Source organism: Oncorhynchus mykiss, chromosome 16, assembly GCF_057628025.1.
Source record: "Oncorhynchus mykiss isolate SJ-2025 chromosome 16, ASM5762802v1, whole genome shotgun sequence".
NCBI classification, from domain to species: domain Eukaryota; kingdom Metazoa; phylum Chordata; class Actinopteri; order Salmoniformes; family Salmonidae; genus Oncorhynchus; species Oncorhynchus mykiss.
Window position 1 is genome coordinate 12,229,568 of NC_143037.1, and position 144,179 is coordinate 12,373,746.

The following is a 144,179-nucleotide window of genomic DNA, read 5'->3' on the forward strand; positions in this document are numbered from 1 at the left end:
ACACAGCGGTGGTAAGTCTGATCACAGACGGCAGTGACAGCCTACAGGGAGGAGGTAGAGACCTGGCAGTGGGGTGCCCGGACAACAACTTCTCCCTCAACGTCAGTAAGACCAAGGAGCTGATCGTGGACTACAGGAAACAGGCGCGCAAGCAAGCCCCCATCCACATCGAGGGGGCTGTAGTGGAGCGGGTCGAGAGCTTCAAGTTCCTTTGTGTCCACATCACTAAGGACTTAACGTGGTCCACACACACCCACATAATTGTGAAGAGAGCGTGACAGTTTCAGGAGGCTGAACAGTTTTGGCATGACTCAAAAAGTTCTACAGCTGCACCATTGAGAGCATCTTGACTGGCTGCATCACCGCTTGGTATGGCAACTGCACCCCCCTCAACCGCAAAGAGGTTTTGTTGAGAGAATGCCAAGAGTGTACAAATCTGTCAAAGTGTGGCTACTTAGATTCTTCAAACATATAAAATATATTTTGATTTGTTTAACACCTTTTTGGTTATTACATGATTCCATATGTGTTATTTCACAGTGTTGATGTCTTCACTATTTTTCTACAATGTAGAAAATAGTACAAATAAAGAAAACCCTTGAATGAGTAGGTGTGTCCAAACTTTTGACTGGTACTGTATATATATATATATATATATATATATATATAGTGTTTATATTTATATATATATATATATATATATATATATATAGTGTTTATATTTATATATATATATATATATATATATAGTGTTTATATTTATATATATATATATATATATATATAGTGTTTATATTTATATATATATATATATAGTGTTTATATTTATACATATATATATATATAGTGTTTATATTTATACATATATATATATATATAGTGTTTATATTTATATATATATATATATAGTGTTTATATTTATACATATATATATATATATATATATATAGTGTTTATATTTATACATATATATATATACAGTGCCTTGCGAAAGTATTCGGCCCCTTTGAACTTTGCGACCTTTTGCGACATTTCATGCTTCAAACATAAAGATATAAAACTGTATTTTTTTGTGAAGAATCAACAACAAGTGGGACACAATCATGAAGTGGAACGACATTTATTGGATATTTCAAACTTTTTTAACAAATCAAAAACTGAAAAATTGGGCGTGCAAAATTATTCAGCCCCTTTACTTTCAGTGCAGCAAACTCTCTCCAGAAGTTCAGTGAGGATCTCTGAATGATCCAATGTTGACCTAAATGACTAATGATGATAAATACAATCCACCTGTGTGTAATCAAGTCTCCGTATAAATGCACCTGCACTGTGATAGTCTCAGAGGTCCGTTAAAAGCGCAGAGAGCATCATGAAGAACAAGGAACACACCAGGCAGGTCCGAGATACTGTTGTGGAGAAGTTTAAAGCCGGATTTGGATACAAAAATATTTCCCAAGCTTTAAACATCCCAAGGAGCACTGTGCAAGCGATAATATTGAAATGGAAGGAGTATCAGACCACTGCAAATCTACCAAGACCTGGCCGTCCCTCTAAACTTTCAGCTCATACAAGGAGAAGACTGATCAGAGATGCAGCCAAGAGGCCCATGATCACTCTGGATGAACTGCAGAGATCTACAGCTGAGGTGGGAGACTCTGTCCATAGGACAACAATCAGTCGTATATTGCACAAATCTGGCCTTTATGGAAGAGTGGCAAGAAGAAAGCCATTTCTTAAAGATATCCATAAAAAGTGTTGTTTAAAGTTTGCCACAAGCCACCTGGGAGACACACCAAACATCTGGTCAGATGAAACCAAAATTGAACTTTTTGGCAACAATGCAAAACGTTATGTTTGGCGTAAAAGCAACACAGCTGAACACACCATCCCCACAGTCAAACATGGTGGTGGCAGCATCATGGTTTGGGCCTGCTTTTCTTCAGCAGGGACAGGGAAGATGGTTAAAATTGATGGGAAGATGGATGGAGCCAAATACAGGACCATTCTGGAAGAAAACCTGATGGAGTCTGCAAAAGACCTGAGACTGGGACGGAGATTTGTCTTCCAACAAGACAATGATCCAAAACATAAAGCAAAATCTACAATGGAATGGTTCAAAAATAAACATATCCAGGTGTTAGAATGGCCAAGTCAAAGTCCAGACTTGAATCCAATCGAGAATCTGTGGAAAGAACTGAAAACTGCTGTTCACAAATGCTCTCCATCCAACCTCACTGAGCTCGAGCTGTTTTGCAAGGAGGAATGGGAAAAAATGTCAGTCTCTCGATGTGCAAAACTGATAGAGACATACCCCAAGCGACTTACAGCTGTAATCGCAGCAAAAGGTGGCGCTACAAAGTATTAACTTAAGGGGGCTGAATAATTTTGCACGCCCAATTTTTCAGTTTTTGATTTGTTAAAAAAGTTTGAAATATCCAATAAATGTCGTTCCACTTCATGATTGTGTCCCACTTGTTTAAAAAAATACAGTTTTATATCTTTATGTTTGAAGCCTGAAATGTGGCAAAAGGTCGCAAAGTTCAAGGGGGCCGAATACTTTTGCAAGGCACTGTATATAGTGTTTATATATATACATATATATATAATGTTTCATGTGCTGAAATAAAAGATCCCGGACATTTTCTATACACTATTTTGTGCACAAATTTGTTTATATCCCTTTTAGCGAGCATCTCTATTTTGCCAAGATAATCCATCCATCTGACAGGTGTGGCATTTCGAGAAGCTGATTAAACAGCACGATCCTTACACAGGTGCAGCTTGTGCTGGGGACAATACAAGGCCATTCTAAAATGTGCAGTTTTGTCACACAAAACAATGCCACAGATCTCTCAAGTTTTGAGGGAGCGTGCAACTGCCATGCTGACTGCAGGAATGTCCACCAGAACTGTTGTCATAGAATGTAATGTTAATTTCTCTTCCATAAGCTGCCTCCAACATCGTTTTAGAGAATCGAGAAATCGAACAGCTGATCAAGCTTGCATGTGACCGAATGCTGCAGACAACGCATTCACGGATCACTATGGAGGAGTTTTGGTTCCTGACTCAAAGGGAAAACTGTGCCGTCTCCCTCCGAGCATTAAAACACACGGTACGCTGATTCAGCTCTCTCGTCTGCATTAAAAACAAATATCGATCGAAGTTGGATGTGACAGGAGAGATGAGGTGCACACTGTCGATCACGACCCCTGACTTTGAGAAGCTCCGACGCGACATGCATCAAGCACACCCATCTCATTACTGGTGGTGAGATAAATAGATGAAGTCAGACTAATTTGCAATTGACTGTCATATAATTTTCAGATATCAAAATGGGGTCGCGGGCCAAAAAGGTTTGGGAACCAGTCCGCTAATCCCTACCCTCTGACCCCAAACCCTACCTTCTGACCCCTAAACCCTGCCCTCTGACCCCTAACACCTACCCTCTGCCCCCTAAACCCTACACTCTGCCCCATAAACTCTACCCTCTGCCCCATAAACCCTACACTCTGACCCCTTCCGCTACCCTCTGACCCCTTCCCCTACCCTCAGTCCCCTTCCCCTAAACCCTACCCTCTGCCCCCTCCCCTAACTCTGAGGATCTTGCAAAGCTCTACAAGTATTGAATAAATCTAAATCAATATGGATACACTATTACTGCAAAACAGTAACCTTGCTCTTTGATAGGCTGGGTGAAATCAAGGATACCGTTCCCATCACTCACTACATTGTATAAGCTGCTTATGGTGTATAAGGGCTTATGGTGTTGGAGCTGGGGGGTAGGGTGTAAGGTGTTGAGGGTAGGAGGTAGGGGACCAGTGAGTGTGTTCAGTCTGTGTTTGCATGGGTGTGTTTAGTTTAGTCTGATGTGTCAAAACCATGGACCACGAGCCACATTAAAGCCGGCAAGAGGCCCTGAAGTCTGAATATACTGTACACTGCATTCCCCTGGACTTTTTCCACATTTTGTTACATTACAGCCTTATTCTAAGCGGTGTGGTCAGCATGTTATTCTAAAATAGATACATTTAAAAAAATACTAATCCTTCTACACACAATACTCCATAATGACAAAGCTAAAACAGCTTTTTAGATTTTTTTCCTCTCCCAAATTTCTTATAAAGAAAAAAATAAAATATATTACATTTACATAAGTTTACTTTCCATAACACTACTCTCCTACATGCATGCACACACTGTCTTCTGTCCTCCTCCTCCATTCTCTTCTCCCTACAGCCCTCTATATCATCCTACTCTCTTCCCCACTCTCCATGCACCCGTATTGTTCCGGGGCTGGAGGGCTGTGTGTGTATGTTGTGGTCAAGGACGCCAGATCATTTGGTCCTTATATAATAACACATTTACAAACCTTTCATAAGGTAATGGATGAGGGAGAGAAAGAGAGTGAGCGAGAGAATTAGAGGTAGATAGAGAGGGAGTGAGAGAAAGAGGTAGAGAGAGAGAAAGAGAGGTAGATAAAGAACGATAAAGAGGTAGAGAGAGAGAAAGAGAGGTACATAGAGAAAGAGAGGTAGATAGAGAGAGAGAGGTTGATAGAGAGAGAAAGAAAGGGAGTGAAAGAAAGAGAAGATAAAGAGAAAGAGGGAACTAAGAAAGAGGTAGAGAGAGAGGTACATAGAGAAAGAAAGAGAGGTAGATAGAGAGAGGGGGAGGGGAGGGAGCAAGAGGTAGAGAGAGAGAAAGTGGGGGAGGGAGCGAGAGAAAGACGTAGAGAGAGAGAAAGAGAGGTAGATAGAGAGAGAGAGGTAGATAGAGAGAGAGGTAGATAGAGATATGGAGAGAGAGAAATTAAAGGGTCCACAGTGATGAAAGCAAAACTGCACTGTCAACCTTCACCATAAGGGGGAGAAAAAGAGGGAGAGAAGAAACGAGAGATGGAGATGGGAGAGAGAGAGGCAGGTATAAGGTAGTGATTGAGTGAGAACGGGGAGGAGAGAAAGAGAGAATGGGTTAGAGGGAGAGTTAAAGAAATGGAGTGTTTTGCAGGAAATGTATAAAAATAACTGCACTTATTTTAATATTTTAGAATAGAAATCATGGTAACTTCACTTGGGTAATATTTTATTGACTCGTTAGATCTTCAAAACTATTTTTCATAATAAATGTCCGCTTTATGTTCTTCAAAGAACTGCAACAATAAAAATAAAAGTAAAATACGGTAGAAAATGTATAAAATTAAAAGGCTAAACAAACACTTTTATGAACAATACCACAGCTCAATGCTTCTTCTTTACTTCAGATATAGAGCATAGAGGAGACGGAAGAGAGGAAGAGAGGGGTAGACTAGAGGAAGAGAGGAAAAGAGGGGTAGACTAGAGGAAGAGAATAAGAGAGGGGTAGACTAGAGGGAGAGAAGAGAAGGGGTAGACTAGAGGAAGAGAGGAAGAGGGGTAGACTAGAGGGAGAGAAGAGAGGGGGTAGACTAGAGGGAGAGAGGGGGTAGACTAGAGGGAGAGAAGAGAAGGGGTAGACTAGAGGAAGAGAGTAAGAGGGGGGTAGACTAGAGGGAGAGAAGAGAAGGGGTAGACTAGAGGGAGAGAGGGGATAGACTAGAGGGAGAGAAGGAGTTGACTACAGGGAGAGAAGAGAAGGGGTAGACTAGAGGGAGAGAAGGGGTTGACTACAGGGAGAGAGGAACAGAGAGAAATAGAGATATATGGAAAGATAAAGAGTTGGAGAGAGGGGGTAGACTAGAGGGAGAGAGGGGATAGACTAGAGGGAGAGAAGGGGTTGACTACAGGGAGAGAAGGGGTTGACTACAGGGAGAGAGGGGATAGACTATAGGGAGAGAGGGGATAGACTACAGGGAGAGAGGGGAAATAATTAGTTACATTTTCCAGTTTATTTACTACTTTTTCTTTAATGATTTATGTCCCGCTCACAGTCTGATTCCCATGCAACCATGTGATTGGCTGGCAATATTGCTTGGATGACCTGGGGGAGTTCACTGACAGCAGATACAAATACAATGAGCAGATCAGAAACAATGGAGAGTTCTGCCCGTTCTGGACAGTGAATTTCTATCTGCTTTGTTCCTACAGTTAGCCCGTGTCTCAAATGGCAGCCTGTGCACTACTTTAGACCAGAGCCACGTAGATCATAGGCCTCTGGTCTAAAGTCATGCACTTTTAGAGGAAAAGGGTGCCATTTTAAGACACAAACAGTCTTACACACTCTGAATGACATCATACTCACCCCCTCAACCTTCTCCACATCGCCCGCCCTCACACACACACACACGCACGCACGCACGCACACACACACACACACACACACACACACACACACACACACACACACACACACACACCTGCCTGGCTGGGATTGATCACCTGGACAACGGGCGGGACAATCAACCAATGAGGTGAAGCAACAGGATGCACAGAGAAGGAGGGCCAATGACAGTAAATCAACTCAAATTCTCTTAGCCAATGGCATCATGAACAGCTCTATCGCTATAGAAACACATGATAACACGTAATATTCAGTTTTGGATTATTGTACAGACATTGTTGATATAAAACACTCATCAGAGCAGGTACAGTCAGTTGTACATGTAATGTCTATAGCACAGGCTGGTAAACAGGGCTGGGCCTGTGGCAGGGGAACATATCCTGCCTTTACACCAGGGTCACTCACTAAACCGCACCCCGACACAAACACACCACCCGGCCTCTCAGCGACACTGTAGCCCAGTCACACCTCGGTTGGTCAGTATCTGCTGTGTGTTGGGAGGCGAGGGAAGGTTGATTGGGTACAAATTAAGTTGTTGCGTGTCCTGTATCTGTCCCATCTTCTTATTGATGATTGATATATGATCTTGCAATAATAATATATGCCATTTCTCAGATGCTTCTACCCAAAGCAATGTACTTTTTAACTTATGGGTGACCCCAGCGGGAATTGAACCCACAATCCTGATGTTGCATGCTCTACCAATGGGGCTACAGAGGACCACCATGTATTGATCCAGTTGTTATGTGTTGTCTGTCTGTCATTATTAAGCCCAGTAATAATGGCCTGTTGGGCGTAAATGAAGTATATTATGTTGAAGTGAATAAACCAGGTGGTAGTTTATTATAAACCCAGTTGGTAGGTCAGGTGGTAGTTTATTATAAACCCAGTTGGTAGGTCAGGTTGTAGGTCAGGTGGTAGTTTATTATAAACCCAGTTGGTAGGTCAGGTGGTAGTTTATTATAAACCCAGTTGGTAGGTCAGGTGGTAGTTTATTATAAACCCAGTTGGTAGGTCAGGTGGTAGGTCAGGTGGTAGTTTATTATAAACCCAGTTGGTAGGTCAGGTGGTAGGTCAGGTGGTAGTTTATTATAAACCCAGTTGGTAGGTCAGGTTGTAGGTCAGGTGGTAGTTTATTATAAACCCAGTTGGTAGGTCAGGTGGTAGTTTATTATAAACCCAGTTGGTAGGTCAGGTTGTAGGTCAGGTGGTAGTTTATTATAAACCCAGTTGGTAGGTCAGGTGGTAGTTTATTATAAACCCAGTTGGTAGGTCAGGTGGTAGTTTATTATAAACCCAGTTGGTAGGTCAGGTGGTAGTTTATTATAAACCCAGTTGGTAGGTCAGGTGTAGTTTATTATAAACCCAGTTGGTAGGTCAGGTAGTAGGTCAGGTGGTAGTTTATTAGAAACCCAGTTGGTAGGTCAGGTGGTAGGTCAGGTGGTAGTTTATTATAAACCCAGTTGGTAGGTCAGGTGGTAGGTCAGGTGGTAGTTTATTATAAACCCAGTTGGTAGGTCAGGTGGTAGTTTATTATTATCCCAGTTGGTAGGTCAGGTGTAGTTTATTATAAACCCAGTTGGTAGGTCAGGTGGTAGGTCAGGTGGTAGTTTATTATAAACCCAGTTGGTAGGTCAGGTGGTAGTTTATTATAAACCCAGTTGGTAGGTCAGGTGGTAGGTCAGGTGGTAGTTATTATAAACCCAGTTGGTAGGTCAGGTGTAGTTTATTATAAACCCAGTTGGTAGGTCAGGTAGTAGGTCAGGTGGTAGTTTATTAGAAACCCAGTTGGTAGGTCAGGTGGTAGGTCAGGTGGTAGTTTATTATAAACCCAGTTGGTAGGTCAGGTGGTAGGTCAGGTGGTAGTTTATTATAAACCCAGTTGGTAGGTCAGGTGGTAGTTTATTATAAACCCAGTTGGTAGGTCAGGTGTAGTTTATTATAAACCCAGTTGGTAGGTCAGGTGGTAGGTCAGGTGTAGTTTATTAGAAACCCAGTTGGTAGGTCAGGTGGTAGTTTATTATAAACCCAGTTGGTAGGTCAGGTGGTAGGTCAGGTGGTAGTTATTATAAACCCAGTTGGTAGGTCAGGTGGTAGGTCAGGTGGTAGTTATTATAAACCCAGTTGGTAGTTTATTATAAACCCAGTTGGTAGGTCAGGTGGTAGGTCAGGTGGTAGTTATTATAAACCCAGTTGGTAGGTCAGGTGGTAGTTTATTATAAACCCAGTTGGTAGGTCAGGTGGTAGTTTATTATAAACCCAGTTGGTAGGTCAGTTGGTAGATTATTATAAACCCAGTTGGTAGGTCAGGTGGTAGATTATTATAAACCCAGTTGGTAGGTCAGGTGGTAGTTTATTATAAACCCAGTCGGTAGGTCAGGTGGTAGATTATTATAAACCCAGTTGGTAGATTATTATAAACCCAGTCGGTAGGTCAGGTGGTAGGTCAGGTGGTAGTTTATTATAAACCCAGTCGGTAGGTCAGGTGGTAGATTATTATAAACCCAGTCGGTAGGTCAGGTGGTAGGTCAGGTGGTAGTTTATTATAAACCCAGTCGGTAGGTCAGGTGGTAGTTTATTATAAACCCAGTCGGTAGGTCAGGTGGTAGTTTATTATAAACCCAGTTGGTAGGTCAGGTTGTAGGTCAGGTGGTAGTTTATTATAAACCCAGTCGGTAGGTCAGGTGGTAGGTCAGGTGGTAGTTTATTATAAACCCAGTCGGTAGGTCAGGTGGTAGGTCATAGCTGTGCTGGGTTTAGGAGTAACCCCTGTAGTCTCTGCTCTGTTAGCAACACATGGAGTAAGATAATTCAACGTGCAACAATTTCCCCAAAGAGTTTAAACTGCAAACATTTTCATTCTTCCTCTTTTCTTCATCAGCGTCTTCGTCATCATCATCTCACATTTCATTGCCATCATAGAGTCAGTGATGACATTTTGGTGTATATATATATATATATATATATATATATATATATATGTGGTATGTGTAGATAGGTAGGTAGGTAGTTAGTTCTGGTGTCTGGTCTCCTCTCCAGAGTCAAAGTCTTTTGTTTCCATAGTGTTGATAGGTTGATATCACGTTGTGACGTTGTATTGTTTTGTACAATAAATGTCCCAGCAACACTTGAAACACACAAAGCTCCTTCTCCCACCTACCTATAGCGAGTCGGCGTATCAAGCCACCATGGCAACCCTGGTGGGTGTGGCTCTTCCTGTCTTGTTGCCGGGGTAACGTCCATCCTGCTGACTTGTGGGTTAGGGCTAGGTTCAGGTAATCTGGTGTTATACCATTGGACAAAACACCAGTCTTACACTCAACTATAACTGAGTTTATCAGGGTGTTAATCTGGTTATTATGATTTTGTCTCTGTATGACAGAAGACAAGCATTCTCTCGGTTCTTTCCTATTCTGACCAGCCCCCCTCACCTCTCTGACCCTGCTCCCCCCTCCTCTCTCTGACCCTGCTCCCCCCTCCTCTGCTCCCCCCTCCTCTCTCTGACCCTGCTCCCCTCTCCTCTCTCTGACCCTGCTCCCACCTCCTCTCTGACTCTGCTCTCCTCTCCTCTCGCTGACCCTGCTCCCCCCTCCTCTCGCTGACCCTGCTCCCCCCTCCTCTCTCTGACCCTGCTCCCCCTCCTCTCTCTGACTCTGCACCCCTCTCCTCTCTCTGACCCTGCTCCCCCCTCCTCTCTCTGACTCTGCTCCCACCTCCTCTCTCTGACACTGCTCCCCCCTCCTCTCTCTGACCTGCTCCCCCCTCCTCTCTCTGACCCTGTTCCCCCCTCCTCTCTCTGACCCTGCTCCCCTCTCCTCTCTCTGACCCTGCTCTCCCCTCCTCTCTCTGACCCTGCTCCCCCCTCCTCTCTCTGACCCTGCTCCCCCCTCCTCTCTCTGACCCTGCTCCCCCCTCCTCTCTCTGACCCTGCTCTCCCCTCCCCTCTCTGACTCTGCTCCCCCCTCCTCTCTCTGACCCTGCTCCCACCTCCTCTCTCTGACTCTGCTCCCCTCTCTCTGACCCTGCTCCCCCCTCCTCTCTCCTCTCTCTGACCCTGCTCCCCCCTCCTCTCTCTGACTCTGCTCCCCTCTCTCTGACCCTGCTCCCCCCTCCTCTCTCTGACCCTGCTCCCCCCTCCTCTCTCTGACTCTGCTCCCCTCTCCTCTCTCTGAGTCCACAGGACAGTTTATACCAGAGAGAGACGGGAGACTGGTCCTTTAAAATAATTGCCCCTTTCTGGTCCTTTACTATCTGCTTGCTATATTCTGGTTGAACACAGAGAGGCTGTGGTGAGTGGCTATTACTGTACAGCATGGGCCTCTGCCCTCATGACAGTCTCTTTGTCTCACTCTCTGTGTGTGTGTGTGTGTAATTTTCTGTGTGTGTGTGTTTGTGTAGTGTGTGTATCAGAGCATGTCCTCCTGTATGTGTGTATACATGTATATGTATATATGTCAGTGGAGGCTGCTGAGGGGAGGACGGCTCATAAATGTGTCTGGAATGGAGTCAATGGAATGGTATCAACCACATGGTTGCTCCGTTCCAGACATTATTATGAGCCGTCCTCCCCTCAGCAGCCTCCACGGGTGTATATAAATGTCATTAGTTAGTTCCTCCTCTCCTCACACGTAGTACTCCTTGTCTTTGTTGTTCTTGTTCTTGGAGATCTTGGCGATGCCCAGCGGCTTGTCCTTGGTGCTGCCGTTAGGCTGGGTGGCAGAGTTACTGATGTAGTTGCGGCTCTCGTCCACGTGGTACGAGCCCTCGTCCCGGTTGCGGTACTTGTACATGGCGTAGAGCAGGATGAGGATGCAGAGGGCGGCGGCTGCCACGATGCCCACCACCATGCCTGTGGTGCTACTGGACTCCCTTACCACCTCCGACGTCCCCGGGAACGGCTTGACCTCCGGGAGAGGGGGGTGGGCTGCTGGAGGGAGGAGGAGGGAAGGGAGAGGGTGAGATAGAGAGAGTATTTTATTCCATGCTGGCTGCCAGCATCTTTCTGTTTAATCTGGCCTCCAGCATCTTTCTGTTTAATCTGGCTACCAGCATCTTTCTGTTTAATCCGGCTGCCAGCATCTTTTTGTTTAATCTGGCTGCCAGCATCTTTTTGTTTAATCCGGGTGCCAGCATCTTTCTTTTTAATCTGGCTGCCAGCATCTTTCTGTTTAATCTGGCTGCCAGCATCTTTCTGTTTAATCTGGCTACCAGCATCTTTCTGTTTAATACGGCTGCCAGCATCTTTTTGTTTAATCCGGCTGCCAGCATCTTTCTTTTTATTCTGGCTGCCAGCATCTTTCTGTTTAATCTGTCTGCTAGCATCTTTCTGTTTAATCTGGCTGCCAGCATCTTTCTGTTTAATCTGGCTGCCAGCATCCTTCTGTTTAATCTGGCTACCAACATCTTTCTGTTTAATCTGGCTGCCAGCATCCTTCTGTTTAATCTGGCTGCCAGCATCTTCCTGTTTAATCCGGCTGCCAGCATCTTTCTGTTTAATCCGGCTACCAGCATCTTTCTGTTTAATCCGGCTGCCAGCATCTTTCTGTTTAATCTGGCTGCCAGCATCTTTCTGTTTAATCCGGCTGCCAGCATCTTTCTGTTTAATCCGGCTACCAGCATCTTTCTGTTTAATCTGGCTGCCAGCATCTTTCTGTTTAATCTGGCTGCCAGCATCTTTCTGCTTAAAACCTGTTGAGGATATGGCAGACATACGCCCCCTTTGGAGAGATTGGGTACCCCTAGTAAACTGGAAAAAAAATCTGTCAAAAATTGTTAATATATGCAAATAAAATTATTATTATTGGATAGAAAACACTCTAAAGATTCTAAAACCGTTGGAATTATGTCTGTAAGTATAGCAGAACTCACAGGGCAGGCATTCTTCCAAACTAGTTTTTGTGGCCATGAAAGTTGGAGCAACTTTGACGTCATGGCCCCCACCCTTCCCAACCAGCTATGATTCTGCGGACACTTTCTATCTCTTCCGCTAGATGTCCTCTTTCATTAGGGCTTCAAACCGTTCAAATCGCGCGAGAATTGACCCTATGGGAGTGAAATTAGTGCGTGCCACGAGAGAATAGGCTGTGCGTATGGGCGCGAATTGGTCACAGCCATTCCTTTGTTTCCAGCACTGAAGAGAAGGGCAGACGATGGCCGATTGAATTGAAGTTTGTTTTGCACGTCTAAAACATCATAAAGCTTGCTTCTGCACTTAGTTTGACCTGTTTAGTCGACATATAATGTGTAATTTCGAAGTTTTGATGCGCAACTTATCCGGACCAGAGGACGTTTTGGGTGCATTTCAGCTGATGTTATTAGCAGTAGCTAATACAAAGACGCAAGACTTGAAACCAAACGATGTATTGGGTAAGTATGAAGCCTTCCAGAACATTCTGAACGAAGACCATCGAAGGTAAGGGAATATTTATGCTTAAATCTGTGTTTCTGTTGACTCCAACATTACGTGGAAATGTAGCTTGGAACTGAGCGCTGTCTCACAATATGGAATAGTGTGCGATTTCTGTAACGTTAAAAATAAATCTAACACAGCGGTTGCATAAAGAAGCAGTGTATCTTTCTAACTATATGTAGAACATGTATATTTAGTCAAAGTTTATGATGTCTATTTTACGTTATCTTGCCGCGCTACATAGATTTCCTGCGGGCGTTTTTGAGTAATTTCTGAAGGTGAACTCACTGTAAATGGACATTTATGGATATAAATGGCATATTATTGAAAAAAAAAAATATGTACTGTGTAATATGTCATATTACTGTCATCTGATGAAGATTTTCAAAAGGTTAGTGAGCGATTTATTTTTTAATCCTGCGTTTGTTGATTGCATGTTTTGGCTATTGAAATGAGCTGTGTCTGGTGGTGGTTTTACATATATATGTGCTATGTTTTCGCCGTAAAACATTTTAGAAATCTGACTTGCTGGCTAAATGAACAAGATGTTTATCTTTCATTTGAGCTATTGGACTTGTTAATGTGTGGAGGTTAAATATTTTTAAGAATATTTTTGCGTTCCATGCGCCACCGTTTCAGCTGCACGTGGGAGGGTTGATCCCCAATTGGGAACCAGTATCGTAGACAGGTTAATCTGGCTGCCAGCATCCTTCTGTTTAATCTGGCTACCAGCATCTTTCTGTTTAATCCGGCTGCCAGCATCTTTTTGTTTAATCCGGCTGCCAGCATCTTTCTTTTTAATCTGGATGCCAGCATCTTTCTGTTTAATCTGGCTGCCAGCATCTTTCTGTTTAATCTGGCATTGTTTTTGTTTAGATTTTGGCTTCCTTGATACTGTAAAGCGTCTTTCAGTTCATGAAAAGCGATATAAAAATGATATGTATGCGGCAGGTAGCCTAGTGGTTAGAGCGTTGGACTAGAAACCGAAAGGTTGCCAGATCAAATCCCCGAGCTGACAAGGTACAAATCTGTCATTCTGCCCCTGAACAAGGCAGTTAACCCACCGTTCCTAGGCTGTCATTGTAAAGAATAATTTGTTTTTAACTGACTTGCCTAGTTAAATAAAAGGTAAAATAAAAAAGTATTATTATTATTGGGAAAATAATATAGGACAGTGCTCTATTTTCACTTGCACTGCAGAATTTAATGCAGTAATCGCAGGGTGATCGCAGGGTAAACTTTCTGCTTCACATTAAACCTTCTAAAATAGTTTTTCAATCTAGTCTAGCCAGACTGTTAGTGTGTGAGGTTAGTAGTATAGAAGTAGTACTATAGCAGTAGTAGTATAGCAGTAGTACTATAGCAGTAGTAGTATAGCAGTAGTAGTATAGTAGTACTATAGCAGTAGTAGTATAATGTACTCTATATGGTATGTATTACCAGAGCTGGGGTCACATGGGTCAATGTCCTCGTCATCACTGGGACACTCAGCTGATGCCACCAGCAGGTCGTCTGTTGACTGGAGAGAGACGTTAGATCATAAAACACACACTATTGTTTTTTAGTCATTTATTCATCCCTGGAGCCTTTCACGTTAATGATATCTACATGTCTACATGTAATCTATTTTCAGAGAGCTCCTCTCATTCTACAAACAGAACACAATACAACGCTCAATGTGAAGTCAAACACATTTAGATTTTCTGGATGCATGAACATGACATCCTCGCGCACGCACACAGCACGCACGCACGCACGCACACACACACACACACACACACGTCCTGGCAAACTGCCAAATTGTGAAAAGAGAGGCGGAGAGAGCGAGTGAGAAGACAGAGTTGTTAGTTACCAGCTGTGATCTAATCACAAGGGAGGAATATACTCATCCTTCTCTCCTCCCCTTCCTTCTCTTCCCTTTCTTCTCCCTCATTCCCTCTCTCCTTTCTCCTCCCCTCTCTCCTTTCTTCTCCGACCTCTCTCCTTTCTCCTACCCTATCTTTTTTCTCCCTCTCTCTCCTTTCTTCCTCCTCTCTCTTTCCTTTCTTCCTCCCCTCTCGGGCCTGCTCCGACCCGAGCTTCATGAATTTGCGCCAGTGCTGGGCAATCGGAGAGTGCAGAGGAAGGCAAATATCGATGTTATCAGGACCTTTTCAAACGTCTGAATTCCTAGTCTATTTCCAGTGATCAGGCTGGTACATATATAATATCAAATATAATACAGTAACTAACCAACAGTATACAGTACAGTGTAGTAACTATGAATCCTTCATGTCTCTGCCCATATCTCCATGTCCTATCAGCAACACAAGGGAAGAAGATGCTCCTTTGACCAACCCCCCCCCACCCCTTCTCTGGCAGCGCCCTCTCTCCTCACCCTCCCGTTGCCATGGCAACTCCAAGTTCAAGCCATTAAAACGAAGGGAAATAAAAAGGGAGTGTTTCACTGAGAGACACGAAACACTGACACTCACCACTAGACAGAGAGAGAGAGAGAGAGAGAGAGAGAGAGAGACAGAGAGAGAGAGAGAGAGAGAGAGGAGAGAGAGAGAGAGGAGAGAGAACAGGGAGATAGAGAGAGAGAGAAGAGGAGAGAGAGAGAGAGAGAAGAGAGAGAGAGGAGAGAGAGGAGAGGGAGAGAGAGAGAGAGAGAGAGAGAGAGAGAGAGAGGAGAGAGAGGAGAGAGAGGAGAGAGAGGAGAGAGAGAGAGAGAGAGAGAGAGAGAGAGAGGAGAGAGAAGAGGGAGAGAAATAGAGGAATGGAGTGTTGGAGGAAGGGAGAGAAAAAGAAAGTGTGTGTGTGTGTGTGTGTGTGTGTGTGTGTGTGTGTGTGTGTGTGCATGTGTTAAAGCCACACAGAGTCAGTGATGAATTAAAATGGAAGTGTGATGCATTGCAGTAGTCATAACTAACCTCTGTACTGAGACAGGAGAGAACAGCAGAACCAGATATATAGAACAGGTCTAGAACCCAACATAGAAGAGGACTAGAATCCATAAAAACCTCACAAAAGAAATGGGCGAAAAATATTTTGACGAATACGCGTCCCAAGATAACCGAAATGCAGCACGACACAAGTCTAGCACAAAAGCACTATACAAGCTAACATCAAATGAATCACTACATCAGCCAGCTACTTCTTGCAACCATGTGATAGATTTCACTTTTGCTAATTAGCAAATCAAAAATCACATCTGTAAGCAGATCTTTAGATCAATGTGATACCTGTTACTGTAATCTTCCATCTCTCTGCACCTTACAGGCTTGCTGCCCTATGCACATAGACATGGAACACTGGTCACTTTAATAATGGAACACTGGTCACTTTAATAATGGAACACTGGTCACTTTAATAATGGAACACTGGTCACTTTAATAATGGAACACTGGTCACTTTAATAATGTTTACATACTGTTTTACTCATTTCATATGTATATACTGTATTCTAGTCAAGGCCACCCTATTTAACTATTGTTGTACAGATAATATTCTTCAGATATATTTAATATTCTATCCATATTCTGTCTGTAATGTATATACATCCAATCACACAGTTTGAACACATCTACTCATTCAAGGGTTTTTCTTATTTCTTCTTATTTTTTTTTATTACTATTTTCGACATTGTAGAATAACAGTGAACATATCAAAACTATGAAATAACACATATGGAATCATGTAGTAACCAAAAAAGTGTTTAACAAATAAAAATAAATGTTATATTTGAGATTCTTCAAAGTAGCCACCCTTTGCCTTGATGACAGCTTTGCACACTCTTGGCATTCTCTCAAACAGCTTCAAGAGGAATGCTTTTCCAACAGTCTTGAAGGAGTTCCCACATATGCTGAGCACTTGCTGGCTGCTTTTACTTCACTCTGCGGTCCAACTCATCCCAAACCATCTCAATTGGGTTGAGGTTGGGTGATTGTGGAGGCCAGGTCATCTGATGCAGCCCTCCATCACTCTCCTTCTTGGTCAAATAGCCCTTACACAGCCTGGAGGTGTGTTTTGGGTTATTGTCCTGTTGAAAAACAAATTATAGTCCCACTAAGCGCAAACCAGATGGGATGATGTATTGCTGCAGAATGCTGTGATAGCCATGCTGGTTAAGTGTGCCTTGAATTTTAAATAAATCACTGACAGTGTCACCAGCAAAGCACCCACACACCATCACACCTCCTCCTCCATGCTTCACGGTGGGAACCACACATGGGGACATCATCTGTTCACCTACTCTGCGTCTCACAAAGACACAGCGGTTGGAACCAAAAATCGCAATTTGGACTCAGATCAAAGGACAGATTTCCACCGGTCTAACGTCCATTGCTCGTGATTCGTGGCCCAAGCAAGTCTTGTCTTCATATTGGTGTCCTTTAGTAGTGTTTTTTTTGCAGCAAGGCCTGATTCACACAGTCTCCTCTGAACAGTTGATGTTGAGATGTGTCTGTTACTTGAACTCCGTGAAGCATTTATTTGTGCTGCAATCTGAGGTGCAGTTAACTCTAATGAACATATCCTCTTCAGCAGAGGTAACTCTGGGTCTTTCTTTCCTGTGGCGATCCTCATGAGAGCCAGTTTCATCCTAGCACTTGATGGTTTTTGCGACTGCACTGAAATTTCCAGGATTGACTGACCTTCATGTCTTAAAGTAATGATGGACTGTCATTTCTCTTTGCTTATTTGAGCTGTTCTTTCTATAATATGGACTTGGTATTTTACCAAATAGTATACCACCACTACCTTGTCACAACACAACTGATTGGCTCAAACGCATTAAGAAGGAAAAATATTCCACAAATGAACTTTTAACAAGACACACCTGTTAATTGAAATGCATTCCAGGTGACTACCTCATGAAGCTGGTTGACAGAATGCCAAGAGTGTGCAAAGCTGTCATGGCTACTTTGAAGAATCTCAAAAATAAAATATATTTTAATTTGTTTAACACTATTTTGGTTACTACATGATCCCATGTGTTATTTTATAGTTTTTATTCTGCAATGTAGAAAATATAACATATAGAAAACCCTTGAATGAGTAGGTGTGTCCAAACTTTTGACTGGTACTATATATATATATATATATATATATATATACTCCGGATTCCGACATTGCTCGTCCTAAATATTTCTATATTTCCTAATTACATTCGTTTACTTTTTAAATGTGCATTGTTGTGTATTGTTAGATATTGCTGCACTATTGGAGCTAGGAACAAAGCATTTCGCTACACTCGCAATAACATCTGCTAAATATGTGTATGTGACGAATAAAATGGGATTTGATTTGATCAAACTGGTATAACTAAAGACAGCCTTTCAATACCATTAGAATCCAAGTTGATTCAACATTTTCCATCTAATCAAAAGGGAACTGTTTCCTCAGCTGACCTCTACTCACATGCCAATCAAACTACAGACCTGTCAATCAAACTTCAGCCACCCTTTTAAGTTGTCAATTAAAAGTGAGCCAATTAAAAGTCTGTTCCACACTTGCACTCCTGAACAATGCCAACCTCTTCCTATAGCCTCATCTCCTCTTTATCGCTCTGTCTCTCCGCCTCTCCGTCTCTCCGCCTCTCCGTCTCTCCTCTACAGCCTTATCTCTCCCTCTCTTTGTCTGGCAGTGATGCATGCTCCCTTCCAGCACAGATGGATAATGAAAGGGAGAGCGAGTGAGAGACAGATAAAGAAAGGGAGAGAGAGAAAAGAAAAGGAAATGATAGAGAGATGAACTGAAGGAGGAAGATGTGATCATGCTGAAGGAGTAAAATCAGTACCTGATCAGCTGAACAATGCCAACGAGCGTCCATGCCTGCCTGACTGCCTAGCTCACACATCACATCACACACACACACACACACGGTTTACACACACTGCTCTGCCACTGTCTTCAGAAACACACACACATCTGTTAGCAGCAGCTCTGTCAGCGTGGAGAAACGAGGAGAGAATAGGAGATGTACTGATACACTAACTACCTATCACTGCTGACAGAGAGAGAGAGAGAGAGAGAGAGAGAGAGAGAAAGAGAGAGAGAGAGAGCAAGAGGAGACAGAGCGAGAGAGGGGGGGGTCTGAGGTTGCTATAGTTGGTTCTACCCATAAAACACACGAACGCACGCACGCTCTCACACACGCACAAATGCTATACTTACACACACACACGCACACACGCGCACACACGCACACACACACACACACACACACACACACACACACACACACACACACACACACAAGCATACACACACACACACACACACACACACACACACACACACACACACACACACACACACACACACACACACACACACACACACACACATCCAAACTAAATTGAGCAGAGTGAGACAGAGTTGACACTCTTCAACATTATTAATAATTCAGACTCATAGGAGGGAATCTCACTAAATTCAGGAAGAAACACACACACACACCCACTGCACCATATCAAGCATACATATGACCTAATTCCTATCTTGGTATACCATCGACTACACACACACACACACACACACACACACACACACACACACACACACACACACACACACACACACACACACACACACACACACACACACACCTGAGGTGTAAAGAGCAACACTGTCGGTGAATCTCAAACCACCACCTCGCCCCTACCAACTCGCTCTGAGGGCCCTCCGGTGTCACGTGTTGCTCAGAGTGACTTCCAGAGAGTGGAGAGGGGATCAGTAAACCCATCAACGTCGGGACACACTGGTGATTTGAATGATGCAATTCATGTTCCACTTTCAAATAATAAAATGAGCATGAAATTCTATTTCCCAAATCCCACCAGATGTAAAGATTAGTAACAGTTAAACATTTCATTTGGGAGGTATTTCATCTGTTACATGTGTCAAGTCTCCAAATCCGACATAAACAAATGCATGTGACATATAATTAGGAACACCTCTCCGTTGTTTTGTAGGTAAGGGGATAGCACTTAGCTTTGAAGCCTGCAGCCTTGCTGAGGGTCTAATTAGCCACTACACCCTGGATCATTTTCACTGCCTCAGCATTTGGACACTTGTGCATATGGCGGAGGTGCACGTGAAAGTGCCAATGGAGGGCCGAAGGGCGAGGGGAAGGGAGTGATTTGGGATTCAGCCTGTGTCTCACTCAGTCACTTAAACCCTCCATCCATCCATCCATCCATCCAGATCCATTATTGATGCCTGAGGCTCACAGCTCTGTATTCCATTATTTATGTCTGAGACAGCTGGCAGCCTATACCCAGAGGAGCTATGCACTATGGAGCACAACAGAAAGAGAGAGAGGTTTCACTATCTCCATGGCAACTCGCATCATTGGATAAAAAAAATTCTGAGCATGGCAGAACATTTCATGACCCAGAATCCCTCTCCACACAGAGAGCCTGTTCATCATCATAACCTCCTGACTAGTCATAGCAGACAAGCGGTGGTCATAGCAGGTCATAACTTTCATAGCAGCTCATAGCAGGTTAACACAGCTCATTGCAGCACACATTTGAGTCCAAATCCATTTCTGACTCATAGTTACCTCTGCTGCAGAGGATAAGTTCATTAGAGTTAGCCTCTCTCAGCCTCTCTCAAATAAATTCCTCACAGAGTTCAAGTAACAGAAACATCTCAACATCAACTGTTCAGAGGAGACTGCGTAAATCAGGCCTTGCTGCAAAGAAACCACTACTAAAGGACACCAATAAGAAGAAGGGTCTTGCTTGGGCCAAGAAACACGAGATATGGACATTAGACCGGTGGAAATCTGTCCTTTGGTCTGACGAGTCCACATTGGGTATTTTTGGTTCCAACCGACGTGTCTTTGTGAGATGCAGAGTAGGTGAACGGATGATCTCTGCATGTGTGGTTCCCACTGTGAACCATGGAGGAGGTGGTGTGATGGTGTGGGGGTACTTAGTTGGTGACACTGTCTGTGATTTATTTACAATTCAAGGCACACTTAACCAGCATGGCTACCACAGCATTCTGCAGCGATACGCCATCACATCTGGTTTGCGCTTAGTGGGACTATCATTTGTTTTTCCACAGGACAATGACCCAACACACCTCCAGGCTGTGTAAGGGCTATTTGACTAAGAAGGAGAGTGATGGAGTGCTGCTTCAGATGACCTGGCCTCCACAATCACCCAACCTCAACCCAATTGAGATGGTTTGGGATGAGTTGGACTGCAGATTGAAGTAAAAGCAGCCAACAAGTGCTCAGCAAATGTGGGAACTCCTTCAAGACTGTTGGAAAAGCATTCCAGGTGAAGCTAGTTGAGAGAATACCAAGAGTGTGCAAAGCTGTCATCAATGCAAAGAAGAATCTAAAATCTAAAATATATTTTGATTTCTTTAACACTTTTTTGGTTACTACATGATTCCATATGTGTTATTTCATAGTTTTGATGTCTTCACTATTATTCTACAATGTAGAAAATAGAAAAAATTACGCAACAAAATGTAACACAAAAATAAGTCAAGGGGTATGAATACTTTCTGAAGGCACTGTATCTATTTGGGTCTCCCGAGTGACGCAGCGGTCTTAGGCACTGTATATGGTATCTATTTGGGGCTCCCGAGTGACGCAGCGGTCTTAGGCACTGCTGCTCAGTGCTAGAGGCGTCACACTACAGACCCTGGTTCGATTCCAGGCTGTATCACAACCGGCCGTGATTGGGAGTCCCATAGAGCGGTGAACCATTGGCCCAGCGTTGTTAGGGTTTGACTAGGGTAGGCCACTGTAAATAAGAATTTATTCCGAACTGACTTGCCTTGTTAAATAAAGGTAAAATAATTGTTTTTTAAAATCTATATGTGTGAGTTTACGAATAGCTAAGTTATCCTGTTTATGCCTTAGATAGCGTCATTGTTCGTTTCCTACCTGCTGCGTAGTTCCTCCTCCTTGCTTCTTATTTGTGGCGGTTGTCGTGGTGATGTCGCCGGCATTGGGGGCGGGATCTAATCGGTTGCCCCCGGCGGCAGCGCTGGATTGGGGAGTGATGGAGGAGGAGGGCATGTCCCCAACCAATCGTGTGCTGCCCTCCAGGCGGATGTGGGCGTGTCCCTCGGCGGCCATGTTGAGTATCTTCAGTCCGTTGTAGTAGAGACCGGCCATCTGACCCTGGAACTGACCTGCTTCCTTTCCTCTTCCTACCGTCACCGTCGTCTGGCTGTTGAAGATGGTCAGCTGGCGGCCTGGACACACACACGCATACATAGGCATCGTCGTGTGATGATAATACACACATTAAGCATGATGTTAATGAGTTGTAAGCATGGTGTTAGGTTGTTGTAAGCATGGTGTTAGGGTGTTGTAAGCATGGTGTTAGGGTGTTGTAAGCATGGTGTTAGGGTGTTGTAAGCATGGTGTTAGGGTGTTGTAAGCATGGTGTTAGGGTGTTGTAAGCATGGTGTTAGGGTGTTGTAAGCATGGTGTTAGGGTGTTGTAAGCATGGTGTTAGGGTGTTGTAAGCATGGTGTTAGGGTGTTGTAAGCATGGTGTTAGGTTGTTGTAAGCATGGTGTGAGGGTGTTGTAAGCATGGTGTTAGGGTGTTGTAAGCATGGTGTTAGGTTGTTGTAAGCATGGTGTTAGGTTGTTGTAAGCATGGTGTTAGGTTGTTGTAAGCATGGTGTTAGGGTGTTGTAAGCATAGTGTTAGGGTGTTGTAAGCATGGTGTTAGGGTGTTGTAAGCATGGTGTTAGGGTGTTGTAAGCATGGTGTTAGGGTGTTGTAAGCATGGTGTTAGGTTGTTGTAAGCATGGTGTTAGGTTGTTGTAAGCATGGTGTTAGGGTGTTGTAATCATGGTGTTAGGTTGTTGTAAGCATGGTGTTAGGTTGTTGTAAGCATGGTGTTAGGGTGTTGTAAGGATGTTAGCATGTCATAAGCGTGTTGTTAGCAGGGTGTAAGCATGTTGTAAGCATGTTGTAAGCATGTTGTTAGCATGTTGTAAGTATGTTGTTAGCATGTTGTAAGCATGTTGTAAGTATGTTGTTAGCATGTTGTAAGCATGTTGTAAGCAGGTTGTTAGCATGTTGTAAGTATATTGTTAGCATGATGTAAGCATGTTGTAAGCATGCTGTTAGCATGTTGTAAGTATGTTGTAAGTATGTTGTAAGCATGTTGTAAGCATGTTGTTAGCATGTTGTAAGTATGTTGTAAGCATGTTGTTAGCATGATGTAAGCATGGTGGTAGGGTGTTGTAAGGATGTTAGCATGTCATAAGCATGTTATTAGCATGGTGTACACATGTTGTAAGCATGTTGTTAGCATGTTGTACGTTGTTAGCATGTTGTTAGCATGTTTAAAGCATGATATGGGACATGTACTGTGGAGTGTGAGACTGGAGAGAGAGAGGAGGAGAAGAGGAGGAAGGAGGATGAGAGGAAGAGTAGGATGAAGAGAGAATAGATGGGATAGCCGAGAGACGGTTGCTGTGGAGACGCATCATGAGAGAGTCATCATGTTGACATATCGATTGATTATCCTCAAATATGGTTATTACAGCCTTAAGAAGCCCAATGAAGGAAGCATTATGAAGACATATGAAGCTCTATGAAGCACACACAGGTCATAGCTTTGTCTCTGGTCACAGTTAAAAGGGAGTTCAGGCATTTAAAGGAGCTCTGCTGAGGGTTAAGAGGTCAATTTGAAACAAAACAGTGCATTGAACATCTCTCAAGTCTTACATGTAATATCTGGTTCTGAACTTTACTTTGACTATACAGATTATGATGTTCAACATTGATATATGCTTTAGTGAACACTTTAAATGTTTACAATTGGAGAAACAATATCTTAAACAAGTACATTTTTATCTGTATTAGTTTCACATTTATTCAGATTAATCTTCCCATTGTCCGTTTAACCTGGTATTATTACCTCTCTCTTTATCTACAGTTTACAGTAAATTACTGTATTACAGAACAGTACAGTTACACTACAGTTTACACAGTCTGACAATATTATACTCTAACAGTTACTATAACGTTTAAACTTAGTTATGGATTTATCATTTTAGATGTTAGTTGATGGTCACAGTTTCAACTTCCTTCAGGTTGACTTTTAGCTGAAAGTTTAAAGGCATTTTAATGATGTTTTTACCTTTGTCGAGTAGCCAATCGTCAACTATTCGACCGAGCCGATAGGGGATTCTCTGTCTAGCGATGGCCAGGCGCTCGTTATCAATGTTGCCTTTAATTTAAAGATGAAAACACAGTAATTACACCTGGCACAGGAGCTGGACAACAAAATAAACAGCCATGAAGAGAAAGTCAAAGTCCTGACCAAGGTCCTGTCGGTCCGAACATTGTTGCTGTGTCATTAACTTCAATAAGAGTTACGTTCATGAGCAGCAACCAGCAAGCAGACATCGACTTTCTGTTCTTGGACTCTTGGATTTAAAGAGACATTTAAACAGTTACTTAACATCTGACAGACAGGAGACAGCTCTGACTGGGTTTAGAGAGTTTGATAAAACAAGAGAATAATAATGATAATCACTGTTAAAGCTAACAGATCAACCCTCATACACCTCTGTCTAGTGTTTAGCCTTTTAGCTAACAGATCGGCTAATAACTCCTGAAAATATATGATTAATACTTAAGATAACAACAACAATATAAAATGTTTAAAAACCCAATGCTAAAATAAATACAATCAGTTTTGCCTCTTCGTTTCCCCCCCAGTCTAGTTAATACATTTACATTTTTATTGTGTTGCTGTTTGGCCAAATGCCCCAACGGCTATTATTATTTTCTTTTTTTAATAAATCACAACTGCTATCTGTATTAAATGTTTTCATGGTTCATTTAAGTGTCACACTATTTAACATAGCAACATACATGACCAGTTATGTCAGTACAGACTCCCTGGAGTCAAGGCAACAGTGGAAGTGTAACTACATATATATTTTTTTTATGTTTAAACAGAGAAAACAACATCCTAAAATACACATTTGGTCTTCAGCAAGTCATAACACAAGTGGTAATAGTAACGTAGTATGATGTAGTATTAACATAAGCAACATCTTTACATGAATACTGATAGAAACAGTTGCGATACATAGTCACTTCCTTTAATTCAGGAAGAAGCCGAAGCCCTGTCATGTGATTGGCTGTGACAAGCAGGTGTCGGCTGTGGTCGGTCCCTACCTGAGGGGTAGCGCTCTATGATTGGCAGGTCGTCCAGCTGCAGGGTTGCGTTGCCTCCGCTGCGGGTAAACCGAACTATGTGGTACTTCCCATCATTAACGGATTTAGCAGTCTCTTCAATGTTGATGTCATCTGTCCCCACGTTAAACACTACCCGAATATTTCCTTTATCCTGGGGAGAGAGAAATGGAGAGAGAAATGGAGAGACAGGGAGACAGAGAGAGAAATGGAGAGAGAAATGGAGAGACATAGAGACAGAGAGAGAAATGGAGAGAGAAATGGAGAGACATAGAGACAGAGAGAGAAATGGAGAGACATAGAGACAGAGAGAGAAATGGAGAGAGAAATGGAGAGACATAGAGACAGAGAGAGAAATGGAGAGAGAAATGGAGAGACAGAGACAGAGAGAGAAATGGAGAGAGAAATGGAGAGACAGAGACAGAGAGAGAAATGGAGAGAGAAATGGAGAGACAGAGACAGAGAGAGAAATGGAGAGAGAAATGGAGAGACATAGAGACAGAGAGAGAAATGGAGAGAGAAATGGAGAGACATAGAGACAGAGAGAGAAATGGAGAGACATAGAGACAGAGAGAGAAATGGAGAGAGAAATGGAGAGACAGAGACAGAGAGAGAAATGGAGAGACATAGAGACAGAGAGAGAAATGGAGAGAGAAATGGAGAGACATAGAGACAGAGAGAGAAATGGAGAGAGAAATGGAGAGACATAGAGACAGAGAGAGAAATGGAGAGAGAAATGGGGAGACATAGAGACAGAGAGAGAAATGGAGAGAGAAATGGAGAGACATAGAGACAGAGAGAGAAATGGAGAGAGAAATGGAGAGACAGAGACAGAGAGAGAAATGGAGAGAGAAATGGAGAGACATAGAGACAGAGAGAGAAATGGAGAGAGAAATGGAGAGACAGAGACAGAGAGAGAAATGGAGAGAGAGACAGAGAGAGAAATGGAGAGAGAAATGGAGAGAGAAATGGAGAGACAGAGACATAGAGAGAAATGGAGAGAGAAATGGAGAGACATAGAGAGAAATGGAGAGACAGAGACAGAGAGAGAAAGAGAGCAAAATAGCAAGAGAGAGAGCGAGAGAGAGAGAGAGAGAGAGAGAGGATAGGAAGAGAGAAAGGTTTATAGCTGGTAGTGTAGCAGAGTGCTGAGTTGAGGAGGACAGAGTGCAGTGATTCTGTAGAGGTCAGTGTAGTCTTTACTATCTGTAGCTGTAGGTAGTCTCCCAGTCCCGAGGCGCTGTCAACCCGTAACAGAGTAGCGTGTTTCTGCTGTGTGCTGAAGCCCAGCGCCAGCCGGTCAGCCCGTGTGCTGGGGCGCTCGTTAGGAGGCCAGGTGTACACGATCACACCCCCGTCACGACCAAAGATATAAGTGGTCCCCGCTGTGGACAACAAATTGGCTCAAAAAGGAAGTAGTAAACAGGAAATAGGACATAGGAAATAACAAGTGACTCACCGTCATTGCAGAGCGGTCCCCCGAATGATGTCATACTGCAATCACAGCTAAATCCCTCCCACTGCTGTAAACACACACCCTGACTGGCGCAGGAGTCTTCCTGACAGGTAGTACTGGGACCTGAAGAGCCAAAGAGACAAATCCTTCAGCTTCTTCACGAGAAAAGCTCATGTCAACCAGAGAATGCTGAAGGTAACAAAATAATCAGAATAAGCCCTTAAAAACTCTGGATCGGTCGACAACAGCCAAGGCAAAAACCAGATTCATTCACATTTTAAGTGAACCCATTCCTTTAAGAGTTGAGCCCCTTTGGATTGTTGAATTGTTATTACAATTCACTTCACATCCAGCAGCTGTCTGTCCATGAGGTTGGCCAGCCGTAGGCTAGATACAGGGAGGGGTCAAACAGAAGAGGGTGGGGTTAGAAGTAGGGGGTGGGATTAGAATCATGCTTCCAAGTGACAGAGGTGAAGAGGGTGTGTTCTAACTTAAACAGGAACGATGTCGCTGAGGGGAAGATGTCACTACGGTGGCATGGACAGGTCATGTCAGAACACACCACACACACACGTACCTGCAAGAGTGTAACCGAGGTGGCTCGCGTGATGAGTCTTGCCTGAGACCTGAAAACATGCATTAGCTCCCTGAGCTACTGCCTAGCCCTAGACTTTAGCCCAGTGGGTTAACACAGTCTTGTGGTGTGCAGGAGACTCAGGTTCAAACCCAGTTGATCACATGAATACACACAGACACGCACACACAGAGCGATCTACCTTGAAGGTCAGCTTTCGTCAATGCAACTTTTGTCAGCCAAAAAGAATGACAAGCAAAATATGTTAGATGGTTAGTAAAAAGAAAGCATAGAAATGCCTCTGATAAAACAAACAGTTAGAGAGAGAGAGAGAGACAGAGAGAGAGAGAGAGAGAGAGAGAGAGACAGAGAGAGAGAGAGAGGGGGAAGAAAGAGAATAGAGAGAGAGAGAGAGAGAGAGACAGAGAGAGAGAGAGAGACAGAGAGAGAAGAGAGAGAGAGAGAGAGAGAGACAGAGAGAGAGAGAGAGGGGGAAGAAAGAGAATAGAGAGAGAGAGAGAGAGAGAGAGAGAGAGAGAGAGAGAGAGAGAGAGAGAGAGGGGGAAGAAAGAGAATTAAAGAGAGGAGAGAGAGAGGGGGAGGAAGAGAATAGAGAGGGGAGAAAGAGAAGAGAGAGCGAGAGAGGGGGAAGAAAGAGAATAGAGAGAGGAGAGAGAGAGGGGGAGGAAGAGAAGAGAGAGGGGAGAAAGAGAAGAGAGAGCGAGAGAGGGGGAAGAAAGATAATAGAGAGAGAGAGAGGGGGAGGAAGAGAAGAGAGAGGGGAGAAAGAGAAGAGAGAGCGAGAAAGGGGGAAGAAAGATAATAGAGAGAGGAGAGAGAGAGGGGGAGGAAGAGAAGAGAGAGGGGAGAAAGAGAAGAGAGAGCGAGAGAGGGGGAAGAAAGAGAATAGAGAGAGGGAGACAGAGAGAGAGAGAGACAGAGAGAGAGAGAGAGAGAGAGAGAGAGGAGAGAGAGAGGGAGGAAGAGAAGAGAGAGGGGAGAAAGAGAAGAGAGAGTGAGAGAGGGGGAAGAAAGAGAATAGAGAGGAGAGAGAGAGGGGGAGGAAGATAAGAGAGAGGGGAGAAAGAGAAGAGAGAGCGAGAGGGGGGAAGAAAGAGAATAGAGAGAGGAGAGGGGGAAGAAAGAGAATAGAGAGAGAGAGAGAGAGAGAGAGAGAGGAAGAAAGAGAATAGAGAGAGAGAGACAGAGAGAGAGACAGAGAGAGAAGAGAAAGCCAGATGCCAAAGCAAGGGGGATAATCTCCAACATAATAAAAACAGAAATATAAATAATACAAATAAAAACAGCTGTTAGCTGGAGCAAGAGGTAGAATAATAACAACAATTAGCTATGATCTGCAATCGTAAAAGGGGGAGGTCCTGGTATGTGTTTGTCTTCCTAGACTTTTTTGTGTAATTGCTAATGGTGTGTGTACCTGTGTGTGTGTGTGTACCTTCACAGCCCCTCTCCACCTGTCCGGTCGTAGCAAGGGCGTCGGCCAGCAGGTCGGGTAATCGGCCGTTGAGGTCGACGGTTGCTAGGCAACCCTGGAAGCCTTCGCGGGAATGGACGAGCTTGGGAAGGTCACGGTACATCTCTTTAGCCACGCCCCCTACGTACAGGTCACCTATAGGAACACAGCACAGCTTGAGTGGCAGCTCCTCGCTCCATACCTGGGTCTCGCTTAGCTGACAGAACTGCCCTCTGCTATAAGAGACAAGGGCTGAGAGACTCCATACATAGTACACAGGTATTATGGTATGTACAGTATGTGTGTATGTGTCTGTGTCGATGTGTGTGAGTTTATTCGTGTGCATGTGTGTTACCTTTGAGATCCAGGTTCTTGGCCCCCATAGTGGTCTGTGTGGTGACCTTGGTGTCTATCTTAACAGTGTGCAGGTTGTTGGTGTCTCTGGATATGAGGACGTTGTGCCAGTGGTTGTCATTCAGAGGAGAGTTGGAGTTCCCTTTGATCAGGTGAGCCCCGTTCCCCAGGTCGGACACATAGTGGAGGTAGCTGGGGAGGGAGGGAGATTAGGAACGTTAGCATATCAACTTTAATACCTGAGTAGATAGTAGATAGATATCTAACTCTGACCAGTCCTTTCATCAAGTGGAATCATCTCCTCTGTTCAGTAGCAGTAGTGTATAGACACACCCTTTGACCAGCTCCACCACTATGAAGTCGTTTCCGTCTCCTCTGTTGTAGAGTACGAGTCCGTCAGGGGAGGTGGTTTTGAACTGGAGGAACAGGTGCATGGAGTAGTAGGCCTGGAGCGTTGGCAGGGTCACGTAGCTCGACCGTGACCTGAACGTCACCGGGTCCGCCACGATGCTCTTATAACCAATCACAGCGTTCAGCTCGCAATAGTCGATATCACCGTTCTTACCTAGGATCGAGATGACCAAGGATGAGGTGTGTGTAGTTGTGTACGTACGTGTAAGGTGCTGTGTTTGGGATGAGTTACTTACTTAAAACACTAATGTATTACAAATTACTTGTTACATTTAACTAAAGTAACGCGTTATATTACAATATTACAATGAGCAACGTCAGCTTTGATCAGTAGTTGCTCCTTTCGTCTGTGGCGCTGCCTTGCTAGTCTACAAGTACGGCTTAATCCGTCATATCTAGTGTAAGCCCAATGTCTGTACAGCTAACCTATCTTTTCATTCAAAATCTGTCTCTCGAGCCGCCAGATCTGGTCACAGTCCGCATTTACAGGGACCCATAGAGACGTATAGAGGGCACTCTATGGACTTTGCTACCACAGAAGCGTGTTCAATGGCAAAGATCAGAGACGCGCCATCTATACGTTTCTATGGACAACAGCTGTCATGACATTTCTCCAGCCTTTCTCCGCTCGCTCGACAACTAAATGAGGAAACAAGTCGAGATCGGCTCATGGAAACGCGCCCGTTAAGAGATATGATTGTGAAAGTAAGGCACTCGTTGTTTGACAAAGTAACTGTAGTAATGTTACTCAGAAAAGTAATCTGATTATATAACATGTTACCACCAACACTGGTGTGTGTGTGTGTGTGTGAGGTGTGTGTGTGTGTGAGGTGTGTGTGTGTGTATGAGGTGTGTGTGTGTGTGTGAGGTGCGTGTATGCGTGTGTGAGGTGTGTGTGTGAGGTGTGTGTGTGTGTGAGGTGTGTGTGTGTGTGTGAGGTGTGTGTGTGTGTGTGAGGTGCGTGTATGCGTGTGTGAGGTGTGTGTGTGAGGTGTGTGTGTGTGTGAGGTGTGTGTGTGTGTGTGAGGTGTGTGTGTGTGTGTGAGGTGTGTGTGTGTGTGTGTGTGAGGTGTGTGTGTGTGTGTGAGGTGTGTGTGTGTGTGTGAGGTGTGTGTGTGTGTGTGAGGTGCGTGTATGCGTGTGTGAGGTGTGTGTATGTGTGGGTGTGTGTAGGTGTGTGTGTGTACTCTGTCCTTACAGAGGTCTACATAGGGCATCCCATTGAGAGTGAGGCCCTGCAGGTGCCCTATGAAGTTGGAGGGCACAGCGGGCATGAAGCGCTTCTCCGTCACAATGCCTGTCTCCACGTTGTGGAACTCCAGCTGGGTGTGGTCGCCTGCCATCTGACCTGGAGGGGTTAGAGGTCAGGGGTCAGGGGAGAGGTTAGCAGACCAGGGTCAAATACATTGAAGCACTTGAGGTGCACTTGATTTAGCTTCACCGGAGTGCAGGGTGAGTGGAGTTTGCACTTTTGGGACTATTCCATTGGCTACATTGGACCAGGTCAGCTAAATACAAGACACTTGGGCTTGAATGTACTTGAACAATGTCTGCAGGTTATGGGTTTGAGGTCAGGGGTTAAGGTTAGGACTGAAAGGTCAGGGTTGACAGCGTTGGGGGGTTGCTATGGTTACCTTCCACAGATTGCAGGTCGTCGACGGTGAGTTTGAGGCTTTTCCCGCGTCGCACCACTCTGACAGTGTGCCACTCATTATCATTCAGCCCCAGCCCTGCAAAGATGGTCTCTGGACCCTTACCTACACACATTCCAGTCAGTTAATACACACATACACCTTACACACACCCACACGAAGGGTTAACACATGCACACATGCAGGCAAGCACGCAGGCACAAACCCACACACACATTCTCCACCCTGTCTCCTGCCAGTGTCCTACCCTATCTGACCACATGGTGGCACTAGATACTCAGCTCTGTAGCAAGAGGGACATAGAGCAGTAATACAGCAGGAGGAACTCTCTCCTTCCCCTTTTCTCTCCTTTCATCCCTCTCTCTCCTTCCCCTTTTCTCTCCTTTCATCCCTCTCTCTCTCCTTCCCCTTTTCTCTCCTTTCATCCCTCTCTCTCCTTCCCCTTTTCTCTCCTTTCATCCCTCTCTCTCCTTCCCCATTTCTCTCCTTTCATCCCTCTCTCTCTCCTTCCCCTTTTCTCTCCTTTCATCCCTCTCTCTCCTTCCCCTTTTCTCTACTTTCATCCCTCTCTCTCTCTCCTTCCCCTTTTCTCTCCTTTCATCTCTCTCTCTCTCCTTCCCCTTTTCTCTACTTTCATCCCTCTCTCTCTCTCCTTCCCCTTTTCTCTCCTTTCATCCCTCTCTCTCTCTCCTTCCCCTTTTCTCTACTTTCATCCCCCTCTCTCTCCTTTCATCCCTCTCTCTCTCCTTCCCCTTTTCTCTCCTTTCATCCCTCTCTCTCTCTCCTTCCCCTTTTCTCTCCTTTCATCCCGCTCTCTCTCCTTCCCCTTTTCTCTCCTTTCATCCCTCTCTCTCCTTCCCCTTTTCTCTCCTTTCATCCCCCTCTCTCTCCTTCCCCTTTTTCTCTCTCCCTTCATCCCTCTCTCTCTCCTTCCTTTTCTCTCCTTTCATCCCTCTCTTTCTCTCCTTCCCCTTTTCTCTCCTTTCATCCCCCTCTCTCTCCTTCCCCTTTTCTCTCCTTTCATCCCTTTCTCTCTCTCTCCTTCCTCTTTTCTCTCTCCCTTCATCCCTCTCTCTCCTTCCTTTCCTCTCCTTTCATCCCTCTCTCTCATTTCTCTCTCCATTTCTTCCTTTTCTCTCTCCTAATTTTCTCTCTCTAGTTTCTGTTGAAGGCGATCTCTGGGGAGTGTTTGTGAGTCTCTTTCCCTCTCACCAGGATAGACCAGAGTGTCAGTGTGTGTAGGGGGGGGGGGGGGGGGGGGGGGGTGATAAGCTATAGGAGGAATGAGAAGACGAGAGGTAAACAGCCTGACAGATTCAGCTGTGGGAAATGGCAGCACCATGACACACACACACACATATTGCCACGTGTGAGGTCTCTGTGTATATGCATGTGTAGGTGAGGTATGTGTGAGTGTAGGTGACTTGTGTGTGTGTGTTAGGTGTGATTAGTTTTCAGGAGAGGACAGAGGGCTCCCCTGAGGAGTCTCAGCTGTGCTCTGGGCACAAGTCTCTCATCCCATTACCATGGATCACTGCTGAGATTGGTGTTTTTTTGTGTGTGTGTGTGTGTGTGTGTGTGTGTGTGTGTGTGTGTGTGTGACCGCACACTGTTGGGGTGAATAGGCTGATGTTGAGAATGAGGCAGTGATCCATGCCAACCTGAGAACAGCCAGGACACACACACACACGCACACACATGTATACACACACACACACACACACACACACACACACACACACACACACACACACACACACACACACACACACACACACACACACACACACACACACACACACACACACACACACACACACACACACACACACACACACACACACAGGACATGAAATATGGTAATATGGAGTGACTAATTTGCGGAAAAAATTGTCAACCGATGGAACTATTACAAATGAAATGTATGTAATATGTATTTACTGAGTTGTACGAACTCTTGTCATGTTTTATAATCAACTCCTCATATTAAGCTCTTTCAATGGCAGTATTTTTTTTACTCCAAATGGCTGATAATAACTCATAATGGCTGATCATTACAAAATCATAATAACACCTTTTAAGGTTTCTATGCTTATGAAAAGCATTATGTTACATTCTGCCGATAGACATAGACAAGTTGTCTAGGTATGTTCCCATGGCAACACCTTCTCCCTTTGTCAGTACCGGATGCCGTCATAGAGTCGTCTTCCGTGGTGAAAGGACAAACACACATACACAGAGCTCGACTCACGACAGCTACAGACAAACAAAGCACTCAGAGGGAGGGAGGGGTGGATGGATAGATGGCTGGATGGAGGAAGGGAAGAAAAAGGATGGAGGGGTAGAGAATCTTTCATTTTCAGCATGAAGGAGATATAATTATCCGGAAGCCCTGAGAAGCTTTCAGTCCATCTCCATGACGGAACTCCACACCTTCACACTCCTCTGTACACCTCTCTCTCTCTCTCAGTCTCTTTTTCCTTGGCTCTTCTCTCTCTTCCCTCTGTACCTCACCCCTTTTCCTGTTCCCCTCTCACCTCATTCACTAACACCCCCCCACCCCCCATTTTTCCTGTTCCCCCTCTCACCTCATTCACTAACACCCCCCCTTTTCCTGTTCCCCCTCTCACCTTATTCACTAACACCCCCCACCCCCCCTTTTCCTGTTCCCCCTCTCACGTCATTCACTAAACACCCCCCCACCCACCGTTTTTCCTGTTCCCCCTCTCACGTCATTCACTAACACCCCCCACCCCCCATTTTTCCCATTCCCCTCTCACCTCATTCACTAACACCCCCCCTTTCCCATTCCCCCTCTCACCTTATTCACTAACACCCCCCATCCCCCCTTTTCCTGTTCCCCCTCTCACCTCATTCCCTAACACCCCCCCATCCCCCTTTTCCTGTTCCCCATCTCACCTCACCCCCACCCCCCTTTTTCCTCACTCTGTCTTTCCTCTCTTACATTATCTCTAAAATGGCTGCCTTAGTAACCCTGGACTCTAGCAGAATCAAACACACAGTCACACACACCAGCGCACACAAACACACACAAGTTCTAAACACACACACACACACACACACACACACACACACACACACACACACACACACACACACACACACACACACACACACACACACACACACACACACACGTTCTAACACACACAGAGGTAGTGTGAGATGGAGCGTGACTTACTGGCGGTACAGTTAATCCTGATACAGTCTGGAGGGAGAGCAGAGCAGAGGGTTAACACTGCACAAAGATACAACTCCACGCGCTGGGGACCCACACACCAACACACTCCACACACACACCTCCGCTGAGAACACACACTCTCCCTGCCTTCTGAGGGCAAGCTGGGAGGAGGTTATTGGCTAATCAAAGCAGAGGATAGGGCTTTCTGCTATCTGCTCTGAGCGAATGACATGGTAGCACTGGGAATCCAGCAAATAAGATTGATGGATCTCTGAATTGTCTTGCTCTGTAATTGGCTGAGGGAGAGCGAGAGGTCTCAGTGTGACATGTGTGTCATTGGCTACTCTGGTCAGAGTGACAGCCTCCGTGACCATAACATCCATAATATCAGGACACTGAGGTGGGCGTGGCCCCAAATTTCTGTCACCGAGCAACAGAGCACCAAATCCCGCCCCTGGTAGAGCAGAGGAACATGGGAGGTCAGAGGTCATGGTTCCCATAATACCCCAGGTGTGTCGGGTGTCGTCAACCACAGCAGAGACGCAGATGCTACAGCCAGAGACCAACACACACCCCTGCATCTATTGGTGAGTGTGTGTGCGTGTATATATTTGTGTGTGTGTGTGTGTGTGTGTGTGTGTGTGTTCTCTGTGTGTGTATTTGTGTATGTGTGCAAGTGTTTGTGTGTGTGTCTCTGTGTGTATTTATGCATGTGTGTGTCTGTGTGTGCGCGTGTTTGTGCATGTCTCTGTGTGTGTATTTGTGTATCTCTGTGTGTGCGCGCGTGTGTGCATGTGTGTGTGTGTGTGTCTCTGTGTGTGTATTTGTGTATGTGTGTGTCTCTGTGTGTGCGCGTGTGGGTGCATGTGTGTGTCTCTGTGTGTGTGTTTGTGTATGCGTGTGTCTCTGTGTGTGCGCGTGTGTGTAGGGGTGCAGTGGTCATCTGGGAGTGAGCAGGGAATGCAGCCTCGGACCAGGAGGACCAACCCTCTGTTCAACAATACACACACCAAAACACAATACAGTACAACAATGTAAGAGTGTATGTGTGTGTGTGTGTGTGTGTGTGTGTGTGTGTGTGTGTGTGTGTGTGTGTGTGTAATAGCAGATCTTGGTTTAGCTCTATGTACATGTGCTCTGCTTTCAAGTTATGTTTGAGTGTGTGTGGGTATAGGCCTACTGTGTACTTTTAACAGTGTGTGTAACTAGGTTGACAGTGTATGTGTGTGTGTGTAACTAGGTTGACAGTGTATGTGTGTGTAACTAGGTTGACCGTGTATGTGTGTGTAACTAGGTTGACAGTAGTGGTGTGTGTAACTAGGTTGACAGTGTATGTGTGTGTCACTAGGTTGACAGTGTATGTGTGTGTAACTAGGTTGACAGTGTATGTGTGTGTCACTAGGTTGACAGTGTATGTGTGTGTAACTAGGTTGACAGTGTTGGTGTGTGTAACTAGGTTGACAGTGTATGTGTGTGTCACTAGGTTGACAGTGTATGTGTGTGTGTAACTAGGTTGACAGTGTTGGTGTGTGTAACTAGGTTGACAGTGTATGTGTGGTGTCACTAGGTTGACAGTGTATATGTGTGTGTAACTAGGTTGACAGTGTTGGTGTGTGTAACTAGGTTGACAGTGTATGTGTGTGTGTAACTAGGTTGACAGTGTATGTGTGTGTGTAACTAGGTTGACAGTGTTAGTGTGTGTAACTAGGTTGCAGTGTATGTGTGTGTGTACCTAGGTTGACAGTGTATGTGTGTGTGTAACTAGGTTGACAGTGTTGGTGTGTGTAACTAGGTTGACAGTGTATGTGTGTGTGTACCTAGGTTGACAGTGAGTCGGACACGCCCCCCGTCCAGCTCCAGTCGGAGCGTGTCGGCTGAGTTCCGTGATGTTGTTGCCATGAGAACACCGTAGGCCCGCTGGGAGCGAAAGCGTAGCGACACATCCTCTGCTTCGGTGTGCATCGCTACAGGCAACTGGACCTTCATAAACTTACTACCATCATAGGATAGGATGGTCGCATCTAGAGAGGGAGGAGGAGGGAGGAGGGAAGATATTAATATCAGGCAGTGACCAGTCCAGACCAGACCAGTCCAGATGAGACCACATCAAAGCAGATCAAACCAGTGTCTCCAGTTTGACTTAAATTCCAGAAAATATTCAATTCAAAGCTGTTTTCCGCTGAGAGAGAGTGATGGTTCTATATTTGCTCCTCTGCCTCTACCTTTCTCTGATGCTTCAATCTCTCTCTCTCTGTCTGTCTGTCTGTCTCTCTGTCTGTCTGTCTGTCTGTCTCTCTGTCTCTTTCTCTTTCCATGGGACACCATTGGTGGCGAAAACAAGAGAACAGGGAGAGAGAGGTCTCACGAATACTAATGAGCTCAGAGTGTGTGTGTGTGAATAAATGAGTGAATTTCAGAGGGAACCGTAACAGTGAGTGCTCAGTAAAGCGAGCAAGGAGAGAACGGAGAAGAGAGAAGGAGAGAACGGAGAAGAGAGAAGGAGAGAACGGAAAAGAGAGGAGAGATAGGGAGAAGGAGAGAACGGAGGAGAGAGAAGGAGAGAACGGAGAAGAGAGAAGGAGAGAACGGAGAAGAGAGAAGGAGAGAACGGAGAAGAGAGAAGGAGAGAACAGAGAAGAGAGAAGGAGAGAACAGAGAATAGAGAAGGAGAGAACGGAGAAGAGAGAAGGAGAGAACGGAGAAGAGAGAAGGAGAGAAGGAGAAGAGAGAACAGGAGAAGAGAGAAGGAGAGAACGGAGAAGAGAGAAGGAGAGAACGGAGAAGAGAGAAGGAGGAAGGGAGAAGGAGAGAAGGGAGAAGGAGGAGAAGAGAGAAGGAGAGATAGGGAGAAGGAGAGAACGGAGAAGAGAAGGAGAGAACGGAGAAGAGAAAAGGAGAGACAGAGAAGAGAGAAGGAGAGAACGGAGAAGAGAGAAGGAGAGATAGGGAGAAGGAGAGAACGGAGAAGAGAGAAGGAGAGAACGGAGAAGAGAGAAGGAGAGAACGGAGAAGAGAGAAGGAGAGATAGGGAGAAGGAGAGAACGGAGAAGAGAGAAGGAGAGAACGGAGAAGAGAGAAGGAGAGAACGGAGAAGAGAGAAGGAGAGAACGGAGAAGAGAGAAGGAGAGAACGGAGAAGAGAGAAGGAGAGAACGGAGAAGAGAGAAGGAGAGAACGGAGAAGAGAAAAGGAGAGAACAGAGAAGAGAGAAGGAGAGATAGGGAGAAGGAGAGAAAGGAGAAGAGAGAAGGAGAGAACGGAGAGAGAGAAGGAGAGATAGGGAGAAGGAGAGAACGGAGAAGAGAGAAGGAGAGACGGAGAAGAGAGAAGGAGAGAACGGAGAAGAGAAAAGGAGAGAACAGAGAAGAGAGAAGGAGAGAACGGAGAAGAGAGAAGGAGAGATAGGGAGAAGGAGAGAACGGAGAAGAGAGAAGGAGAGAACGGAGAAGAGAGAAGGAGAGAACGGAGAAGAGAGAAGGAGAGATAGGGAGAAGGAGAGAACGGAGAAGAGAGAAGGAGAGAACGGAGAAGAGAGAAGGAGAGAACGGGAGAAGAGAGAAGGAGAGACGGAGAAGAGAGAAGAGAACGGAGAAGAGAAAAGGAGAGAACGGAGAAGAGAGAAGGAGAGATAGGAAAAGGTGGGAGAGAGAGGAGAAGAGAGAGGAGAGAACGGAGAAGAGAGAAGGAGAGAACGGAGAAGAGAGAAGGAGAGAACGGAAAAGAGAGAAGGAGAGAACGGAGAAGAGAGAAGGAGAGATAGGGAAAAGGAGAGAACGGAGAAGAGAGAAGGAGAGAACGGAGAAGAGAGAAGGAGAGATAGGGAAAAGGAGAGAACGGAGAAGAGAGAAGGAGAGAACGGAGAAGAGAGAAGGAGAGATAGGGAAAAGGAGAGAACGGAGAAGAGAGAAGGAGAGATAGGGAAAAGGTGGGAGAGAGAGAAGAAGGGAGAGGAGAAGGAGAGATACGGAGAGGGGAAGGAGAGATAAGGAGAAAGAGAGAGGGTGAAAAGCTAAAATGCTAATGAATCCTCATTAACTGGAGGTTAGCCTGTTACATCATGATAACTTAACTAACACTCACACAAACGCACACATACACATACGTGTGTATGTGTGCGTTGGAGTAATTTCTTAACAGCTGACTAAATGAATGAGAAAATGGTGCTTCAGCAGAGCACCTGAGAGAGAGGGGGAAAGAGAGAGAGAGGGGGGTAGAAAGAGTGAGAGAGGGGAGTAGAGAGAGAGAAGGAGGGGGTAGAGAGAGAGCGGGTAGAGAGAGAGAGAGAGAGAGAGAGAGAGGGGGTAGAGAGAGAGAGGGGGCAGGGAGAGAGAAGGAGGGGGGTAGAGAGAGAAGGGGGGGTAGAGAGAGAGAGAGAGAGAAGGAGGGGGGTAGAGAGAGTGAGAGGGGAGTAGAGAGAGAGAAGGAGGGGTAGAGAGAGGGGGTAGAGAGAGAGAGAGAGAAGAGAGAGAGAGGGGGTAGAGAGAGAGAGGGGGCAGGGAGAGAGAAGGAGGGGGGTAGAGAGAGAAGGGGGGTAGAGAGAGAGAGAGAGAAGGAGGGGGTAGAGGGAGAGAGAGGGGGGGGGGGCAGAGTGAGAGAGGGGGGTGAAAGAGTGAGAGAGGGGTAGAGAGAGATCGGAGGGGGGTAGAGAGAGAAGGGGGTAGAGAGAGAGGGGGGGTAGAGAGAGAGAGGGTAGAGAGAGAGAGAGGGGGCAGAGAGAGAAAGAGGGGGGTAGAAAGAGGTGAGAGGGGAGTAGAGAGAGAGAAGGAGGGGGTAGAGAGAGAGGGGGGGGCAGGGAGAGGAAGAGGGGGTAGAGAGAGAAGGGGGTAGAGAGAGAGAAAGAGAGAGAAGGAGGGGGTAGAGAGAGAGAGAGGGGAAGAGAGAGAGGGGGGGGGCAGAGAGAGAGAGGGGGGTAGAAGAGTGAGAGAGGGGGTAGAGAGGATCGGAGGGGGGTAGAGAGAGAGAGGGGGTAGAGAGAGAGGGGGGGTAGAGAGAGAGAGGGGGGTAGAGAGAGAGAGGGGGTAGAGAGAGAAGGGGCAGAGAGAGAAAGTGGGGGGTAGAAAGAGTGAGAGAGGGGAGTAGAGAGAGAGAAGGAGGGGGTAGAGAGGGAGGGAGAGAGAGAAGGAGGGGGTAGAGAGAGAGCGGGTAGAGAGAGAGAAGAGAGAGAAGGTGGGGTAGAGAGAGAGAGAGAGGAGGGAGGGGGGTAGAGAGAGGGGGTGAGAGAGAGAGAGGGGGGGCAGAGTGAGAGAGGGGTAGAGAGAGAGGGGGGGTAGAGAGAGAGAGGGTAGAGAGAGAGAGGGGGCAGAGAGAAAGAGGGGGGTAGAAAAGAGTGAGAGAGGGGAGTAGAGAGAGAGAAGGAGGGGGTAGAGAGAGAGGGGGGGGCAGGGAGAGAGAAGGAGGGGGGTGAGAGAGAGAAGGGGGGTAGAGAGAGAGAAAGAGAGAGAAGGAGGGGGTAGAGAGAGAGAGGGGGTAGAGAGAGAGAGGGGGGGGGCAGAGTGAGAGGGGGGTAGAAAAAGTAGAGAGGGGGGTAAGATGGAGGGGGTGAGAGAGAGAGGGGGTAGAGAGAGAGGGGGGGTAGAGAGAGGGGGTAGAGAGAGAGAGGGGGCAGAGAGAAAGAGGGGGGTAGAAAGAGTGAGAGAGGGGAGTAGAGAGAGAAGGAGGGGGTAGAGAGAGAGGGGGCCAGAGAGAGAGAGAGAAGGAGGGGGTAGAGAGAGAGAGGGGGTAGAGAGAGAGGGGGGGCAGAGTGAGAGAAGGGGGTAGAAAGAGTGAGAGAGGGGGTAGAGAGAGAAGATGGAGGGGGGTAGAGAGAGAGGGGGTGAGAGAGAGAGAGGGGGTAGAGAGAGAGAAAGGGGGCAGAGAGAAAGAGGGGGGTAGAAAGAGTGAGAGAGGGGAGTGAGAGAAGGAGGGGGTAGAGAGAGAGCGGGTAGAGAGAGAAGGAGGGGGTGAGAGAGAGAGCGGGTGAGAGAGAGAGAGAGAGAGAGAGGGGGCAGGGAGAGAGAAGGAGGGGGGTAGAGAGAAGGTGGGGTAGAGAGAGAGAGAGGAGGGGGGTGAGAGAGAGAGGGGGTAGAGAGAGAGAGGGGGGGCAGAGTGAGAGAGGGGGTAGAGAGAGAGATATGGGAGGGGGGTAGAGAGAGGGGGGTAGAGAGAGAGGGGGGGGGGTGAGAGAGAGAGGGGGGTAGATGAGGGGGGTAGAAAGAGTAAGAGAGGGGAGTAGAGAGAGAGAAGGAGGGGGTAGAGAGAGAGGGGGGCAGGGAGAGAGAAGGAGGGGGGTAGAGAGAGAAGGGGGGTAGAGAGAGAGAAAGAGAGAGAAGGAGGGGGTAGAGAGAGAGAGAGGGGGTAGAGATAGAGAGGGGGGGGCAGAGTGAGAGAGGGGGGTAGAAAGAGTGAGAGAGGGGGTAGAGAGAGATCGGAGGGGGGTAGAGAGAGAGAGGGGGTAGAGAGAGAGGGGGGGGTAGAGAGAGAGAGGGGGTAGAGAGAGAGAGAGGGGGCAGAGAGAGAAAGAGGGGGGTAGAAAGAGTGAGAGAGGGGAGTAGAGAGAGAGAAGGAGGGGGTAGAGAGAGAGGGGGGCAGAGAGAGAGAGAGAGAGAAGGAGGGGGTAGAGAGAGAGAGAGGGGGTAGAGAGAGAGAGGGGGGGCAGAGTGAGAGAAGGGGGTAGAAAGAGTGAGAGAGGGGGTAGAGAGAGAGATCGGAGGGGGGTAGAGAGAGAGAGGGGGTAGAGAGAGAGAGAGGGGGTAGAGAGAGAGAAAGGGGGCAGAGAGAGAAAGAGGGGGGTAGAAAGAGTGAGAGAGGGGAGTAGAGAGAGAGAAGGAGGGGGTAGAGAGAGAGCGGGTAGAGAGAGAAGGAGGGGGTAGAGAGAGAGCGGGTAGAGAGAGAGAGAGAGAGAGAAAGAGAGAGAGGGGGCAGGGAGAGAGAAGGAGGGGGGTAGAGAGAGAAGGTGGGGTAGAGAGAGAGAGAGAGAGAGAGGAGGGGGGTAGAGAGAGAGGGGGTAGAGAGAGAGAGGGGGGGCAGAGTGAGAGAGGGGGTAGAGAGAGATCGGAGGGGGGTAGAGAGAGAGAGGGGGTAGAGAGAGAGAGGGGGGGGGGGTAGAGAGAGAGAGAGGGGGGTAGAGAGAGAGAGGGGGTGGAGAGAGAGAGAGAGGGGGGCAGAGAGAGAAAGAGGGGGGTAGAAAGAGTAAGAGGGGGTGGAGAGAAAGAGAGAGAGGTGGTCGAGAAAGCAAGAAGGGGGAGAGAGAGAAAGAGGGGGTGTAGAGAGAGAGGGGGGGGGGGGGGTTCTGTACGTTAACACTAGAAGCTTAATACCTAAAATGTATCATTTGAAAGTGTGGGTTAACAGCTCCAATCCAGATGTTGTTGGTCATTACTGAGACGTAGTTGTGAAGCCAGCAGCATACCACCCTTCATCCCACTGCTGACTTGCTTCTGAAGCTAAGCAGGGTTGTTCCTGGTTGGTCCCTGGATGGGAGACCAGATGCTGCTGGTCCCAATGCCCCAAGGCAGTGACTGGGGACACTGCCCTGTGTAGGGTGCCGTCTTTCAGATGGGACGTTAAACGGGTGTCCTGACTTTCTGAGGTCATTAAAGATCCCATGGCACTTATCGTAAGAGTAACCCTGGTGTCCTGGCTAAATTCCCAAGCTGTCACTTAATCATCCCCAGTTTACAATTGGCTCATTCATCCCCCTCCTCTCCCCTGTAACTATTCCCCAGGTTGTTGGTGTAAATGAGAACGTGTTCTCAGTCAACTTACCTGGTAAAATAAAATGGAAGAGTGTTTTGAACACTGATGTTAACCTTTCCATTTGTAACTTTTTCCGGCAAGACAGATCTTCCAAAGGTGGTGGAGCGGCAATCTTTACCAAGGAACACCTTCAGTGCTCGGTTGTCCACACCAACTCCACCAAACAATTTGACTTGCTGGTTTTAAGCATTACGCTTTCAAACAGCTCTTTGTTGACTGTTGCTGGGTGTTATCGTCCTCCATCAGCACCGGCCTGTACCCTACCTGCCCTAAACTCTCTCCTGGCCCCTTACACTAAGTCTGAATCTGTCCTGCTAGGTGACCTGACCAAGTCCTAAAACAATAGGACTCTCTAAATCTATCTCAGATTATTTACCCAGAGAAGGCTACTCTCCTCGATGTTATCCTCACATAGACACTTGCTAAATAACTTTAATGAGCCTTCCTCCATAACTTGGCCTCTGTAAATTGGTATTGAATCAGCTCTGTCGAAGACGCTTGGACTTTATTTTTTGATATTTTCAGTAGTATTGTTAACATGCACACCCCCCATAAAGAAAATGAGAATTAAAAAACAGGTTCAGTCCCTGGTTCAACCGTGATCTGGCAGAGTTATTCCACCTCAAGAACATAATTTGGCAAAAGGTTCGGTACACAAATCCTCAGGCTGACTGGCTGTCGTTCAGGCAAATGAGAAATAAGTGCACTCAGGCTGTCTGGAAGGCCAAAGTTAGTTCCTTTAAGGAGCAGTTCTCTCTCTGTGGGTCTAACCCCAAGAAGTTCTAGAAAACACTGGAGAATAAAATCTCCTCCTCACAGCTGCCCATGTCCCTTAATGTTGATGATGTGGTTGTTACTTAAAAGATGCGTATGGCTGAGCTATTTATTCACCACTTCATTAAATCAGGATTCCTCTTTGACTCAGACATGCCTCCTTGCCTGTCCAACATTTTCTCACCTCACAGCCCTTCTAGTGCGACTAGCCCCGATCCTGTTTTCTCCCTGCAGACAGTCACTGTGTCTGAGGTGCAATAGGAGCTCCTTAAACTTGACCTCCAAAAAACATCTGGGTCAGATGGTTTAGACCCTTTCTTCTTTAATGTTGCTGCCCCTATCATCACCAAGCCTGTCTCTGACATTTATAACCCGTCTCTCCTCTCTGGGGAGGTTCCCATTGCTTGGAAGGCAGCCACGGTTCGTCCTTTATTTAAAGGGGGAGATTAAGCTGATCCTAACTGTTATAGGTCAATTTCTATTTTGCCCTGTTTACCAAAATTGTTGGAAAAACTTGTCAATAATCAACTGACTGGCTTTCTTGATGTCTATAGTGTTCTCTCGGGTATGCAATCTGGTTTCCGCTCAGGTTATGGATGTGTCACTATAACTTTAAAGGTACTCAATGATGTCACCATTGCCCTTGATTTTAAGCAATGTTGTGCTGCTATTTTTATTGACTTGGCCAAAGCTTTTGATACGGTAGACCATTCCATTCTTGTGGGTCGGTATTGATGTATTGGTGTCTCTGAGGGGTCTTTGGCCTGGTTTGCTAACTACTGCTCTCAGATTGTAGTGTATAAAGTCAGAACATCTGCTGTCTCAGCCACTGCATGTCATCAAGGGAGTACCCCAAGGCTCGATCCTAGGCCCCACGCTCTCCTCAATTTACATCAACAACATAGCTCAGGCAGTAGGAAGCTCTCTCATCCATTTATATGCAGCTGATACAGTCTTATACTCAGCTGATCCCTCCCCGGATGTTGTGTTAAATGCTCTACAACAAAGCTTTCTTAGTGTCCAACAAGCTTTCTCTGCCCTCTTCTGAACACCTCCAAAACACAGGTCATGTGGTTCGGTAAGAAGAATGGCCCTCTCCCCACTGGTGTGATTACTACCTCTGAGGGTTTAGTCACCTCACACAAGTACTTGGGAGTATGGCTAGACAATACACTGTCCTTCTCTCAGCACATATCAAAGCTGCAGGCTAAAGTTAAATCTAGACTTGGTTTCCTCTATCGTAATCACTCCTCTTTCACCCCAGCTGCCAAACTAACCCTGATTCAGATGACCTTCCTTCCCATGCTAGATTACGGAGACGTACTTTATAGATCGGCAGGTAAGGGTGCTCTTGAGTGGCTAGATGTTCTTTACCATTCGGCCATCAGATTTGCCACCAAAGCTCCTTAAAGGTCCCCAAAGCACACACATCCCTGGGTCACTCCTCTTTTCAGTTCGCTGCAGCTAGCGAATGGAGCTCAAATTGGACAGTTTAATCTCCATCTCTACATTCGAAGACTCAATCATGGACATTCTTACTGACACTTGTGGTTACTTCGCATGATGTATTGTTGTCTCTACCTTCTTGCCCTTTGTGCTGTTGTCTGTGCCTAACAATGTTTGTACCATGTTTGTGCTGCTACCATGTTGTGTTGTCCTGTGGTGCTGCCATGCTATGTTGTTGTCTTAGGTCTCTTTTTATGTAGTGTTGTGGTGCCTCTCTTGTCGTGATGTGTGTTTTGTCCCATATTTACATGTTATTTATTTTAGATTTTTAATCCCATCCCCCGTCCCCGCAGGAGGCCTTTTGCCTCTTAGTAGGCCGTCATTGTAAATAAGAATTGGTTCTTAGCTGACTTGCCTAGTTAAATAAAGGTTCAATAAAAAGAGAGGGAGAGAGAGATGGGGGGGGGGGGGGGGGGGGGTAGAGAGAGTTAATTTTTAATGTTTATTTCACTTTTGTTTATTATCTATTTCACTTGCTTTGGCAATGATAACATATGTTTCCCATGCCAATAAAGCCCTTGAATTGAATTGAGAGAGAGAGAAAAAAAAATAGAAAGAGAGGGGCAGAGATAGAGAGAGAGAGAGAGAGAGAAAGAGGGGGGTAGAGAGGGAGGGAGAGATGGGAGATGGAGAAGGAGGGATGCTGATGAAGGCAGTAAGTGTGAACGTGTCCTTGTGACGACAGCTCTGGAATAAAGCTGAAGAAACAAACAGCTCTGAGAGAAAATTTGGAACAAAAAGAGAGAGAGGTATGGAAGGATGGCGAGAGATGGGAGAGAGAGAGAGAGAGAGGTAAAACCACAGGTAGAAGGTGGGAGCAATCACTCTCTCCAACTGTTTCTCCATCTGTCCCTCCTTCTACTGAACCACCAGTTACTGAGGCTGATTCTCTCTCTCTTTTTCACACATTGTTCAATTTTCATCTCCCTATAGAGGACAGATCTGAGGTGTGTGTATTTGTTAGATATGGGAAGACTAATAATTATCGTGGTAACAGAATCCGCTGCTTCACACTGACACCAGGATCTCTCTCCTCCCTCTCCCTGACTCATCTCTTTTCTTTTCTCCAAACTGTCTCTCACTTCATCTTTCCCCCGGTCTCTTAGGGATTCTATTCATCCATCCCTCACTCAATCATCCTCTTGGTCTTTCTCTTTTTCTATGTTCTCTCTCTCCATCCCTCCCTCCTCCTCTCTCTCCATCTCTCTCTCCTCCTCTCACTCCATCCCTCCTCCCTCACCCTTCTCTCCATCTCTACCTCCTATCCCCCTCTCTCCACCCCTGTCTCCTCCTCTCTCTCCATCCCTCCTCCCTCCCCTTCTCTCCATCTCTACCTATCCCTTCCTCCATCCCTCCTCTTTCCCTCTCTCTCCATCCCTCCCTCCTACCTACCCTCTTCTCCCATCCCTCCATCATTCCCTCTCTCCATCCTTCCCTTCGCCCCTCTCTCTCATCCATCTCTCCCTCCACTCTCTCTCCATCCCTCCCTCCTCCCCTTCTCTCCATCCCTCCCTCCTCCTCTCTCTCCTCTCCTCTCTCTCCATCCCTCCTCCCTCACCCTTCTCTCCATCTCTACCTCCTATCCCCCCTCGCTCCATCCCTCCATCATTCCCTCTCTCCATCCTTCCCTTCGCCCCTCTCTCTCATCCATCTCTCCCTCCACTCTCTCCTCCCCCTCTCTCTATCCTTCCCTCCCTCCGCCCCTCTCTCCATCCTCCCTCCTCCCCCTCTCTCCATCGCTCCCCCTCTCCCTCCTACCCCCCTCTCTCCATCCGTCCATCCTCCCCTCTCTCTCCATCCCTCCCTCCTCCCCTCTCTCTCTATCCCTCCCTCTTTCCCCTCTCTCTCCATCCCTCCCTCCTCCACCCTCTCCATCCCTCCCCCTCTCTTCATCCCTCCCTCTTTCCCCCTCTCTCCATCCCTCCCGCCCTCCTCCCCCCATCTTCCCCTCTCTCTCCATCCCTCCCTCCTCCACCCTTTCCATCCTTCCCCCTCTCTTCATCCCTCCCTCTTTCCCCCTCTCTCCATCCCTCCCGCCCTCCTCCCCCCATCTTCCCCTCTCTCTATCCCTCCCTCTTTCCCCTCTCTCTCCATCCCTCCCTCCTCCACCCTTTCCATCCTTCCCCCTCTCTTCATCCCTCCCTCTTTCCCCCTCTCTCCACCCCTCCCGCCCTCCTCCCCCCATCTTCCCCTCTCTCCATCCCTCCCTCTTTCCCCCTCTCTCCATCTCTCCATCCCTCCCTCTTTCCCCCTCTCTCCATCCCTCCCTCTTTCCCACTCTCTCCATCCCTCCCTCCTCCCCCTCTCTCCATCCATCCCTCCCGCCCTCCTCCCCCCTCCCTCCATATTCCCCTCTCTCCATCCCTCCCTCTTTCCCACTCTCTCCATCTCTCCCTCCTCCCCACTCTCTCCATCCCTCCCTCTTTCCCCCTCTCTCCATCCCTCCCTCTTTTCCACTCTCTCCATTCCTCCCTCCTCCCCCTCTCTCCATCTTCCCCTCTCTCCATCCCTCCCTCTTTCCCACTCTCTCCATCTCTCCCTCCTCCCCACTCTCTCCATCCCTCCCTCTTTCCCACTCTCTCCATCCCTCCCTCCTCCCTCCTCCCCCTCTCTCCATCTCTCCCTCCTCCCCACTCTCTCCATCCCTCCCTCTTTCCCACTCTCTCCATCCCTCCCTCCTCCCTCCTCCCCCTCTCTCCACCTCTCCCTCCTCCCCACTCTCTCCATCCCTCCCTCTTTCCCACTCTCTCCATCCCTCCCTCCTCCCCCTCTCCTCACCTCTCTCACAGGCCCGTCCCAGGTATCCGGTCCCAGAGCAGTCACACACATATCTGTTCCAGCCCTCCCTGCAGAGGTCAGAAGTTGGGGTTAATGGTCAAGTCAAGGGTCATGCCAGAGTAGATAAAACTACAGATACACTGTAATTCCTCAATTCAATTCACCATTCGCTAAGCACCGCCCCCTTGGTTACTGTTGCAACTTGGGTAAAAAATGAATTCAGTGGAGCCCAATTGCCCATTCAGCCACGGACAAAATCCCCTCACAATGATCTTAAACTGTGTTTTTAACACACAATAAAATGAAACACACACTACCCATCGCTAATCAGGAGACTCTCTGGGAAGTTGTGGTGGACTGCCATTACACTTGCTTTACGGGAACCTGGTCAAATTAAGTATGTAGTGTGGCTAGCCACTGGATAGCTGTGAATTCACTGTCAGCATGCAATCTAAGGTACTAACCATTTCTGGAGCTAACTAGTACTCTCAAATTGTATCCTGATGTCAACAGCAGATGATAATTATATTCATAGTATAGCTAACTAACCTAGCTAACATACATTTGGAGAAAACAACTTATAACAACTGGCTAGCTAGCTAGTGTTAGCAAGATTTTCAATGCTGGTCATGCAATGAGAGCTAACTAACCAGATCGCAAACAATGCAACAAAATTATAATTTCGGATTTGAAAAATACTCAATCAACAGCATTTCAGGAATCAATTATTGTTAAATTATTCTGCCATTTTAAATGTATGATAAAAAAACAAAAACAAAAACATCCCAGTTTTTTCCATTGCCCTCATTGGCTTTCATGCGTTTGAAACATACAGTCTATCTATGGTTTAAAACGAGAGCTTGTTCTAGGCGTTGGACTCGAGCTTGGTTAGCGACAGTTGTCCACCGAAGCACTGAGATTGGTTGTCCAAAATTCTGGGGCGGGCTTAGCGAAGGGTCAATTCAAGGTGCTTTATTGACATGAAAAACATTATTTAAATATGCCTAAAAGTCTTCTCTCAGTCTAGAACTTGGTTAAAAGTGCAGGGAGTCCTTTAGAAACAGTCAAGCACACATCAACATAGTCCAGTACTGTACAGTAGACTTGACTTGAGTAAGTAGCTGCGTTACCTGCAGGTGGCGCTGTGTTGGCAGGGGTTGGACAGACACTGTTTAGGGGGCTCTCTGGAGCAGGAAGGTTTCACCCCTACAGCCCTCTGAGCCTCAGCCAGACGACGGATGTCTTTACTCTGACCGTCCACAAACAGGTCTCTCACACAGCCCACATATCCATAGTTCAACAACGCTGTCCACACCTACAGGGAAAAGGAGAGACAGGTTACACACACACACACACACACACACACACACACACACACACACACACACACACACACACACACACACACACACACACACACACACACACACACACACACACACACACACACACCCCCTGACCTTAACCCAAAAAACTAACCCTAATCCTAAACCTAACCCTAGCTCCTAATCCTAACCCTTAACCTAATTCTAACCTAACCTTAAACCCCCTAGAAATAGCCTTTGACGTTGTGGGGACTAACAAAATGTCCCCAGTTGGTCAAATCTTTGTTTGTTTACTATTCTCGTAAGGACTTCGGGTCCCCACAAGAATAGTTAAACACGTCCACGCACATAAACAAACGCACACACACACACAGACCTCAGTAGGAAAGATGAGTCCTTGGCGGTCCTCCGGTAATCCTCCCAGGTACAGGATATCATCCAGGTCTAGAATCTCACTGTCCCCTGGAGCGGTGTACGCTGTACGCTGTGAGTTCACTGAGATAGTACCTACACACACACACACACACACACACACACACACACACAAGGTTAGGGTTAAGTGGGATCAATGATTAGGGTGCTCTGACACTGACCGTAAGTCGCTCAGAATGAGTCTGCTAAATGGCTCCAATGTTAATGTAAAGGTTAAGTTACCTTTCCCACTGACCACTTGCCAGGCCGTCATTATAAATAAGAATGGTTCTTAATTGGTTAAAGGTGAAATAAAATCAGATACCTGAGCGCCCGTCCCTCTGGAAGTCGACGTGGTACCACTCGCCATCATTGACTTTCCTGTCGATGGCCTTGGTCTTGGTGGTTCCTGAGCCCATGTCCAACAGAAGATACAGGTGACCATCCAGCATCTCGATGGCAAAGAAATCCACCTGCAACAGAAACGGCAACAATAGAAAAAACAGCACAATATGAACATCAGCACCGACACCAGTATCAACATCAACACCAGTATCAACATCAACACCAGTATCAACATCAACACCAGTATCAACATCAACACCAGTATCAACATCAACACCAGTATCAACATCAACACCAGTATCAACATCAACATCAACACCAGTATAAACATAAACACCGACACCAGTATAAACATCAACACCAGTATAAACATCAACACCGACACCAGTATCAACATCAACACCAGTATCAACATCAACACCAGTATAAACATCAACATCAACACCAGTATAAACATCAACACCAGTATCAACATCAACACCAGTATAAACATCAACACCGACACCAGAATCAACATCAACACCAGTATAAACATCAACATCAACACCAGTATAAACATCAACACCAGTATAAACATCAACATCGACACCAGTATCAACATCAACACCAGTATAAACATCAACATCAACACCAGTATAAACATCAACACCAGTATAAACATCAACATCAACACCAGTATCAACATCAACACCAGTATAAACATCAACATCAACACCAGTATCAACATCAACACCAGTATAAACATCAACATCAACACCAGTATAAACATCAACACCAGTATAAACATCAACATCAACACCAGTATCAACATCAACACCAGTATAAACATCAACATCAACACCAGTATAAACATCAACACCAGTATAAACATCAACACCAGTATAAACATCAACATCAACACCAGTATAAACATCAACATCAACACCAGTATAAACATCAACACCAGTATAAACATCAACACCAGTATAAACATCAACATCAACACCAGTATCAACATCAACACCAGTATAAACATCAACATCAACACCAGTATAAACATCAACACCAGTATAAACATCAACATCAACACCAGTATCAACATCAACACCAGTATCAACATCAACACCAGTATCAACATCAACACCAGTATCAACATCAACACCAGTATAAACATCAACACCGACACCAGAATCAACATCAACACCAGTATAAACATCAACACCAGTATCAACATCAACACCAGTATAAACATCAACACCAGTATAAACATCAACACCAGTATCAACATCAACACCAGTATAAACATCAACACCAGTATAAACATCAACACCAGTATCAACATCAACACCAGTATAAACATCAACACCAGTATAAACATAAACACCAGTATAAACATCAACACCAGTATCAACATCAACACCAGTATAAACATCAACACCAGTATAAACATCAACACCAGTATAAACATCAACACCAGTATCAACATCAACACCAGTATAAACATCAACACCAGTATCAACATCAACACCAGTATCAACATCAACACCAGTATAAACATCAACACCAGTATAAACATCAACACCAGTATAAACATCAACACCAGTATCAACATCAACACCAGTATAAACATCAACACCAGTATAAACATCAGCACCGACACCAGAATCAACATCAACACCAGTATAAACATCAACACCAGTATAAACATCAACACCGACACCAGAATCAACATCAACACCAGTATCAACACCAACACCGACACCAGAATCAACATCAACACCAGTATAAACATCAGCACCGACACCAGAATCAACATCAACACCAGTATCAACACCAACACCGACACCAGTATCAGCATCAACACCAGTATCAAAATCAACACCAGTATAAACATCAACATCAACACCAGTATAAACATAAACACCGACACCAGTATAAACATCAACACCAGTATAAACATCAACATCAACATCAACACCGACACCAGTATAAACATCAACACCAGTATAAACATCAACATCAACATCAACACCAGTATAAACATCAACACCGACACCAGTATCAACATCAACACCAGTATAAACATCCACACCGACACCAGTATCAACATCAACACCAGTATCAACATCAACATCAACACCAGTATAAACATCAGCACCGACACCAGTATCAACATCAACACCGACACCAGTATCAACATCAACACCAACACCAGTATAAACATCAACACCAGTATAAACATCAGCACCGACACCAGTATCAACATCAACATCAGTATAAACATCAACACCAACACCAGTATCAACATCAACACCAGTATCAACATCAACACCGACACCAGTATCAACATCAACACCAGTATAAACATCCACACCAACACCAGTATCAACATCAACACCAGTATCAACATCAACACCAGTATCAACATCAACACCAGTATCAACATCAACACCAGTATACACATCAGCACCGACACCAGTATCAAAATCAACACCAGTATAAACATCAGCACCGACACCAGTATCAACATCAACACCAGTATCAACATCAACACCGACACCAGTATCAACATCAACATCAGTATAAACATCAACACCGACACCAGATTCAACATCAACATCAACACCGACACCAGTATCAACATCAACATCAGTATAAACATCAACACCGACACCAGTATCAACATCAACATCAACACCGACACCAGTATCAACATCAACATCAGTATAAACATCAACACCGACACCAGTATCAACATCAACATCAACACCAGTATAAACATCAACACCGACACCAGTATCAACATCAACACCAGTATCAACATCAACACCAGTATCAACATCAACACCGACACCAGTATCAACATCAACACCAACACCAGTATAAACATCAACACCAACACTAGTATAAACATCAACACCAACAACAGTATACACATCAACACCGACACCAGTATCAACATCAACATCAGTATAAACATCAACACCGACACCAGTATCAACATCAACATCAACACCAGTATAAACATCAACACCGACACCAGTATCAACATCAACACCAGTATAAACATCCACATCCACACCGACACCAGTATCAACATCAACACCAGTATCAACATCAACACCGACACCAGTATCAACATCAACACTAGTATCAACATCAACACCAGTATCAACATCAACACCAGTATCAACATCAACACCAGTATACACATCAGCACCGACACCAGTATCAATATCAACACCAGTATAAACATCAACACCGACACCAGTATCAACATCAACACCAGTATAAACATCCACACCGACACCAGTATCAACATCAACACCAGTATCAACATCAGCACCGACACCAGTATCAACATCAACACTAGTATCAACATCAACAACCGACACCAGTATCAACATCAACACCAGTATAAACATCCACACCGACACCAGTATCAACATCAACACCAGTATCAACATCAGCACCGACACCAGTATCAACATCAACACTAGTATCAACATCAACACCGACACCAGTATCAACATCAACACCAGTATAAACATCCACACCGACACCAGTATCAACATCAACACCAGTATCAACATCAACACCGACACCAGTATCAACATCAACACCAGTATAAACATCCACACCGACACCAGTATCAACATCAACACCAGTATCAACATCAACACCAGTATCAACATCAACACCAGTATCAACATCAACACCAGTATACACATCAGCACCGACACCAGTATCAATATCAACACCAGTATAAACATCAGCACCGACACCAGTATCAACATCAACACCAGTATCAACATCAACACCGACACCAGTATCAACATCAACACCAACACCAGTATAAACATCAACACCAACACTAGTATAAACATCAACACCAACAACAGTATAAACATCAACACCGACACCAGTATCAACATCAACACCAGTATAAACATCAACACCAACACCAGTATAAACATCAACACCAACAACAGTATAAACATCAACACCACCAACAACAGTATAAACATCAACACCGACACCAGCATCAACATCAACACCAACAACAGTATAAACATCAACACCAACAACAGTATAAACATCAACACCAGTATAAACATCAACACCAACACCAGTATCAACACCAACACCAGTATAAACATCAACATCAACACCAGTATAAACATCAACACCAGTATAAACATCAACACCGACACCAGTATCAACATCAACACCAGTATAAACATCAACACCAACAACAGTATAAACATCAACACCAACACCAGTATAAACATCAACACCGACACCAGTATCAACATCAACACCAACAACAGTATAAAAATCAACACCAGTATCAACATCAACACCAGTATCAACATCAACACCAGTATCAACACCAACACCAGTATCAACATCAACACCAACACCAGTATAAACATCAACAACAACAACAACAACATCAAAACCAACACCAGTGTCGTGTCTTTGGCATCATTAAACTGAAGATGAATGTTTATCAACAATTCTCTGTAATTATTATTACGTGATTAAACTACTTAATCATGTAACTGTAATTAACTAGGAAGTCGGGGCACCAAGGAAAATATTCAGAATACAAAGTTATAATTTTCCTAATATAACTTTCAGATATTAATATCTGATCACTTAGTCTTCTGATTAATGAATTCTTCTTTATCTCACGTTAGTCTCATTCCAAACGTTGTAAATTGTTGGTTATCTGCACGAACCCAGTCTTCACTATGAGTCATCCATACATCAATTGTCTTAAATAATTTATTTACTAACTAAGTAATTCACAGAAATGCATAAACAAACAGTAGATAGTTACAAGGAAATGATAAGGAGTTTCCCTAGTGGGATAAACCGGTATCGCGGCTTGGTGGACAAAAGGGAAGTGGGGGTCAACTGAGATGAGACACTACAAAGTTGATAATTATAACAATTGAAATGCTAATCCTTTGCACATGAACGCTCACTCATTCGGGAACAATTGCAATCAATATATATATATTTACGCTCAGTGTGTCGTCGGGGTCTCTGTTGAAAAGTTTGTTTCTGTTGGAGAGTCTGTCCGCCCTCTCTCTGTCGTGGTTAGAATGGATAGTTCAGAGTGACATTCATTCATGTTGTTATAGAATAGATATTTGGGCGGTTGTCGGTCTTCGCGTTCAATGATACCGAATTCCTAGCTGCAAACTAGTGTATTAATATTAAAGACTTGTTCTTATTCTGTCGGTATCGATAGTCTAAGAGTTTAACCACGTGGTATGGTTAAAAGATTCAGCCATCTACTCAAACCCTGGCACTCTCGTTATCGAGGTAAGCTGGTCTGTAACCTTTGTCCTCTCGTAATTGAGAGAAACATAGTCTGGTGATAGAAAACCAGGGTGGGGGTTTTATTCTGAAGAGCAGAAAAAGGCTGTCTCATGAAGCCAAGTCCTGGCTGTGTTCATGGAGGCATGCCAGTGACTTATTAAGTGAAACTTTACACAGAAATACAATTCTCTCACATTACATCATTACATAGCATCCCATAATTTCACAAATAGTTTAATCTTTCCTCATTCATCCTGTACAACAATTAGATTCAAGCCTCATATCTGAGGCTATTGTATAAACAGCGTTATGGTAATGTTGCCATATTGTCTCCCATGAGTTTCACAAAATTGTACCAAACGGACCAGTTCATAGCTGGATTCTTCACCGATCTTTTATACCTTCTCCAGAACATAAATGTTGTTCTACCCTCAAGTTCTATGAGGTGGAAGAAATTCCTTTGTTCTGTCTATGAAAACTCACTCTGTCTCTATACTGTGGCCATGAGGAGATAATCTCCTCCAGGAATTTACGACTTCTCTCTGACCACTGCAGCCTGGGTGTCGGAGACAGGGGGGTAGGGGGATTGTGCATAGAAAAGGGCAGGTGGGCGACCGGGAGGTCCGTGGGGCGACGCACAATTGGCCTAGCGTCGTACGGTTTAGGGAGGGCTTGGCCGGTAGGGATATCCTTGTCTCATCTCGCACCAGCGACTCCTGTGGCGGGCCGGGCGCAGTGCACGCTAACCAAGGTTGCCAGGTGCATGGTGTTTCCTCCGACACATTGGTGGGGCTGGCTTCCGGGTTGGATGCGCTCTGTGTTAAGAAGCAGTGCGGCTTGGTTGGGTTGTGTATCGGAGGACGCATGACTTTCAACCTGACTTTAGTATACCAGTATAAACATCAATGTCAACATCAACACCAACAAATATATCAACATCAACATCAACACCAGTATCAACACCAACACCAGTATAAACATCAACATCAACACCAGTATAAACATCAACACCAGTATAAACATCAACACCAGTATAAAAACCAACACCAACAACAGTATAAACATCAACGCCAACAACAGTATAAACATCAACGCCAACATCAGTATAAACACCAACACCAACAACAGTATTAACATCAACACCAGTATAAAAACCAACACCAACAACAGTATTAACATCAACACCAGTATAAACATCAACACCAACAACAGTATAAACATCAACGCCAACAACAGTATAAACATCAACACCAACACCAGTATAAAAACCAACACCAACAACAGTATAAACATCAACACCAGTATAAACACCAACACCAACACCAGTATAAACACCAACACCATTGCACATTGCCTATTTATATCTCACGTTGCCTATTTATATCTCATATGTTGCCTATTTATATCTCACGTTGCCTATTTATATCTCACGTTGCCTATTTATATCTCATTGGTTGCCTATTTATATCTCATATGTTGCCTATTTATATCTCACGTTGCCTATTTATATCTCACGTTGCCTATTTATTTCTCATATCTTGCCTACTTAAATCTCACGTTGCCTATTTATATCTCACGTTGCCTATTTATATCTCATATGTTGCCTATTTATATCTCATATGTTGCCTATTTATATCTCACGTTGCCTATTAACACCAGTGTAAACTCATCATCAACACCAACACCAGTATCAACACCAACACCAGTATAAACATCAACACCAACACCAGTATAAACACCAACACCAGTATCAACACCAACACCAGTATAAACATCAACATCAACACCTGTATAAACATCAACATCAACACCAGTACAAACACCAAAATCAGTAGAAACATCAACACCGACACCAGTATCAACATCAACACCAACACCAGTATGAACATCAACACCAACAAATATATCAACATCAACACCAACACCAGTATAAACATCAACACCAGTATAAACATCAACACCAGTATCAACACCAACACCAGTATAAACATCAATGTCAACATCAACACCAACAAATATATCAACATCAACATCAACACCAGTATCAACACCAACACCAGTATAAACATCAACATCAACACCAGTATAAACATCAACACCAGTATAAACATCAACACCAGTATAAAAACCAACACCAACAACAGTATAAACATCAACGCCAACATCAGTATAAACACCAACACCAACAACAGTATTAACATCAACACCAGTATAAAAACCAACACCAACAACAGTATTAACATCAACACCAGTATAAACATCAACACCAACAACAGTATAAACATCAACGCCAACAACAGTATAAACATCAACACCAACACCAGTATAAAAACCAACACCAACAACAGTATAAACATCAACACCAGTATAAACACCAACACCAACACCAGTATAAACACCAACACCATTGCACATTGCCTATTTATATCTCACGTTGCCTATTTATATCTCATATGTTGCCTATTTATATCTCACGTTGCCTATTTATATCTCACGTTGCCTATTTATATCTCATTGGTTGCCTATTTATATCTCATATGTTGCCTATTTATATCTCACGTTGCCTATTTATATCTCACGTTGCCTATTTATATCTCATATCTTGCCTACTTAAATCTCACGTTGCCTATTTATATCTCACGTTGCCTATTTATATCTCATTTGTTGCCTATTTATATCTCATATGTTGCCTATTTATATCTCACGTTGCCTATTAATATCTCACGTTTCCTATTTATATCTCACGTTGCCTATTTATATCTCACGTTGCCTATTTATATCTCACATTTCCTATTTGTATCTCACGTTGCCTATTTATATCTCACGTTGCCTATTTATATCTCACGTTGCCTATTTATATCTCATTGGTTGCCTATTTATATCTCATATGTTGCCTATTTATATCTCACGTTGCCTATTTATATCTCACGTTGCCTATTTATATCTCATATGTTGCCTACTTAAATCTCACGTTGCCTATTTATATCTCACGTTGCCTATTTATATCTCATATGTTGCCTATTTATATCTCATATGTTGCCTATTTATATCTCACGTTGCCTATTAATATCTCACGTTTCCTATTTATATCTCACGTTGCCTATTTATATCTCACGTTTCCTATTTGTATCTCACGTTGCCTATTTATATCTCACGTTGCCTATTTATATCTCACGTTGCCTATTTATATCTCATATGTTGCCTATTTTTATCTTATATGTTGCCTGTTTGTATCTCATATGTTGCCTATTTATATCTCACGTTGCCTATTTATATCTCACGTTGCCTATTTATATCTCATGTTGCCTGACTACAATATTTGATCTTAATACAGTAATAAATATCCACTAGCCCATAGTAAGTCAGTAGGGCTAGCCAAAGAGCCACTAATATTTGTTAGCTAGCTAGCTACATACAAAGAGTTGACATCTACCTTGCATAAAATTTGTTTTAGGTCATTGTTGCCCGTTAAACTATCTGGTTAGGTACATTATTACGATTCACATATAGATAGCAGATACAGTGCCTTGCGAAAGTATTCGGCCCCCTTAAACTTTGCGACCTTTTGCCACATTTCAGGCTTAAAACATAAAGATATAAAAATGTATTTTTTTGTGAAGAATCAACAACAAGTGGGACACAATCATGAAGTGGAATGACATTTATTGGATATTTCAAACTTTTTTAACAAATCAAAAACTGAAAAATTGGGCGTGCAAAATTATTCAGCCCCCTTAAGTTAATACTTTGTAGCGTCACCTTTTGCTGCGATTACAGCTGTAAGTCGCTTGGGGTATGTCTCTATCAGTTTTGCACATCGAGAGACTGACATTTTGTCCCATTCCTCCTTGCAAAACAGCTCGAGCTCAGTGAGGTTGGATGGAGAGCATTTGTGAACAGCAGTTTTCAGTTCTTTCCACAGATTCTCGATTGGATTCAGGTCTGGACTTTGACTTGGCCATTCCAACACTTGGATATGTTTATTTTTGAACCATTCCATTGTAGATTTTGCTTTATGTTTTGGATCATTGTCTTGTTGGAAGACAAATCTCCGTCCCAGTCTCAGGTCTTTTGCAGACGCGGTCAGGTTTTCTTCCAGAATGGTCCTGTATTTGGCTCCATCCATCTTCCCATCAATTTTAACAATCTTCCCTGTCCCTTCTGAAGAAAAGCAAGCCCAAACCATGATGCTGCCACCACCATGTTTGACAGTGGGGATGGTGTGTTCAGCTGTGTTGCTTTTACGCCAAACATAACGTTTTGCATTGTTGCCAAAAAGTTCAATTTTGGTTTCATCTGACCAGAGCACCTTCTTCCACATGTTTGGTGTGTCTCCCAGGTGGCTTGTGGCAAACTTTAAACACTTTTTATGGATATCTTTAAGAAATGGCTTTCTTCTTGCCACTCTTCCATAAAGGCCAGATTTGTGCAATATACGACTGATTGTTGTCCTATGGACAGAGTCTCCCACCTCAGCTGTAGATCTCTGTAGTTCATCCAGAGTGATCATGGGCCTCTTGGCTGCATCTCTGATCAGTCTTCTCCTTGTATGAGCTGAAAGTTTAGAGGGACGGCCAGGTCTTGGTAGATTTGCAGTGGTCTGATACTCCTTCCATTTCAATATTATCGCTTGCACAGTGCTCCTTGGGATGTTTAAAGCTTGGGAAATCTTTTTGTATCCAAATCCGGCTTTAAACTTCTTCACAACAGTATCTCGGACCTGCCTGGTGTGTTCCTTGTTCTTCATGATGCTCTCTGCGCTTTTAACGGACCTCTGAGACTATCACAGTGCAGGTGCATTTATACGGAGACTTGATTACACACAGGTGGATTGTATTTATCATCATTAGTCATTTAGGTCAACATTGGATCATTCAGAGATCCTCACTGAACTTCTGGAGAGAGTTTGCTGCACTGAAAGTAAAGGGGCTGAATAATTTTGCACGCCCAATTTTTCAGTTTTTGATTTGTTAAAAAAGTTTGAAATATCCAATAAATGTCGTTCCACTTCATGATTGTGTCCCACTTGTTGTTGTCCTACAGTTTTATATCTTTATGTTTGAAGCCTGAAATGTGGCAAAAGGTCGCAAAGTTCAAGGGGGCCGAATACTTTCGCAAGGCACTGTAGGTATGAAGTAAAACGTTTGCTTTGTGTACATCTTGTTTGGTCTCTATTGTTGTCATTGTCCTGGTTGGAAGAAGGATCAGTAAATGGGGACGTGCAGCGTGAGGTAATACAGTAGGGGGAGTCCTTCTCAAATGGAAGGTTTTATGTGTTCTCCACACTCTCGTCCTCATAAGAACATAATCAAGAGAACGTCCTTGGAGAATGCACTCGGAGCATGAGAGTGTGAAGCACGGTAGTACGCATATTGAGAAACATCCAATGTGTGCTTGGTCAGCGTGTGTCTCCTTACCTTTAGGGTGGGGGGTGTGCGGGGGTCCTTGCGTTGCTGTTGCCGTGGTTTCCCGTGGCTGAAGAGCATCAGTCCGTTGGGTTCCGTCGTTCTGAAGTCAAAGGAGATTGACCCTGCCTTCTTGGCGCTCCACTTGCTCAATCCTACAAACGACTCTGGGGTGTCAAAGGTCACGGGATCGAGGGTCGCCACGCTCTCACACTTAAACGCCACTATACCGCTCACCTGATGGATGGGAAAGTTTGTTAACTTAGTTTGTTCCTCTCAATTCATTATTCTTTATTTAGTATGTTACTTATTTTCTTCAGGCCCCAAATCAAATGTTAAAAATGCCACACATTAAATTGAAACAATAAAATAGAGTGAAAAACTGAGTAATAGGGCTGTGTTGCAATGGACTACTTAAGGGTTAGGATGCGATTTGAGACCAGCCAATAAGACCAGCCAATAAGAAACTATGGTGTATATTACCTTCATCTTAGCATCTCCCTGCTTAGCCAGCCGAGACAGCTCCAACCGTACATCATTGTTCTTATACACCACCTAGAGGTCAGGGTTGAGGGGTCAGGGCAGGGGTGAGGGAAAGAGGTTATTAAGGTTGAGAGGAAGAGTGCAAATGAATAGTCTTGTATCTCCTCTCTCCTTGTCTCCTCTCTTTCAGTCACAGAAGAAAGCAAAGCCTCAGTTATCACTGTCATGTTGCTTCCACCAAACCTGTGTTTCAATGCCAGTCTAGATGAAGGAGAGGAGATGAGGAGGGGAAATGAGGTGAGGAGAAGAGGAGTGTGTGTGTGTAAGTGTGTGTGTGTGTGTTGGTGCGCATGAAATATTGTACAGGGCTGATGATCAGTCATGCCAGTGTGTTCCGTCGTACATCTGAATTATTTCCCATGGATTAGCATACGATCACATTAGATATGTAAATGACAGCAGCATGCCTACAACACCATCAGTCCCAATCAACCGCACGTACACGCGCGAACGAATGCACGCACGCACGCACACACTACTAATGATATCACCGTTGGCAAATCATCTGTCTGTTTGTTTGTGTGTGTGTGTGTGTGTGTGTGTGTGCGTGTGTGTGTGTGTGCCGTTGGCGCATTTGGAGCAGAGCGGATGGATAGAGGGTCTCGGTGGCAGAGCCAATTAGCATGTTAGCGCTTAGCGCTGCGTCTGCTCCCTCAGCAACACTCATCACTGATTCTCTCAGATTCTGAAGACTGCAGAGGGAGAGTGGGTGTGTGTGCCACTGCCAAATGTGTGTGTGCATCTCTCTGTGTCTTATTACCGTATATACTGTATAAGATGTGTGTGCATCTCTCTGTGTCTTATTACCGTATATACTGTATAAGATGTGTGTGCATCTCTCTGTGTCTTATTACCGTATATACTGTATAAGATGTGTGTGCATCTCTCTGTGTCTTATTACCGTATATACTGTATAAGATGTGTGTGCATCTCTCTGTGTACATTATTACCGTATTTACTGTATGAGATGTGTGTGTATCTGTGTACATTATTACCATATGTACTGTATGAGATGTGTGTGTATCTCTCTGTGTACATTATTACCATATGTACTGTATAAGATGTGTGTGCATCTCTCTGTGTACATTATTACCGTATTTACTGTATGAGATGTGTGTGTCTCTGTGTACATTATTACCATATATACGGTATGAGATGTGTGTGTATCTGTGTACATTATTACCATATATACTGTATGAGATGTGTGTGTATCTGTGTACATTATTAACATATATACTGTATGAGATGTGTGTGTATCTGTGTACATTATTACCGTATATACTGTATGAGATGTTTGTGTATCTGTGTACATTATTACCGTATATACTGTATGAGATGTGTGTGTATCTGTGTACATTATTACCGTATATACTGTATGAGATGTGTGTGTATCTGTGTACATTATTACCATATATACTGTATGAGATGTGTGTGTATCTGTGTACATTATTACCGTATATACTGTATGAGATGTTTGTGTATCTGTGTACATTATTACCATATATACTGTATGAGATGTGTGTGTATCTGTGTACGTTATTACCGTATATACTGTATGAGATGTTTGTGTATCTGTGTACATTATTACCGTATATACTGTATGAGATGTGTGTGTATCTGTGTACATTATTACCGTATATACTGTATGAGATGTGTGTGTATCTGTGTACATTATTACCGTATATACTGTATGAGATGTGTGTGTATCTGTGTACATTATTACCGTATATACTGTATGAGATGTTTGTGTATCTGTGTACATTATTACCGTATATACTGTATGAGATGTTTGTGTATCTGTGTACATTATTAACATATATACTGTATGAGATGTGTGTGTATCTGTGTACATTATTACCATATATACTGTATGAGATGTGTGTGTATCTGTGTACATTATTACTGTATATACTGTATGAGATGTGTGTGTATCTGTGTACATTATTAACATATATACTGTATGAGATGTGTGTGTATCTGTGTACATTATTACCGTATATACTGTATGAGATGTTTGTGTATCTGTGTACATTATTACCGTATATACTGTATAAGATGTGTGTGTATCTGTGTACATTATTACCGTATATACTGTATGAGATGTGTGTGTATCTGTGTACATTATTAACATATATACTGTATGAGATGTGTGTGTATCTGTGTACATTATTACCGTATATACTGTATGAGATGTGTGTGTATCTGTGTACATTATTACCGTATATACTGTATGAGATGTGTGTGTATCTGTGTACATTATTAACATATATACTGTATGAGATGTGTGTGTATCTGTGTACATTATTAACATATATACTGTATGAGATGTGTGTGTATCTGTGTACATTATTACCATATATACTGTATGAGATGTGTGTGTATCTGTGTACATTATTACTGTATATACTGTATGAGATGTGTGTGTATCTGTGTACATTATTAACATATATACTGTATGAGATGTGTGTGTATCTGTGTACATTATTAACATATATACTGTATGAGATGTGTGTGTATCTGTGTACATTATTAACATATATACTGTATGAGATGTGTGTGTATCTGTGTACATTATTACCGTATATACTGTATGAGATGTGTGTGTATCTGTGTACATTATTACCGTATATACTGTATAAGATGTGTGTGTATCTGTGTACATTATTACCGTATATACTGTATGAGATGTGTGTGTATCTGTGTACATTATTAACATATATACTGTATGAGATGTGTGTGTATCTGTGTACATTATTACCGTATATACTGTATGAGATGTGTGTGTATCTGTGTACATTATTAACATATATACTGTATGAGATGTGTGTGTATCTGTGTACATTATTAACATATATACTGTATGAGATGTGTGTGTATCTGTGTACATTATTACCGTATATACTGTATGAGATGTGTGTGTATCTGTGTACATTATTACCGTATATACTGTATAAGATGTGTGTGTATCTGTGTACATTATTACCGTATATACTGTATGAGATGTGTGTGTATCTGTGTACATTATTAACATATATACTGTATGAGATGTGTGTGTATCTGTGTACATTATTACCGTATATACTGTATGAGATGTGTGTGTATCTGTGTACATTATTAACATATATACTGTATGAGATGTGTGTGTATCTGTGTACATTATTAACATATATACTGTATGAGATGTGTGTGTATCTGTGTACATTATTACCGTATATACTGTATGAGATGTGTGTGTATCTGTGTACATTATTACCGTATATACTGTATGAGATGTGTGTGTATCTGTGTACATTATTACCGTATATACTGTATAAGATCATGAACCTGTGGATAAACCTGTAGACCTAGCTTTGTATGCGACTGTGATGTGCGCATATGTAGACGTGCGTATGCATGTGTGTATAATGTATAGATGAGTACGAGTGGGTTAGTGTGTGTGTGTGTGTACAACCCACCTCTTTAAGGCAGCCCATAAAGTTGTTGCTAACAGGAGATCCAGGGAGGTCAGCAGTACTGGGACTTCCACCCACGTAGAAGAAATCGTCTGAGCCCAACATGGTGTAGTCTTCCTGGGTGTAGCCCGTAGTGGTCAAGATGCCGTCCACGGAGATGGTCACCTATGCAACAAAGCACAGGGAAAGGGCACGCTATACTCACACCAAACGCAGCGCAACGCGCTAGCCTGCCAAATTAGTCTGCCCCCTTACTGACTTGGTAGGTTTCTGGGGAGGTGGTCTGGTCTTGGCTGTGGTTGGTTGGTCAGTTGTTTGGATTGATTGGTCAGTTGTATTGAACTGGTCTGTGATTTGATTGGTCTAGCTGTGTTAGGTCTGTGTTCTGATTGGTCTGTTGTTTGGTTTGTGTGATTTTTCTGTGTTTTTCTGTTATTTTTTATTTGTCTAGCGTGTTTGGACCTGTTTCCTGTCTGTGTGATGAGGTGGTTTGGGCTTGTTAGAGTATTACGGAACCAACTCTGTTCTCAGGGCAGCAGATCTGTCCTGCAGGCAGAACAAATACAAATCTGAGTCCAAGTCTGTGTCCTTTATACTCAAGTTCGAGTCGAGTCACGAGTCCCTTGATTGGGCTAAAAAGGATGCAGTCCAAAAATCTTTCAAGATAAGTTCCTAATTTAAAATATCTAGCTAATACTGAAGCCAACTCAAATGTCCTGTTGAACCACCTGGTATTCTACCCTGTACCGTAGAGACTGCTGCCCTACTGTATGTACATAGTCATTGAACTTTAATAATGTTTACATACTGCTCCACCCACTTTACACGGTGCCTTCAGAAAGTATTCATACCTTGATTTAGTCCATCTTTTGTTCTTTTACAGCCTGAATTCAAAATGGATTAAATAGATTTTTTTTCTCTCAAACAGGTTTTCAGAAATGTTGTCACATTTAAAAAAAAAAATGAAATACATAACTATTCACATCCTTGACTTAATACTTTGTAGAAGCACCTTTGGCGGCGATTACAGCTCTGAGTCGTCTTGGGTATGTCTGTATCAGCTCTGAGTCGTCTTGGGTATGTCTGTATCAGCTCTGAGTCGTCTTGGGCATGTCTGTATCAGCTCTGAGTCGTCTTGGGTATGTCTGTATCAGCTCTGAGTCGTCTTGGGCATGTCTGTATCAGCTTCGAGTCGTCTTGGGCATGTCTGTATCAGCTTTGAGTCGTCTTGGGCATGTCTGTATCAGCTTTGAGTCGTCTTGGGTATGTCTGTATCAGCTCTGAGTCGTCTTGGGCATGTCTGTATCAGCTTTGAGTCGTCTTGGGCATGTCTGTATCAGCTTCGAGTCGTCTTGGGCATGTCTGTATCAGCTTTGAGTCGTCTTGGGTATGTCTGTATCAGCTTCGAGTCGTCTTGGGCATGTCTGTATCAGCTCTGAGTCGTCTTGGGCATGTCTGTATCAGCTTTGAGTCGTCTTGGGTATGTCTGTATCAGCTCTGAGTCGTCTTGGGCATGTCTGTATCAGCTTCGAGTCGTCTTGGGTATGTCTGTATCAGCTTCGAGTCGTCTTGGGCATGTCTGTATCAGCTTCGAGTCGTCTTGGGCATGTCTGTATCAGCTTTGAGTCGTCTTGGGTATGTCTGTATCAGCTTCGAGTCGTCTTGGGCATGTCTGTATCAGCTTTGAGTCGTCTTGGGCATGTCTGTATCAGCTTTGAGTCGTCTTGGGTATGTCTGTATCAGCTCTGAGTCGTCTTGGGCATGTCTGTATCAGCTTCGAGTCGTCTTGGGTATGTCTGTATCAGCTTCGAGTCGTCTTGGGCATGTCTGTATCAGCTTTGAGTCGTCTTGGGCATGTCTGTATCAGCTTTGAGTCGTCTTGGGTATGTCTGTATCAGCTCTGAGTCGTCTTGGGCATGTCTGTATCAGCTTTGAGTCGTCTTGGGCATGTCTGTATCAGCTTTGAGTCGTCTTGGGCATGTCTGTATCAGCTCTGAGTCGTCTTGGGCATGTCTGTATCAGCTTTGAGTCGTCTTGGGCATGTCTGTATCAGCTCTGAGTCGTCTTGGGCATGTCTGTATCAGCTCTGAGTCGTCTTGGGCATGTCTGTATCAGCTTTGAGTCGTCTTGGGTATGTCTGTATCAGCTTTGAGTCGTCTTGGGCATGTCTGTATCAGCTCTGAGTCGTCTTGGGCATGTCTGTATCAGCTCTGAGTCGTCTTGGGCATGTCTGTACGAGCTCTGAGTCGTCTTGGGTATGTCTGTATCAGCTCTGTCGTCTTGGGCATGTCTGTATCAGCTCTGAGTCGTCTTGGGCATGTCTGTACGAGCTCTGAGTCGTCTTGGGCATGTCTGTATCAGCTTTGAGTCGTCTTGGGTATGTCTGTATCAGCTTTGGATTTGGCGATTTTCTCCCATTCTTTGGCGGTGAACAACAATTTTCAAGTCTTTCCGCAGATTTTCAATGTGGAATAAGTCAAGGGGTATAAATACATTCTCGAAGGCACTGTATGTATATACTGTATTCTAGTCATGGCTCATCCTATATAACTACTGCTGTACACACATGTTATATTAATGTACTGTCTATAATGTACAATATATATACATATATATTTATATTCCGGACTCTGACATTGCTCGTTCTGATACTTCTTAATTTAGTTTTTTTGTTTAAAACTTTTCTGGATGATGTGTGTATAGTTTATTTGTATATTTTTTATTATTATTGCTAGGTACTACTGCACTGTTGGAGCTAGAAACACATGCCATGAGAACAACCAAAGGAATAACATTGGTTCTATAAAATGCAAACAAGCTTGATGTTGACTAGTTCATTAGCAACAATGGCTAACCCACCGAGTAGATTACAGTAGCATGTGTAGTCAGCTCAGGTTGTAGCTAATGAGGATTACCCTGGCAATAGAGCATTAGCATAAATACCTAACCCAGATGACCCTGGCTATATAGCATCAGCATAAGTACCTAACCTAGATTACCCTGGCTATATAGCATTAGCATAAGTAGCTAACCAGGATTACCCTGGCTATATTGCATTAGCATAAGTAGCTAACCAGGATTACCCTGGCTATATTGCATTAGCATAAGTAGCTAATCAGGTTATTCAGGCATATGTTGAGGCTCAGCAGCCACAATCTGTTAGTGTATTAGGTATTAGTTAATATTCTGATAGTAAATGGTGTTAGTGCTGTTAGTAGTGTTGAGGTTAGTGATAAACATGATGCTAGTAGTGATGATAGTGTTGAGGGTTGGAGTGTGTGAGGGGTAGGGGTTGTGGGTTAGAGTGTGTGTGGGGAGTTAGTCAGATTAGCAGGTCTGAATGATGTGACACATACACTGACACACACACACTGACACACACAGTGTTAAATGGGTTAGTCATTCCACACACATGCAGCCAACAGCAAGAGGAAGATAGGAACGAGAAAACAAACAACAACAGAAGAGCCTGGGCTCAGCAGCAGGATGGACAGCATGCAGAGGAGGAATGGAGAAAAAGAATAGGAGAAAATTAAAAAGGGGGAGGGAGGTTGGCCTCTGTCTCTGTGTTAAATGGACAAATCAGAGAGGCGTGACCTGGAGTTGCACCATGCAGGGGGAGCGGCCAATCGCGTGCAGCTGAGGAAAGAGCCAAATCAGGACACGCCTACATGTCAACAATGGGGAGATGGAGTGAACGTCGGAAAAAGGTCAAAGGAAAGGTAGAAAGAAATAGCGGGGCTAAGAGGGGAGTGTTAAGCCGAGAGAACCAACCGCCATCATCTTGTTCTAGTATAGTTTTAGTTGTTCTACGGCTCAGAAAAGAACACAGTAAACCGAAACTGGGAAAGGATTAGAGTTATATCTACCAAACAATGGAGTTTGTTTACCATAGCGTGTCCAATGCCTGAGTGCTTTGTGGAGAGGGGGAGGAAGGAGAGCAACAAGTGTGAACAAAACGACATCCGTAAAGGACAAAGAAAAGGTAGAAGGCCAGTGAAGGTTAGAGAGGAGTGGAGAAGGCTAGGAGAAGGCAACAGGTTAGTAGTATGACACATTCCATGGATGGAGGTTAGTTAGTATTACTAGCAGGTTAGTAAGTACAGTTAGTAGTTAGTGGTTGGATACACACAGGCAAACAGCAGAAGACTACAGTTAGCAGAAGAATAGTGCCCCCAGCCCTGACGCTAATATACACACACACACACACACAGTGAGTTTAAGACAAATACACCCTCTTTCTCTCTTTTTCTCTCTCTTTCTCACTCATGCACACACCCTTTCGCTTTGACCTTTCTTTCCCTCGTTCACCCTCTTTATCTCTTTCCCATTCTCTCTATAACCCCCTCTCTCTATAACCCCTCTCTCTATAACCCCCTCTCTCTATAACCCCTCTCTCTATAACCCCCTCTCTCTATAACCCCCTCTCTCTATAACCCCTCTCTCTATAACCCCCTCTCTCTATAACCCCCTCTCTCTATAACCCCTCTCTCTATAACCCCCTCTCTCTATAACCCCCTCTCTCTATAACCCCCTCTCTCTATAACCCCCTCTCTCTATAACCCCCTCTCTCTATAACCCCTCTCTCTATAACCCCCTCTCTCTATAACCCCCTCTCTCTATAACCCCTCTCTCTATAGCCCCCTCTCTCTATAACCCCTCTCTCTATAACCCCTCTCTCTATATCCCCCTCTCTCTATAACCCCTCTCTCTATAACCCCTCTCTCTATAACCCCCTCTCTCTATAACCCCTCTCTCTATAACCCCTCTCTCTATAACCCCTCTCTCTATATCCCCCTCTCTCTATAACCCCTCTCTCTATAACCCCTCTCTCTATAACCCCTCTCTCTATAACCCCCTCTCTCTATAACCCCCTCTCTCTATAACCCCCCTCTCTCTATAACCCCCCTCTCTATAACCCCCTCTCTCTATAACCCCTCTCTCTATAACCCCCTCTCTCTATAACCCCTCTCTCTATAACCCCTCTCTCTATAACCCCTCTCTCTATAACCCCTCTCTCTATATCCCCCTCTCTCTATAACCCCTCTCTCTATAACCCCTCTCTCTATAACCCCTCTCTCTATAACCCCCACTCTCTATAACCCCCTCTTTCTATAAACCCCTCTCTCTATAAACCCCCCCTTTCTATAAACCCCTCTCTCTATAACCCCCTTTTCATCTCGCCCCTCCCCTGCCGTTGCCAGGTTACCTGTCTCAGGTTGCGTGTGACCTTGACATCGTGCCAGGAGTTATCGTTAAACTTCCCATTAACCGGCTCTACCAGGGCCTCGAAGGCCCCGGACCCGAGGTTGATGACCAGTGACACGGCTCCGTTTTTTAAGGCCAGGTTGACGTAGTCGGCTGATTTGCCCGTGTGGAGCATTAGGCCGTTCCTCTGCAGGGTCTTAAAGCTCAGGGTGATCTCATCACTAGAGGATTGGATGGGGCTGGGAGACAGGTCATAGCAGAAATACTCTGACCCCTTAAAGGTTGCTACGTCGTCCTCACGGGCTGGAGGTGGAGGGAGGGAGGTTGGATGGAAGGATGGAGGGAGGGGTGGGTCGACAAGTGGGGAGAAAGAGAAACAGAGACCAGTCAATGTTGTTAATGTTTTATAATATTTATAATATAACATCATGGACAAAATGTTAAATGTGTAAACAGCAATGTTGGTGACAAATGGAAACCTAATAACCTGAGATATGTTCCTATCTTACTCTTTGTTGCTCATCCAGTAATCTGATATGAGTTGGATGGATCATTCATGAGTGGGTTGACATTCAACCATCAGGATATGTTGTGATGCTTCGCTTTTTGATGCATTCAACAGTCATTATAAAATCTGTCATCTTGTTTAGAGAGTTTAGAATGGTGTGTGTGTGTGTGTTCTTAAGTACCTATCAGCAACCAGCCATGCTATATAATTCAGCATAATATAATCAAATGTATGCCAGTGTGTGTGCCAGTGTGTGTGCCAGTGTGTGTGCCAGTGTGTGTGCCAGTGTGTATGCCAGTGTGTGTGCCAGTGTGTGTGCCAGTGTGTATGCCAGTGTGTGTGCCAGTGTGTGTGCCAGTGTGTGTGCCCGTGTGTGAATGTTAATAGAAAGGCATTTGCCAGAGTGTGTGATCATGTGTGTGTCTGTGTTCTGGGTGTAATTACCAGTAGTGTTACGTGGGTAAAAACACTGAGGAAGCCAAGCCAAGCCGATAAAAAAGCCCTATTACAACCTGTGTTGTGATAATTGTGATGTTTGCTCTGTAACCCATTTGTTCATACGGCACAATGGTATACAATAAGGCCGGGACAACATAAAGACAACAGTCACACTGTGGCGGAATAAATTCAACTACACATACGTTTGTTTCATCACAAAACATCTGTCCAGTGAAGTCCACTAAGAGAATATTGCATACAAACAGCTACATGTACATGACATACAGCCAAGGAAGTTCCTGTTTTCCACAGTTTACTAATCAGCTACTGAGCACAGGAACACTGCCTCTGCTATTCCAGCACCATTTCAACTTAAGCATTTAAACATCAAATCAACAAGGCTGTATGTATGTAGCTTAAAACAGTGAAAACAAACATACAGATACCCAAAACCATTTAGTTCAATCAATGTTGCTATATATAATGTGGCTGTCCATGGCACTGACTTCTGTGTGTCTGTGTGCGCGTGCGTGTGCGTGCGTGCGTGTGTGCGTGTGTGTGTGTTAATGTGTGTGCGTGTGTGTGTGTGTGCAGGTGTGTGCGTGCGTGTGTGTGTGTTTGTGTGTGCGTGTGTGTTTGTGTGTGTGCGTGTGCGTGTATGTGTGTTTGTGTGTGTGTGCGCGTGTATGCGTGTGTGTTTGTGTGTGTGCGTGTGTGTGTGTTTGTGTGTTTGTGTGTGTGCGTGTGTGTGTGCATGCGCGCGCGCGTGTGCGCGTGCGTGCGTGCGTGTGTGTGTGTGTGTGTGCGTGTGTGTGTGCGTCTGTGTGTGTGCGTGTGTGTGCGTGTGTGTGCGTGTGTGTGCGTGTGTGTGTGTGTGTGTGTGTGTGTGTGCGTGCGTGTGTGTGTGTGTGTGACATGTGCAAATAAAACAAAAAAGGCTTCACCCTGTTTGTAGTCTAGCTGAAGGCCAATGCCACATTCCTCTCTTTCATGTTGGCAAAACGGTCAGCTCTGTCTTAGTTTTTGTTGTCAAAGGCTACCTCGCTAAAATGCTTGCTAGCCTGACTTCCTCGCATAGGCAACAATGAACCAGCTAAGTTAGCCTGCTAGGCTACATATTGAACTTCAATCGTCTCAGGCCAGTGGCACAACATATTGATTTACGGTTAGATCAGAATTGAAAAATAGTTATGAAAACACAGAGAGACAAAAGATCATTTATTTGATTTTCGTACATTTTTTTTTTTGGTCCAGTATTTGGTCAAACAGCCTGGCTTCCCTCTGCATCCACGAATACACGCCACTGGTAATTACCTCCCTCACAGCATGTAAGTGTGAGTGTGTGTACATTTTTGTGTATTTGTGTCAGGAAAGCTATTACCAACTCAGAGCCTGCGGTGAGTCTTTACCGTGGAGAGGGAGAGCGAGAGGGAGAGTGTGGGCTGAGTGTGACAGGAACCAATTTCTTACAATGAACACACACACCCATTCACCACCATTACATTGTAGATCTAATTTACATTCATACCATTAGATATCAGCCAACCAGTCAATCAGTAGACCAGACAGCAGGACATAGGTGGGCCAGTTCACCATTCTATCACATCACACACAGCAGCTGATGTAACGGCTCTTTCCTCTCCTCAGCCTCACATACTAATTTGTCATTTCCATGGCAACCCCGTGCAATTAGGCTACAGCTGTGTGTGTGTGTGCGTGTCACAGGAGGTTGGTGGCTCCTTAATTGGGGAGGATGGGCACGTGGTAATGACTGGAGCAGAATTATTAGAATGGTATCAAATACATCTTACACATGGTTTCCATGCTTTTTAAACCATTCCATTTGCTCCGTTCCAGACATTATTATGAGACATCCTCCCCTCAGCAGCCTCCACTGGTGCATGTGTGTGCTTCTGTGAGAGAGAGTGATTGAGTGAACAGTACATTATCAGGGACAGCTGTACTAAATCAAAATGGAGGATAGAGAAACAGCAGGGTGACTACACTACCTGAGAGAGGGAGAAGCAGAGAGAGTGAGAGAGAGAGAGAGAACGGGAGGAAGCGAGGTAGAGAGACAGAGGAGGAGATCAACCATTTCCAGGTCCAGGGACATTTAGTACTAGTTTGTGGCGACCTACAGTAAATGCCAGAACTTGTCAAGAACCCGACATTCATAGCACACAGGGAGACCTGGAGGTGACAGATCTACCTGTGTGACAGGTCTCCCTCCAATATGCCTCCGTAGACATAACTATGACAAAACAACCAACAAAAACAGGTCACAACTCTGTATATAGCCAATGGTAGGCTTTGAGGGGACTCCTACGGTAGGTAAACCTATAGCACATCTCTTGACAGTAGTACTGTAGACTGCTTTATCATCGACCTCAGCCTAGAGTCTCTCAGAGCGTTCACAGTCAGTCCACTGACACCCCTATCAGATCACAGAAAAATCACATCTACTTGAACAGAGCAATACTCAACCATGAGGCATCAAAGCCGAACAAACTGCTGGCTTTTAAGAAATGCCATAGATGGAGGGTAGTGTAGAAACCTACCACAAAAACAATTGACCAACAAATCCCTCCTAGAGAACTTCCTGGATAAAATGTTCCCCTGCAAAAGTGAAGGTGTAAACAGCAGTAGGAAGCCTGAACACTGTATTTGAACTATCAGCTAACATGTAACATTTAAATTCAAGCAGAAACCCTAAAAAAAAAAAAAACAACAACGAGGAATGGTTTGATGAAGAATGCAAAAACCTTTGAAAGAAATTGAGAATCCTATCCAACCAAAAACACAGAGAGCCAGAAAACCTGAGCCTACGCCTTCACTATGGTGAATCACTAAAACAATACAGAAATACACTGCGGAAAACAAAGGAACAGCATGACAGAAAACAACAGGTGACATCATAGCTTTCACCTGGATTAATCTGCTCAGTCTATGTCTATAGCAGGTGTTCTTAATGTTTTGTGCACTCAAACCTACACATCACACATACACCATGTGTAAATGCCAACACACGCCTACGCTAAGGCACTCACCAACACATACTGATGGATGTCCAGCTCTAGAATATATGATCATCTTATTATTAACCAAGTTACACCCTAAACCCTTACCCTTATGTACACCCTAGCGCCTAGCCCCTTACAACTGAAACCATTAAAATATACAGTACACACTAGCCTCTAACACTACTTAACACCTACAGTCTTGTCTGTCACCTACAGCTCTCTCTCTCTCGCTCTGACAATCTCTCTGACAATCTCTCCAGTTAGAGCCCAGTGTTTTGTCTTCAGCTGGATAAGATCAGTTTTATCCCAGGGCACACGTACGCACACACAAACCCCTTAAAGCAAGTCATTAAGAAATGATGATAAAGTCGGAAACAGCTCCGGAATGGGCATCAATAACACAATGTATTTATAATAAATGATCTGACTACTTCAGCCGGCCCAGTTACAACTGAATTATGCTGCACCCCTTTGTGAATAAGGCCCAGTGCCTTTTGAAAGTATTCAGACCACTTGACTTGTTCCACTTTTTGTTACATTACAGCCTTATTCTAAAATGAATTAAATAAAACAAATCCTTAGCAATCTACACACAATAACCCATAATGATAAAGTGAAAACAGTTTAAAAAAATTTTTTTTTGCAAATGTATTAATAATAAAAACCAGAAATACTTTATTTACATAAGTATTCAGACCCTTTCCTGTGAAACTCAGGTGCATCCTGTTTCCATTCATCATCTTTGAGATGTTTCTACAACTTGATCGGAATCCACCTATGGTAAATTCAATTGATTGGACATTATTTGGAAAGGCTCACACCTGTCTATATAAGGTCCCACAGTTGACAGTGCATGTCAGAGCAAAAACCAAGCCATGAGGTTGAAGGAATTGTCCATAGAGCTCCGAGACAGGATTGTGTCGAGATCTGGGAAAGATCTGGGAAAGGGTACCGAAACATTTCTGCAGCTTTGCAGGTCCCCAAGAACACAGTGCCCTCCATCATTCTTAAATGGCCGAAGTTTGAAAACACCAAGACTCTTTCTAGATCTGGCCGCCCGGCCAAACTGAGCAATCGGGGGAGAAGGGCCTTGTTAAGGAAGGTGACCAAGAACCCGATGGTCACTCTGACAGAGCTCTAGAGTTAATATGTGGTGATGGAGAACCTTCCAGAAGGACAACCATCTCTGCAGCACTGTACCAATCAGGCCTTTATTGTAGAGTGGCCAGACAGAAGCCACTCCTCAGTAAAAAAAGCATCACAGTCCGCTTGGAGTTTGCCAAAAGGCACCTAAAGACAAGATTCTCTGGTCTGATGAAACAAAGATTAAACTCTTTGGCTTGAAGCAAACGGAGCAGAGTACAGAAAAATCCTTGATGAAAACCTTCTCCAGAGCACTCAGGACCTCAGACTGCCGTTGGTTTACCATCCAATAGGTCAACGACTCTAAGCACACAGCCAAGACAACGCAGGAGCGGCTTAGGGATAAGTCTCTGAATGTCCTTGAGTGGCCCAGCCAGAGCTCGACCCCGATCAAACATCTCTGGAGAGACCTGAAAATAGCTGTGCAGCGATGCTCCCCATCCAACCTGACACAGCTTGAGAGGATCTGCTGAGAAGAATGAGAGAAACTCCCCAAATACATATTTGCCAAGCTTTTAGTGTCATACCCAAGAAGACTCAAGGCTGTAATCGCTGCCAAAGTTGCTTCAACAAAGTACTGAGTAAAGGTTCTGAATACTTATGTAAATGTTAAACTTTTGTTTTATACATTTTTTTCAAACATTTATAAAAAACTGTTTTTTGCTTTGTCATTATGGGGTATTGTGATGTCATTATGGGGTATTGTGATGTCGTAATGGGGTATTGTGATGTCATTATAGGGTATTGTGATGTCATTATGGGGTATTGTGTGTAGATTGATCAGGAAAAAATACTATTATTTACAGTACCAGCCAAAAGTTTGGGCGCACCTACTCTTTCAGCGGTTGTTCTTTATTTTTACTATTTTCTACGTAGAATAATAGTGAAGACATCAAAACTATGAAATAGTATGGAATCATGTAGTAACCAAAAAGGTGTATGTGTGTCTGGTTTCTGAAATAGAGCTTGTCCTCTCTGTAACACACACACACACACACACACACGTCAGAATAAGTTTGACTGGAGTAGGACTGGCACTTTGGAGATAGACCCAACACATCTAAGGACTTAACATATCTCTCTCTCCCCTCGCTCTTTATCTCCCCCTCCCCTATCTCACATCCACAGACAATCACCCCCCTCCGCTTCTTCAGAGAAACTCATTTCAGATAGTCAGCTCCAGAAAGCCTCTTTATTTTCAGATGACGGCTACGTCAGCTCCCTCTGACTGCCATTACATTTCTGCACACACACACACACACACGCATGCACACACGCACACACACACACACACAAACACCTCACATACATGTACAGTACACACTTAGAAAAAAAGGTTCCAAAGGGGTTCTTCGGCTGTCCCTATTGGAGAACCCTTTTTGGTTCCAGTTAGAGCTATTTTGGTTTCCATGTAGAAAACTCTGGGGAAAGGGTTCTACAAGGAACCCAATAGGGTTCTACCTGGAACCAAAAGGTTCTAGATAGCACCTTTTCTTCTAAGTGTGTAGCTACATGAACAAAGACACATTCCAATTTGGAACACATACAGTATTTTAAATTATTTCAGTTTGTAGCCAAGCGGAAAAGCTCACAGACATACATTCAGGCTCACAGACATACATTCAGGCTCTTAGCCATACATTCAGGCTCTTAGCCATACATTCAGGCTCTTAGCCATACATTCAGGCTTTTAGCCATACATTCAGGCTATTAGCCATACATTCAGGCTCTTAGCCATACATTCAGGCTCTTAGCCATACATTAGCCATACATTCAGGCTCTTAGCCATACATTCAGGCTCTTAGCCATACATTCAGGCTCTTAGCCATACATTCAGGGTCTTAGCCATACATTCAGGCTCCTAGCCATACATAGCCATAAGCAATAAGGAGAAGTATACCTCTGAGCTTTCCTACAGATATTGAAGAGGGAAGGGGAAAGAGAGAGGGAAAGAGTAAGTGTTGGTCATTTGAAAGAAATATTGAAGAAAAAAATAAAGTAAGAAGAAAATAAAGAAGAGGCACCATTTTGAAAAGGTAGAAAAGCAGCACTGGCATCAAACAAGACCAACATGCTCCTAATGGAGCAGCATTCTAGTTTACTAGAACACCATTACACTGTCGTGTATCATAGATATCTCTGTGACCAGCACTGTAAGCTAAGTGGCACTCCAACCACCAACTATGATGTATGAAGGTTTAGAATGTAACAGGCACAAACACTGATGTATTCCAAACTGGGTTTGACTACCTGAAAGTGTGTGATGTAGTGTGTTCCAGTACAGTACAATAGTGTATGTGAAGTAAGTAGCAATAGTAGTAGTAGAAGAAGTAGCAGTAGTAATAGTAGTAGTAATAGTAGAAGAAGTAGTGAAGATGCAGTAGTAGTAGTAGTAGTAGTAGTAATAGAAGAAGCAGTAGTAGTAGTAGTAGAAGTAGTAGCAGTAGCAGCAGTAGTAGCAGTAGTAGTCGTAGAAGTAGTAGCAGTAGCAGCAGTAGTAGCAGTAGTAGTAGTAGTAGTAGCAGCAGTAGTAGCAGTAGTAGTCGTAGAAGTAGTAGCAGTAGCAGCAGTAGTAGCAGTAGTAGTAGTAGTAGTAGCAGCAGTAGTAGCAGAAGAAGTAGGGGCATCAGTAATAGTAGAATAAGTAGTAGTAGTAGTAGTAGTAGTAGTAGTAGTAGCAGCAGTAGCAGTAGTAGTAGAATAAGTAGTATTAGAAGAAGCAAGCAGCAGTAGTAGAAGTAGAATATGTAGTAGCAGTAGTAGCAGCAGTAATAGTAGCAGCAGCAGTAGCAGAGATAGTAGTAGTAGCAGCAGTAGTAGTAGTAGAAGCAGCAGTAGAAGCTGAATAAGTAGTAGTAGTAGTAGCAGCAGTAGCAGAGGTAGTAGTAGTAGCAGCAGTAGTAGTAGAAGCAGCAGCAGTAGTAGAAGTAGAATATGTAGTAGCAGTAGTAGCAGCAGTAATAGTAGCAGCAGCAGTAGCAGAGGTAGTAGTAGTAGCAGCAGTAGTAGTAGTAGAAGCAGCAGTAGAAGCTGAATAAGTAGTAGTAGTAGTAGTAGCAGCAGTAGCAGAGGTAGTAGTAGTAGCAGCAGTAGTAGTAGAAGCAGCAGCAACAGTATAAGTAGAAGTAGGATAAGTAGTAGTAGTAGTAGTAGTAGTAGTAGTAGTAAAAGCAGCAACAGCAGTAGTAGTAGTGTGTTTGTGTAGTAGTAGTAATAGTAGTCGTAGTGTGTTTGTGTAGTAGTAGTAATAGTAGTCGTAGTGTGTTTGTGTAGTAGTAGTAATAGTAGTCGTAGTGTGTTTGTGTAGTAGTAGTAGTAGCAGCAGTAGTAGTAGTAGTAATAGTAGTCATAGTGTGTTTGTGTAGTAGTAGTAATAGTAGTAGTAGTGCTTGTGTAGTAGTAGTAATAGTAGTCGTAGTGTGTTTGTATAGTCGTAGTGTGTTTGTGTAGTAGTAGTAGTAGTAGCAGCAGTAGTAGTAGTAGCAGCAGTAGTAGTAGTAGTAGTAGTAGTAGTAGTAGTAGTAATAGTAGTCGTAGTGTGTTTGTGTAGTAGTAGTAATAGTAGTCGTAGTGTGTTTGTGTAGTAGTAGTAATAGTAGTAGTAGTAGTAGTAGTAGCAGCAGTAGTAGTAGTAGTAGTAGTAATAGTAGTGTTTGTGTAGTAGTAGTAATAGTAGTAGTAGTAGTAGTAGTAGCAGCAGTAGTAGTAGTAGTAGTAGTAGTCGTAGTGTGTTTGTGTAGTAGTAGTAGTAGTAGTAGCAGCAGTAGTAGTAGTAGTAGTGTGTTTGTGTAGTAGTAGTAATAGTCGTAGTGTGTTTGTGTAGTAGTAGTAGTAGTAGTAGCAGCAGTAGTAGTAGTAGCAGCAGTAGTAGTAGTAGTAGTAGTAGTAGTAGTAGTAGTAGTAGTAGTGTGTTTGTGTAGTAGTAGTAATAGTCGTAGTGTGTTTGTGTAGTAGTAGTAGTAGTAGTAGCAGCAGTAGTAGTAGTAGTAGTGTGTTTGTGTAGTAGTAGTAATAGTCGTAGTGTGTTTGTGTAGTAGTAGCAGTAGTAGTAGTAGCAGCAGTAGTAGTAGTAGTAGTAGTAGTAGTAGTAGTGTGTTTGTGTTGTAGTCAAAGTGCCTGTACAGATAGAACTGAGTTAAGGTGGTGTTTTTGACAGCACTGCTTCTATACACTTTTATCGATTGTCATGCAATGTTAAAGACTACATGAACAGAAAACTGGCATATAAGAGGGGAGATCCACATGCAAGAGCCAATGGGAGGGGAAGGGATTGCAGTGGGAGGGGTCGGGATGTGGAGATATATATGGCAGAGAACCTGCAATCGACACACACACACACGCGCGCACACGCACACACACAAACCATCCAAGCCATCCACGGATCTGGCCCTTGATCTAGGATCACCCTAAACCCATATCCTCACCTTAACCACAGATCTGGGATCAGTTTAGCCTCCCAATATCCTAGCCCTAAACCCAATAGAGAGAAAAGTCAAACCTGACCTTGGATCAGCGTCTGGGTCATTTCAGGAACAGGAGGAGGTTTGGGCAAGGGGTGTGGTGATGGGGGGGAACAGCAGGAACAGGAAGTGATGTCATAGTGATGTAATAGGTCATACCTTGGTCGCCGATCATCAGGTGAGCCAGACCTTAAAGGAAGACAAGAGCACAGTCAGCACAACAGAGGAGCATTGGGTGATTGTCCTGACAAACACAATCAATCATCATAGCTACTTTTGCTAACATTAGCTAACAGTAGTGTCCATGCTTCTACATCTGCATTGCTTGCCGTTTGGGGTTTATGTATGAGCACTTTGTGGCATCTGCTGATGTAGAAAGGGCTTTATAAATACATCTGATTGATTGATTGTGTGCGGTGAATATAAGTGTCTGTTTCGGGTCTGAACTGTTACTATAAACAATCAAAGGAAGATGTAGTCTTTCTAGTGAGTGTTTAGTTACATAATAGCACAGTGATTGTACTTTTGGAAATCGTTGCTACACTAGCGAGTTATCCTCGCCTATACTGACGCGTTCCTGTAATATTTTGACGTGTTCATTCACTTCGTCCGACTGTAACTATTGAAAGCTGACAGTTTTTTAGACCTTTATATCTTTATACCTGGTGTCTGCTCATGTTGCTGTATGTGTGTGGTTTCTACATAATGCAAAATCACACACACTCACTCACTCACTCACTCACTCACTCACTCACTCACTCACTCACTCACTCACTCACTCACTCACTCACTCACTCACTCACTCACTCACTCACTCACACACTCACACACACACACACACACACACACACACACACACACACACACACACACACACACACACACACACACACACACTCTCTTGCTTGCTTGTCTGTTTTTAAAATGTTTTTTCCCCCTATCTATCTATGGTGAAGGGGATGCTGAGGGCTGTTGACGTCGCCCTCCAGTATGGTTATGTTGGTTTTTGGGGGCGTTTTTTTTTATTTGACCTTAGTAATATCATGTTTATATTTGCTATTTTATTCTATTTTTACTCTCTAAGTGTCCTAGGGTATCTTGAAAGGCACAAGTAAAATGCATTATTATGGTACTGTCTGTCTCTAACCTTGAGTGGAGAGCCACTTGAAACATCAGGCATTTGTCCATGAAGGAAGTTTACTTACCGTCTGACTGCAACCCCCCCACACACACGTGTGCACACACAACACACACACACACGCGGGAATGAGAGAGGGAGAGTAGGAGAGGTGGAGAGGGGGATGAGAGAGAGAGAGAAGGAGAGGTGGAGAGGGGGATGAGAGAGAGAGAGAGAGAGAGAGAGAGAGAGAGAGAGAGAGAGAGAGAGAGAGAGAAAGAAGGAGAGGTGGATGAGAGGAGAGAGAGAAGGAGAGGTGGAGAGAGGGAGAGAGACCCACCTGGGTTGTAGTGTTCTGGGAGCGTCCAGACGAAGGAGAGAGAAAGACAGACATTCATTAACACGCCATGCACAGCCGCTCGTTACCACACCATCACCTTGGTTACACACATGCAGATCCACCCAGATGACATCCTTTATACCATGCGGCACTAATAGCCTTTCACACACCCCAAGTGCACACACATGCCAGGGTTGCGGTCAATTTTTCTCAACTCAGGAAGTCAATTGAAATTCAATTAATCTAAAAATACATTAATAGAATTTCATACATTAATAGAATTTCAATAGACACGTACACAGGCGCACGCGCATACGCACACACACAGTGGTCAGGGTTGATGAAAGCAGACACTCCTACCTGTGTGTTTGGAATCTGGACAATTTTATTCACCCAGAACTTACCTTCCAGCCTCCTGTACCAGAACACATACACACGCGCACACTCACACACACGCGCACACTCACACACACACATGCACACTCACACACACACATACACATGGACCCTTGCAGTAATGAATAGATCGATGGATAATGGATAATGGATAACTGGTGATAGGAAACAGCAGTAGAGGGAGAAACATGCTTTGGTCAGTACTAGTGTGTGTGTTTGTGTGAACCAAATCTCCCTTCCCTCTGTCATTTATTAACATGGTAGAAACCAAGCCCCAAGCCTCTACGGCTTACCTGCTGATCTAAATTAATTGTATATGTTTAAGCAATGTGGCAAAATTCCACTTTCAGTCCCGGTGCTAGAAATGGTGTGCCGCGCTGCATTATTGTCGAAACAATGGCAGTGGCAATATGTCGCTGGCCTCCCTTCCAACAACCCATCAGGCTAATCAACACACTACACGACACTCGCCACATATTTCATCTGCGTATCACGCACAAACATTCTACACACCAGTGTTTCCCCTAGGATCGTTTTCAGCCGCGTTGGCAAAGGTAGTGTGGGGGTTGGGTGTTCTTTGCTGGGTGGGGGTCCGGGGGCAACACTGCACACTGTAACACTAAGTTTCCATCCCAGATTTATTAACTAATGAATCAAAACGAATCAACAAGGTTTCTTATAGATTGACCCTAGTAGAGATAGTTAAATAGGGAGTAGAGTGTTAGGGGGATAAAGGCCCAGGGCAGCATATGTAACAGAGTCTCGCTTTCAGAACCCGGCAGTCTCTATGGTAACCTGTTCAGCAGAGAGAGAGGGGGTTGCGAAGGAGGGGCCTAGATCTCAGAACTAAGACACACACAAACACACACACACAGAAAGCAACAGGTTGGTAGCTGCTGAACAACATAAAACAGGCTTGGTTCTGAACGTAACTCACCACCACTGGAATCTACAGATAACTACTGGGATCTACTGATCACTACTAGGATATACTGATGACCACTGGGATCTACTGATCACCACTAGGATCGACTGATCACCACTAGGATCGACTGATCACCACTAGGATATACTGATGACCACTGGGATCTACTGATCACCACCTACAGGATCTATTGATCACCACTATGATCTACTGATCGCCACTAGGATCGACTGATCACCCCTAGGATATACTGATGACCACTGGGATCTACTGATCACCACCCATAAGATCAATTGATCACCACCGACAGGATCAATTGATCACCACTAGGATTACCACTAGGATATATTGATCACCACTAGGATCTATTGATCACCACTAGGATCTACTGATCACCACTAGGATCTACTGATCACCACCTATAGGATCTACTGATCACCACTAGGATCTACTGATCACCACTAGGATCTACTGATCACCACTAGGATCTATTGATCACCACCTATAGGATCTACTGATCACCACTAGGATATACTGATCACCACTGGGATCTACTGATCACCACCTATAGTATCTATTGATCACCACCTACAGGATCTACTGATCACCACTAGGCTCTACTGATCACCACTATGATCTATTCATCACCACTAGGATCTATTGATCACCACTAGGTTCTACTGATCACCACCTATAGGATCTATTGATCACCACCCATAGGATCAATTGATCACCACTAGGATCACCACTAGGATCTATTGATCACAACTAGGATCTACTGATCACCACTAGAATCTACTGATCACCACTAGGATCTACTGATCACCACCTATAGGATCTACTGATCACCACTAGGATCTATTGATCACCACTAGGATCTATTGATCACCACTAGGATCTACTGATCACCACTAGGATCTACTGATCACAACTAGGATCTACTGATCACCACTAGGATCTACTGATCACCACCTATAGTATCTATTGATCACCACCTACAGGATCTACTGATCACCACTAGGCTCTATTGATCCCCACTAGGATCTATTGATCACCACTAGGATCTACTGATCACAACTAGAATCTACTGATCACCACTAGGATCTACTGATCACCACAGAGTTGATCACAACTAGGGTCTACTGATCACCACAGAGTTGATCACAACTCGGATCTACTGATCACCACTATGATCTACTGATCACCACTATGATCTACTGATCACCACTAGGATCTACTGATCACCACTAGGATCTACTGATCACCACAATGTTGATCACCACTAGGATCTAGGAACAAGACAAGTTGCTTACCCAGTCAGAGAGACAAACAATACTGTATAGGAAAGGGAGAATGGATGGTGTAACAGTCATATTAGAGATACAGTGCTTTCAGAAAGTATTCACATCCCTTGACTTTTTCCACATTTTGTTGTGTTACAAAGTGGGATTAAAATGGATTTAATTCAATTTTTCTGTCAATGATCTACACAAAATACTCTGTAATGTCAAAGTGGTAGACGAACTAAAACATTTGTAAAACATTTATGAAAAATAAAACACTAGTATATCTTGATTACGTAAGTATTCAATCCCTTGAGTCAATAAATGTTACAATCACCTTTGGCAGCGATAACAGCTGAAAGTCTTTCTGGGTATTTCTCAAAGAGCTTTCCACACCTGGATTGTACAACATTTGCCCATTATTATTTTCAAAATTCTTCAAGCTCAAATTGGTTGTTGGTCATTGTTAGACAGCCATCTTCAGGTCTTGCCATAGATTTTCAAGCAGATTTAAGTCAAAACTTTAACTCGGCCACTCAGTAACATTCACTGTCTTCTTGGTAAGCAACTCCAGTGTATATTTGGCATTGTGTTTTAGATTATTGTCTTGCTGAATAGTGAATTCATCTCCCAGTATCTGGTGGAAAGTAGAACGAACCAGGTTTTCCTCTAGGATTTTGCCTGTACTTAGCTAAAAAAAATTATCCTGAAAAACGACCCAGTCCTTTATAATTATTCCAGAGTGGTGCAGTGTTCTAAGCACTAAAAAATTAAAAATACCCATAACATGACGCAGTCACCACTTTGCTTGAGAATATGGAGAGTGGTACTCAGTAAGGTGTTTGTATTGGATTTGCCCCAAACACAACACTTTGTATTCAGAACAAAAAATGTATTTCTTTGCCACATTTTTTTTTTACAGTATTACTTTAATGACTTGTTACAAAAAGGATGCATGTTTTGGAATATGTTTTTTTTTGTACATGCTTCCTTATTTTCACTCTGTCAATTAGGTTAGCATTGTTGAGTAACTACAATGTTGTCAATCCATCCTCAGTTTTCTCCAATCCCAGTCACTAAACTCTGTAACAGTTTTAAAGTCACCATTGGACTCATGGTGAAATGCCTGAGTGGTTTCCTTCCTCTCCGGCAACTGAGTTAGGAAGGAAACCTGTATCTTTGTAGTGACTGGGTGTATTAATACACCATCCATAGTGTAATTAATACTTCACCATGCTCAAAGGGATATTCAATGTTCGTTTTTTTGTTACCCATCTACTAATAGGTGCCCTTCTTTGCAAGGCATTGGAAAAACCTCCCGGGTCTTTGTGGTTTAATCTGTGTTTGAAATGCACTGAGGGACCGGTAGTTTTACAATATTATTACTAAGCCACACATCGAAGGAGTTATGGCTGATGTCCAACAATTCCATTTCCTGTCTGCCTGCTAGTTGTAGCAGTGTTGTAACCACTAACCTTTGCTTTCACAGCACTACCGGTGAAGACATTAGAATTCTACGGCGTAAAAGTGAATGCTCTGAGCCTGGTGTAGAGAAGGCCTGTGTAAAACATGTTCTTGATGTAACTGATTCCTGGTTTTTAAGTAATGGTAGTAAGAATACCTGCACCTTTAAATAGTGAGAATTGAGTTGACTGATCCTTGGAATTGAATTTAAGTTAACCAAATTTCATTCAAAATAGGCTGCCAATAGTTAACTGACTGATTTGAGAGTTTACTGCTGTTAAGAAATGTAGATAGCGTTAAAGAACTAAGAAAATAAGGGAAGGGTACTCCATGAATGAATGTGTGGACGCACACAATAACAGAATGATTGTGAATGAATGATTGTGAATGAATGATTGCATAATGATGAACTGTTTGAACAGAGCCTGGCTACCTCATTATGCTGATATGACTTCAACCACTTTCTGATCTCATTCATGGTCACAACATGGTGATGAATGACAAGATACAGTGGACAGCAGAGGATATGAAGGCACTTGAGAAACTTAAACAATTATTAACCTCTTCCCCTTGTTCAGGACTGCTGGACCACTTCAGACTATTTCATTTATTTGTGTGTGAGAAATATGGTTTTATGTCATCTGTCCTTACACAGAATCACGTTGGGAAACAAGGGCCTGTTGCATACTACTCCAAGAGACTTGGCAGTGTGGCACAAACTGCCCATCCCACTCCAGCACGGCTGCTTCATTACCAAAATATGCATCTAACGATGTCCCACGTGACACTTAAACAAAGTGTCACATAGGAAAACTTTACATGACCACATTGAGGACAGGTTGAAATTCAAAACCCCTGATTGGGACCCTTTATCCGGGATTGAAACTCTCAACAGTTTTCCATTGGCTCATCTATGGCCTAGTAATCCTTCATTTTGTACTACTTCTCATTGCTTGTGTTAAGAAATTTTGTGGCAAAACGGTTGAGGCTGTACTCACTATGCCATTACTTACCACAGAAGATGAGGCCTTACTCCCCAGACTTGTTTCCCATGCCTGATTACATATCCGATGAGAACGATGCTAATCACGAGCATCGTAATGACAATGTCGAGCTGATGGCGCACCTGGTGCTTGACGAGGGTCGACACAGTGAGTCCATGCAACTTATTATGTGACTTGTTAAGCACATTTACTTACAAATTGCATTTTACTCCTGAACTTATTTAGGTCTGTCATAACAAAGGGGTTGAATACTTAATGACTTAAGACATTTGAATGTTTTATTTTATTAATTTGTCAAATTTAGAAAAACATAATTCCACTTTGGCGTTATGGGCCATCGTGTGTAGGCCAGTGATAAAACAATCTCAATTGAATCACATTTAAATTCAGGCTGTAACAAAACAAAATGTGAAAAAAGTCAAGGGGTGTGAATACTTTCTGAAGGCACTGTATGGGTGTTTGTACACGACATGACCAAAAGTACAGGGCCTTGCGAAAGTATTCGGCCCCCTTGAACTTTGCGACCTTTTGCCACATTTCAGGCTTCAAACATAAAGATATAAAACTGTATTTTTTTGTGAAGAATCAACAACAAGTGGGACACAATCATGAAGTGGAACGACATTTATTGGATATTTAAAACTTTTTTAACAAATCAAAAACTGAAAAATCGGGCGTGCAAAATTATTCAGCCCCTTTACTTTCAGTGCAGCAAACTCTCTCCAGAAGTTCAGTGAGGATCTCTGAATGATCCAATGTTGACCTAAATGACTAATGATGATAAATACAATCCACCAGTGTGTAATCAAGTCTCCGTATAAATGCACCTGCACTGTGATAGTCTCAGAGGTCCGTTAAAAGCGCAGAGAGCATCATGAAGAACAAGGAACACACCAGGCAGGTCCGAGATACTGTTGTGAAGAAGTTTAAAGCTGGATTTGGATACAAAAATATTTCCCAAGCTTTAAACATCCCAAGGAGCACTGTGCAAGCGATAATATTGAAATGGAAGGAGTATCAGACCACTGCAAATCTACCAAGACCTGGCCGTCCCTCTAAACTTTCAGCTCATACAAGGAGAAGACTGATCAGAGATGCAGCCAAGAGGCCTATGATCACTCTGGATGAACTGCAGAGATCTACAGCTGAGGTGGGAGACTCTGTCCATAGGACAACAATCAGTCGTATATTGCACAAATCTGGCCTTTATGGAAGAGTGGCAAGAAGAAAGCCATTTCTTAAAGATATCCATAAAAAGTGTTGTTTAAAGTTTGCCACAAGCCACCTGGGAGACACACCAAACATGTGGAAGAAGGTGCTCTGGTCAGATGAAACCAAAATTGAACTTTTTGGCAACAATGCAAAACGTTATGTTTGGCGTAAAAGCAACACAGCTGAACACACCATCCCCACTGTCAAACATGGTGGTGGCAGCATCATGGTTTGGGCCTGCTTTTCTTCAGCAGGGACAGGAAAGATGGTTAAAACTGATGGGAAGATGGATGGAGCCAAATACAGGACCATTCTGGAAGAAAACCTGATGGAGTCTGCAAAAGACCTGAGACTGGGACGGAGATTTGTCTTCCAACAAGACAATGATCCAAAACATAAAGCAAAATCTACAATGGAATGGTTCAAAAATAAACATATCCAGGTGTTAGAATGGCCAAGTCAAAGTCCAGACCTGAATCCAATTGAGAATCTGAGGAAAGAACTGAAAACTGCTGTTCACAAATGCTCTCCATCCAACCTCACTGAGCTCGAGCTGTTTTGCAAGGAGGAATGGAAAAAAATGTCAGTCTCTCGATGTGCAAAACTGATAGAGACATACCCCAAGCGACTTACAGCTAGCTGCAAGTCAAAGTATACAAAGTATTAACTTAAGGGGGCTGAATAATTTTGCACGCCCAATTTTTCAGTTTTTGATTTGTTAAAAAAGTTTGAAATATCCAATAAATGTCGTTCCACTTCAAGATTGTGTCCCACTTGTTGTTGATTCTTCACAAAAAAAATACAGTTTTATATCTTTATGTTTGAAGCCTGAAATGTGGCAAAAGGTCGCAAAGTTCAAGGGGGCCGAATACTTTCGCAAGGCACTGTATGTGGACACCTGCTCATCGAACATCTCATTCCAAAATCTTGGTTATTAATATGGAGTTGGTCCCCCCTTTGCTGCTATAACATCCTCCACTGTCCTGGGAAGGCTTTCCACTAGATGTTGGAAAATTGCTGTGGGGATTTGCTTCCATTCCGCCACAAGAGCACTAATGAGGTCGGGCACTGATGTTGGGCGATTAGGCCTGTCTCGCAGTCGGCGTTCCAATTCATCCTAAAGGTGTTCGATGGGGTTGAGGTCAGGGCTCTGTGTAGGCCTGTCATCTTCTTCCACACCGATGTCCGACAAACCATTTCTGTTTGGAACTCGCTTTGTGCATTGTGGCAGGGGTTAGAGCGTTGGACTAGTAACCGGAAGGTTGCAAGTTCAAACCCCTGAGCTGACAAGGTACAAATCTGTCGTTCTGCCCCTGAACAGGCAGTTAACCCACTGTTCCTAGACCGTCATTGAAAATAAGAATTTGTTCTTAAATGACTTGCCTAGTTAAATAAAAGTTAAATAAAATTGTCAGGCTGAAACAGGAAAGGGCCTTCCCCAAACTGTTATCACAAAGTTGGAAGCAAAGATTAGTCTAGAGTGTCATTGTATCCTGTAGCGTTAAGATTTCCCTTTACTGGAACTAAGGGGCCTAGCCCTAACCATGAAAAACAGCCCCAGACCATTATTCCTCCTCCACCAAACTTTACAGTTGGCACTATGCATTGGGCAGGTAGCGTTCTCCTGGCATCTGCAAAACCCAGATTCCTCTGTTGGACTGACAGATGGTGAAGTGTGATTCATCACTCCAGAGAACGCGTTTCTACTGCTCCAATGGCAACGAGTCCAATGGCGACAAGCTTTACACCACTCCAGCCGATGCTTGGCATTGTGCAGGGTGATCTTTGGCTTGCTCGGCCATGAAATGGCTCCCGAAAAACCGTACTTGTGCTGACGTTGCTTCCAGAGGCAGTTTGGAACTCGGTAGTGAGAGTTGGCCTACAACTTCGCGGCTGAGTCGTTTTTGCTCCTAGACATTTCTACTTCACAATAAAATGGCTTTCAGTTGAACGGGGCAGCTTTAGCAGTGAGCAACTGACTTGTTGGAAAGGTGGGCATCCTATGACAGTACCACGTTGAAAGTCACTGAACTCTTCAGTAAGGCCATTCTACTGCCAATATTTGTCTATGGAGATTGCATTGCTGTATGCACAATTTGATATACCTGTTAGCAACGGGTGGGGCTGCATACACTCATTTGAAGGGGTGCCCACATACTTTTGTATATATAGTGTATGTGTGCGAGATGACATCACAATGTTACAAGGTAGGGTTTGGGTAAGGCCTTACCTTCGCTGCAGTCGTTGCCTTTGTAGCCGGTGTCGGTACAGTCGCAGACGGCCCTCATCTCGACAACAGAACACACCCCTCCGTTCTGACACTCGTGGGCCGGCCCACACCCGTCTCCCACGGTAACACCCTCCGATCCTTCCAGAACGGCCACCGATCCGTTGACGGTGACCCCAGCGAGCCAGCCAGCAAAAGAGGCGTGGTCTCTTACACCAGGGGAAGTGAGGCGGAGCGGAGAGGCATGGAGCTCTGGGGAAACCCCGCCCATAAACGTGTGGCTAAAAACGGTCATGTCTTTCCGTTTGCTCTTCACCTCCGCCCATCCCTCCATCTTTCCATCCACCTCAAGGCTTGTGTTCCTCCAGTCCCGTTTCACACGCACGGCATGCCAGTGGCCGTCGCTCACGGCAACCCCGGAACTCACCTCGGCTGGCTCGGCACAGAAGATGGAGAATCGTAGGCGGAGTTTTCCGTGTAGCAACAAGAGTTCCAAGAAGTCGCAGAATCCTTCGTCGTCAAGGTAAAGCAGCAGCCCGTCCGCGCTGTGAGTTCTAACGCTGAACGACAGAATGCTCTCGCAGCACGCGTTCCACACCGGGAACCGCCCCCACTGTCCCGAAACCCCCCCAAACTCTAGCACCTCCCCTCTGGATCCCCCAAGGCTACAGAGGCACAGCCAGACACATAGCAGGGGGGCCGCGGCCCCCACACACACCGCCATCACACACACGCGCACACACATACACACACCACACACACACACACGCAGGCTAGAGCTGGGCAGCACAACCTACTCTACAGCTCATGGTGCGAACACCATTCCTAGCACCCTACAGTCTTCTCAGAGCTGTTCCTAGCACCCTACAGTCTTCTTAGAGCCCTTCCTATCACCCTAAGGTCTACTTAGAGACCTTCCTAGCACCCTACAGTCTTCTTAGAGCCGTTCCTAGCACCCTACAGTCTTCTTGGGGGCCTTCGTAGCAACCTACAGTCTTCTTGGGGGCCTTCCTAGCACCCTACACCCTCCATAGAGGGTTCCTCTGACTGCCAGTCACGTGGTGCTAGAGCTCTGTGTTTCTAGTTCTAGTCTATCTGCTAGTCTGTGTCTCCTCCTTCCTCATCCCTCGTCTTCCTTCAATGGTGTGTGTGTGTGTGTTAGAGAAATAACGGGTGCAGCGTGGGATCCATATCGGTGCCTTCGTTAGTTCCTGTTCCCCTCAGAGAGAGAGAATACACCGCCACACACCGTCAGCAGACGGAGCCTCTCCCCCGAGGTTCTCTCTCTCTCAGCAGGGTCGTGGGTTCAGCGCTGTGAATGTATGTCCCTCACAGCCGTGTCATCACTCTTTTCTTTCCAGTGACCTACAGAGGGAAGGGACAGCATTATCAGCCTGGGTCAGATACACTGCACGTGCACACACGCACGCACACAAACACACGAGCACACACACACAGTCTTCCCAGACAGTCTCATACCACCCACTACCACCTTGTAATATACCAGTGGGTCTTTTCAGGAATAAGTTAGTTACAGAATATCCAGATGCATGTCATGTGCTGTGTATAATATTTATTATTGTCAGTCAAGTAAAACTGGGAATCATTTCAGTTCTACTTATTGCATTTCTATCTACAAACGTTTTGAACGTTTTACAACACTGAAAACAAACACCTCCAAAAGGCTAAATATTTTAACACTCCAATATGAACACTTCGTGCCTCAGCAAGTGCTTTGGAAGCGCAACAAATAAGTTTATCGTGCGATGCGGAGGATGACTCAAATGCGCCTCATTTATCGAATGAACCCCCTTTTCACACCATAGGAAAAGGCAGTTTACACACGCTCGCCTCTCCTGCGCCTGACCATGAACTACGTTAACGTGGTTGAGATTAGGGTTCCAAATCACAGTATTGATAGACTTGGTAAAATGAGAGCGATTTAAATATCGATTGTCGATCTGCGGCCATTCTTCTCCCTCTTCTAAAAAACGGTATCAATGTGTGTGTGTGCGTGTGCTATTCATCTCCTCATCTCCTGTGAGCTCGAGCTCCCCGTTACACCGGGTATCCATCTACCCCACCTGCGCGTGAGAATCAATATACTGAAAACACAGCCCGGAGACAAATGCCTTATTAGGCTATTACAATTAAATAGGTAGGCTATATATAGCCTAAAGCAAAGCTCTAGTATAATGCACACACCGAGATAAAAATGTCCCATCCTACCTTACACACACATCTTCTGGTCGTTTTTACTGTGGCTACTCATCGATTTTCTCAATTTCATCTGATAACAATCACCACGTTGTGAGAGGACATGACAGCAACCAAACCTTTCATTGGAAAATACCCGTTTGATAGCCCTACCGAAATCAGAACAATCGCAGCCACTTCTCGATCAAACAGCCCGGTGGTAGCAAACGCATCTCTCTCTCACTCACTCACTCGCTCTCTCTCTCTCTTTACCCAGGAGGAGAAGGTGCAGTCTGCTGCTCCGTGCGTCACGTGGCTAATGGAGGGTGAGAAAAGGAGGAGAGGATGGGCGGGGCCGCTCTGCTGCGGCACCTTGGACAGCGCGCTCACTGTCTGAAACACGATTAACGGAGAGGACCGAATACGGCGGGAACATCCGAGTCATTACCCTTCGCTATGATAATGACTGTCGGTGTGATGATAAAATAATTGCAAATATTCCAAGGTGATAAATGGTTAATCATGAATTAATCATTGATTATTACAGCGAGAAGTCTGAATCGGGAGAACATCCATGGTTCGAGATGGAAAACAGTGGGAGAAAAACGACAACCGCGTTTCTACATCACGCTCCAGCAGCGATCCCCCCTCTGCTTCTGCCATCAATTATCTCTCTCGCTTCTTTCTCTCCCAATCTTAAACTTGATCTCCATATGGACACCGTGAGAGGTGTGTATTTCCTGGACTGTGCATCTGTTCCAGAGAGGGAATCCCCAGCTGAATCCTGTCCGTCAGAACGGTCTCTCTGGGTACCATACCACATCTGCTGCCACTCTCTGGAGCAGCAAGATCTCAAAGTTCCCCTTAGAAATTCGACATATGGATGAACGTCAATAGTTGACGCATAAATTCCCGCCGTGGTTACAGGGTTGAAATACAAACAACTCAAAGGTTAACAGTTTAGGGATTAATTTCGAGTGGTTAAGGTGATGGCTGTGGTTTGGGGAACGCTTAAAACAAAAATAATTAAAAGCAAGACTAATTTTCTCACAGCTTGGTGGTCTAAACAGCCGTTCTGACTCTGAACAGCAGTTTGTTTTAGATCCTACATCGACCTGATCACTAGGAAGTCTATTTCTAGTGATCAGGCTGCTCTGGAGCCTGCTGCTGCATGCACAGCTGCACACACACATTGAATTGTGTTCCTATTGATGCTGTATTCACGCCATTGCCCTGCGGCCATTTTGATATGAGAATTCCTGGTGAACTAGTGGGCCAGGAAGTGGAAAGGCTGTTTTGACGGGTAATGAAATGTCTATGTGGCCACAGCCTTTTATAGACTCCCGATATTGTCTACCTCTCTTCCCCCTCTCTCCCTGGCGCTCCCTCCTTCCATTCCTCCGCCCCTCTTCCTCTCCCTACTCCCCACTTCCTCTCCCCCTCTGTCCCTGGCACACCCTCCTTCCATTCCTCTGCCCCTCTTCCTCTCCCTCCCTCCTTCTCTCTGACAGGCTGACAGTGAGAAGTAACCCCTGACTCTATGCCCACTCAGCAGAGAGAAGGTCAGGACACACTGTTCGTGTATGTGTTATTGTGTGTGTGTGTGTGTGTGTGTGTGTGTGTGTGTGTGTGTGTGTGTGTGTGTGTGTGTGTGTGTGTGTGTGTGTGTGTGTGTGTGTGTGTGTGTGTGTGTGTGTGTGTGTGTGTGTGTGTGTGTGTCTATGTGCATATGTGTTTATGTGAACTGCCGGCTGAGAGAAAATACTGCCAAAAATAAAACTTCAGTTGTCAGCATACAGAATGTGTGTCTGTGTGTTTGAGTGTGTGTCTGTGTGAGGGTGTGAATCTGTGTGTGTTAGAGTGTGTGTCTGTTGTCTGTGTATCTGTGTGTGTTAGGGTGAGTGTCTGTGTGTTACAGTGAGTGTCTGTGTGTTAGAGTGAGTAATCTGTGTGTGTTACAGTGAATGTCTCTGTGTGTTACAGGGACTGTGTGTGTGTGCTACAGTGAGTGTCTATGTGTGTTACAGTGAGTAATCTGTGTGTGTTACAATGAGTGTCTGTGTGTGTTACAGGGAGTGTCTGTGTGTGTTACAATGAGTGTCTGTGTGTGTTACAATGAGTGTCTGTGTGTGTTACAATGAGTGTCTGTGTGTGTTACAATGAGTGTGTGTGTGTGTTACAATGAGTGTGTGTGTGTGTGAATGCCTGGTGTTTAGCAGTGCTCTGGTCTATATGGGTCAGACAGACACTCCCACTCTCAAAGACTCAATGGGTCACAGAGGGATGGGGAGAGAGAGAGAGAGAGAGAGAGAGAGAGGTGTGTGTGTGTGGTAGAGGTCATCCTTCTTCTACCTAACTCATTTATAATGATAATATGGCCCTGACATTAGAGAATGATTGCAAGTTCTAGGAGCAAATAACATTAAACACACACACACACACACACACACACACACACACACACACACACACACACACACACACACACACACACACACACACACACACACACACACACACACAGCTATATATCTATTGTTCATTACAACCTTCTACAGACATTACTATTGATCACCTGACCAACAGATGGAGACTGACAGCAGAGCAGATTGACTTGTGTGTGTGTCGGTGTGTTCTAATGGAAAGGCTACAGATTGATAGTTATAGTTCCTCAGGCCACTGAGCCACCTACAGGTATATATTCAGAACCAGTCCAAAGTTTGGACACACCTACTCATTTAAGGGCTTTTCTTTATTTTTACTATTTTCTACATTGTAGAATAATAGTGAAGACATCACAACTATGAAATAACACATGGAATCATGTAGTAACCAAAAAAGTGTTAAACAAATGAAAATATGTTTTATATTTGGGATTCTTCAAATAGCCACCCTAATATGGAGTCATATTTCCTCTACCAGTTCAATAATATGCACACTTCAGCAAGAAGGGGAAGTGAATGAGTGCACACTCCAGGGAGAAGGGGAAGTGAATGAGTGCACACTTCAGGGAGAAGGAGAAGTGAATGAGTGCACACTTCAGGGAGAAGGAGAAGTGAATGAGTGCACACTTCAGGGAGAAGGAGAAGTGAATGAGTGCTCACTTCAGGGAGAAGGGGAAGTGAATGAGTGCACACTTCAGGGAGAAGGAGAAGTGAATGAGTGCACACTTCAGGGAGAAGGGGAAGTGAATGAGGGCACAATTCAGCGAGAAGGATAAGCGAATGAGTGCACACTCCAGGGAGAAGTGGAAGTGAATGAGTGGACACTCCAGGGAGAAGGGGAAGTGAATGAGTGCACACTCCAGCGAGAAGGGGAAGTGAATGAGTGCACACTCCAGGGAGAAGGGGAAGTGAATGAGTGCACACTCCAGCGAGAAGGGGAAGTGAATGAGTGCACACTCCAGCGAGAAGGGGAAGTGAATGAGTGCACACTCCAGCGAGAAGGGGAAGTGAATGAGTGCACACTCCAGGGAGAAGGGCTGTCTGGGCCAAAGAGAAGTGTATATCTACAAGAAGTGCCCTATTTTGCTGTGTGTGTGTGTGTGTGTGTAGGCTGATGAGTTGATGATACTATCACAGAGACGTAGCAGATCAAAGCGCTACCATGGTGACGCCAGCAGCACTCTGTTTAGCTACTCATTTAATTATCTTTATCTGTTCCGAACAAAGTGGCTGAAAGCACACTCTCTCTCTCTCTCTCTCTCTTTCTCTCTCTCTCTCTCTCTCTCACACACACACACACACACACACCTGTATCTTTATCTGTTCAAGGGTTAGGTAGTGGGCGTGTTGAAAGGAGAGGGTGTGTCAAAAGGATAGGTAGTGGGCGTGTTGAAAGGAGAGGGTGTGTCAAAAGGATAGGTAGTGGGCGTGTTGAAAGGAGAGGGTGTGTCAAAAGGATAGGTCGTGGGCGTGTCAAAAGGATAGGTAGTGGGCGTGTCAAAAGGATAGGGAGTGGGCGTGTCAAAAGGATAGGTAGTGGGCGTGTCAAAGGATAGGTAGTGGGCGTGTCAAAATTATAGGTAGTGGGCGTGTTGAAAGGAGAGGGTGTGTCAAAAGGATAGGTAGTGGGCGTGTTGAAAGGAGAGGGTGTGTCAAAAGGATAGGTAGTGGGCGTGTTGAAAGGAGTGAGGTGTGTCCTCTGCTATAGGGTATGTCCTCTGCTATAGGGTATGTCCTCTGCTATAGGGTGTGTCCTCTGCTATAGGGTATGTCCTCTGCTATAGGGTATGTCCTCTGCTATAGGGTATGTCCTCTGCTATAGGGTATGTCCTCTGCTATAGGGTATGTCCTCTGCTATAGGGTATGTCCTCTGCTATAGGGTATGTCCTCTGCTATAGGGTATGTCCTCTGCTATAGGGTATGTCCTCTGCTATAGGGTAGACAGTTTCGACTGAGCTGTGCTTTTTCCTCTATTTCTTACCATGTATCTATTCTACATTGAGCTACCATACCGCAAGACTTCGGATCTCTGTTTTTAAGCCAGAGGAAGAGTCATATTTCACTGTTAGTTTTTTCACTAATAATTGTACCTTTTCAGTTATAAAATTGACGATAACATGTTTTATTTAAAGTACTGATGATGCGTGTACTGTTTCTTCATGCGTCGTATGCGTGTGCCTACTGTGACTGTCACCCTGACACAAGGTAGCTACTTCCCATGCCGTTGCTGGACAGTAGTGCTTGTCAAGCAGGAGCTAAGGCCACTGTGTCCTGGTGCTGTTCACATTCCTGCCCTCCCCATTGAGTAGACTGTATGTGCATGTATAAAGGTGACATCTAGATGGTTATCAATAGTAGTTATTTCTTGTGTAGATCGCTATCCTATTTGAGGTAAAATCATGGGAAGGAAAAGAATAGTCCGCGTTTGATTACCGCCGGTGACTATGACAGCGAATAGGAAGCTTCCTACTGGGCATCACGATCAGGTCACCACGCATGTCCATACAACACCAGTGCACTGGTCACCGCTTATTGACTCGTCATGCAGCCCAATCAGCCACGCAAAAGAGGTCTTGAGTGCCAACAAATCTGCCCAATTAGCTGATTCGCTTTCATACACCCACTCCTCTCGACGCAGCCACTCGCCCATACTCCTATCGCCATATTGGCCTGCAGCGATCCATATTTGGAAATAGGCAGGGTTTATGACTTTGTGGCTGTGGTAACTAGTGACACTCACAGCCTTCTTTATTATTTTCCACAGACCATTGTGATAGTCTCGCTGCCTACCTCTGAGTCCCTCCTCCTCTCTCCATCTGTCTCCAATCTATGTTACTCGTTCTCGTCCCATCGCCAGGTTGCTAGGTAACTGTGGTCCTTTGATCTAAAAGAGCAGGATGACAGGCACACATAATTGTGATGAAACACACACACACACACACACACACACACACACACACACACACACACACACACACACACACACACACACACACACACACACACATAACCTTCACATACCTTCATTCAAATTGCACCGTTGACACAAAACGGTGAACACGAGGGAGGGGAAGAGAGAGGAGAGAAGGAGGGGGTACGGGAGAGAAGTAGAGGAAGAAAAAGATGGGTGGTTGGGAGATTGATGCAGCACTTTTTCCATATTGATACAGATTGCCCAGGGCCTGTATCCACAAAGCGTCTCCGAGTAGAAAATTGGTCATCAGTGCTGAGAATAGAGACGTTTTACTCCTACTCTTAAGGGTAAAAATAAAAGCTATGCATGAAGCCTCTTTAGTCATAGTCGACAGATATTTAGGAGACCTCACGAGCTGTCCTAACCCTTTAAAGAGTTACCAGCAGGTATCTTGATAACAGAAAAATGCAGTGAGTCAGTGGTTCCTGTGCCACATGAAATTGCATGCCAACATATTAGGAGATAATTAAGAACCTGTCAGGCAACATTATATCAATTGTTTTACCATTGCAACATTTGATGTAGTCACATCCACCGTGGTTGCCTGCTATAGTGTTCGTAGCTGGCTATGCCTCATTGCGATTGGTTATTCCCCATCATTTACAACAATGTCCATGAGCATCTTAACTATCTTTCCTTTGCGGTACCTCAAACTGTCGTGATTACCAGCTGAGAAACTTTCATGAATTGATTTTTACTCCTGGCTCAGAGTTTGTCTGGGCAGTGTCTTAACATCATCCTAAAACCTACTCTGAGCTGGGAGATTTTGTTGTTGTCTTTTACCAGTTCTTCTCAGGATTCCTAGGACTTTTCCTGAGATGCTACATGGATATGGGCTCAGGTCTCCTCTGCCATCTGGTGGACCAGGCATCCCATTGCTCTTCACATTATATTCATGTTTTAGGGGAATCTGTACTGAACAAAAATATAAAACACAACATGTAAAGTGTTGGTCCCATGTTTCATGAGATTAAATAAAAGTTGCCAGAAATGTTCCATACGCACAAAACGTTTATTTCTCTCAAATTCTTTTGAAATTGTTGCATGTTGCGTTTATATTTTTGTTCAGTACATTTGGTGTTGTTCCGGGATGGGATGGGTTAGACTACTTGATTTAAATCCTTACATAATCTACATGTTATGATTATATTAAATTCATATTAAATGGGGCTCCCAAGTGGTGCAGCCGTAGAAGGCACTGCATCTCAGTGCTAGAGGCATCACTACAGACCCTGGTTCGATTCCAGGCTGTATCACAACTGGCCGTGATTGGGAGTCCCATAGTGCGGCGCACAATTGGCCCAGATTCGTCCGGGTTAGGGTTTGGCCAAAGTAGACCGTCATTGTAAATAAGAACAAATTCTTAACTGATTTCCTAGTTAAATAAAGGTCAAATCATTTTTAAATAATATTTATTTATTTATTTGTTTTTATTTATTTAACCAGGTAGGCAAGTTGAGAACAAGTTCTCATTTACAATTGTGAACTGGCCAAGATAAAGCAAAGCAGTTCGACACATACAACAACACAAAGTTACACATGGAGTAAAACAAACATACAGTCAATGATAGAGTAGAAAAATAAATTTTTATACAATGTGAGCAAATGAGGTGAGATAGGTAAAGGCAAAAAAAGGCCATGGTGGCGAAGTAAATACAATATAGCAAGTAAAACACTGGAATGGTAGATTTGCAGTGGAAGAATGTGCAAAGTAGAGATAGAAATAATGGGTTGCAAAGGAGCAAAATAAATAAATAAATAAATACAGTAGGGGAGGAGGTAGCTGTTTGGGATAAATTATAGATGGGCTATGTACAGGTGCAGTAATCTGTGAGCTGCTCTGACCGCTGGTACTTAAAGCTAGTGAGGGAGATAAATGTTTCCAGTTTCAGAGATTTTTGTAGTTCGTTCCAGTCATTGGCAGCAGAGAACTGGAAGGAGAGGCGGCCAAAGGAAGAATTGGTTTTGGGGGTGACCAGAGAGATATACCTGCTGGAGCGCGTGCTACAGGTGGGTGCTGTTACGGTGACCAGCGAGCTGAGATAAGGGGGGACTTTACCTAGCAGGGTCTTGTAGATGACCTGGAGCCAGTGGGTTTGGCGACGAGTATGATAACAAAATGCATTATGGGTGGTCCTTTAAACAGTATACAGTGCATTCGGAAAGTATTTAGACCCCTTGACTTTTTCCACATTTTGTTACGTTACAGCCTGATTCTAAAATAGTTTTTTCCCCCTCATCAATCTACACACGATACCCCGTAATGACAAAGCAAAAACAGGTTTTTAGAAATGTTTGTAAATATGTATATATTAAAAAAAAACTGAAATATCACAACTTGACTGGTACGGTATATAATAGTTTTTTCCCCTCATCAATCTACACACAACACCCCATAATGACAATGAAAAAAACAGGTTTTTATAAAAACAAAAATGAAATATCACATTTACATAAGTATTCAGACCATTTACTCAGTACTTTGTTGAAGCACCTTTGGCAACAATTACAGCCTCAAATCTTCTTGGGTATGATGCTACAAGCTTGGCACACCTGTATTTGGGGATTTTCTCCTTATTCTTCTCAGCAGATCCTATCAAGCTCTGTCAGGTTGGATGGGGAGTGTTGCTGCACAGCTATTTTCAGGTCTCTCCAGAAATGTTCAATTGGGTTCAAGTTCAGGCTCTGGCTGGGCCACTCAAGGACAATCAGAGACTTGTCCGGAAGCCACTCCTTGGCTGTGTGATTAGGGTCATTGTTCTGTTGGAAAGTGAACCTTTGTCCCAGTCTGAGGTCCTGGGCGCGCTGGAGCAGGTTTTCATCAAGGATCTATCTGTACTTTGCCCGTTCATCTTTCGCTAGATCCTGACTAGTCTCCCAGTCCCTGAACAACATCCCCACAGCATGATGCTGCTACCACCATGCTTCACCGTAGGGATGGTGCCAGGTTTCCTCCAGATGTGAAGCTTGGCATTCAGGCCAAATAGTTCAATCTTGGTTTCATCAGACCAGAGAATCGTGTTTCTCATGGTCTGTGTCTTTAGGTGCCTTTTGGCAAACTCCAAGCGGGCTGTCATGTGTCTTTTATTGAGGAGTGGCTTCTGTCGGGCCACCCTACCATAAAGGTCTGATTGGTGGATTGCTGCAGAGATGGTTGTCCTTCTGGAAGGTTCTCCCATCACCACAGAGGAACTCTAGAGCTCTGTCAGAGTGCCATTGGGTTCTTGGTCACCTCCCTGACCAAGGCCCTTCTCCCCCAATTGCTGTTTGGCCGGGCACCCAGCTCTAGGAAGAGTCTTGGTGGTTCCAAAATATGTCCATTTAAGAAGGATGGAGGGCACTGTGTTCTTGGGGATCTTCAAATGTTGCAGAAATGTTTTGGTACCCTTCCCCAGATCTGTGCCTCGACACAATCCTGTCGACACAATCTAGCTCTATGGACAATTCCTTTGACCTCATGGCTTGGTTTTTGCTCTGACATGCAGTGTCAACTGTCGGACCTTATATAGACAGGCGTGTGCCTTTCCAAATTATGTCCAATCAATTGAATTTACCACAGTTGAACTCTAAGTTGTAGAAATATCTCAAGGATGATCCATGGAAACAGGATGCACCTGAGATCAATTTCGAGTCTCATAGCAAAGGGTCTGAATACATATGTAAATAAGGTATTTCTGTTTTTTTTTATCATTATGGGGTATTGTGTGGAGATTTCATAGCAAAGGGTCTGAATACTTATGTAAATAAGGTATTTCTGTTTTTTTTTATCATTATGGGGTATTGTGTGGAGATTTCATAGCAAAGGGTCTGAATACATATGTAAATAAGGTATTTCTGTTTTTTTATCATTATGGGGTATTGTGTGGAGATTTCATAGCAAAGGGTCTGAATACTTATGTAAATAAGGTATTTCTGTTTTTTTTATCATTATGGGGTATTGTGTGGAGATTTCATAGCAAAGGGTCTGAATACTTATGTAAATAAGGTATTTCTGTTTTTTTATCATTATGGGGTATTGTGTGGAGATTTCATAGCAAAGGGTCTGAATACTTATGTAAATAAGATATTTCTGTTTTTATTCTTTCATTATGGGTTATTGTGTGGAGATTTCATAGCAAAGGGTCTGAATACTTATGTAAATAAGATATTTCTGTTTTTATTCTTTCATTATAGGTTATTGTGTGGAGATTTCATAGCAAAGGGTCTGAATACTTATGTAAATAAGATATTTCTGTTTTTATTCTTTCATTATGGGTTATTGTGTGGAGATTTCATAGCAAAGGGTCTGAATACTTATGTAAATAAGGTATTTCGTTTTTTTTTATCATTATGGGGTATTGTGTGGAGATTGCAGAGTTAAAAATGATAATAATACATTTTAGAATCAGGCTGTAACGTAACAAAATGTGGAAAAAGTCAAGGGGTCTAAATACTTTCCAAAATCACTGTAATTGTGCCCAAAGTGATGATGATTGAGTGGACATCTTCAAATGTAATTAACTTGTTCATACACCCTACCATGTTTACAAGATAAGGCGCAATTATGATAACGTGATTTTCAAACAGATAAGGCCCAATTCCCACAACAGTGTGATTTGTTATTGAGTCTTATTTACACAATGAGACATCAGAGCACTGGAAAGAAAACAAGGGATGATGGTTGAGGACTCCATATTAGTGTTTCAAAATGACAATCATAAGATAAATGAAATTGCTTTGTGCACAGTGATGGGCAAATATAGCCCAGTATTACTCCTTAGTCCAAGGACCTTACATGCTCTGTTTAAAGGGCAAAGTGGCTCTGAAGACAAAACTGCCAAATACTCCCATCTAAACGTGGAATCGATTCTCAATTGCGGTACGGTTCTAGAAACATAAATCGCTCTACTTTCATATCATATCTAAATAATTTCACAAATGGAAAATACACACTTACTGTACACTGATCTAACCAATTTTAACAAAGTTGCAGCCTACAGTATTTTTCAGCGGCAACACACACGTCTGTGGCCTCTGTCTTTCGTTTACACACAGGTGTAATTAGCACAGGTAGTCCACTCTGTCTTCCGTATGTTTTCTGTAAACAAGCACTGTAACATGGAAATATGGGAACCCTAATAAAGGTGTGTATTGTGATGAATGGGTTCATTCACACTGTCTACTTGTGCGAATACACTAGAGCATGGCAACAGTTATGAACAGGGACATTTAGCATATAGTCGCATGTCTTTGCTACTTGCCTTCGTCCAATGACTTTTATGTGTAACGGTTCTGAGAGTCATGATCAAGGGCTGGGGCTAATAGAGACCTCCTGCAAATAGAAAACATGAAAGATGCAATAGCAGAAATCGCTCCTCCATTTCCTGGTTGCTAAAATTTGAACAGTTCCCCTAATTTTAGTTTATGTGACAAAACAAATACATGTCTAGAGAATCATCCAAACCTGTAAAAATAAAAACATTTCCGTAACCAAAAATATTGTGTTTTCAGCTGTAAAAGATGCAAAAGTATAAGAAGCAAAAACGAAATTTAAGAGCGGGAAGCATAGAAATAACGTACATAGAACAGATCTACAGCTTCTTAGGCTTGCTTTCAATGAGAATGACAGATCTATAAAACATTTCTATGTGAATTTGGTCAGTCGTACAAAAAGTAAATATTCACAGCTTTAAATTAAATCGAATCATGGTTTTACCTTTCGCTTACTTACCTATAATGCAGGCATCTTCGTTAGGCATTAAACTCGATTAAACGGTTGATAATCTTGTGTTGCAAGATCTTGTGTTGCAATACTGTCAAAATTACCTAGAAAGTGGTTTACACTAGATAGCACAGCCACAAAGTAAAAATTGGCGATATTATAAAAATCTATGAAAACAATAATGTACTTTTTGGTCTTCATTTAAGGTTAGGTTTAATCATACGGTTATTCGTGCGGTTACGGTTAAGATGTGTTGAAATCAGATTTTAAGAAGATAAATTGAAGAAGTGGGTGGGGTTTATGACTTTGTGGCTGTGTTAACGAGTGACGACCCTAGAAAGTTGAGGATCATAGGCAATGTTTTCGACAGTGATGGAAAAGCCACTGCGCTGTAGCTGTTGCCAGAAGTTGATATAATTGCGACAGTAGGGGCAGTGTCGAAAGTGTTGTTAGGTAACGTTAGCTTGCTTGATGGAATAGCCGCCCAGCCACACACATTGGATAATGTTCGAACGTGAAGGTCCTTGCAACTCTTTAAAGACATCGATAGCGTGTCCGACATTATATTGTTTCCCATGCTGTTTTTTTTATTGATAAACAATTTCGGGTCAAGGAGCCTGTACGTCAGATGTGATGTCACTATTAGCAGCCTGTCTTTTAGCATTGTGGGACGTGTAATGTAAGCAGCAAACAACGGGGCTTGTTTGTAATGTATGTGTTTTCCAAATAGCAATCTAAACGGGTCGCGCTATAAGTAGTTTAAAGGAAATTCCACATTTCGCCATTGCGCGCAAATATTCTTGTGTCTTGTGGTCTTGTGTCATCAAAACAGTTTCGGGAGAGCAGTGTGTGTATACGTCTCTCTTGAGGAAGTGGGATGTGGCCAGACTGTATTAATGTTGCCGACCAAGATATGAAACTCATTGTAGCAGTGCTTTTGGAGCCTTGCTACATTTTAAATACTAGGTTAGACTTAGTGCTGAACGCGAGCCCATTTGACGAATTCGATGACACCCCTCGGTGCTCGAAATTGTGTGGGGGGTTGCTCAGATTACCAAACTGATATCAACATGTGAATTAAAGATTACCTATTTTATTTGATTGAAAGCCATTGAATTGTGAATGTCAACTCAACATCAGATAATGGACTCATCTTTAGCTTTGGGAAGACTGGAAATCAATAGACCCATGGTGAACCTGGGGACTTGTCTCTCCGGCTCGGTGAAGGAGAAGAACGCTCAGGGAGGATCGCAGGCGGCGCACCTGAACGGATGTGTTCCGCTCTCCCATCAGGTGGCCGGTCATAAGTATGGCGTTGATAAAGTAGGTCAGTGACTGGACTTATCAAATGTGTTTTCCTTTCGCCAAGGTGCATGTTTATCCACTAGTGAGTGGCGTTTCATTGTGTAATCTTGGTCTGCATGGTGGAATAGCTCTCCTTTGGTTCAATAACAATACTCCAGAAAAGCTGACAGAAGTAGACTACACTGTCTTTCCAGGATAATTTATCTCCAGGACAAGAGTCATGAGCAAGGAAGCCACTGTTATAGGTTTCATCATGTCAGGCAATAACAGAATAGAGCACCTGCTTGAAGCCTTTTGTGTACTTGGGTTGATGCATGTAGTATCAGCTCACTAACTATTGTAATGTAGGAACTGAAATCCAGGGTTGTAATCATTAGCCAAACAGTTAAAACTAGTTTCTATTGGACAAATTCAGGTAGGTCTCTCCCCGTTTTTGTTTTGTGGGGGGGTTCTTCATCACTTCTGATCGTCCACTTAGTTATAGCCTACAGCCTCACCAAGAAAATTGCCAGTGGCTATAACCTAAATCATGAAATAGGCTTTACAAAATCCAATGCTTGAAGTAGACTCCCTTAACTAAAAGTGAACTCTCAAGAGTGGGAAGAACCAATGTATTATTTCTGGCCTGGGAGACAGTGACAGAGCACCAGTGTAAATGGGATTTAATCCTGGTTGTCTCTGCTAAGAGCCTTTCAGTTGAATCCTACACTCAGGTGGGAATAGGTGTCATATTTGTATTTAGGTCACATAAGACTCTTGATACAGCTGACCTCTGAGTTGATTAAACGCTGACACTTGGGAGTGTTTATTTCCTACCATTTCACAATTTCAAGCGATTTCAGTTGTAAGATTCAAGGTGCGCCCGAGGCAGTCAAACTCTGACATATCTCAAAGAGGAGTGTGGTCCACCTCTTTTTCCAACTCTTATCTTATATTAGAGCAGTCTCACACAGTGAGTGTATAGTGTCAGACTTTATAGGTCACTGGTGTTCAGGTGTTTTTCTATAAGATCCATAGTTTTATGACTTCATGTAAAACACAAGTTAACCTTTGCACTTCTCAGTTAGGTATTACAGGTGTCCAAATGGCAATCTGTTTGGCCCTGTCTGGGTTTGCAAAGGTACGGTGTATATTACTATATACAATTTTGTAACTTTCCAATCTGATGAAATCTAGTGGCATTTTTGGGTACTTCAGATTATCCCAGGTGTCTGTAATTATCTCTGGCTCTCTGTGTGGCCTTATCACATGTAAAATAATCAAATAAAATGATTTTAAAATAAACAAATAGAATGACAAAGCTGTAAAACATTATCCTAAATATAAACCATCAACTTAGTGAATAGCAGTGATGTTTAATAAAAGGATATTTCTTGCGGAAACCCTCATCTTTTTTATTTGACTGTCAATTTGTCTTTGTTGTAAATGTTTTGGCACCAAACTAGTGGCAGTTGTGAATAAAGTCAATGGTTGGAAGAGTGGGCAGAGTTAATTCAAAATAATACCATTGTTGATTAGATGCTTTGTTACTTAATTATGCTATTTTTCTCTTGAACCATATGGCCTATCCACTGGAAACTCAGACAATATGAATTTATAAAATAAAAAATAAAAAAAGGGATTTATGTATAATTGACCTAGATTGCCATATGTTGGTTAAAAACCAACATTACAGAAGATTCTGGTAACATTGGTAAATGACCAGTAGCTTTGCAACCCTAGCCCTGTCTGAATTCTTTAGAAATGTATCCTTCCTTTCTCTCTTGAAGTATCTACAAATCTAACATGGTTGCACAGTTGTGAAAGCTAGGGCCCTCTCAGCCACATAGGCATGTCTGATCAGTAATTATTTAGTCGGAAGAGGAAGGATGCATTTTTGAATGATTCGAACTAGGCCTTTGTGGCAACCGGTACCAGATCTTTACTAAGTGTCAGAATGACCCACAACTTTTGTTACAACAGGCATATTGCAACATCCTGATGGCACAGTACTCAAACAGCTCCAGCCCCCTCCCAGAGGTCCTAGAGAGATGCAGTTCTACAGCAAGGTAACCATCCATGTACTTTGATGCTGGAAAAAATGAAGAAAAATGTGATGTTATCTGAAAGTACAACCATTTTTTTTACAGTACAGTATTCTAGTATTCTCTATGAAATTACTCTCCCTTCTACACGAAGTTCGCAAGAAGTCATCCTTTTAATGTCCACAAAATGTTTATGTACTCGGGAACAACATTCCCATGTCAGTTTGAGCAAAGTTTATGGTATGTTCAAGTTGATGTGTAGATTTAAATGAGTTAATAGAAAGTGAGTGAATAGTCCTAAAAACCCCTCTATCTTTTATTCTCCCTGAGTAGCTATTGAGGAAGCCTAGCAGGCAACACTGCACAGTAATGTAGTCCACGTCTTCACTAACTCACTGGGTAAGGTCGGCACACTCTCTGCATATAAACCAGTGGGCTATCTGTTTATTGAAGGGCTTCTGAAAGGTGTTTGTCTCGACATGTCCACTGCGACATTTAGCCAGAGGGTTATGAGGGCCTTCCACCAGAACACGCTTACTCCCCTATTGTTATAGTGGACTACATGTTCACACGATGAAATGGTTGCTTTGGAAACACTCTCTTACAGAGGAATCATGTATTAGTAGTTCAACTTGGCTACTTCCACCATCATTTCATGGTAGTGAACTATAAAAGTTACTTTTAACTTTAAGTTACTTCGTTACTTCTAATGAAAATAAACGAAGAAGAAGTTTTTATTCTCACAGACACCGGACAGTTGCAGTGAAATGTTTTTGTTGTACTGGATCAGCTATAGTATTGTAGCTGGAGTAAATTAGGGTTAAGTGCCTTGCTCATAGACACACCGGCAGATTTTTCACATTGTCAGCTTGGGTTTTCGACCAGCGACCTTTCGGTTACTGGCCAAATGCTCTAACCGCTAGCCTAGGTGCCACCCCTACATGTGCCATGTTGGTTAAACAACACCCTAATCAAATAAGACACTGACATTCCCACATAGAGATGGTGATTAGTTCCGTCACATGAGCTGATTTGCTTCTTCCAGATCTACGCTGAGGACTGTGGCGACCCGTGCCTGTTGGACCTCCAGCGTCACCTCCCTAAATACTTTGGCACCTGGTCCTCGCCTGAATCTCCTAACGGTAAACACCGGTCCATAAGAAATCATTAAATGTCCCTAGGACATTATTTCAGCATTACTTCAACATGTACCAGGGCCTGTATTCATAAAGGAACTCTGAGGAGGAGTGCTAATCTAGGATCAGGTCCTCCCTGCCCATTAAATCATAAGTCATTTGGATCTAAAAGGCAGAAACTGATCCTAGGACAGCACTCTGTTCAAAAATACACCGGCAGGAACGCGGTTTTAACCACTTAGCATTCAGGATTAGACCCACCCGGTGTATAAATGTAAACAATCATGGCAGTGCTTTGCTACTAGAAGTACTGTATGGCTGTAGGGGTGAAACACCGCCTCTTCTATCATTCTAGTGGCTAAATGTGTTGATTTTATATTTCTAAATCTCTATTGCCTCTCATGCCATGTTTCTGCGCCCTTTGATGACGTCACAGAGCTGTACCTGAAACTGGAGGACGTGACTCGGCGGTTCCAGAAGCCTTGTATTATGGATGTCAAGATCGGCCAGAAAAGCTACGACCCCTACGCCTCCCAAGAGAAGCGGGACCAGCAGATCAAGAAGTACCCTCTCATGGAGGAGATTGGCTTCCTGCTTCTCGGAATGAGGGTGAGTCTTCCTCTTCAGCCTCATGAGTCCCTCCCACTGCGTTGAAAAGGGCTCTCCAACTGCTAATGTCATTTTATTGAGAGGGGCTATATGAGTCCTGGGTGGCAGTACCTTAGGGCTTATTCTGACTGATGAGTCTGTGGAGAGATGTCGTAAAGATATTTCTACTTTTCAGTTTAAAGTACAGCTTGGCAACTCAGCATTCTTGCTCGGCAGCAATATTTACAGTAAATATCACAGTAGCCATTAGCATCCTTTAACAAACTATTAATCAACTATGTGAGCAATTTCTCATCTAAACCAAGTTACACTCCTGAATAATGCAACTATTCACAAGTATGTGCTGACAATTGAGGGTTTATTTTCTCAAGACAATAGCACATAAAGCATTGCTGGGCTGGCTAACAACATATGCTTCATCAAGTAGCCTCTCAAAAATGAATGAATACCGCTCATACAAATATAGAAGTTGTTTATTATACAGTGCTAGGTAGAAAGCTAAACAAAGTCATGTATCTTCATCATATCATAAATCATTGGCTACTAGTTAATGATGAGCTACTTTAGTGTATTAAAGTTACCTTAGGACAAACCTGGCATCCGTTGATCAATATCATGCAAATCATTACATGAGCTTAACGTTGTTAGTTCACTGGGGAGTTCCTGATTGCTGTTCCAGCTTTCTGTTTCTGCTTGCTGTTGAATGAGATTCCCATAAAGCTTCGGGCAACAATTTCAGAGTAACCGCCTATTAGATAATCATTAGTGTTGACTTGGCATTAGTAACCATTAAGACTGTAACGGTAGGGAAAGGGCAGAATGTGAGGTTGTTTCGATATGAAGGGTTGTTTAGTTCACTTCTGATTTCCACTGTGTTCATTATATTAATAGTTTATTTCTGTCAAGGTTGAAAAATTAAGTTTAAAGAAAAACTTTGAGAGCTTTTCCCAGAGCTCAACTCCATTGACACTAAACAAACATATGAACGCAACATGTAAATTGTTGGTCCCATGTTTCATGAGCTGAAATAAAAGATCCCAGAAATGGATGGATTCAAAAAGCTTATTTCGCTCAAATTCTGTACACAAATGTGTTTACATCCCTGTTATTGAGCATTTCTCCTTTGCCAAGAGAATCCATCCACCTGACAGGTGTTGCATATTAAGAAGCTGATTAAACAGCAGGGGCAGCTTGTGCTGGGGATGATAAAAGGCCATTCTAAAATGTGCAGTTTTTTTTGTCATACAACACAATGCACAGTGTGCAATTGGCATGTTGACTGCAGGAATGTCAACCCGAGCTGTTTCCAGAGGAATTGAATGTTAATTTCTCTACCATAAGCCACCTCTAACGTCATTATAGAGAACTGGGCAGTGCGTCCAACCGGCCTCACAGACCACGTGTATGGTGTCATGTGGGCGAGCGGTTTGCTGATGTCAACGTTGTGAACATCGTGCCACATGGTGGCGGTGGGGTTATGGTATGGGTAGGCATAAGCTTAACAAACACAATTGCATTTTATCAATGGCAATTTGAATACACAGAGATACCGTGACGAGATCCTGAGGCCCGTTGTTGTGCCAGTCATCTGCCGCCATCGCCTCATGTTTCCGCATGATAATGCCCCATGTCACAAGGATCTGTACACAATTCCTGGAAGCTGAAATTGTCCCAGATTTTCCATGGCCTGCATACTCACCATAATTGTTGCATTTATACTTTTGTTCAGTGTAGTTGCAAAACCAGTTAAATTAGTATTGAACAATTTCGTTTTTTTATTTTATTTTAACCAGGGAGGCTAGTTGAGAACAAGTTCTCATTTACAACTGTGACCTGGCCAAGATAAAGCAAAGCAGTGTGACAAAAAACATCTGAGTGACACATAAACAGTACAATCAATAACACAGTAGAACCATCTATGTAGTGTGTGCAAATGTAGAAGATTATGACGGTAAGGCAATATAGAGGTGAAATCATTACAATTTAGCAGTAACACTGGAGTGATAGATGTGCAGATGATGATGTGCAAGTAGAGATACTGGGGTGCAAAAGAGCAAGAGGATAAGTAACAATATGGGGATGAGGTAGTTGGGTGGGCTATTTACAGATGGGCTGTGTACAGGTACAGTGATCGGTAAGCTGCTCTGACAGCTGATGCTTAAAGTTAGAGAGGGAGATATGTCAGACGAGTTGTTTTCCGTTAATATGGTAATCGCAGGGACACAATGACAATCTCTCCAAGGGTGTTTACCAGGTGTTGACACACCTGCCTGGGCAGCCGAACCAGAGTGGCAGGATTAGAGACTGGAAGGATCATTTAGGTGCATTTGTTATTGTTATTTTATTAGGATCACAATGATCTGTTTCAAAAACAGCAGCTACTCTTCCTGGGGTCCACACAACACATAATATAATAGAGAACCTTTAATAGACAAAAAACATCTAATCGACAGAACTACCTACTTTTAAAATACTGAGAAAATAGAGACTATGGGTCTATAGTCAGTCACATCTATCAATTTCATGCTTGCATGCATACAGTGCCAGTCACCTACTCTTCAAGGGATTTGCTTTAGTTTGACTATTTTCTACATGGTAGAATAAAGGTGAATACATCAACTATAAAATAATGCATATGGAATCATGTAGTAAACAAGAAAGTGTTAAACAAATCTAAATATTTTTGGGATTCTTCAATGTAGCCAACCTTGATGACAGCTTTGCACACTCTTGGCATTCTCTCAACCAGCTTCATGAGGTCGTCTCCTGGAATGAATTAATTAAAAGGTGTGCCTTGTTAAAAGTTAATTTCTGGAATTTTCTAAATGTGTTTGAGTCAATCAGTTGTGATGTGATAAGGTAGGGGTAGTATACAGAAGACCAAGTCCATATTATGGCATGAACAGCTCAAATAAGCAAAGAGAAATGACAGTCCATCATTACTTTAAGACATGAAGGTCAGTCAATCCGGAAATTGTCAAGAACTTTGAAAGTTTCTTCAAGTGCATTCTCAAAAACCATCAAGCGCTATGATAAACTGGCTCTTATGAGGATCGCCACAGGAAAGGAAGACCCAGAGTTACCTCTGCTGCAGAGGATAAGTTCATTAGTTACCAGCCTCAGAAATTGCAGCCCAAATAAGTAAGACACATCTCAACATCAACTGTTCAAAGGAGACTGCGTGAATCAGGCCTTCATGGTCGAATTCAAGACAGTTGGAAAAACATTCCAGGTGAAGCTGGTTGTGAGAATGACAAGTGTGCAAAGCTGTCATCAAGGCAAAGGGTGATTTGATGAATCTCAAATATATAAAATATATTTTTTGGTTATGGCATGATTCCATATGTGTTCATAGTTTTGACATCTTCACTATTATTCTACAATGTAGAAAAGAGTAAAAAATAAAGAAAAACCCTTGAATGAGTAGATGTGTCAACTTTTGACTGGTACTGTACAAGTTATTTAGGTCAGGCGTAGGTTTTAGCTAATTTTGCTGTTTGCCTGGGTATTTGGAGATGGAATGGCATTTTGTCTCATTAGTCTGCCGTAACCTTCAAATTCCCTAGTTCCTGTCAGACTGGCTCCACACCTCACAAGGTTAATGTTTATGTGAAGAGTTCAATACCTCATTCAGGTCCCTTCTGACGTCTCTCTGTTTGGTCATCACTGACAAATCAATCACACAGGGACAATACCAACACAACGCTATTCTACCATTCCATAATGACTTACAGAAGAGCAAAGACGTCATCTCCAACCCAAGGACCAAAGCATGCCTATAACATTGTTACATACAGGTAACTGCCAAAATAAAGGAAACGCGTATACAGGCCATCAGACTGTTAAATAGTCACCATTAGCGGGACTCCGCCAGTTCCCTGAACATAGTCACTTATACTAGCCGGCTACCACCCAGTATTCTACCCTGCACCTTAGACTCCTTCCCTATGTACATAGTCATTGATCACTGGTCACTTTAACAATGTTTTACCCACTTCATATGTGTGCACTTTATATGCGTACTGTATTCTAGTCCTGCATCATCTTGCTTTCAGAAAGTATTCACACCCCTCAACTTTTTCCTCATTTTTTTATTTTATTTTTTACAAATTGGGATTAAAATGGATTTAATTGTCATTGTTTGTCAAAGATCTACACAATACTCATGTCAAAGTGGGAGAAAAATCTAACGTTTGTAAAAGAAAAGAAAGTACCCTAAAACAACCCCCTGAGTCAATACATGCTAGGTTCACCTTTGGCAGTGATTACAGCTCTGACTCTTTCTGGGTAAGTTTCTAAGAGCTTTCCACACCTGGATTGTGCAACATTTGCCCATTTTTATTCTTTAAAAAATTATTCAAGCTCTGTGAAATTAGTTGTTGATCATTGCTAGACAACCATTTAAGTCTTGTCATAGATTTTCAAGCAGATTTAAGTCAAAACAGTAATTAATATTCACCCTTCTTGTTAAGCCATTCCAGTGTAGATTTGGCCTTGTGTTTTAGGTTATTGTCCATCTGAAAGGTGAATTAATTTGTATCATTGTATCATTGCATTTACACATCATGCCTACCACTGAAGATGCAAAATATTATTTTATTGTCAAACAAACAAGAAATAAGACATATAAGCTTGGCACATCTAGCCACTGGGATTTTTGTCCATTCTTCAAGGCAAAACTGCTCCAGCTCCTTCAAGTTGGATGGGTTCTGCTAGTGTACAGGAATCTTTAAGTCATTCCACAGATTCTCAATTGGATTGATGTCTGGGTTTGACTAGGCCATTCCAAGACATTTAAATGTTTCCCCTTAAACCACTAGTGTTGCTTTATAAGTATGCTTAGGTTCATTGTCCTGCTGGAAGGTGAACCTCTGTCCTAGTCTCAAATCTCTGGAAGACTGAAACCGGTTTCCCTCAAGAATTTCCCAGTATTTAGCTCCATCCGTCATTCCTTCTATTCTGACCATTTTCCCAGTCCTTGCTGATGAAAACATTCCCACAGCATGATGCTGCCACCACAACCAACCTTCAATGTGGGGATGGTGTTCTCGGGGTGATGAGAGGTGTTGGGTTTGCACCAGACATAGCCGTTTCCTTGATTTCCAAAAAGCTCAATTTTAGTCTCATCTGACCAGAGTATCTTCTTCTGTATGTTTGGGGAGTATCCCAAATGCCTTTTGGCAAACACCAAACGTATTTACTTTTTAAAATGTTTTTAAGCAATGGCTTTTTTCTGGTCACTCTTCCGTAATGCCCAGCTCTGTGGAGTGTATGTCTTAAAGTGGTCCTATGGACAGATACTCCAATCTCTGATGTGGAGCTTTGCAGCTCCTTCAGGGTTATCTTTGGTCTCTTTGTTGCCTCTGATTAATGCCCTCCTTGCCTGGTCTGTGAGTTTTGGTGGTTGGCCCTCTCTTGGCAGGCTTGTTGTGGTGCCATATTCTTGGGATGGGATGTTCAATGTTTCTGATATTTTTTATAGAACCCAATCCTGGTCTGTACTTCTCCACAACTTTGTCCCTGACCTGTCTGGAGAGCTCCTTGGTCTTCATGGTGCCGCTTGCTTAGTAGTGTTGCAGACTCTGGGGCCTTTCAGAACAGGTGTGTGTGTGTGTGTGTGTATAGATTTTCTTTACTGAGATCATGTGACACTTAGATTGCACACAGGTGGACTTTATTTAACAAATGATGTGACTCCTGAAGGTAATTGTTTGCACCAGATCTTATTTAGGGGCTTCGTAGCAAAGGGGGTGAAAACATACAGTGGGGCAAAAAAGTATTTAGTCAGCCACCAATTGTGCAAGTTCTCCCACTTAAAAAGATGAGAGGCCTGTAATTTTCATCATAGGTACACTTCAACTATGACAGACAAAATGAGAAAAAAAATCCAGACAATCACATTGTAGGATTTTTAATGAATTTATTTGCAAATTATGGTGGAAAATAAGTATTTGGTCACCTACAAACAAGCAAGATTTCTGGCTCTCACAGACCTGTAACTTCTTCTTGGAATATAATGTAATCTTGGAATGCTCTGCCACCAGAGGTTACTCAGAGCATTCCAAGACTCAGAGGTTACTCAGGCAAAAAACAAGTTGCTTTAAAAAAACATTTAAACATCTTGTACCTCTTTGTAAAGATCCAATTTAACTGGAAATAAGAATATGTATCAGTCTGTAAAGTATTGTTGTCGTCTGTCTTTCCAATAAATGACTCTTATGACCTTTTTTTCATGTTAAAATGATAAATTATAATTTATTGTCCTTGTCTATGACTGTTCTGTACTTTGTCATATGTTTGTATGTTTTATGTGGACCCCAGGAAGAGTAGCTGCTGCATGTGCAGTAGCTAATGGGGATCCTAATGAACTAAACTAGTAAGTGAATAAGATCCATTATAAACTGGGTGGTTTGAGCCCTGAATGCTGATTTAGCAGAAAGCCATGGTATCTCAGACCGTATACCATGGGTATGACAAAACATGTATTGTTACTGCTCTAACTATGTTGGTAACCAGTACATAATGGCAATAAGGCACCTCGGGGGCTTGTGGTATATGGCCAATATACCACGGCTAAGGACTGTATCCAGACACTCTGTTGTCATCCTTAAGAACAACCCTTAGCCATGGTATATTGGCCATATACCACACCCCCTCAGGCCTTATTGCTTAATTATAACCTAGGCTTTGTAAGAATGCATCCCTCCTGCAGTACGAGTCATTCACTGACATACTCTGTAGTCAAGGAGCATCTGAGGAGCAGGGTTTGTAGTTTTCCCAGGGGGGGGGGGCAAAGGCTTTTTGGCTCGGAGCATGGAAAAATCTGCTTGTCTGCAGTGTGTGACCACAGGGTGATGAGACTCATTACTGATAATGATGTTCCCGATTGCAGTGATAGAGGCAGGAATCCCTCTGGTAAATAGTTCTGCTCCTCTCAGCATGGACATGGAATTAATGTTCCACTCGCGTTGCTATTAATATCACAGAAACAAGTACTGTACATTATGTCACATTACAGTGGGGTCTGGAATTATAGGATCTCTTGATAAAGATGAGCAAAAATACTAAATACAAATACTGAGCTATATAGTATGCTCAAAAACATGTACAATTATTTTATGCTAATACAATTGCTCAGAATAAGAGATTTTGTTTAACAAGTAATGCAAAATATATATATATTTTTTTATTTATTATTTTTTTTTAAAAATATAGATATATGCAAATGTAGCAAATCCATCAATGATTTTGTTTTTGTAAAAAATATATTTTTTTGCTCATCTTTTTTTTAAGAGATCCAATAATTCCTGCCCCCCTGTATGTGTGTGTTGTTTTGAGCAGTTTGTGTTTATACATAATTTCTCCAGCAGAGGGCATATTCCACCCGTGATTCTATCATGGAGAGGTCACGTTGAGTTGAACGTTTTATATAGAGACTCATCTCCTTTCGAAGTTGTGCAGCTTTGCTTTTTAGTGAAAACAGGCCTATGTACTGCATCTGTTTCTTCCCGTTAATGTTAATTCTTCTGTCTTTCTAACCCTCCAGGTGTACAAGGTCAACTCTGACGAATATCACTCGTATGATCAACATTACGGGCGAGGCCTTCTCAAGGACACCATCAAAGATGGTGAGCTCGTAAAACAATAAGACTCCTGTCACAAAATACACATTATATCCTTCTGTCTATATCAATAGGCGGCCCCGCGGGGCAAATTCGGGCACGTGTGTGATTTTGATTTGGGCACTAAGTCAAAATAAAATAAGTATGTATGTGTGTATATTTATATTTTATATATATACACACACACACAGTACCAGTCAAAAGTTTGGACACACCTACTCAGTCAAGGGGTTTTCTTTATTTTTACTCTTTTCTACATTTTAGAATAAACTATGAAATAACACATATGGAGTCATGTAGTAACCAAAAAAGTTTTAAACAAATCAATATATATTTTAGATTCTTCAAAGTAGCCACCCTTTGCCTTGATGACAGCTTGGCATTCTCTCAGCCAGCTTCATGAGGAATGCTTTTCCAACAGAGTTCCCACATGCTGAGCACTTGTCGGCTGCTTTTCCTTCACTCTGCGGTCCAACTCATCCCAAATCATTTGGGTTGAGGTCAGGTGATTTGTGGATGCCAGGTCATCTGATGCAGCACTCAATCACTCTCTCTCTCTTGATTAAATAGCCCTTACACAGCCTGGAGGTATGTTGGGTCATTGTCCTGTTGAAAAACAAATTATAGTCCCACTAAGTGCAAATCAGATGGGATGGTGTGTCACTGCAGAATGCTTTGGTAGCCATGCTGGTTAAGTGTGCCTTGAATTCTAAGTTAATCAGACAGTGTCACCAGCAAAGCACCATCACACCTCCATCATGCTTCACGGTGGGAAACACACATGTGGCGACCATCCGTTCACCTACTCCGCGTCTCACAAAGACACAGCGGTTGAAACTACAAACTACAAACTATCAGACCAAAGGACAGATTTCCACCGGTCTAATGTCCATTGCTTGCGTTTCTTGGCACAAGCAAGTCTCTTCTTCTTATTGGTGTCCTGTTGTTGTGGTTTCTTTGCAGCAGTTCGACCATGACGGCCTGATTCATGCATTCTCCTCTGAACAGGGGATGTGTCTGTTACTTGAACTTTGTGAAGCATTTATTTGGGCTGCAATTTCTGAGGCTGGTAACTAATGAACTTATCCTCTGCAGCAGAGGTCACTCTGGGTCTTCCTTTCCTGTGGCGGTCCTCGTCAGAGCCAGTTTCATCATAGCGCTTGATGGTTTTTGCGACTGCACTTTAAGAAACTTTCAAAGTTCTTGACAATTTCCAGATTGACCGACCTTCATGTCTTAAAGTAATGATGGACTGTCGTTTCTCTTTGCTTATTTGAACTGTTCTTGCCATAATATGGACTTGGCCTTTTACCAAATAGGGCTATCTTCTGTATACCACTCCTACCATGTCACAACACAACTGATTGGCTCAAACGCATTAAGAAGGAAAGAAATTCCACAAATTAACTTTTAACAAGGCACACCTGTTAATTGAATTGCATTCCAGGTGACTACTTCATGAAGCTGGTTGAGAGAATGTCAAAGTGTGCAAAGCTGTCATCAAGGCAAAGGGTGGTTTGAAGAATCTCAAATATATCAAATATATTTTGATTTAAGTTTTTTTTTGTTACTACATGATTCCATATGTCATTTCAAAGCTTTTATGTATTCTACAATGAAGAAAATAGTTAAAATAAAGAAAAAACGTTGAATGAGCATGTGTGTCCAAAGGTTTGACTGGTACTGCATATAATTTTCGTTGTCAGACATAAGACTGTAAAATCACCAGGAAATCAGCTCAGTGATTTTAATTGAGGAAATCTGTTCCCAAGTATTCCCACACTTAGTTGGAGGCATATGTGATCGTATCCCAGTGTAATCAAGGTTTGTAATGTTTTGTCGAATACTATATCTGTTTGGGATTCTTGCGGTCAATGTGCAGTGTTCTATTTATTTTAAAACCATGCTCTGGCCCCCCGATCATCCGCTCAAAAATTGTCCAACAGTTAAATGTAATTGGAGACACCTGGTGTAGGTTGTAGTCACTAGCTAAACTTGCTCTCAATTAAGAAAAAGCTTCAGGCATCGTCTATTTCTTATCAGTAAACATTGGATTCCTCAACAACAACAATTTCCTTTCCCTTTCCTCTCCCAGGTTTATCCAAATTCTTCTCTAATGGGAGGAGTCTGAGAAAAGATGCCATTGCTGCCAGTATCCTGAAGGTCCAGAACATCCTGCGATGGTTCGAGGGCCAGAGCCAGTTAACCTTCTACGCCAGCTCTCTGTTGTTTGTATACGAGGGCCTGCCCCCTCCCAGCCCTGAGGGCCATGTCTTCAGGGCCCCCCCAGAGAAGACTATGTGTGCCGCTGATGCCTGCTGCGAGCCCAATGAAGAAGTGTTGGAATACAACAACAACATCCAGGTTGCCATGCCGCTTGACTACAGCCTGTCCACCATGTATGCCATGTACAAGAAGGGCTGCACCCGGGGTCACCATGGCAATGCCACCGGAGCCATCACGACAGGCCCCAACCCCCAGGAGGACAACAGCACGTGGAAGTGCTCAGGTCTGGTGTCAGCAGAACAACCCAACGGCAACGGTATCAAAGCCCAACTGGAAGAGGCTGGGGTGGGGGAGGGAGGCCGGGGGGAACCGCATCCAGAGCAGAGGGCCAGCGAAGTGGAGGTGAGGATGATTGACTTTGCCCACGTCTTCCCCAGTGAGAGCCAGGACCAAGGCTACATCTATGGCCTGAAACACTTGCTGGAGGTGCTGCAGCAGATCCTCCACCAATAACCTTCCCTCTTCAGTGGTGTCTCTGCCTGTTCATTGGTTAAGTGTTCCCATCTGTGTTTTACTGTGTGAATGGAGGAGTTGTAGCGCCCCCAGTCTCTCTTCCCCTCGCCCTGTGATTCTCTGCACTATATGCACTATATCGATGAAGTCATTTCTCCATAACTCTTTGTCCGATGTATGTGCTTCTTGATTTTTTAACCACTGTTAACAGGTATCTAACTCAGGTAAATGACTGTAACCTTTACTCACAGGATCATCTCTAAAGAGTACCCTTGATTTGTTGGCTTGCTGATCATATGTTCTATGTTTTTATATCATTTTGCTCCAGTCTTCTTTTCAGATCTCAGATTTCACATCGTTTTGTCTTACATTTTCCCAGAACTTTGACAGAATGATGAACTTTTTACAGTACAGATTAAGTAGTTTTAGCATTGCTGTTCTCTGACAAATTGCCTGTTCTTCTTAAAACCAGTGTCCTTGCAGTGCTACTTTTTAAATACCCAGAACAAACAATACAAAACAGAACAAACATCTTGCATAATTGCATCAGATGGTCATTTAGGTTCTGGGAGGAGATGTTAAGAGAGAGATGATAATGTGACTTGCGAGGTCTCTCTCCCCCCACACACACAAAAAAATAGGAAACTCTGCAAGTTTCAGGCAAGTCTATGGGCCACATGTCCCTTTCCCTTCTGCAATTTGAAAGATGCGAGCACCTGCGAAATGGTGATTTGTCCAAGTGAGAAATCAGTGTACCAGAACAAAGCTCCTCGTTAGTCGTCACATCCCACATCTGTCCACGACAGATTAAGATGACATGGATTGTCCTCCCTCTGCCCACTTGACACTGTGTCGTGGTCTGTTTTAATTGTAAAGAAATGCAATACGCTACTCTGATAATGAACTAACAAACTGACCAGAGAGAGATTTGAGTTTGTTGATCTAGTGATTCATGTTAGAATGCCAAAGTACTGGTGGTTTTCGGAGAGAGGGCAAGGTGTGGCTATTGTTCTAAACTTGAAGGCCTGGAAGTGAATTAGATCCTTGTGGTGTTGTCAGTGCCCTGACAGTGCTTCCACAGTGTGATCTCCCTATCAAGATGGTGTCTTTTTTTTTTGTTGGTGAAGAGAAATATTTTCCATTTGCTTCTTCTTAACCATGATAGCTATAGAATGTCTATGATTTTATTTTTTTTAACAAAGATATGCATATATTTTCAAAGATATGCAGACAATGTTCCATTTCTGTGTTTGATTTGAAACTAATACCAAAAGACACAAAACAATTTGGGATGATACTCTAAACTTGACAATTTAGTAGATATTTGAAATGGTAAGGAGGAAGAACCTTTATGAGAAATGTTTACAGTCTTTTGAAGATATTTCACGGTTGTTATCACTGACTTGTTTCTTTTTACTCCATGTTAATTTCAGACATTTATCATTCTGGCAGCTTTTACATTGTTACATTTACTCATAATGTCTTTGTTATGGTTCCAACTCCTTAGCAAGCGACCAGCTTCAGCATTTTGCACCCGGGCATTGTTTGTTTTAGCAAAAATTCTCTAAATTGTAGATACTGATTCACATTACAGTAACTCTCATCTTCATGAAGTACTCATAAACAACCTATAAGCACTTTAAATTCAACATTTCATAACATATAGGCTTATGCTAATTTCGTGTTTATAGATGTGCTATGAGTGGTCTGTGTATATGGAAGTACAGTAGTGCAAATCGTTCCAGAATAAGGTACCTCTGAGATGGTTGTTTACAGTTGACATCCTCTGCAGCTCCTTTAGACGTTGTGGTTGTGATGCATTTTACTCTGTACAAGGACTGTACATTACATCTTGGTACAGTCAATTATGAGTTGCTCTACAATGATCTGTGATCTTGTTTACACACCAGTTCTATTTTAAGGGTAAACCTGTGTCTTTTGAATAGTTAATGGACAGGAAGTTAACAAATGTTTGTTTTGTATTTGCTTAAGTCTGCTGTTCTTTCTTTTTTTGTTGTTCAATAATGCACTGAAAAACAAATGAATATAGCCAATGTATAAAATCTGTTCCTTTGCTGTGAACTAACCAATGACTTTCCCTGTGTGGAAAAGTTGTGTAAGTTGTTTTCTATAATACCTGATAGAAATGTGGCAAGACTGGATTTTGTCTTTAGACTTCAGCCAATCAGAAGTGAGAATGGTGTTGCCAATTTCTCTGTTTTGCAAACACTTAAACTTTCTTTTTTTTATTGCAAACTGTAGCTAAGTAATCAAATATTTGATTAGTGGAATCAGATTATTTTCCAGCTTGTAATTATTGTTCTGGACCCTTATTTACAAAGAGTCTCAGTGTGCTGATATTGGATCAGTTTTGCCTAAGATTTGCATAATGAATAACATATGGACGGAGGGGGCTGGTCCTAGATCAGCACTCCTACTGAGACACTTTGTAAATACGAGCCCTGGGTTTCATGCTTCTTCCTGTGGTCTGGAATAATATGCATTAGTGTCAGTGCTGTCATAATGTTCTCTATGGAAATACCCCATGTATCCTCTCCTCCTCATTGACTCTGCTGTCTGTCCGTCCTGAGGGAAAGCCGATCAGTTCTGACGTATACAGTAACATGAAATGCAGGGGAAATGATGATGTATCTGCTGTTTCTCTCATATCGGATTGAAATGGATGACTAATTACTACTTTTGTAAATGACCTATATTAATATGTATTATATGTAGATGGATTCAATAATGGCTGTATATTTGGCAGATGAATATTATTACTAATAAAATGTATTCCCAACGAACATCTGGTTGTTTTACCTTGTAGTCTTTGAATCAATGCATTTTCCCCTCACTCCCATTTTCATTTACGTGCAGATGAAATAAAGACATGACTTACAGTATAACGTGAGCGCTGAAAAGAGTTGTTGACAAGAGCCTCAGGTTTTGTCGTGTCACTAGCTCATCTAGCCCATTTTGATTTACTGATCTCACCTTGTCCTCTCTGTAGCTACCATATCATCTCAATGTAGTTACATGAATGAGCCAGTATACAATAGGGCCGTGAATGTGACAGAGGTAGCCTACCGCCTGGGGAGTTGGTGCTACTGAAGGCTTAGTAGTATTGCAGCATGTTGGGGGCCCAGAGGTGTGCCATGTTTCCTTTCAACGGCCTGGTGTCTTTCCATTAAGGAGAACGACGGGAGGATAGAAGGCGAGACCTTCAACAGCATCTGGCTCTTAGCCCTGGGAGGACAGGAGTGACACACGGCCTGCTTGATGTCACCACAGCCCCGCCACACGGCACGCAACCCCAGAGCAATGACAAGATCTCTCTCTCTCTGTTCACTGAGCAGAGATGTACCAGTCCAAGACACATCATGCTTGGAAGTCAGGCGCTGCCAGAACAGACAGCACAGACGTAAGACTGTTTGAGGTAGAATAGTTGAACCCAATGGTTGTAACAGGCAATACTGTGGCTCATAGTCATCAAGACATGATTTGAAATGGATTCTCACAGATGAGTTGGTCTGAAATGCATCAGGAAACACCGGAGAGCTGTGGAGGAGCGGTGTGGTGAGATGACTTGTGTGAACCGAGCCTGTGGCTGCTGCTGCTGCTGCCCATATGGTCACCGTCTGCAGGTTCTGCCTGCCTGCTGAGATTTAGCTATTTATGAGGAGCAGAGATTAAGATTAATATTTCACCTTACCACAGTTTCATTTGGCCTTCGATGCTCCTGGGCACGTCAAATTGTATCATGTCAAAAACGGACAACGTTGACATATTGAAAACGGATAAGAGTCACATAAGAGTAAGCTAAAATACAGTTGCCATGTAATATTTTTGAATCTGTTTATTGTTCATTCTTGCTGTTTGTACCTTTTGGTGGCGCTGCAATCCACATTTTCCACATGAAGTCAGCTATTGTTCTTTAATTCCCACGCAAGGTGTTTGATCATTAGATTTACGCATCAAAACATTTCATCAGTTTATGTTGCTGTAGGCGGCCTTGAATGGCATTGCATCATAGGTCTCGTCTTCAAGTTGTTTCCCAGCCCAGGACGATTACAGTTAGGTACTCGCATTCAGTCAGGAGAAACAACCCTCTGGGCTTCAACACTGATTGAATCAACATTTTTTTACATTAGACGTTGATTTGACATCTGTGCCCAGCTTTTAGGGAGAAAACACCATAGTTATACTTAAGCCAATCAACATTCAGGGCGCCAACCACCCAGGTTATACAGACAGTTAACTGCTTCCGCCATTCAGACGAGATGCTATGGCAATGTTAATTGTAGCTTAGTGCAGGAATCATCAATTAGATTCAGCCGTGGACGATTATTTCTTGAGTGTTTGGTCAGGAGGCCGGAACATAATTACAAATAATTTGTAGATGGCAAATTGACCGCAAGAAGTCCAAACAGATTAAAGATAATCATTTCAAACATTGCTTACATTTGTATATGAACACGTCTCTCTATTATGCGTGGCATGGGAATACATGGGAACAGATTTCTAAAATGTAAATCACTTGGAGCTGATTTCCTGGGGGGTTTCACAGTCTTTTTCATGTCCAACAATGAAAATTGCAAGCCGCCAGTTGGAGAACCCTTGGCCTCGTGCATTTCCGTTAGACACATTTGTGTATACAAAGTATACACATTGTAAGAGCTCAACAGCTGAATAACACATCTATTCCCATAGGAATATATATCTTTCAGTAATTCTAAGTTATGTCTGTATTCAGAGTCCAGACTGGACACATTTTGTTCTTCTGTAAAACAGTTATGATAACGACTGGGTACATGTAGAATGTTTATATGCTGTCTGGAAATGATAAAAATATTCCGATTCGGATAGATATAGTGTCCTGGGGACCCCGTACAGTAGTCCATACCTGCTGTCCATATCTTGAGGCAGGAGTTAGTTGCTCTATAGAGTGTATTCACTTGATGGCGCCAAAACACCTGAAACCAGAGCAAACATACAGTTACAGAATCAATCACCCCTAAAGTAGTGTATTAGTTTAGTTAGTGCCAGTGGAAGATGTTAATACCCACAATAAGTTTTTTAAATGCAGATGGATGGTGGTGTGCAGTCTCAATGGCCTATTCACAACCTAACTGATAGCACAGACAGGCTTGAAGAATGCACATGTTAGAATCCTAATGCTGTCTCTCTGTAAATAAGATCTGTACTGTTGGGGAATGACTCCATCTACTGCAAGCCTCTGGCTAAAAGGAGAGCAAGGAATGCATATGATATGGGTTAGAATTCCACTGTGGGGGGAATAGACTTTTTTTCCTCTGCTCCTAGTAGGCAAGCCTTTTAATTTACTCAGTGTGCCCTCTGAGCCCCCAAGAATGACATTTGACAAATACGTCTCGCACCGAGCTGACAGCTCTCATGTAGGAATGATTCTGTCAGATTGAATTGAAAGATTCAGAATTATGGAGGCCGTCTGCTACCTGCATCCCTCTCAGACGCGGGTCTCCAGGGGACCATTACTGCCAGTGACTTTGTACAATATCCCGACTCCCTTCCTTCGCCTTCAAAATGTGTTTATAAACAGGCTCAGGAATTGAATTTCTTAAATGTGTATTATGTTGTTTGTGTTTTGTGCGAGACCTTGAATATTCATGGAGGAACAAACGCAGCAGTCCAATTACTGGCTCTGTGTCTGTCTGTGTCTGGAAAGGTAGTGGGGGAGATCTGACAATGTGAACTGAACTGCTGGAGGGGACAGTAGTGTTGTGTTAGCCTAGCTCCATTAAAATTGAAATCCCTAAAACACCCCAACAAAATAATAATAGTGAGTGAATACACATGTTCAATGAGTCTGGGTAGATTAGCATTAAGTAATGGTGTAAAATGTCTAATTAAAGTCATACTTAACATAAAGTCAGTGTTTGGACAGATTGTCCCTCCCCATCTACGCGGCTCGTCATTAGTTACAATAACCACAAAGTCATAACCCCCTGCCGATTTCTACAATTTATCTTCTTAAAATATGATTTTAAACTTAGCCATAACCTTAACCACACTGCTAACCTTATTCATAACCTTAAATTAAGCAAACGTTTGTTTTCATTTTCTACAATACAGACAGTTTTGACTTTGTGGCTGTGCTTTCTTGTGGAAACCACCTTACCTGCCGATGTTTTTGGAAGGCAACCTCTGGATTTTTACGTGTTTATGATGAAAACCAACATGAAAATCCAGAAGAGTCAGTGCTAACAGCCTGGTCTCATAGACAAGACGTAACATAGTAAACTAAATCCGGACACCAAAATTAGTATGATATGTTACACTTGGTATGGTTACATAAGACATTTGGTAACGTAAGGCAAAAACAAAAATATGGTGGTTGGTTGGGCACATAACGCGAACGTCTAGCAACCCAAGGGTTGCGAGTTTGAATCTCATATTTAGCATCTTAGCTAATTAGCAACTTTTCAACTACTTACTACTTTTGAGCTAATTTGCAACTACTTAGCATGTTAGTTAACCCTTCCCCTAACCACAACCCTTTTAGTTAACCTTCCCCTAATCCTAACCCTAACCTTAACCTTAACCCATAAAAATATGTTGTTCTGCCCCTGAGCAAGGCAGTTAACCCACTGTTCCCCAGGCGCCGATGTCCACTCAAGGCGGCCCCCTTGATCGGACAGCGCCCAGCGCACAGACATGACACTGGAACAGAAACAATAACACCTGGGGAAGGAACAAAGGGAGTGACATATATAGGGCAGGTAATCAGGGTGGACGCACAGGTGTGTGTAACGATGGTGACAGGTGTGCGTCATAATGAGCAGCCTGAGAGGGAGCACACTTTAGAAAAATAAGGGATTTACATACCTCAGCATTCAAATTTGATCTGATTTGCAGTTCATCATTAATGTGAATTTCATTGCAAAATAGGAAAACAGTAAAAACAAACATCTCAGTAGATGGTCTCCGCTTCATTTACTCTTTATGGGAGAGTTTCGGTTATTAATTAAAATGAATGTCCTCCTCCGTAGTAATTCCCTGTTTTCAATGCTTCCTCTTCCTCCCCGAACTTCATTCTTTAAGGTGAGAAATGTCATTTGGAATGGGAAATGTCCTAGAATTAGCATCTCTACCTTACCACAGCCAAAAAAAGTTTGGAGGGCTCTCTGTACCCAAAATTAAACTCTATTATGGGGCATTTCAGCTGAGGTCACCATTTGGCTTGACTCTTCATCTGATGTGCCTTGGTGGAAAATAGAGGGGACCAAGTCTCACCCAATTAGAATTCAGGACCTTCTGGGATAAAGAAAAAAACAGCCTCATCTTTTATGGGCTTTATTATTTTAAAAAATGCGTTGACTGTTTGGTACCAAATCAATAATGATCTGGGCACAACTGGCCCAGATCCCCCTTTTGGATGAATGATTTAATTTTATTCCCTTTACATTCTCTCCTTGGTCTAAGGAAGGTATTAACATTTTGAGGGATATGTTCAACCTGAAAGGGCTTCGTTCCTTTCGATATCTGAAAGAGTCATATTCTCTCCCTGTTTCTCCCTGTGTCTTTATTTTTAATCTCAGACTCCTTTCAACATGGAGAACCTACAGTGTACAATAGGACACCAAACCAAGCTCCCACTGAAACGACTTTCATGTCTGGGGAAAGACAGAACAGCGTCCTCACTATATGATAGGCCAGTGACTCATAACGTAAAACATCTGCCTGCCACGGAGGTCTGGGAAAAGGACCTACAACGTGCAGGGTTTGAATGGTATTGGACCACGATATGCAACTTGCAATTCTTGCCCATCAAACTATTCATTTCAAAGGTTTCCTTTAACCCCAGAGTGAAGGTTCAAAACGGAGCTTGTGGATAGTGATTTTTGTAATGAATATACCCAATCTGAAGTGGGTAATTATATGCATACTGTATGTTTTGGAGCTGTGTACCACTAAAGCCTCTTTGGGTTCATGTTGTTAGTCTTTTAAATTATATTCTTGGCAGAAGCCTACCAATTTACCCATCCCTCCTCCTGCTGGGTTGTAAAGCCCTGTTATCTTATCAAGAGAGGTGGATTGTTATGGCTGCATTAACAGCAGGCAACAGAAAAACTATTCTCAGGAGTTGCTTTGAACCGGGTATTGCCCTTTGAAGGTGTTGATTGCGTATGTACTTGGACATTGCGCAGCTGGAAAGATCCACTGCAAGACTTCGTGGGGCCAATCCCAAAACTCTGGTCAATTGGTCAGATGCTATCTCCCACTTGCAAGAGCTAATTAACAACAATGTGAGATAACATTGCCCACGCTCCATCTTTTTCTCTGTTTCCCTCCGGGATGGTAGCCTTTGAGAAGGAAATTTGAATAGAGGGTTTTAATTTGGAAATACTGAAAACTATTTGTCTTTAATCTGTTTTGTTTAGTCCTTTCTTTATCTCTATTTGTACGGTGTTATTTTATTTTTGTGTTTTGACATTTTGTTTGTTTGTTCTCCCTCTTCTTGGCTCTATGTTTCAAATGATACTGAAGACACATTATCATTGACACATACTTGAGATAAATTGAAACTGACACCTGTATCTCAAAAATCAGCTTGTCCCCATTGCCCCACACACTGCCCAAATGGATGGGAAACAATCCACAGCTTTAAAAGAAGCGTATGATGCTCTGTGGCTAAGTCATGCTCTCAGGTTGAGCATTTTGATTTCTATTATTGATGTCGAGACAGGAGTCAAATGTATAATTTTGGCAAATTTATTTAAATTGACTTGACTAGGCTGCAGTGACTACTATTACCGACTCTTGTCCTATGTTTAGGCTACTGATCACATTAGAAATTGTATACACACACAATCAGCCCCCGCCTACTCAAAACATCTTCCCGCAGCTATGCCTGCTTTTGACAACAGATGTATCTAAACAGCCATTCCAGGCCATCCTTTCACTACAAATAACCCTAAAGAGGCAATGTACAGGAAGATCCACTTCCGTGTGGAATATTAGGTGACTGTGTAAACAAGTATCTCTGTTCCTAATGACATAAACAATTATGTGGCCCCAGTCACCATTCAAATGAGTTCTCAAACATAGTTGTGGTCACAATTTGCATATAAAAAATATGAAGATTATTTAAGCTTAACGCTTGCTTCCTTTAAGGGTTAAGGTTAGCCTTCAGTTGTACAGCAGGTTAGAGAAACATACAGTGATGCACTTCAGTTTTTCAGTCAAGTCCTTTCCCAGCAGATCCACTTTTGACACATACACAGGAGACTTTTGAGACATATATTTTCACAAACCAAGCTATATCTTATCAAATAATCATGACAAGTGTCGAACCCTGGAGTACTCAAACTCGATTTACTCCTAGAGATTGTTCACAAAAACATAACAAATACATACATTCCCCTGGTTCAGTTATCCATTATCTCAATAACAGGCGTGATATGACATGGTCTACTATGTGCCATAAACTGTCCTAGAAAGTTGTGGTGTTATTAAGGTGTTGAAGACCTGGAGGGAGCATGATGCTGTGATAGAGGTCAGAGAGGCAATAGAGGTCAAAGGTCAGCCTCGACAAAGCCACGTTGGAGTTCTGGTATGCCTCTTTCTTATAAATCAACGGATGGTGTAGGACAGTGTTCCCCAACTGGCAGACCGCGGACTGAATTCGGCCGTGGTTGATTTCTCAGCTCACTGGTCACCACAGCAGCACCCACTCGTAGCACTCGCTCCAGCAGGTATATCTCACTGGTCACCCCCAAAGCCAATTCCTACTTTGGTCGTCTTTCCTTCCAGTTCTCTGCTGCCAATGACTGAAACGAATTGCAAAAATCTCTGAAGCTGGAGACTCACATCTCCCTCACTAGCTTTAAGCACCAGCTGTCAGAGCAGCTTACAGATCACTGCACCTGTACATAGCCCATCTGTAAACAGCCCATCTACCTACCTCATCCCCATACTGGTATTTATTTATTTATTTATTTTGCTCCTTTGCACCCCAGTATCTCTACCTGCACATTCATCTTCTGCCGATCTACCATTCCAGTGTTTAATTGCTATATTGTAATTACTTTACCACCATGGCCTATTTATTTCCTTAACTTACCTCATTTGCACTCACTGTCTATAGACTTTTTGTTTTCTTTTGTTCTACTGTATTATTGACTGTATGTTTTGTTTATTCCATGTGTAACTCTGTCTTGTTGTATGGGTTGAATTGCTACGCTTTATCTTGGCCAGGTCGCAGTTGCCAATGAGAACTTGTTCTCAACTAGCCTACCTGGTTAAATAAAGGTGAAATAATTGTTTTATTATTTTTAAATCAGTTTTCTGAGCAAAAATAACATTTAATTTTGTTTTTTATAGTTGGAGATAAAAACGGTAAAAACCCCAGCAAATCAGATCCATGTGATCTTAATTACCACGCATAATAGAGAGATTTACACTATGTGATCGCATAGAAAAGTAAGCAAGGTTTTAAATGACCATGTTAGTGAAATATTATTTGTTTGGGCTTCTTGCGGTCAATTTGCGGACTACAAATGATTTGTAATTGTCTTCCAGCCCCCTGTCCGTCCGCTCGTGATTTTCTTCCCTTGGCTGAATCTAGTTGATGATCCCTGATGTAGGTGATAGACTCTTAGTGACAACACATTATGAGTGTGTTCCTTGCTTGGAAAATCGCAGTCTTCTCTGCTTGAATTAATCTGATTGGTGAGGAAGCCGGCCATATAGTTATGTGTTGCTGATGTGTTGCCCAGCTCGACTGTTGAGCATCATAAGAAGCATCCATGTGTAGCAGCCATCAGCCCTCCTCCTCCTCCTCCTCCCCCTCCTCCTCCCCCTGGCAGTAGGCAGGATGGCAGGCTGGCATGCAGGCTGGCAGGGGTGTTGTGGGACTGTCCTGCCAGCTCAGACCTAATCGTGGTGTGGCTTGGTGGCTCTAGTTGTCAAAAGCCTCAGCCTCCCTCCACCAGGAAGGAACAATGTGATGAGACAGCAGTGGCGGAGCAATCCTGTGTAATGCGTATCAAGCAAACAAGAGAACTGTCCCTTATTGCCAAGAGGATCAGACCAGGAACTGTTTGGAATAGAACAGTCATGTGTTTACTAGGTTGGAAAACAATGTTTTAGACACCAATGTGTTTACTGTTTACATATAATGTAAATGTGCTTGAATGTGTTTGATATGATATGATGAAACTGACCTGTGCTGTGGATCATGTGTGCTTGGCCCTCTGCCAGTGGGGTAAATCCATATGAATTCATTCCCTTTTTTTAATGCAAAAACATTCAGGAGACAGAGGTTCTTAAAGTTGACCCATGCTGCATGCCCCACCCTATCATGAAACATCCACGTCTTTCTCACTGGAATCTACGTTTGAGAATTATATCATTAAAAGCTTAAACAAAACACAGGGTTGTCAAACAATTGTATAATTTCTAGATTTGTGTGTGTGCGCGTGTGTGTGGGGTGGGGGTTAGGGTCATGGCGTTTAAATTTAACATAAATTATCTAAAAAAACACGTCAACTCCAATTTCTTTTCAGATTCGCATGTGTTGTAGCTTAAACCCTACTTGGGGGGGGGGGGGGGGGGGGGGGGTCATTTCAATCATAGTAATAGAATCCATAGAATGGACCTGTCTCTTCAGAGGACTGCAATTTAACTGGGACATCATTGACATTTAAATGTCATTTACATTTTTACCTATAATTACTACCAGAAAGAGCTACCACCCACCATCGAATGCCAACTTAAATGGTCTCCTATGGATGATTGTGGTAACATTTGAAAGTGGAAATAAATATTGTATTCCCATTTTTGTACATTTATCAAAACCTAATATTATGTAAAATAGGGTCTTAACAGGGGTGGCAGGTTGCCTAGTGGTTAGAGCATTGGGTCAGTAACTGATAGGTCACCGGATCAAATCCCCGAGCTGAGAAGGTAAAAATGTGTCATTCTACCCCTGAACAAGGTAGTTAACCCACTGTTCCTCGGTTGGTTGTCATTGTAAATAAGACATTGTTCTTAACTGACTCGCCGAGTTAAATATTAAAAAATAACCACCAACCTATGCAAACATGTTTTTTCTTTTAGTTTTTACGCATTTTTAAGAATTTATTGACATTAAAGGTTAAATAATGTCATCATTTTTATTATATTTAAAAATATATATTATTAGCAAATACTGTAGTTTGACAACTGTTTGTTTTAAGCTGTAAATTGATATCAAATGCAAACGTTGATCTTCTCCAGTGATAGTCACGGATGTCTCATGGTATGCTGGGATATGCAAAATGGGTCAACTTTGAGGACCTCTGTCTCCTGAATGTTTTGGGGTTCAGGTCCAAAAGGTCCCTTTCTTACCACTTCTACCCTGGGTAAACAAACATGTACTGTATGGAAGGTTTCGTTCAAATCATAAGGAGTGCTGCCAAAAAGTGATTGAATTCAAATGGATTTACCCAGTGACGTGCTCCAGAACTGTCCATCGTATTCCCATAGGCGGTTCTGTTTCTGCTCTACTGTACTGTACTGTAACAATCACAGGAGCCATGAAAAATGCACGTAAGCCAGCTCTCATTCAGTGTGGTGCTGATTTTTTTTTTAAACACGATGTCTTGTTAGGTGGACCCAGGCACACCCCTTGCCTTTCGTCCATAATGACGACTGTCATTCATTCAATGCCGAATTAGGTTGTGTCCTCTAGACAGAGAACCATTTTAACACTGTGAGATGGAATCATAGACTTTCCTATTGTACAGGACTTGGCCTGAGGAAAAACAAGCCATCAACTTTAATATTTATCGATCCTGCCTACTTTCTCTGACATCTCCAATCCATCAAAGCGGTGGTCGTCAATTAGAGAGGTGAGACTGATACACCCGTGCTACGCCTTCCCTCTCCTTTCATCACTTTAATGTCCCCGCTATGGGACCAAAGTGATTCATTATGTCAGAACTTAGTGAATCAGCAAATTCAAACTGTCAGGCTGCCATTTGAATTCAATGTGTCTGCAATCTCTCCACCTGCTATTAGGCATCTGACATGTGTTTGTGTTTAGTCTGACTTTGAACACTACTCATATCGCTTTTAGAAGCCAATGCAAACACTGTATTTGACACGTCCAACACATCATGGCTATCGCAACGTTTCTCGTTGTTTCAAGGGTTTTTTGTGTTGCACCACTAGAGCTGAAAAGAGACATATTATCTCTAGACTTTACTTCACATGAAATGGTAGTAGGCCTACATGTTGTCTGACTCCAGGGACAAAGCACAATTAAATATACCTTAAACTGACCCATTCATGTAGCTCCAGCCACCTGTCTATAACTCAGCGCCATTATAACAGATGTGAGTTATTATGTGAAATGTAGTTATTCAATTCTGCATTTCACAATATTACATTCAAGCTCTTGTAAATGGCTGCTACACTGAGCCCGTGTCTCTCCCCAAATCTAGATGAAAGTGATAGATGGAGAGAGCTTAAGGTGATGGCTGCTTCCTTCAGGCTGTTCTGTTGAGCCGGGATGAAACGCAAGGTCCTCACCTCATTGATGAGGTGATATGTGATGAGAAATACGGACAAAGTTCTAATTCTGTCAGGGGTTTTCATGTTGAACTTCAAATCCCCAGTGAAGTGTCAGAGAGAGAGAGAGAGAGAGGCCTTATTGGGAAACCACAGGACAAATGTGACAGAAAGTGTGGCAGAGACGTTTACCAGTTTCCCCTCAAGACAGACTGTTGGCTCATGTTCGCATCTGAGATGCTTCTGTGTGTGTGTGTGTGTGTATGTGTGTGAACGTCCCTATATGTTTGTTTGTTGTGTGTAAGTGATTTCAATATGTTGTGTCATTTTGTTTTGTTACAGTACATTCATTGGGTGATGAATCGGTTGCGTGACAATGGGGGAATGGCATAGGATTAGTCATCGTGGTGATCAAATAAGTGTGTGCCATCACTTTTCAACACATTGAATGGGAATAGAGAGGCGATGAATGAATTTTAATTATTTCTGAAGACGATTGGAATGTAAACACCCATAGGTACAGTAGTATATTCAGCCACAAATAGAAGACAGTAAGCAAGTGTGTGTCCACTGTGGCCTCCCCCCTCATCCAGAGATCCCAGTGAAACTGGGGTCCTACAATGAGAGGTTAATAACATCATTCAGAGAAGGAGTTTCTGAGCAGACAGCTATTCATGCCTCTGGAAATTCTCAACATTCTTCTATTCCCTGGTGGGAAAAGGAACTGATCATGACATTTTGAAATAATGGCACTTGGAATTTCCCCAGATACTTATGGAGCTGATTGTCATTATAAGGATGATGAAAAAATCAATAGGCCATTCTTACATCTGGCATTTTCTATTAAAAAAAAATGTGCCGCGTCCTGCAGGGAGTGACAGATGAGGTTCAAGTTTCGCCTCATAGAACATAATCATTACCAAGGCCAGAGACAACTGTGGAAATGACTAAACCCACCAGTCTGGAAACATTCACATCTGTATTTGCACAAGGACAACCGTATGGCCAAATTAAGAAAAAGATAGTTCCAAAAGTGTTCTTCCGCTGTCTTAATAGGAGAACCCTTTTTGGTTCCGTGTAAAACCCTCTGCAGAAAGGGTTCCACCTGCAACCAAAAAGGGTTCTTCAAAGATTCTAGATAGCACCTTTTTTTTCTAAGTGTAGCCTCAAACACAAAAGTATTGCCTTAACCGTAGGAGACAAATGCAGTTATGCAAAACCTTACCTTTGTCTGAATAACATGACCTCCTTATCAATGAGTTAAACTCAAAAGGTGCCACAGTTTCAACACTGTGAGGCTTAATAATAAATTGTGATTTACAGCACAAATGATCTAGAGCCCAGATGTCTTCCCACCAGAGAGAGATGCCGGCAAGAGAATTGAAAAACATCTCCCCTGCTCTGCTCCCATGCAGAAGCAGTATTTAGTGTGTCTCAGAAGAGTTTTGAACGGAGAATGGATTGACAGTTATTGTGCATCCTTTCTTCCTCTCGTTTTCATTGCCGCTCATCCACAAGGGTACTGATAAAACAGTGCAACCAAAACCTTCAGCAACTAAAACAGAAGTTGCAACGCCACGACACTAATGGCCATAAGTTACAAGGCCGTTTATATTGACAGGAACACTCTCCTTTGGCCAGCTTCACATTACGATACAATAGTCAAGCGGGTGATGTGGTGTTTACCAAAGTGAAGAGCGAGACTTTGAGAATAGCTTTTTGAAAGGTACCGATCATGAGAGAAGCAGGCAATGAGAAAAAATATATATAAAAAGACAGAGACAAAGAAAGAGGGAGGGAGTTCTTTTACTGGTGCCTCTCTTTGGACATACTGTCTTGATCTGATGGCTCTCTCGCAGTGCTGTATTTCTTAGCTGCACAGAGGGTTCCGTCATTACCCTCTGCGGGGGCGACTCAGTCGGGTGAGGAGAACAGGGTTAAGGGCACCATCCTGACTGTCACAATCCTGGCAGACAAACTCCTCTCCACCCACCACCAGAGCTAGATCATCTCTGTCACATTGTAAACTCCCATCCAAAATACCCTAACAATGCCCCCAAACTGGCAGGTCTAAAAATCGACATATGAGCTATCTGAGGTACAGTATCGTCAGGTTCTAAATCATCTGACACTGGGGGTGTGTGTGGGTTGTGTTGTGTGGGGTATTGCATTTTCATGGTATAATTTGGGGTTCCTTTAATAGCTGATTGGGATGATGGATTTCGGTCTGTTAGGCTCTGCTGCTTGTCACTGGAGGTCTTGTGAAGTCTGTAGACTCTCTCAGAGAATGATGGATCTCTTTAAATAGGCTCCCCGGAGCCTAGCAAAACATACTCACTGCTATGACTCAAAATATGATTAGGAAGAACACAGGTAAACTCCCTTCGCAGCCCCCGATATTCTGACAGCCAAACCTTTTCAGCAGCTTATCCAATAAGAGCCCAGATAAAAGCTTTTATCACCCGTTTATGCTATTGAGGTTTTAATGGTGAACTTGTAGATGTAGACTTTGCTATTAATTTGGGAGCCACTACTTGGATGACGATGTAATGGACCCGAAATAATGAAGTAAAACCCATAACTTTAAAGTTGAATGATTTAAAAGATTGTAAAGTGACAATGCGAAATTGATAGGCCGCTACCCGCTCCCGCAATGCGGCGAACACATGAGTGCAGCACTAGGAGCGACTTCATCGAGGCCGCATACAGCCCCAAAAAGGAAAATGCGATCATTTGCGTTGTATGTGCAACATGGGCCCCGTTCCTCGGCTGTCGCAGACACAATGGATTGGCTTGATGAAGAGTAGTGTGTTTCAGGCCAAAAGACCCGGACACCCGGCAATACGACAGGCTGTTCGGGGTTTACAAATCATAAACCCCGAAGAATATTGCTGTCTTCCTAAAAGACAATATCGGTATAGCTTATTCGTGATACGTTCATGGAGCCTTTTTCCTAATGAGGTTTTCCCCTGTTATTTCCCTTGTCCGGCCTTCTGTTTACAGGGAGAGGGCATTATTTCACCTGTCCCTCCTTCTGTTTACAGGGAGAGGGCATTATTTCACCTGTCCCTCCTTCTGTTTACAGGGAGAGGGCATTATTTCACCTGTCCCTCCTTCTGTTTACAGGGAGAGGGCATTATTTCACCTGTCCTTCCTTCTGTTTACAGGGAGAGGGCATTATTTCACCTGTCCTTCCTTCTGTTTACAGGGAGAGGGCATTATTTTACCTGTCAGGCCTTCTGTTTACAGGGAGAGGGCATTATTTTACCTGTCCCTCCTTCTGTTTACAGGGAGAGGGCATTATTTCACCTGTCCCTCCTTCTGTTTACAGGGAGAGGGCATTATTTCACCTGTCCTTCCTTCTGTTTACAGGGAGAGGGCATTATTTCACCTGTCCCTCCTTCTGTTTACAGGGAGAGGGCATTATTTCACCTGTCCCTCCTTCTGTTTACAGGGAGAGGGCATTATTTCACCTGTCCCTCCTTCTGTTTACAGGGAGAGGGCATTATTTCATCTGTCCCTCCTTCTGTTTACAGGGAGAGGGCATTATTTCACCTGTCCGGCCTTCTGTTTACAGGGAGAGGGCATTATTTGATTTGATGATAGGCATTGTTGACATCTGGTGATGGGATTGGTATGGAGATGAGTATCAGAGACGGCTGTACGCCTAATATCATTTGCCTCAGATAAACAGATTATGTGGGTGGTCTCCCAGAGCTCATTCAAGAATTCAACGAGTGCTGTTACACGCACACAACAATGGGATTGTTGTGGATAGTTTGATTAAAACGTTTACATGCTTTGCAAGAAAAACGATTTCCTTAATTATCATGTTTACATGGACACATCTGAAATCATGCTACCTGATTGCACTCTGATAAATGTAGAAAAATCACAAATCAAAATAAACGTTCTACCACAAGGACAATGTTATTTTTGTGAAGCATATGATGATTCTGTGTTCCGACATGTAAAGTTTGTATGTGAAAACTACTTCTAAAGCCGAAACCACACAGAGAGACGCCAGCGTCAACATTTGCGTGCGAGATTAGAGAGCATCAATTCACATACACTACATAGCGTATGCCAATTTAATTGAAAGGAGAATCCATAATAAACAGTTGCATTTGTTATGTTCGCTACGTAGCCCTTGTAAATTATTATTGTGTGTTCCTTTTGACTCCCCTTATACACTACAAAAGTATGTGGACACCAATTCAAATGAGTGGATTCTGCTATTTCAGCCACAACCAGTTGCTGACAGGTGTATCAAATAGAGCACACAGCCGTGCAATCTCCATAAAAAAATACTGGCAGTAGAATGGCCTTACTGAAGGAACTCAGTGACTTTCAACGTGGCACCGTCATAGGATGCCACCTTTCCAACAAATCTAGTTTGTCAAATTTCTGCCCTGCTTGAGCTGCCCCAGTCAACTGTATGTGCTGTTATTGTGAAATGGAAACAACGGAACAACGGCTCAGCCGCCAAGTGGTAGGCCACACAAGCTCACAGAATGGGATCACTGAGTACTGAAGCACCTACCACGTAAAAACACTCACTAGCGAGTTCCAAACTGCCTCTAGAAGCAACATCAGCACAAAAACGTTAGTGGAAAGCCTTCCCAGGACAGTGGAGGCTGTTATACCAGCAACAGGGGACGAACGTGACTAGAGTTGTAGGCAATAAACCCTAGCAGTTTATAAAGAACTTAGCTAGTCTCATTGTTTCTACATAACAGTATTCTCTCTTTAATGGAGTTCCTGGAGTTTCCCAGCCATAGCCTGCCTTGGCTATATGCCTGTGCTCGAAATCAACAAAGGTAGGCATAAAGTTATTGTTTTCAAACATGTATTATTGGCACTGACAGCTCAACTTATCAACACTAAAGAGACAATTTTTACATATACATGTCACAACTCCCGACGTAAAAATGCACAGTCTATTTTCTGGCAATTTATCAGCTCACTTTATCAGCATTGCTTCACGCAGACTCTATAAAAATAGACTTGCTTTCTAATTTGAAGCGTGTGACGCGTTGACAGTCCATCTGTTTTCTCTCATTCCCTACTGTGCATTCTAATTCCAGCGTGTTGTCACGAACCGGCTCAAAGCCCATAACAACGTGGAGATAAGGAGTAACAAAATATATATTTATTAAATAAGTAACTAAGTATAATATACAATGGTGTGTGTAATCAGTAATCAGTAGTGTAAGTGAGTGTTTTGCATGCATGAATGTGATAATGCAGGGTGTTGAAAGATGCTAAAGCAAACAACCAAAAAACCACCAAGAAACACAACAAAATCTATGGGGAAGTGGGGTATTTATCCTGGGAGACACGGGGCCCAGGTGTTTCCCATGTAGCTGATGACCCTCCCAACTCCGCCCACCAGCATCCTAATAAGGAAACAACAAAGAGAGAATACGGCAGACAGAGTGGGAGGGTCGTCACAGTGTACATGATCGTTCACCTGCGTAAATTTCTTTTTTGCGGACTAAGACGGAGGCTGCTGAGGAGAGCAAATGGAATGGCATCAAACACCTGGAAACCATGTGGACACCTGGAAACCATGTGGACACCTGGAAACCATGTGGACACCTGAAAACCATGTGGACACCTGGAAACCATGTGGACACCTGGAAACCATGTGGACACCTGGAAACCATGTGGACACCTGGAAACCATGTGGACACCTGGAAACCATGTGGACACCTGGAAACCATGTGGACACCTGGAAACCATGTGGACACCTGAAAACCATGTGGACACCTGGAAACCATGTGGACACCTGGAAACCATGTGGACACCTGGAAACCATGTGGACACCTGAAAACCATGGGTTTGATGTTCCACTGATTACGCTTCAGTCATTATAACGAGCCCGTTCTTCCTCAACTAAATCTTGTAATGAATAATGTGGTAATTGAGCAAGTTGAGGAGACTAAACTGCTTGGAGTAACCCTGGATTGTAAACGTAAATGGTCCAAAAATATTGATATAACAGTAGCTAGGATGGGGTGAAGTCTGTACACATTAACAGCGCTATCAACAAGGCTGGGCCTACAGGCCCTAGTTTTGTCGCACCTGGACTACTGTTCAGTCATATGGTCAGGTGCCACAAAGAGGGACTCAGGAAAATTGCAATTGGCTCAGAACAGGGCTGCACGGCTGGCCCTTGGATGTATACAGAGAGCTAATTAATAATATGCATGTCAATCTCTCCGGTCTCAAAGTGGAGGAGAGATTGACTTCATCACTGCTTTTATTATGAGAGGTATTGACATGTTGAATGCACCGAGCTGTCTGTTTAAACAACTATCACACAGCTCAGACACCCATGCATACCCGACAAGACACGCCACCAGAGGTCTCTTCACAGTCCCCAAGTCCAGAACAGACTATGGGAGGTGCACAGTACTACATTGAACTCTATTCCACATCAAGTAACTCATGCAAGCAGTTCAATTAGATTTAAAACACAGATACAAATAAATATACCTTATGGAACAGCAGGGACTGTGAAGCAACACAAACAGAGGCACAGACACATGAATACAACACAGGATAACATACGCACTATTTTGTATTGTAGATGATATGTGGTAGTAGAGTAGTGGCCTGAGGGCACTCAATGTGTTGTGAAATCTATTGTGAATGTATTGTAATGTTTTAAAAAATGTATAACTGCCTTTATTTTGCTGGACCCCAGGAAGAGTAGCTGCTGCCTTGGCAAGAACTAATGGGGATCCATAATAAACCCCAGGAAGAGTAGCTGCTGCCTTGGCAAGAGCTAATGGGGATCCATAATAAACCCCAGGAAGAGTAGCTGCTGCCTTGGCAAGAGCTAATGGGGATCCATAATAAGGTGCACTAACCTCCTTCGGCTTACATTCAGTTGTTCTGAACTCACTTCACTAAAGAGGGAGGCTCGGACGACGTGTGCTAGCACCTGCACAGATCAAATACGTAGCTGGAGCGACGATTCAGGTGTTACATGTTCTTAGAAAACCAGGTGTTTTAATTGGCGCATGCTTACTTCAATTTTGTCCTTACGCCAATTAAGATAAACACCTTACTCTGCTTACATGACTATTGCATAATCTGCCTACTGCCATAATCAGTTTAAATATCGAATTATTACTGTGCATGTAAACATACTCAATGAGTTAATAAGTCAAACCGACAGGGGCTAGACTGGTTTCCGATTGCAATCAATTTGACCCTTTGACAGATTTTCTAAATTCAACCAACTCCTCATTAGATTGAGGGCCAAATGGATATGTCTCACATATTGTTCAGATTTATATCTCCAGTCTTTAGTTGCATGCCAACAAAGAAGAAATGTTATTAGGTAAATCAGCTCACTTCATGTCCCGAGACTCAAGACCTTTTCATCGAAACACTTCTCTTCTTTTCCATCCACAGGTGTCTCTGTCATTTTAACTCGTTTTGTTATGAGGTGTAACAAATGGAACACGGATGATCATTTGAAATTCCGCCTGTGAGACGGTGACAGTCACCTTTTTATATCATATTATTATTTCCAACTAACAACTAGTTTCATTGACACTCTGGGAGCAGATTTCCCCTTCAGGAAAAGACTGAGTCAGGGCTCAGGTAATGTAGTTTACTAAATCAGAAAGGCTGATCTGAATGGCTTGTCAGTTTTAATCCATCTAGTAAAAACAATATAATTCACATCGCTTCCTGTCTTACCCCATCAGCATAGCAGGTATTTTATAAGGTAGTGTCATAACATTACCTCATCAGCATAGCAGGTACAGTGCCTTGCAGAATTATTCACTCCCCTTGGCGTTTTTCCTATTTTGTTGCATTACAACCTGTAATTTAAATGGATTTATATTTGGATTTCATGTAATGGACATACAGAAAATAGTCCAAATTGGTGAAGGGAAATTGAAAAAATAAAATACGGAAAAGTGGTGCATGTATATGTATTCACCTCCTTGGCTAAGTGTCACATGATCTGTCACATGTTCTCAGTATATACAGTAATTGGCGGTGTCAGAGTAAAGCCCATAATATTGTCAAAGACTCCAGGCACCCACACTTACTCGGTACCGGTACCCCTTGTATATAGCCTTGTTAATGTTATTTTATTGTGTTACTTTTAATAATTTTTTACTTTAGTATATTTGGTAAAGATTGTCTTAACTCTTCTTGAACTGCACTGTTGGTTAAGGGCTCATAAGTAATTATTTCTCAGTAAGGTCTACACTTGTTGTATTCGGCGCATGTGACAAATACATTTAGATTTGATTTGATACCTTCTAGTGCCCTGGGATGAGTAATACTGTTTTACAGCAAGGTCATCCTTTTTCCCATCCGCTCCAACTCAGACGTAAAGGAAGTCCGATGAACTTAGAAGAAAAATTAGTTGAAACCATGAGGTCTGACGAGGGAAATCCCACCAGTGGCTTGATCTCCAGTCTTCATTACAGCCATGACAGTGTGTCAAGGCTCAGAGAGCGTCCTGGAAGCAACATCTGGAGCCAAGAGCCCCACATGTGCATGAAAGTGTTTAAATATCAGAGTCAGCGATCACTTTAGTACTTTGAGTAATTCTGAACATCTGTTCAGGATGAGCGTAAGGAGGGGTCAATTGATGAGTAATCACTGGCTTCAGGGGAAGGCTGATATTAAACTTAGCTTAACTAAGGACGACTTAGCAAATTGGCTGCTGTGCAAGTCTACATTAAAGAAGCACCAGACGGAAGAAAGATTTGATGGACATCTACAGGTTCAGATGCAATATCAGGAATAAATGACTCAATAAGACAAACAAATACTAAATGACTCAACACCTTTATTCATAACTTTATTGAGTTGCACCCCCTTTTCCCCTCAGAACAGCCTCAATTCATCAAGTTGGCTGGTAGTGGATCTCTACTCCGAATAGCTTGTTCCATCTCATCCCACAGATGCTAAATTGGATTGATATCTGGTGACGAGGCAGGCCACTGCAGTAAGCTGAATTCACTGTCATGTTCGTGGAACCATTCCTGGACAATCCTAGCCTTGTGGCATGGGGCATTATCCTGCTGAAAAAAAATCAATTTGCAGATGGATACACTGCTGCCATGAAGGGGTGCACCTGATTGGCAATGATGTTCAGATATCCTGTGGCATTCAGACATTGCTCCACTTTAATCAAGGGGCCCAGTGTGTGCCATGAAAACACTCCCCACACTATCACACCACCACCAGCCAGGGCCTTGAATTCAAACAAACAATAGACGAGGCCATTGAAGCGAAACACAGATTGTACAATACTAGAAGGCAATATACACGGAGTAAACAAAACATTAAGGACACCTGCATGACATAAACTGACCAGGTGAATCCAGGTGAAAGCTGTGATCCCTTGCTGATGTGACTTGTTAAATCCATTTCAATTCATGTAAAATAAGGGATGAGACAGGTTAAATAAAGATTTGTAATCCTTGAGACAATTGAGACATGCATTGTATATGTGTGCCATTCAAAGGGTGAATGGACAAGACAAACTATTTTACTTCCTTTGAATGGGGTACGGTACCAGGCACCCAGGTTTGTGTCAAGAACTGCAACGCTGCTGGGTTTTTCACAGTCAACAATTTCATTGTGTATCAAGAATGGTCCACCACCAAAAGGACATCCAGCCAACATAACAAAACTGTGGGAAGCATTGGAGTCAACATCGACCAGCTTTTGGATCGCTTTCGACACCTTGTATAGTCCATGCCCTGAAGAACCGAGGCTATTCTGAGGGCAAACAGAGGGGGTCCTTAATGTTTTATACACTCATTCGTGAATGATTCGTGAATAATGATGAGTGAGAATGTTACAGGCGCACATATCTCATGCCCCCCCCCAAAAATGCTAACCTCCGCCGTTATTGTAATGGTGAGAGGTCAGCATGTCTTGGGGGTATAATATTTGTGTGTCTGTAACTTCCTCACTCATCGTTATTCATGATTCCTTTAGGATGATCTGTAATCATGGCAGCCTCCACATTCATGTAGAAGTGTTTAGAAAGGTTAGATTATTTACAATAAAAGTGACTTTATTTACCATTTATTTCTATTGGGAACAAAATCATCTGAAACACAACCAAAACAAACAGCAAACTCATCCAAATAATTTGAAGTCACAAGCTTGATGTAGTGTTATTGTGTTATTAATATGGGACCAAATACTTAACTTTTCACTTTTTTAATACATGTATATAAGTGAATTTGTCCCAATACTTTTGGTCCCATAAAATGGAGGGACTATGTACAAAATAATTAGTCATTTCAAAAATGTCACTCACAATGGATGAAACCCTTCCACTTTAAGCAGACAATCTGCACTTTAAATTCATAGTAATTGTATAATTTCAAATAGAAAGTCCTGGAGAACAGAGACAAAACTACAAACAATTTGTCACTGTCCCAATACGTTTGTGGAGCTCACTGTATAAAAACGCAGCAAAAAAAGAAAGTCCCTTTTTCAGGACCCTGTCTTTCAAAGATCATTTGTAAAAATCCATATAACTTCACAGATCTTCATTGTAAAGGGTTTAAACACTGTTTCCCATGCTTGTTCAAAGAACCATAAACAATTCATGAACATGCACCTGTGGAACGGTCGTTAAGACACTAACAGCTTACAGACGGTAGGCAATTAAGGTCACAGTTATGAAAACCTAGGACACTAAAGAGGCCTTTCTATTGACTCTGAAAAACACACATAAAAACACAGTGCTCATCTGTGTGAATGTGCCTTAGGCATGCTGCAAGTTGGCATGAGAACTGCAGATGTGGCCAGGGCAATAAATTGTAATGTCTGTACTGTGAGACGCCTAAGACAGCGCAACAGGGAGACAGGATGGACAGCTGATCGTCCTCTCAGTGGCAGACCACGTGTAGCAACACCTGCACAGGATCGGTACATCCGAACATCACACCTGCGGGACAGGTACAGGATGGCAACAACAACTGCCCGGGTTACACCAGGAACGCACAATCCCTCCATCAGTGATCAGACTGTCCGCAATAGGCTGAGAGAGGCTGGACTGGGGGCTTGTAGGCCTGTTGTAAGGCGGGTCATCACCAGACATCACCGGCAACAACGTCACCTATGGGCACAAACCCACCGTTGCTGAACCAGACAGCACTGGCAAAAAGTGCCCTTCACTGACGAGTCGTGGTTTTGTCTCACCAGGGGTGATGGTCGGATTTGTGTTTATCGTCAAAGAAATGAGCGTTACACCGAGGCCTGTACTCTGGAGCGGGATCCATTTAGAGGTGGAGGGTCCGTCATGGTCTGGGGGCGATGTGTCACAGCATCATCGGACTGAGCTTGTTGTCATTGCAGGCAATCTCAATGCTGTGCGTTACAGGGAAGACATCCTCCTTCCTCATGTGGTACCCTTCCTGCAGGCTCATCCTGACATGACCCTCCAGCATAATAATGCCACCAGCCATCCTGCTCGTTCTGTGCATGATAACCTGCAAGACAGGAATGTTAGTGTTCTGCCATGGCAAGCGAAGAGCCCGTATCTCAATCCCATTGAGCACGTCTGGGACCTGTTGGATCGGAGGGTGAGGGCTAGGGCCATTCCCCCCAGAAATGTCCGGGAACTTGCAGGTGCCTTGGTGGAAGAGTGGGGTAACATCTCACAGCAATAGCTGGCAAATCTGGTGCAGTCCATGAGAAGGAGATGCACTGCAGTACTTAATGCAGCTGGTGGCCACACCAGATACGGACTGTTACTTTTGATTTTGACCCCCGCATTGTTCAGGGACACATTATTAAATTTCTGTTAGTCACATGTCTGTGGAACTTGTTCAGTTTATGTCTCAGTTGTTGAATCTTGTTATGTTCATAGAAATATTTAAACATGTTAAGTTTGCTGAAAATAAACGCAGTTGACAGTGAGAGGACGTTTCTTGTTTTGCTGAGTTTATATTATAGGCCACTAAATAAAATATCCAGTGACTCATCTAATGACGAAGATGACGCCATGGGCTATTACTCATGGTGTAGGCCATGCATCAAGATTAGCTACTTTGCTGCATCCTGTCTCCCTGTTGCGCTGTCTTAGGCGTCTCACAGTACGGACATGGCAATTTATTGCCCTGGCCACATCTGCAGTTCTCATGCCAACTTGCAGCATGCCTAAGGCACATTCACACAGATGAGCACTGTGTTTTTATGTGTGTTTTTCAGAGTCAATAGAAAGGCCTCTTTAGTGTCCTAGGTTTTCATAACTGTGACCTTAATTGCCTACCGTCTGTAAGCTGTTAGTGTCTTAACGACCGTTACAATTGGGAGTTGTTGAAAAAATGTTTTCTATTGGTTCTTCAGTCTTCTCGTTTAGGCAGTTGGCATTTGCTTTCCAAACTGTATTTTTTCCAACGATTGTATTTAGATATTGTGTTTTGACATTTGCATAAGGCAAACAGACAGCCGCAACCAACCATAAAAATATAATCACTAGATGGCAGTTCCCATTCAATTCAGGACAGGCGGCCATTGCTAGTGTACCTGTAAGGACAGACGCTGGGAGACGAGACGCAAGTACATGGAGTGAACATATATATATATTTTTTTTAATTTTACCCCTTTTTCTCCCCAATTTCGTGGTATCCAATTGTTAGTAGCTACTATCTTGTCTCATCGCTACAACTCCCGTACAACGGGAAGAAAACAATATTAATGATGGGCTGCCTGGCACCCACGAGCACCAGAGAGGGGGAGCAGGAGCAGGCGTGACAGTATCCATGAGTTTAATTGTCAAAATGGCAGCGTAAGAGGTTCCAAAACCTTTCTATGTATTATATGTCTATGGCCACAACACAACAAGCTGTATATTTGATGTGCATGCTGGTCAAATTGTCGCCTTTCCAACTCTAGGCAACCGGTAACTGCCAAAATATAGGAAACACTTGAGTAAATGAGGTATACAAATAGTATGTTATGGTGTGGGGAGCATTTTCCTGACATGGTTTAGGTCCACTTGTAGAATCTATGCCAAGGCGCATTGAAGCTGTTCTGGCAGCTCATGGTAGCCCAACACTTTTTTTAAGACACTATGTTGGTGTTTCCTTTATTTTGGCAGTAACCTGTATGTGCTTGTAAGAAAACTTAATCCACAGTTATTTTTTGTTGTTGAAACTATTGATCTTCTGTGGCAAAATGATGCTCTCTAGTGTACTTGGAACATTGAGTGAGGGCTCCTGTGGTTGGATAAAATAATACTAATTTTAAAAGTAAAGTCATTTACATTTTTATTGCGTCTTGGGCCTATCCCCTGACTCACACAATTGACCAGTCACATTTATTTATTATGCAGTTTATTATTATTATTATTATTTTTATAGTCAGTTACCCAATCAAGGCAGGGCCCTCCAGTTACCCACGTGTGCCCCCTACCGATGATTAGCACAGTGGCAGCAGACAAGACAGTCTGTCTATACTCATTGAGAGCGGGCTCCTGAACCCTCCTTTGATAGGCAGTAATATATATATATATATATATATATATATATATATATATATATATATATATAATATATATATATATATATATATATATATATATACTGTA

General features: G+C 43.2%; 2 protein-coding genes and 2 long non-coding RNA genes across 20 annotated transcripts; 1 reads left to right on the top strand and 3 right to left on the bottom strand.

Annotated features, from left to right (window-relative positions):
- Nucleotides 1-5,060: 5,060 nt before the first annotated feature.
- LOC110511413 (uncharacterized) lies at nt 5,061-7,452 on the bottom strand. The gene is made up of 2 exons (XR_002471721.3): nt 6,148-7,452; nt 5,061-6,096 (listed from the first exon to the last, which is right to left on the bottom strand). It is a non-coding gene; the product is annotated as an uncharacterized LOC110511413 (long non-coding RNA).
- A 3,339-nt stretch (nt 7,453-10,791) lies between these two features.
- Nucleotides 10,792-90,810, bottom strand: LOC110492836 (neurexin-1a). 16 transcript variants are annotated; one of them, XM_036946194.2, is made up of 27 exons: nt 90,526-90,758; nt 88,300-89,661; nt 79,786-79,800; nt 78,488-78,517; nt 68,761-69,062; nt 67,442-67,465; nt 63,555-63,716; nt 60,040-60,111; nt 59,569-59,793; nt 48,819-48,966; nt 48,459-48,589; nt 47,888-48,072; nt 46,758-46,825; nt 35,784-35,987; nt 33,967-33,993; nt 30,747-30,869; nt 30,311-30,460; nt 29,035-29,266; nt 28,703-28,893; nt 28,330-28,503; nt 26,306-26,425; nt 26,050-26,231; nt 24,829-25,000; nt 23,780-23,869; nt 21,558-21,871; nt 14,105-14,183; nt 10,792-11,179 (listed from the first exon to the last, which is right to left on the bottom strand). In XM_036946194.2, the coding sequence occupies exons 2-27, from the start codon at nt 89,039-89,041 to the stop codon at nt 10,878-10,880; spliced, it is 4,464 nt and encodes a 1,487-aa protein (XP_036802089.2). In that variant the 5' UTR covers nt 89,042-89,661; nt 90,526-90,758; the 3' UTR covers nt 10,792-10,877. The 16 variants fall into 16 exon arrangements, with proteins under 16 accessions (XP_036802089.2, XP_036802082.2, XP_090058032.1 ...); XM_036946187.2 differs by having other exon boundaries at nt 10,792-11,182; XM_090201906.1 differs by having other exon boundaries at nt 28,312-28,503.
- Nucleotides 90,811-100,144: 9,334 nt separating this feature from the next.
- Nucleotides 100,145-101,861, bottom strand: LOC149976551 (uncharacterized). The gene is made up of 2 exons (XR_016487132.1): nt 101,621-101,861; nt 100,145-101,221 (listed from the first exon to the last, which is right to left on the bottom strand). It is a non-coding gene; the product is annotated as an uncharacterized LOC149976551 (long non-coding RNA).
- A 158-nt stretch (nt 101,862-102,019) lies between these two features.
- Nucleotides 102,020-119,850, top strand: LOC110491367 (inositol polyphosphate multikinase). 2 transcript variants are annotated; one of them, XM_036946200.2, is made up of 7 exons: nt 102,020-102,131; nt 102,771-102,938; nt 104,879-104,964; nt 105,986-106,082; nt 106,513-106,685; nt 114,232-114,313; nt 116,403-119,850. In XM_036946200.2, exons 1-7 carry the CDS (start codon nt 102,116-102,118, stop codon nt 117,044-117,046), a joined length of 1,266 nt encoding a protein of 421 aa, XP_036802095.2. In that variant the 5' UTR covers nt 102,020-102,115; the 3' UTR covers nt 117,047-119,850. The 2 variants fall into 2 exon arrangements, with proteins under 2 accessions (XP_036802095.2, XP_021420427.3); XM_021564752.3 differs by lacking the exon at nt 102,020-102,131 and having other exon boundaries at nt 102,540-102,938.
- Nucleotides 119,851-144,179: the final 24,329 nt, after the last annotated feature.

What these genes read in the sequence shown, in the direction of transcription:
- LOC110491367 (XM_021564752.3), top strand. Translation starts at nt 102,734, where the DNA reads ATGTCAACTCAACATCAGATAATGGACTCATCTTTAGCTTTGGGAAGA. An exon ending in CTCGCCTGAATCTCCTAACG is followed by an intron (nt 106,083 to 106,512) that starts GTAAACACCGGT and finishes ATGACGTCACAG; the next exon opens with AGCTGTACCTGAAACTGGAG. An exon ending in CAAGGACACCATCAAAGATG is followed by an intron (nt 114,314 to 116,402) that starts GTGAGCTCGTAA and finishes TTCCTCTCCCAG; the next exon opens with GTTTATCCAAATTCTTCTCT.
- LOC110492836 (XM_036946180.2), bottom strand. Translation starts at nt 89,041, where the DNA reads ATGTGTGTGCGCGTGTGTGTGATGGCGGTGTGTGTGGGGGCCGCGGCC. An exon ending in AGGGAGATGCTAAGATGAAG is followed by an intron (nt 59,794 to 60,039) that starts GTAATATACACC and finishes CCCATCCATCAG; the next exon opens with GTGAGCGGTATAGTGGCGTT. An exon ending in CAAGAACCTGGATCTCAAAG is followed by an intron (nt 28,504 to 28,702) that starts GTAACACACATG and finishes GTGTTCCTATAG; the next exon opens with GTGACCTGTACGTAGGGGGC.